Below are 142307 nucleotides of genomic sequence, written 5' to 3'. Positions count from 1 at the left end.
CATTTTTTTTTTCAACGTTTATTTATTTTGGGACAGAGAGAGACAGAGCATGAACGGGGGAGGGGCAGAGAGAGAGGGAGACACAGAATCGGAAACAGGCTCCAGGCTCTGAGCCATCAGCCCAGAGCCCGACGCGGGGCTCGAACTCACAGACCGCGAGATCGTGACCTGGCTGAAGTCGGACGCTTAACCGACTGCGCCACCCAGGCGCCCCTAATGTTTATTCATTTTTGACAGAGAGAGAGAGCATGAGACAGAGCATGATGCTCAACCAACTGAGCCACCCAGGAGCCCCCATTTTGGATTTATTTTTGTGTATGATGTAAGAAAATCGCCCAGTTTCCTTCTTTCACATGTTGCTGTCCAGTTCTCCCAACACTATTGTTGAGAAGACTGTCTGTTTCCCATCGGATAGTCTCTCCTGTGTAGTCGAAGATTAATTGACCATATAGTCGTGGGTTCATTTCTGGGTTTCCTATTCTGTCCTATTGATCTATTTGTCTATTGTTGTGCCAGTATCATACTGTTTTGATCACAACAGCTTTGTAATATAACTGAAGTCCAGAATTATGATGCCTTCAGCTTTGCTTTTCTTTTTCAAGGTTGCTTTGGCTATTCAAGGTCTTCTGTGGTGTCACACACATTTTAGGATTGTTTGTTCTAGCTCTGTGAAAAATACTCTTGGTATTTCCATAGGGATTGAATTAAATGGGTAGGCCACTTTGGGTAGTATAGATATTTTAACAATTTGTTCTTCCAATCCATGAACATGGAATGTCTGACAAAATAGACTCCAAAACAAAAATGTTACTAGAGACAGAGACACTTAAAATGACAAAAGAGCCAATCCATTAGGAAGAAACAATTATAAACATATATACATCTGATGACAGAACACCAAAATGTATGAAGGAAAAATTAACAGAAATGGAGAAATACACAATTTGACAGTACGTGGAGACTTCGATACCCATTTCCAACTATGAATAGAAAAACTAGGCAAAGAATAACAAGGAAATAGAAGACTTGAACAATAGGATATACCAGGGAGACCTAACAGACATCTTATAAAACACCTGACCCCACACTAGTAGACTATACATTCTTCTCAAGTGCACAGAAAACATTCTCTAGGATAGACCATAGGTTAAACCATAAAACAAACATCAATATATTTTAAAGATAAAAACAATACAAAGTATGTTCTCCTGCCACAATGGGATGAAATTATAAACCAATAACAGAAAGAAACTTATAAAGTCATAAGTATGTGAAAATTAAACAACACACTCCTAAATAACCAATGAGCCAAAGAAGAAATTCAGAGGGAAATCTGAAAATACTTTGAGATAAATGAAAATGAAGATGAGACACACCAAAACTTGAAGGATGCAACTAAATCAATATTTGGAGGGAAATTTATAGCTGTAAATGTTTGTATTAAAAAAAGAAGAAATATCTCAAATATGTAAACTACCTCTCACCTTACACACCAGAAAAAGAGGAGCAAACTGAATCTAAAGGAGAAAGAAAGAAATGAAGATTAGAGTGAAAATGAATGAAATAGAAAAATAGAAAAAAATCAAGAAAATCAATGGAAACAAAAGCTGTTTCTTTAAGAACATTTATAAACTTGACAAGTCTTTGTCTAGATTTACCAAGAAAAAAAGAACTAGTCCTATTACTACATCCATATGTGAAAGATGGAAATATTATGACTGACTTTACAGAAATAAAAAGGTTGTAAAGGAATACTATGAACGATTTTATGCCAGTAAATTAGATAATTCAATTGAAATGGGAAAATTCCTGAAAGATACACACTACCAAAACAGACTCAAGAGGAAATAGACGATGTGACTATATCTGTAACAAGTAAGGAGGCTGAATCAGTATTCACAAACTATGCACAAAGCAAAGCCCAGGTCCAAATAGCGTTGCTGGTGAATTTTACTCAATATTTAAGGAAGAATCAATACCAGTTCTTCAAAAATTCTTCCAAAAGTAGAAGATGAAGGAATACTTCTCAAGTCAATCTGTGAAGGCAATATTACTCTGATACCAAAACCAAAGACATCACCAGAAAACTATAGCTCAATATCTCTTATGAGTATAAAAATTCTCAACAAGGGAGTACTTTTCAGTAAGTGGAACACAAAACACATAAAAAGAATTCTACACTATGATCAAGTGGGATTTATTACAAAAACATAAGGCTGGTTTAACATTGGAATGTCAATTAATGTAATAAACCATATCAATAGAATAAAAAAAAACAAACCCTCAAACCACAGAATCATCTCAAAAGATACAGAAAAATCATTTGAGAAAATTCAACAACTTTTCTTAATAAAAACAGTGAATAAACCATAAATAGAAAAGAAATTCTTCAACCCAGTAAAGAATACTAAAAATAAACAAAACCCACCATCAACATCATACTTACTGGTGAAAGACTAGATGTTTTCATGCCAAAATCAGACACAAAACAAGGATGTCACTGTCACCTATGTATTCAACATTGCACCCGAGGTCCTAGACAGGGCAATTGGGAAAGAAAAAGAAATAAGAGGAAGAAGTAAAACTATTCAGAGATGACATGATATCGTATAAAGAAAGTCTTAAAGTATCCACTAAAAAACTACTAGAACTGATAAATGTATTCAGCAAGGCTGCAGAATATAAGGTCAAATACACAAAACTCAATTTTATTTCTATTCACTTGCATGAAACAGCAAAAACGTGAAGTTAAAATTCCATTCACAATAGCATCAAAAAATACTTAGGAATAATATGAAGTTTAAAACTTTATACTCTGAGAATTGTAAAATGTTATTGACAGAAATTAAATAGATCTAAGTGGAAATACATCCCATGTTCATGAATTGGAAAACTTACTATTGTTAAAGTGGCAATACTCTCCAAATGGATTTATAGACTCACGCAATCCTTATCAGAATCTCAGCTGGCTTCTTTGTAGAAATTGTGAAATTCATATGGAATTGCAAAGGACTCAGAATGACCAAAACAATCCTCACAAAGAACAAAGTAAGAGAATGCACATTTCCCAATTTTAAAACTTACTAAAGCAACGGTAATCAAGACAGTGTGGTACTGGCATGAGGGTGGACACATAGGTCAATGGAATAAAAATGAGAGTCCAGAGGGGCGCCTGGGTGGCGCAGTCGGTTAAGCGTCCGACTTCAGCCAGGTCACGATCTCGCAGTCCGTGAGTTCGAGCCCCGCGTCGGGCTCTGGGCTGATGGCTCAGAGCCTGGAGCCTGTTTCCGATTCTGTGTCTCCATCTCTCTCTGCCCCTCCCTTGCTTTCTCTCTGTCTCTCTCTCTTACTCTCTCAAAAATAAATAAATATTAAAAAAAAAAAATGAGAGTCCAGAAATAAACCCACATAACTATGGTCAACTGATTTTACGCTAGAGTGCCAGGATGTCTGATGGGGAAACGATGGTCTCTGTAACAAATGTGCTTGAACACCTGGGCAGCCATATGCAAGAAAGTACAATCGCACCCTTCTCTGCCACCTCATACAAAGTTAACTCAAAATGGACCCAAGATATAAATATAAGAGCTAAAACTACAAAACTCTTAGAAGAAAACAGAGGACTAAGTCTTCGTGGCCTTGAATAAAAAAGACAGAGGAGGACAAGTGCTGGCAAGGATGTAGAGGAATCGAAACCCTCATGCACTGCTGATGAGAATGGAAAATGGTGCATTTGCTCTGGAAGACAGTCTGCAGCTCCTCAAATGATCAGACATAGAGTCACCCTATGACCCAGCAATTCCATTCGTGGTACACAGCCAGGAGAAGTGAAAATATACGTCCACATAAAATCTTCCACATGAAAAGTTCACGGAAGCAGTGTTTGTAGTAGCAAGAAAGTCAAGGCAACTTAAATGTTCATCAACTAACAAATGGGTAGACAGAATGTGGCATATTCATACAATGAGATTTTATTTCACCATAAAAAGGAATGAGGTACTGACACGTCTCAAAATGGATGAACTTGAAAAACGTGCTCAGTGAAAGAAGCCAGTTACAACAGACCTGATATTGTATGATTCCATTCATGTGGAATGTCCACAAATCTAGATGGAAAGTAGATTCGTGGTTGCTTGGGGCTGGGGGAGGAGTTCAGGGTGATGGCTAAATGGTGACGGTTTTCTTCTGGAGTTGGCGAAAATGTCCAGCTCACTGTGCAGACGCTTGAGCGCATCTGTGAATATGCTCAAAACCACTGAATTTTACATTTTAAATGGGTGAATTGTATTGATATATGAATTATATCTCGATAAAGCTATTGTTTTATTTTTTAAATTTTTTTTCAATGTTTATTTATTTATTTATTTTTTGGGGGGACAGAGAGAGACAGAGCATGAACGGGGGAGGGGCAGAGAGAGAGGGAGACACAGAATCGGAAACAGGCTCCAAGCTCTGAGCCATCAGCCCAGAGCCCGACGCGGGGCTCGAACTCACGGACCGCGAGATCGTGACCTGGCTGAAGTCGGACGCCTAACCGACTGCGCCACCCAGGCGCCCCAAAGCTATTGTTTTAAACAGTGTAAACATGTGACACGATTCTGTTTAAAATCATAACTATGTGTAACTAGAAGTCTGGAAGGACGTATGACAAAATGTCTACAGGCGTCTTGTCCCTCTCTTGGCAGTGCAATTATAGATTACTTTCATTGATTACTTCTACAAGCGTTTTGTTTTTCAAATTTTATCGTTTTGCAATAAGAACAAAAATACTTTGAACATAAGAGCAAATAAACAGGGGCACCTGGGTGGCTCAGTAGGTGAAGCGTCCAACTTCGGCTCAGGTCATGATCTCACGGTTCGTGAGTTAGAGCCCCACGTCGGGCTCTGTGCTGACAGCTCGGAGCCTGGAGCCTGGTTTGGATTCTGTGTCTCCCTCTCTCTCTGCCCCTCCCCCACTTGTGTGCATGTTCTCTTTCTGTCTCTCAAAAATAAATTTAGAAATTTTTTTACAAAGCAAATAAATAAATATATATATATATCATAGAACAGCTTCTAAATCAGTTTTCTCCTATCAGACTAAATAACCCCAAATTCTTCAACACATCACAAAAAGAATTTTCCCATCGTGAACTTTTTCTCCTCACTTATTTTATCTGCCATCAGGCCACAAGTCAATCAGCAGGCACATCAAGCACTTCCTGGTTGCCAAACGCAGAGGCCATTTTCAGCCCCATCTTCCGTGTTGTCACACTGACCACAGCTGACCGTTCCCTCCCCACGAGCCTCACCAGGCGGTGTTGGACGCCTTGCGCATGCCCCAAAAGTATTTGTTGAATAACTGAAGATTGAGCACCTCCTGGTTTGGGGATTTCAAACGAAGGCATAAAAAATAGATAAATAAATAAATAAATAAATAAATAAATAAATAAATAAATAAACAAACGAACAAAACGAAGGCATAAGGAAGAATCAGAGAACAAAGTACGTAATTTGGTGCCGTGTTTCCTGGTTTGGAGCACAAGTGCTCTTTCACACGTGAGAAAGATGAATGTGGAGAAAAGCCATCAGTATCATTTATGCCAAATGCCCTTCATAGATAAGAGATGCCGTGGAAGCAGGTTCAAGAGGAAGGAGGACTTTCTTGCCAGACACCTTTCAGTACTTCCTGGAAAGAGTCTGTGTCTAGCCCGAGTGGTCCAGCAGGATCCCCGGTGTGGTTTCTGCTTCCCGTCACTCATGCCAACCCCTCCTCTTTAAGCCGCCGCTGATGAATGAAATGCCTTTCTTTCTACATCCACCAGTCAAGACCCAATTTTTAGCCTTGGCGGCCTTGTCTGACCTGTCCCATGACATTGTTCTTGCTCTTCTCTGAGGAGGTGTCTTCCTTCCCTGACGACCTTGGCCCTGACCCTGCCTCTGCCTTTCCTCTCCACCCTGCCCACTGACTGGCCCTTGTTGGCTCCGCTCTGCACCCCAGGTAGAGAAAGCACTGTTGGTGAAGGAACAGCATTTGGGTAAGTCTGAAGTTGAGCTATGGCGTGACCGCGCGAGAAGTGGGAAGGGTCCGCTGCGAGCAGAGCAGGAAGTGGGAAGAGGTGTGAAGAGGGAAGCGGAGCCGGGTGAGGGAGGGCTCTGGGTGCCCTGGGAAGGAGCTTGGAAGCGAGGGTGGGGCCCACTCTGACAGCACAGGTGTCCTTACAGGAAGGGGAGGAGATGCCGGAGAGCTCTCTCTTCGCGCACACGCAGCAAGCGCCGTGTGAGGACACAGAGAGAAGGTGCCTCTCCAGAAACCAACCCCGGGACCTCATCACGGACTTCCACCTTCCAGAACCGTGAGAAAACAAATTCCCATTGTTCAAGCTGTCCGTCCAAGGCATGCTGTTAAGGCAGCCCGGCAGACTTGCACAAATGCCAGGCTCGTGAACCTCACCACCTCCCCGGGACCCTGCCAGATACCTCACACCTGACCCGAACCTCACACCTGACCCTAGATACTTCACACCTGACCCGAACAGTGCGCACTCTTGACTCACACTTGAAGTCCATTTTCCACCCACTTCTCTGCCTTTCAATAAGCGCTGTGACCAGCCAATCAGTTCTTCCGGCCCAAATTCCAAGATTCACCCTCAGTTCTTCTCTTTCCTCACTAGCTGTGGCCAGCTTATCAGCAAGTTCAGTGGCCTCTCTCTTCAGGACACATCCTGAACCTTCTCATTGCCCCAGATCTCACGGCACCACCCTAATCAATTTTCTTTAACCCATTACTGCAACCCCCTCCTAATGGTTCGCTCTTATTTTTTTAAATTTTTTTTTAATGTTTATGTTTTTGACAGATCAGAGAGAGAGAAATGGAGCATGAGTGGGGGAGGGGCACAGAGCAAGGGAGACAGAATCCGAAGAAGGCTCCAGGCCCTGAGTTGTCAGCACAGAGCCCGGCGTGAGGCTTGAACCCATGAAGCATGAGATCAGGAGCTGAGCCAAAGTCAGATGCTCAACTGGCTGAGCCACCCAGACGCCCTGGTTTTTATCTTCAACACGCAGCAGTCTACCATGGTTTGCGACGTGAGAGAAGGAAAATTTATGAAGCAAGCTGAACGGTCCAAGTAAGAGCTTTTTTTTTTTTTTTTTTTAGAGAGAGAGAGAGCACAAGCAGGGGAGGGGCAGAGAGAGAGGGAGACAGAATCCAAAGCGGGCTCCAGGCTCTGAGCTGTCAGCACAGAGCCCCACGCGGGGCTCGAACTCACCGACTGCAAGATTATGACCTGAGCCGAAGTCAGACGCTCAACAGCCCGAGCCCCCGAGGCGCTCCTGGTTCGGTCTTCTTATTTACCCTGTAGCCCTCTACAAGCCTCGTCTACACAGCGACAAAGTGATCTTTATAGTGCACGGTAAGTGACCTCACCTTGCTGTTCAAAACCTCTGATTGGTTCCATTCTCCATCCAAGCCCCCCAGGGCTCCTGTGCCCCTACCACCTCACGTTGGATGCTTCTTCCCTGCCCCCCAGGTTCCATCCTGTCCCTCCAGGCAGCAGGGTCTCGCTGCAGCCTCAGAGCATCTGTCATTTCTGTTCCCTATACCTAGCAGAACTCTGGAAGGGCCTGCTCTTGTCAATGTGTGTGGCTCCTGGCGGGGGCCTCCGGTCACCACACTGCCTGACGGACACGCGTGTGCCCGGGTCCCTTCAGCGCACACCCCACAGCAGGCAGCATAATGCCCACAAAGGCATCTTCCGCCGGATTCCTGGAACCCTAGGTATGTCACTGTGGGCGGCAAGGCTTGATTTCAGCAGCAGGTGGATTAAGGCTGCTAATCAGCTGACCTTAAAATGGGGAGGCTCTTCAGGATTACCTGGGTGGGGCCCACGCAGCCTCAGGCTCCTTGACGGTGGATGGCAGAGGCGGGATCGTCAGGGTCGGAGGGATGGGACGTCAGAAAGACTGCATCCACCACTCTTGGCCGTGAAGGAGGAGGAAGGGGCCACAAGCCAACCCACTCGTGTGGGCGGCCTACCTCACATGGGAGAGACAAGGACACGCCCTCCCTTAGGGCCTCCTAATGAACCCTCCTGATTTTAGCCCAGGGAGATCCATCATAGACTTCCGGCCTTCAGAACTGTAAGGTGATAAATTTGTATTGTGGTAATTTGTTACAGCAGAAAAGGAAAATAACTCGCACCCCAGTTTGGTTATGTCACAGACTTACCACCACCCAGAATGATCTCAAAGACTCACTTTTGCAGCGTCCCCTGTTCAGCAGTGTAACTCCACACAGACCAGGACCTCGACTGCCTTGCTCACGACAGTTGCCCTGGGCCCTGGCCAGCAGCGAACAGAAGTGCGTGCGAATGAGGATGTGTGCACAAGTAAAAGAAGAGGCTAACGGCAACTTGAGGGGCCAAGGCAGGTATTTCTGTGTGTTCGGCAGGCAAGTATAGCAGAGTAACAGTTAGGATCAGGTTGGAAGTGAGTGAGAAACGCAGAACGAGAGCGGTCTGAACCACGTAGGGCATTTCCTCTCCTGGAGAAGCAGGGGTGTGGGGAGTCCAGGCCTGATGGTGCCACCGCTCCAGGAAATCCCCAGGGCCCAGGTACCCGGACGTCCCTCCATCCTTAAGGGGTGGCATCATCGTCCTGGTCCCAAGTGGACTTCTGAGGAAAGCTTCCAGAAACTACCACACATCCAGTCCCACTTATAAAGCAGTGGGTATGGGCTCCTGTGTGGCTCAATCGGTTGAGCATCTGACTTCGGCTCAGGTCATGATCTCGCAGTTTGTGGGCTCGAGACCCGCATCGGGCTCTGTGCTGACAGCTCGGAGCCTGGAGCCTGCTTCGGATTCTGTGTCTCTCTCCCTCTCTGCCCCTCCCCCACTCACACTCTGTCTCAAAAACAAACATTAAAAAATTATAAAAAATAAATAAATAGAGCAGTAGGTATCACAGACCGTGGAAAGGCCACTTTGCAAGCCTTAAACGCCCAGGACAACAAACACGCCTGCCATTATATCAACAACTAAAGAATGTTTATTCCTTAACGGTAGATATAGGAAGTTTTTATTTTCTGCTTTGGGCTTTTCTGTGTCTTCCACATGAATGGCGGTGAGGATGTGCTGCTTTGTAATCAGGAAAATCCATTAAAAAGCATTTCAGGGTAAGGAAGGAAGTGTCACAGTGACGGGTCTGCTGTGCTGATTTACACAGGAGATCAGGTGCGCTGATTTGCGGTGGAGGAGGGGAGAGACAGAGAGAGAGACAGAGAGAGAGAGAGAGAGAGAGAGAGAGAGGAACGGTAGGTAACGGTTGGGAGGAGGGCGATTTCCAGACTCACCAGGAAGACCAGCTTTCACTCTCCCGTTGTCAGGAATGTTTACAAACTGTCTGGAGGCTTGGGGGTTTAGGCTTGCTTGTGTTTTGACTTGCAGTTTGTTCTCTTCACAAAATGACGGAGTCTAAAGGACAATGTGTGCATACCGCTCGGGGTACAGATGAGGCCAGGGATGTAAACTCTGGGATCCTGAAGACACCTGAGGCCCGCAGCCCGGCATCAACAGGGAAGCAGGTCCAGTTGGAACCTGCTTAGATCTTGTCATTTCAGGCTGAATGAAATTATAACTTAGAGATTCTTTTGCATCAGACCATGCCGCCTAGCGCCTCGGGCATGCAGACGGGAGCTCCGTAAGCACTCTGGTAACACAAGTACAGACTTTGTATTTTGTGGTGCGAACCAGGCTCCAAGCTGCCATTACGCGGAGCAGCCGGGGTTGCTGTGTGTATAATTTGATTCAGTCCATCAGGGTTCATGGGGTCAGCAGTTTGGAAGCAGAACTGTGGTCTGAGTCAGCTCCCAGGGCAGTTGCACAAAGGAGGGCCTGGCGTGGCGGGCAGGCCAGAAACCTGGCTCGGAGCCTCCTCCCCTGCAGAGCCATGTGTGAGCCCCTCCCTGCAGGGCTGCCGGGTAGGCATGGCGAGGATGTGAAGTGGGAGAGGCACGCTGTGGGGCCTGAGTCGAGGGGTGGGGGGAGGTTTCTTGGCCAGCCAGGAACACTCTGCGCCAGGCAGGATTAAGAGAGAGAAATTAAGATCTGAGGTTGCAAACACCCTCACACATTTTTCCTTCTTGCCAGGATTTCAAAGGATTATATTTTTAAAAAATCATTAACAGTGCAGTTTCAAGTTATTTGAGTTGTTCCGTAGTGTTTACTTTGCTTATTTCCTGCTCTGGCTTCAGGCAGGAGGATTAAGCTCCTCAGATTTTACAGCAAGTTGGGCAGGTTAGCAAAGCTCTTTTAAACCGAAGGAGTAAGAAACACATCCTGGGCAACAGGTAAAGAAACATGTTGCCTAGGCGGTGAAATATGCTACTAAGAAAGCCATGACCTGGGTCAAAGCTCTCATTTAATCGCAAAGAGTGACAACAGCATCAGATGAGGAAAGCTTGAGAGGTTTATGAAGCGCCAGGCGGCTCAGCATTTAAGCGTCTGACTTCAGCTCAGGTCGTGATGTCAGGGTTTGCTGAATTTGAGCCCCGCATCGGGCTCTGCGCCGACACCTCACAGCCTGCTTCAGATCCTCTGTCCCCCGCTTTCTCTCCCCCTCCCCTGCTTGTGCTCTCTCTCTCTGTCTCTCAAAAATAAATACGTAAACATTAAAAAAACTTTTAGAGGCTTATCAATTACTGGTATTGTTCAACCAGCGTCAACACCAAAGAAAAGGAAGTAATTTCAGGAAAGACACAAGTGATAGAAAAACGTTTCTCATTTCATGAGGTCCTAGGGCCGGGGAGAAAGACTCTGGCAGTGCATTTAGGTGCCTAGCCGGTGCCTGTGGTGTGGGGCTCCCCCAAGGGCTACAGTCCCTGCAGGTTATGTGAGAGGGGTGCAGGTGATGACAGCAAGATGGCAGAATAGGAGGTCACAGCCCTCGTCCCCCACCCCAGAACAACATAACAACTATCCTTGGATGATAGCACCTCTGTGGGAGCTCTGGAGCACAGCTCCCTCTCTTTCTCTGACCCTCCTCCACTCTCTCTCTCTCTCTCTCTCTCTCTCTCTCTCTCTCTCTCTCAAAAATAAATAAACATTAAAAATATTTTTTTTAAAAAAGAAGCTCAGTGAGCTCTAAGAGAACACAGACAACTCAAAAAAAATTAGGGCAACAAGACACGAACAAAATGAGAAGTTCAGCACACAAAGAGAAAAATTATTTAAAAACAAACTGTGGAGCTGCAGAATACAACGGCAGAACTGAAGAATTCAACAGAGAGCTTCAACAGTTGACTTGAGCAAGCTAGAGAAAGAACCAGTGAACTCGAAGACAAGCCACTTGAAATTATCTGCTCGGAGTTGCAAAGACAAAATAGAATGAAGAAGAGTGAAGAAAGCTCAGGGGATTTATGGAACACTGTCAAAGTCACTAGTCCAGTAGCACCCCCCTTATCCAGCTTCCATTTCCTGTGGTCAACTGCAGCCTGGAAGCAGATGATCCTTCTTCTCAAGTATCGCCAGGAGGGCAGTAGCAGCCTCATGCTATGTCAGAGCGCCGACATCATTCACCTCCCTTCATCTCATTGCGTAAGCATCTCATCATCTCATGTCATCACGAGGAGAGGGGTGGGTACGGTACGATAAAATTTGGAGAGAGTACCTTCACACGACATTTTTATAGCATATTGTTATAATTGTTCTATTTAATTATTAGTTATTGTCATTAATCTTTTACTGTCCCTAATCTATAAATCGAACTTTATCATAGGTATGTATGTATAGGAAAAAACATAGCATTCATAGGATTTGGTACTATCTGTGATTTCCGGAATCCACTGAGAGTCTTGGAATGTGTCCCTTGTGGATAAGGGGAGACTACTGTATACACATTTTGAGAGTCTCATAAGGAGGAGAGAGAGAGAAAGGAGTAGAAAGTTTACTTAAAGAAATAATGCCCCATGCTCCCAAATCTGGGGAAGAAAATGGACAAATAGACACCCAGATTCACGAAGCCCAAAGGATCCCAAATAGATTGAAGACAAAGAGGTCTACACCAAGACACGTTATTATTAAACTGTCAAAAGTTGAAGGCAGAGGATTTTGGAATCAGCAAGAAAAAAATGACATGTTGCACTTAAAGAACGCCCCAGGAGACTACAGGCAAATTTCTCAGCAGAAACCTCCCAGGCCAGGAAAGAGTAGGATGATAGACATTAAAGTGTGGAAAGGAAAGCTTAGCAATGAAGGACGATGAAGGACGTTGATGAAGGACAGATCAATGAAGGACAGATAAAGTCTCTGCTAGAGAAGCAGAAAACTGAGGGATCTCATTACCATGAGATCTGCTTTACAGAAAACGCTCAAAGGAGTTACTCAAATTGAAACGGAAACACTCTAAACAGCGTAACACGAAAGCACAGCAGAGCAAAACTCCCACCGGTAGAGGTAAGTATACGGACAGAACAATGGAACACCGCATCGTCATGTCTAAGTTATTTTCAACCCTAATATAAAAGTTAAAAGACAACATATTAAGAGTAACTGTAGCCACAGAAGTCTGATTTGCTCCTGGCTTACCGTGATGGCAGGCCTGGACCCCTCACTCAGGGTCAAAGCCAGCCCCTTCTTCTCGGCCACCTCTTCCACAGTGGCAAGTTCATGCAGAGCTGGGGCAAATTCCCATCCTTCCCTACATCTTGTTTAGTCTCCAGATGTTTTCCAGAAGATTTTAATTTGCTGCCTTTTCAGGTGTCTGGGGGAGGATCGATCAGAATCAGCCAGCCCAGCATCACCGGCAGCAGAAAACTTGTCTCGTCTGTGTGTGTGTGTGTGTGTGTGTGTGTGTGTGTTTAATGTTTATTATTTGAGAGAGAGACAGAGACAGAGACAGAGAGCAAGCAGGGGAGGGGCAGAGAGAGAGGGAGACACAGAATCGGAAGCAGGCTCCAGGCTCTGAGCTGCCAGCACAGAGCCCGACGTGGGCTCAAACACACAGACCGAGAGATCATGACCTGAGCTGAAGTCGGCCACCCAACCGACTGAGCCACCCAGGCGCCCCTGTCTCTGTGTTTTTAGTGTATGTTTTCTTGCTGGAGATTTACATAGACGCATCCTGGAGGTTTTACATTTGAGTCCATCCTGTTACTCAGTTGTTTCTTGGATGTTATAATTTACGTCTTTCAAAAATTGTGTTTAAGTTCCTTGTAACTCTCGCTTGTACTGGCGTTCCCACTGGCAATCTGTTTTTGCTTTATGGATGCAATATTGTCCTGAGTGTTTCTGAAGGATCTATTAGGTTAACATTCTTTCAAGCTTTTGCCTAGTTCTGAATTAGCACCGTTCCACCCGCAGCTGACGATCTAGTCCTGGGGTCGGTGTTTGTGTGCATCTGAGATGCCTCGGAGGCAGCCGGAGGTCCATCCAGGTGTGTAGACAGACAGTGAGGTCTCTCTCTCTGGCTGACACGGGTTTCCGTGCAGCTGAGTGGTCTGCCGACTCTGCTGTCTTCTTTCGTCCTCCCTGCAGTCTACAGGGCAGTCTGAGCTTCGGTTCTGAGGATCACTCTCTATTGGTCCTGCGTATCAACTATGGGCAAAGATGAAACTCTGAACAGAAGAAAAAAGCCCAACGACAAAATGAGAGTTCAGTGTATTAATGGGCAAAGTGGTTCAGGGGTGCCTGGGGGGCTCAGTCGGTCAAGCGGCTGATGCTTGATTTCGGCTTAGGTCATGATCTCACGGTTCGTGAGACTGAGCCCCGAGTCAGGCTCTCTGTGCTGACAATGTGGGGCCTGCTTGGGACTCCCTTTTTCTGTCTCTCTCTGCCCCCCTCGCACTTGTGCTCGCTTGCTCTCTCTCTCTCTCTCTCTTAAATAAGTAATAAATAACTGGAAAAAAAAAAAAAACACACCAAGAGATGCCTGGGTGGCTCAGTTGGTTAAGTATCCAACTTCAGCTCAGGTCGGGATCTCACAGTTCGTGAGTTCAAGCCCCACGTCAGCAGAGACCCTGTGTCAGCGGAGACCCCACTTCAGATCCTCTGTCCGCCCCCCCGCCCCACCCGTCCTCCACTTGCGTGGATATAAACTTTAAAATAAATATATAGGATATATATATATATATGTTTATTATATATAATATATAAATTAATAAAGATATAAACTTAAAGAAAAGCACACCAAATATCTAACAAATGGTAACGATGGATTTTGACTGCTGATACAACAGTGGCTTGTTTGGGTGCCTGGGCGGCTGGCTGAGGCACATGTTAGGATCCCCATTTTGCAGATGAGCAAAGTCAGGTGCAGAGAGGGTGAGCGACTTGGTCGAGCTCACTGTCATGGCAGGCAGCTGGGGCAGGGCGGTGTGTCCCCCACTGGGCCCGTCACGCCTGGCCGCCAGGCTGCATGAGATGGCCTGCAGCCCTTCCTGGCCGGCAGCTGGGTCCTCTCAGAGGAGGGGCCGTGGGAGAGAGGGTCCTTCGCGTCCCTCACGCAGGGCGGGCTGTGGGACAGTGTTCTGACCCAACCCCTCCTGTGGCACATCACAGCCACGCTGCCACGCTTGTCCCCGCCTCCAAGTGCTCTGTTTCCCTGTCCTTCCCCAACACCTGCTGTCTCAACAGGGCTGGACTGAGCCGTCTTAGAAGTGTGGCCGCATGCGACCCGGGCATCCGTGAAGCCTTGCGGCCACTGGCGGTCCACCCAGCTGAGCTGCACAGGTGCCTGTGGTGGGGGACGTGTGGGACAGAGAGCTCTCCAGAGGTGTTCTGTGCGGGCTTTCATCTGGGCCTACAGATGTCCCACACCTGCCCGCCACCGCGGCCTGGCCTGAGGCACCAGGGTCGGCCCAAAGCCAGGCGCTGCCTGTCAATCATCGGGACAGAAACTGGCCCCTGCCTGGTCCCTGAGCCTGGCCTGACAGGCCACCTCAGAAGAGACACAGGCTCCTTTCAAAGTCCAGTGAGGTGTTTTGCGCTCGAGACCCTGGTCCGCAGATCAGGTTGTATCACATTGTTCTGGAGGCTTCTAACCGCAGCAAATGTCCCCACGTCCTACCGATCCGGCCTCGGGCCTTCTCTGGCGTGGCCAGGCCCTGGCTCCGTTGGCAGCCCGAGTTCTTCACGGTGTCTGTGCGCGTTTCTTTGGACGCTGCCTACCTTTCCGTAGGTAAGCCTTGCTTGCTTTGTGGCTGGGAGACCCGGAACTTCTTAGTCAAAAGTAAATCCACGTCACAAACCCTTCAGTCGTTCTAAGATCATGCGACCACAGCTACTCCTTCTGTACTCATGCCGGCGAACCCTGTCCACCAATTCAGGAAACCCACGAACACCTCTCATGAGTGGGATGCTATGGGTGATTTAAAACACATAAGACACACTCTATGCCACCTGAAGGCTCGAGTCTGGCAAGGGAAATAAGATATTTTGGGGTAACCGCCACGGAGGAGACAGAGAGACGGCTGCGTTCGTGACGTTTACGGCCGCTGGGAGGAATTCCTGCCCTGTCCAAACCCCTGCCGGTTCAGTTCAAAGCACATGGGGCCACAGCCACGGGCCCTGCATAGCTGAGGACCAGGGGAAACCAGGGTCTGGGAGGAGGGTGCGACCCAGCGTCCAGTGAGCAGTGCTCAGATCTGACCTAGGCGGACACCTCCCGGGAAAGGGCCACAAGAATATGGGTCAGGGCAGCAAAAACAGACAGCATGTGGTCCTTGAAACTGCAGGGAGGCGCTGTCACAAGTTCCCGGAAAGGAGGGGAGGAAAGGAGGGCGGGGGAGGGGAGGAAGACTGGCAGAGGGTGTTGCGGCGGGAGCCAAATCGGCCAGGTTTCTGGGCAAGACTGACTTCAGCAGGAAGTGGAGAGAGAGGCTGGGCCGAGGCCACGGCCACACGGGGCTCAGATGAGCACGGGTCCCCGCACTCCACCCGCCTTGGCGCCAGGCCTGGCCCCGGCCCCAGAATTTCTCACACACGGACTTCCATTTGAGCTGCTTTAGTGGAAAAGGAATCACGCACATGAGGGGAAGTGAGTAGAAACCACTGAGAACGGTATAGAATAAACACAGTTGAACATGGGTGGTGGCACACGTGGCCGTGTACTTGAAGATGTTCATACAAAGTGGTGGGAGGGAATCCGTCCAGCAGCCCCCAGACCCCAGCTCACTTTGCACCCTCCATCCTGCCAGGGCCAGTCATTGCTCAAACACAACGGATCCTCTCTCCCTGACATCACTTTGCGCTGGTTAGGAATCAGTTCTAAATATGAAGGGGTCCAGCTCAGGCTGCTGAGAGGGGCTGCGGAGGGGTGGCTGGGCGTGACCAGGGCCTGGCGAGTAGGCCACCTGGCCTGACCCTGGCCTGTGAAACTTCTGCGTTCAACACACGGCGCTGCGCAGTGAATGAACTCGTGAAGGATCAGATCCCCAAAGCCCAGGCCCAGAGCTAACCGTCAAAGCAGCACGTGCAACACGTTAACGATGGCGGTCAGAGGCAGGTAAGGTGTGAGCGCCACTTTGAAGGATGGGTGAGATTTGGGAAATCTGAAGAGGTAAAGCAGGGCTCAGTGTCCGCGTGCGGTGGGGCCAAGGTGGGGTAATGCAGTACTTCCGGCGGGCGTGGGGTGGGGCGACGGGCGGGGGGGGGGTTAAGGTAGTACTTCCGGGCGGGTTTGGTGGGGGGCAAGGTGGTGTAAGGTGGTACTTCCGGGAGTGTGGTGGCGGGAGAGGTGGGGTAAGGTAGTACTTCCGGGTTTCTCGCGTTTCGCTGAGCGTAGCTGGAACTGCGGACGTCCTGCTCATCTTCCTAACCCTGACCCTGACCCTGACCCTGACCCTGACCCTGACCCTAACCCTCATCTCAGGTCCCCGTCAAGGGCGGCAGACGTGGGGCGAGGGCGGGCTGTGTGTGGACAGAGTGAGTGCTCGCCTCCTGCCCGCCTCCAGCGACTCTCTCTACTTATCAGACGAGGTGAGATGCCGCCTTGTTTACAGGGGGAGTTAACCTAAGGGGAAACGTCTTGGGGAGTAGATGAGGCCAGACCTTTTGTCTCATACAAGTGAGATGTGAACAAAATTTTAACGACCACGGGGCAAACCAGGGTCTCTAGGAGAGCTTCTGCTACTGGGCTTAAACATCCGGCAGAATGCCCCTGTGTTATCGCTAAGAGCCTTGAGAAGTTGCTTCTTCCAGTGGCAGCTCAGGGAGGTCACCCACCATGAAACAAAATGCCCTTCCTCCTTCCTGCCTTATTAAGTGAGCACGGATGAGTCATTCAACCTTTGAGCCCGTTTCTTGAACTGAAATACAGTTAACGGGTGAGGATAATCCCGCCCTGTTGATTTCACAACATTGATATGATGGGCAAAGGAAATATGTGTGCACGAACACTACCTACCTCACTGCGGGAACTTCGAAGAATAGTCAAAGCTTCAGCAAGTTAGTCCGTACCAATTTGAAGTGATGCGGTCCTGGAGTGTCCCTCACTGCCACGCCATCAAGCCTCAGGGGGAAAGCAAGCACTTTGCAGCAAATAGTAGCGCCTCCAGCCCAGACATTTCCACTGCCACACCCTACCAGACATTTCAAGTTAACTCCAATTCTACATAATCTCTTCCAGGAGACAGAAAAGGAGGGGACCTCTCTCAATTCATTTCGTGAAACAAGTATTTCACGGGCTAGTATCCTCCCGATATCAAAATCAGACGAAGACGGTACAAACAAAACAAAACACAACAAAACCCCCAAAGCCCTCTAGACCTCGTAAATATAAATGCCAAACTTCGTAACAAAATGCCATATAGAATTCAGCATTTGTAAAAAGAATTCTATACCGGGACCAGGTTTATTTCTAACCCTCCGTCTACCCCTATTATTGATGGCACTTATTTTTGGCACATTTTGTCTTCTGATTAGTTACCATTTTGTTACACGTTGTCTGGTTCATAAATGTCTCCTCTTCCCCCAAACACTGCAATATCTTTGAGAACATAGCCTGTATCATATGTAGTATTTCTTTTGTTTACCTACAAAAATAGAAGCGTTTTGTTGTGCACCCTTTAACAAATAACATCATACTCAAGATCAAAATAGGGACTTTACAGGTGTTCATCGAATGGTCCCGATTTTTGGGGGAGGAAGGGGGAGCATATCAAGAAAAGCCACATCCACCTGCATTTAAGCAAATATACTAGGATATGGTGATCTCGAGACAAAGAATTCTAATTTTTTTTAATTAAAAAAACTTTAAGTTTATGTATTTAATTTGAAAGAGACAGAGACAGTGCAAGTGGTGCACTCTCTCATAGGGAGAGAGAATCACAAGCACAGAGCAAGCCTGACTCGGGACTCAAACTCACAAACCATGAGATCATGACCTGAGCTGAAATCAAGACTCGGATGCTTACCTGACTGAGCCACCCAGGTGCTCAACAGAATTCTAATTTCAAGCAGATCTAAAATAACCTGTACCTGGGAAGCCTGGGTGGCCCAGCAGGTTGAGCGTCTCTCTCTCTCAAAATAAGTAAATAAACTTAAAATAAAATAACCTGTATCTTCATCAGTAAAGGTTATATAACCAGAGTTGTACTGACAGAACACGTTAATGTCTTTGGGGAGAAGTGAAGCTATTGTTCTCTGAGTAAAGGTATTACAACTAACTGAATTTTATCAGAGAGCAATATATTAAGCCTGGTTCATTTTTTTAAATGTTTGTTTATTTATTTTGAGAGCTAGAGAGAGAGAGAAAGGAACATGTGTGCATAAGCAGGGGAGGGGCAGAGAGAGGCAGAGAGAGGCAGAGAGAGGGAGAGAGAGAATTCCAAGCAGGTGCTGAGCTGTCAGTGCAAAGCCCAACACAGGGCTCGAACCCAGGAACCATGAGATCATGACCTGAGCCCAAGTCAAGAGTCAGACACTTAACCTACTGAGACCCGCAGGTGCCTACATCTGGTTGATTCTTTATGTAGAAAACTACTTGTCTTCCACTTTGTTATGCTAAGGAAGGTACAGCAAATAAGTTTCCACGGAGTGAAATACGAAATTTCCACGATGGGATTTGCACACCCTGGGGCTGTGGAAAATGCGCAGACGCTGGAATTCTAGTCTGCAGGCTACTCACTGGCATGGGAATGTTGGGCATATGATTTTGCATCTCTGGGGTTCACCTTTTTTTTATTTATTTATTTAAAAAAATTTTTTTTCAACGTTTATTTATTTTTGGGACAGAGAGAGACAGAGCATGAACGGGGGAGGGGCAGAGAGAGAGGGAGACACAGAATCGGAAACAGGCTCCAGGCTCTGAGCCATCAGCCCAGAGTCCGACGCGGGGCTCGAACTCACGGGCCGCGAGATCGTGACCCGGCTGAAGTCGGACGCTTAACCCACTGCGCCACCCAGGCGCCCCACTGGGGTTCACCTTTAATAGATGTGGTAACTTACACTCCAGTGTCATTGTGGGGATAGGAGATCCTGCGTGTGAGAAACACCTGACACATTCAAAGTGGCAAAGAAATGCTATTTATAATTATTAATATGATTGCATAAAAGCACTTTGGATGGCTGGACAGAAGTCTGTCATGTGGACAGAATGACAGAGGAGAGCCGTAGAGCAGGCTCGCCCAACTTGCACAGGGCTCCCCACTCTCTCATGGTGCCCGCTCAGTCCTCCCCATTGAGGAAACCTCTCTTTCTCCCTGCCCTCACTCCCTCATACTGCCATTTCTTTTCCCTTCGTGATGTCACAGCCAAACGTCTTGAAACAATGGTGTGTGGCAGAGACCTCCAGCTCAGGCCGTGGACACAGCAGTTGAGTGTTTGTCTCTACAGAGTAAATCTACCCGGTTCACACACTTACGGTAACTGTCTGCACTACAGATGAAACCAGTAACCGACAGAATCATATACTTATAAATTTCAAATCGAGGAAGGAAAGATTTGCAAATTAAGATAAAATTTACAGCTATGCAATTAAGTCATATTTTTCCAAATATGGTTCCAAACTCAGCCTTTACACATAGTGAATTATACATGCATGTATGGGGAGTTATTAGTTTGTGTTATTCACTTTTTTAAATTATGCTGTTTCAGACGCTTTGGAAAAGCAAAGAGCCCCAGGAGCAGTGTGAAAGCCAAGGAGCAAGCTTCCGTTCCCTCACCCTCACTCAGTTCACCTGTGCACCAGTCAATGGCAGTTGTGACCACGGTGAGTCATAAATTGATTTCAATATTGCAACTAGAATGAACAAAAGTAAAGCATGATAGAGGACATCAGAGAACACTGCACAAAGTAGGATAAATAGTACTTCGTGAAACTTTAAAAAATTGTGGCTAGATATATATAAAATGTGCCATCTTAACCATTTTGAAGTGACGTTAACCACATTGATAGTGTTGTGCTACCATCACCAATATTTCATGAGACTTGCTGCGTGTGTGTGTGTGTGTGTGTGTGTGTGTGTGTGTAGTGGGCTGTGATATAAAATGTATTTCTTTTTTTTTTAGAGGCCTGAGCTTGGGTGGCTCAGTCAGTTAAGTGTCTGACTTCGACTCAGGTCATGATATCACAGCTCATGAGTTTGAGTCCCGCATCAGGCTCTGTGCTGACAGCTCGGGGCCTGGAGCCTGCTTCAGAGTCTGTGTCTCCCTCTCTCTCTGCCCCTCCCCCGCTCTTGCTCTGTTTCTTTTTCTAAAATAAATAAATATTAAAAAATAAAATGTATTTCTTTTTTTTAAATAGACTTTATTTTTTTAAGTGTATTTATTCATTTTTAAGGAGGGAGAGGCAGAGAGAGAGGATCCCAAGCTGGCTCTGTGCTGTCAGTGTAGAGCCTGACTCGGGGCTCAGTCCCGCCAACCGAGACTGTGACCTGAGCTGAAATCAAGAATTGGATGATCAACCGACTGAGCCACCCAGGCGCCTCTAAAATGTATTTCTTACTGTGCGTCATGGTGTTTGTAAAAAGCATGAAAACTCTGCATTAGCTCACTTTTCATGTATGTAAAATAATGGGAAGGGCATTAACTATGAGACTTCAGTGGAACCCGAGTGGTAGAGAAACCCTCTACACCTAAAGATGAGAAGATTCTAAACAAAAGTGTAAATTCAGATATTTGACCTAATGAAAGATTTGAAATGCGTATTTGTGTCTGTGTGTGTGTGTCCCACATTTGTTCACCCGATGGGTACGTAGGGTGTTGTGCTCTGAGAGTAACACCCCCAGAGTTGGGCGGGGGGAAGGTCACAAAGTGTCATCCTTTGAAACCGAAGGTGAAAACGATGGACAGAAAGTGCCTGCTAGGTGGCAGCTCCAACTGCAGTGACTGTCCCTGTCACCAAGGAGACCCAAGTGTTTCACTGAGTGGATTAAGGAAACAGTGTTTCCTACATCTAATCAGAGTGACTAAAATATATCCAGAGGAAAACACCATTGTGATAATGCCAATGTATGGAAAAGTATAATTCACCCAACTCTGGCATGTGGTATCTAAGGTTATAAAGTTGTCAAAACAAACAGACAAAGAAACAAAAATAGCTGTCACCATGGAATCCAGAAAAAAAAAAAAGGTACAAGTGATAAGAATTCCATGTCTGCTGCATTTGCTGTATGTAGTGAATGGTGTTAGAAATAAAGGCAGCTCTAGGGCGCCTGGGGGGCTCAGTCCGTTAAGTGCCCAACTTCAGCTCAGGTCACGATCTCACGGTTCGTGGGTTCGATCCCCCTATCGGGCTCTGTGCTGGCAGTGCGGAGACTGCCTGGGATTCTCTCTCTCTCTCCCTCTCTCTCTCTGCCCCTTCCCCCCCTTCTGTCTCTCTCTCTCTCAAAATAAATAAATGAACTTAAAAAATAAATAAAGGTAGCTCACTAAGAATTGACAGAAGCTTATAGGAGGCTGGTGAGTGAGTTAGCAAAGTTGGGATGATCTCTGTTCAGCAAGCATTCACTAATTAATACCAGTCACTGTGACAAATGGTGAAGATGCAAATTCTAAGATCAAGCTCCTGCCTTTGCAAAGTTTATAATAAGCCAAAGATAAAGTGCACCCATAAGTGGGGTTTCTGTGCCTCACAGTGAGAGCTGTGTTACATGTTCACCCCGCGTGGGGCGGGAGCATGAATGATGACCTGATCAGCTGGCAGTGGGTTGGAGGCGGGTATTCCGGGAAGTCTTCCTGGAGGAGGTCAAAGCGTCCGAGTTACGTCTTGGAAAGAATGGATGAGTACTGGCCAGAGGAAGAAGGGAGAGACAGAAGGGGAAACACACCGAGGTGCGGGTGGCTTAGTGTGCTCAGGGAAACTCTGGCTGGTTCCACGACCGGGAAGGGGAAATTTCAAGCCCCATCAGGTGGTTGTGGTTAATGTTTAAAAATGGAGCCTGTTGTTACCTGGGGGCTCCCCTCTTCACAACAGGGGGGGCATCTTTGAGGACTGGGTGGGGGGTCTATTTCACAAAACAACGAGGCAGAGAGTCCCCATTAGAGAAATTTGCGAGGGGAGACGCCCACTTGTCTGCAGACTTGTGTGCGCAACCCCGGGCACCTGGCGCCACCTGTGCTCAGCCTTCGTGGAGGGGCGGGGCCCCCAGCTCCAGGCGGGATGAGGCTCACCGAGGCAGGGGAATGACTGCCTGGAACACAGGCAGCACTGTCTAGACAGTGGCTCTCTCTCCCCTTGGAGGGATGCCTCTCATTTCTTCAGAAGTTGAGTGTTCAGGAATATCGGGTTAAAAAGAACATCTACTTTGCCAGGTCTGCGAGATTAAAATATTCCCAAGTTAATAATAAAAAACAAATGCTTATTAAGTCTAGTTCTCTGCCTGAAACATCCAAGCTGGGAAGTGTCTTCAGAATGTCTGTGTCTCGTCAAGTCCTTCCTTGTATGAAGCCACAGGCAGACAGTCATGGCGAAGTGCAGTCTTTTCCCGGGCCTGGACTGATATACTTGGGCCTTTCGGCACTGGGTGGGGCCGCTGTCCCAGAAGGGAATAGCGTGAGTCTAGGCTGTGGGTCCAGGCAGCACCCTCCGCCACCTGGGCTTACTTCCAAGGGAGACCTAAATCCAACCGCAGAGGCCTTGAAGGGCCAGCCTAGGTCATCATTGCATGTCTTCACGCAGGAGCCAGCCTGAGGATGTCACAGAGCACGCTGCCTAACCTTCTCGAGAGAGAGTCCCTCTTTCCAGAATTCTGTACTCAGGTAACCTGCACCTCCCTTGCGGCCCCTCAGGGGTATGACTCTCCCTGCCCCTCACTCCTTGCCCTGAGGCCTCCCCCCCCCCAGGCTGGCACCTGCTGGCATGCCCACCCACTCTCCCAGCCTTCCCAGCTTGGAGACCCAGGGGTCTCGCCCAGGACCCTCTTCTCTAGCCAGAAGGCTGTGGCATGCCCCGGGAGGCAGTCCTTGGCTTTCACTGCATTTGACCAGTACCTGTTCATGGAATATGCAAGATCTCTTCACCATGTTTTTATTATCATGGGGAATTTAAAACACATACAGAAGACGGGGGGAGTTTCAAGAACCCTCATCGTTGGAGCACCTGGGTGGTTCAGTCAGTTAAGCAGCCGACTTCGGCTCAGATCATGATCTTGTGGTCTGTGGGTTCAAGCTCCACGTCAGGCTCTTTGCTAGCAGCTCAGAGCCTGGAGCCTGCTTCGGATTCTGCGTCTCCCTCTCTCTCTGCCCCTCCCCTGCTTGCTCTCTGTCCCTCTCTCTCTCTCTCTCTCAAATAATAAACATTAAAAAAAAATTTTTTTTTTAAAAAGAGTCCCAATCGTGAGACGTCCATTACGGAGCTTCAACAATTTTCAACTCACCAGCCTGTCCCATTATTTCTTATATACTCCTACTGACCACTTTAGATGGTTTTGAAGCAAATCCTGGACATAATATCATATCATTCACCAATGCATCCGTATCTCTAAAGGAAAAATCTCCATTTGAAGAGTTTCAAACTCACAGACAAGTTGTGACCGCTTACATATTCTACACCTAGATTTACCAGGCGTATTTCTGTGTATGTGTGTGTGTGCATCTCACTAAAGCATCTGAGAGAAACTTGCAGAGACCTTCACCTGTCACCCCTAAATACTTCAGTTTATATCTCCTATGACCAAAGAGATTCTCTTACACAGCCGTGAAACAAGTTAATAAATCATTCCAATTCAGGACACGTAACCTTGCTGATAAGACTGGGATAGAGGCCATACTGGAGTCCTGTGTCCATCCTAGCAAATGTCACTGTGATCGAGCACCTGGCCTAGAGTTACACACTGCATTCACTTGCATATCTCCTCTGTTGCCTTTAGTTTGGAAAATCCCTCAACCTCTCGCTGTCCTTCCTGACCTTGATATTTTTGAAGATAATGGACATCTTAACTTTTGAGTTTGTAGGCCACCATTACTGGGAAAGCCAACTTTCAACTTGAGTCAGATGGGGTCCGCCATGTGTATCCAGTATAAGAACATCCTTTCCCCCTTTGAAATTACTTGAGTGTAAGCAATTCATAAGCTGTGAAATGGCAACATAACCTGTTCCTCAACAACCTCCCCCAATGATTTCAGCCTTTACCGATGATTCCTGCCAGAATATACCCCATGACCCTCCAACATGGTCATGTTTCACTTTATTAGTCAGAATTCTACCAGAAAGGAAAGCTTTCCCTTTTCCCTCCTCATTGCTGGTATATTTTTTACTTACCCATTATTTGGTATTTCTTAGTACAAACTCATGCATTCTTTATTTCCCCCAATGTATTCTAATGTATTACCGGTATTTTTCATTGTGATAGTTCCGCCTAATTTGACTAAGCTAGTTCCTTACTGTATTTTTATTTTGGTGGCTTTTGGGGGTCAGAGAGCCACCAAAGCTTAAAACCTTTTTTGAATCCCCTCTTACCTCAGAATAAAATCTCCACTCACTGTGAAATCCTAAGTGAACCACGAAGACCCCTGAGGTTCTTCCCCGTTTGCCCCTCCAGGCTCTTGTGCCTTCCACCCACCTTAGCAACTAGGCTTTTTGCTTTGTCAGGTCAAATACTTGTGTTCTGATCTGGACTGGCCTTCCGCTCCCTGCTGGGATGCTTATCAGCAGCTTCTCTACTCTGGTCTCTTTGGCCTTGGCTTACTTACCACTTTCTCGGATTCCTCCTCCAAGCTGTCTCTGGCCCCTTCTGTGCTTGCTCTCTGGGTACATAGTAACCTTCTCCCTCTTTATCCTTTCATGTCTGTTCACCCGCTTCCTGTGCTGTGCTGCTCTGTGCTGTCTCCCCAGCACTTAGCACAGCCCCTGATGGGGAGCAGGTACCTGGTGAGCTCTTGTTTACTTAAGAATAAGTGAATAGTTCTAAATTATTTGGAATAAAGTTTGAGCAGTGTGCTTAAGCCACAAATGAGCTTGCTAACATATACGTAATTTTCAATGATGATATACACAATGAAGAAAAAGTGTTTATTTTTTCACAGGAAATGTTGGGAGAATAAAAGAAAACAATGTTCTCAGATACTCACTGAAATTCAGGCCTTTAATAAGAGAAAAGTATCTTGTTTTTTTCTGTTGGTTAATTCAACAGACATTTATTAAGGAGGTACAATGCCACGCCACACACATGGGGCTAGGTATCACACATGGTTTCTGCCCTTGTGCAACTGACCACTGTTGGGGTTGGCTGGCGTGTACATGGCAAGTTCTAGCAGCTTTGATAGAGCTATGAGTAAGAGTGCTATGAGGACCCAGAAAGGAAGCCAACTGTCTCAGAGGAAAAGATTTAAATGGTTGACATTTGAGCTGTACCTTGAAAATGAAGCTAGATTTTACCAGAAGTGGAAGAGACAAGGGACACTCCAGGCAGAGGAAAATGCATACAGATGGAGGGCACGGAAGAAGCCATGTGCCCAGAAGTGAAATGAGGCTCCAGGCTCAGCTCTGCAGGCAGCAGACGCCTGGGAGCCAGGCTCCTCCTCCTCCATTGTTTAACAGGATTGTCAGTAAAGTGTGTCCTACAGTGTAAAGCCTGTGCTGCATTCATGGCTACAGCCGGTGACATCCCGGTGTCTTAAGAAATGCTTGTCATGTGGATGTGATGAAGGTCAGGTGTCTAACTCTGGGGCAGGAAGAGATGTATGGGGACCAATTTGTGAAGGCTAGTCCATAGAACACAACTTGGACTTCCCCTCAAGGGCCGACAATCAGGGGAGGAGGATGAGGAGGCTCTTTAAGGAGATGTGTGTTGGCACGATGGGTGGTAGGGTGAGTATATAGGAAAAAGATTGGCCACTGTGCTATTGAAACAAGTCAGGAGAGAGGGAATAGCAAGCAAAACCTTCCTAAGGGGGAGGAATTATTTCTTAGGTAGGATAGGTAGAACTTGTGATGGTGTGGCATGGGAAGTGAGAGGGTACATGGGCTGAGATATTTATGCTAACATGTTTTTTAAAAGTGATTTTTTCTAAGCAGAAATGCCATAAAAATGTGTTTTAGGTTATAATCTCACATTCCAGGGTGAAAATGGATGTTTCTTTTGAAACACAGGCCAAAAAAATCATAGGGGAACAAAAAAACAGTTTTTCTTTTATTTTGTAAATTTCATTTTATTTGTTTTTAATTCCAACACAGTTCACACAGTGTTATATCAGTTTCAGGTGTACAACATAATAATTCAACAGTTCTTCTTGATAAGTGTACTCTTTTTTTTTTTTTTAATTTTTTTTTTTCAACGTTTATTTATTTTTGGGACAGAGAGAGACAGAGCATGAACGGGGGAGGGGCAGAGAGAGAGGGAGACACAGAATCGGAAACAGGCTCCAGGCTCTGAGCCATCAGCCCAGAGCCCGACGTGGGGCTTGAACTCACAGACTGCGAGATCGTGACCTGGCTGAAGTCGGAGGCTTAACCGACTGCGCCACCCAGGCGCCCCGATAAGTGTACTCTTAATCGTCATCACTTATTTCCCCCATCCCCCACCCACTCTCCTCTGGTGACCATCAGTGTGTCCTCCACAGTTAAGCGTCTGTTCCTTGATTTGTCTGTGCCTCTTTTTTTCCTTTGCTTATTTGGTTTCTTAAATTCCACATGTGAGTGAAATCCTGTGGTATCTTTCTCTTATTTCACTTACCATTATGCTGTCTAGCTCCATCCACGTTGTTGCAAATGGCAAGATTTCATTCATTTTTATGTCTGAGTAATATTCCATTGTGTATATACACCGCATCTTCTTTATCCATTCATCAGTTGATGGACCCTTGGGTTCTCTCCATAGTTTGGCTATTGTTGATAACACCGCTACAAACATCAGGGTGCACATCTCCCTTTGAATTAGTGTTCTCATATTCTTTGGGTAAATACCTAGGAGTGCGATTGCTGGATTGTAGGGTAAATTCTATTTTTAACTTTTGGAGGCAACTCCATACTGTTTTTCACAGCGGCTGCACGAGTTTGCATTCCCACCAACAACAGTGCATGAAGGTTCCCTTTTCTGCGTCCTCACCAGCACCTGTTGTTTCTTGTGTTGTTGATTTTAATCATTCTTTTTTTCAAGTTTATTTATTTATTTTGAGAGAGAGAGAGCGGGGGAGGGGCAGAGAGAGGGAGAGAGAGAATCCCAAGCAGGCTCCATGCTGTCGGGAACCATGAAATGATGGCCTGAGCTGAGATCAAGAGTCCCGTGCTGAACCAGCAGAGCCACACAGGCACCCCGATTTTAGCCATTCTGACAGGGGTGAGGTGATATCTACAAAAAGCATTTTGATCGAGGAAGGATCACACAATGTGAGTACGAAATAAGAGATGTCATTTCAACATAAAGTATTCCCATATCACTTAGGTTACTGTTTTTTTTCTGTAATTTAGGAACTTATCTGTGTACCATAATGTTGCCTGAATGTAGACATAAGCAAGATGGTGAAAGCTTAATTTACCATCTTTAGGGAATTCCTGATTGGTCCAAGGAGGTCCACGTCACTGGGCCTAGGGATGAGTTCAGCAGCAGAGAGGAGGGGCCTGAGTCCAGAACATTACAGGAGCAGTTATGCACATAGAGCCCACCTGAGAAAGGCTCCCCGCCTGCCCCACCGGTGCTCTTGGGAAGTGTGTTTTGTTTTTGTTTTTTGTTTTTTAAGTTTATTCTGAGAGGGAGAGAGTGTGAGTGAGCAGGGCAGGGGCAGAGGGACAGAGAAAATCCCAAGCTGGTTGTCACACCCCACACAGAGCTCAAACCCTGGACCTGAGCTGAAATCGAGAGTTGGGTGCTCGAGACTGAGCCCCCGGGCTTTAAACGCTACACTTAGTGCTTTCAGTGTTGGAGGGAATTTCAGTCCTCGGAGGTTTTTATTTTTAAAGTCTTGCTATGAAGGGGCATCTGGGTGGCTCAGTCAGTTAAGCGTCGGACTTCGGCTCAGGTCATGATCTCACAGCTTGTAAGTTCGAGCCCCGCATGGGCCTCTGTGCTGACAGCTCCGAGCCTGGAGCCTGCCTCGGATTCTGTATCTCCCTCGCTCTGCCCTTCCTTTGCTACTTCTCTCTCTCTCTCTCTCTCAAAAATAAACATTAAAAAAAAAAAAAAAAGTCTTGCCGTGAATATCACTATGTAGTGTGCAAGCTCCTTAGAGCCGGGAGGTGACATGGTCACACAGCAAAGTGCACCCAACACCGGGGCCTGAGGACGCGCCGGGCCCTGAGGACGCGGAAGTCCAAGCGCACACCTGCATGCACACGTCCCTCCGCAGCACGAATGGGAAGCACAGGTGCAGGGACAGGCTGGGCAGTGACCAGAAAACACCTTCAGTACGTGTGAACTCCTGCAATGGGACTAATTCAAATGTCCACGTCCATACGTCCATACGATCAGTGCTCAGTAGGGAGCCGGCTTCAAGGAGGTGAACACACTTGTCTTCCGTCCCCGCACCACGGGTGTGGGTGGGTGACACAATGTGACTCGAGACCCGGGAGAGCCTGCAGCACGGAGCTGACGCCCGGCGCCCCGGGGCTCTCCGGGGCCCAACCTGCGCCTGGGCGGACCGGGCGGGAGCGGGGGGAGAAGTGGTGTGTGGGTGTGTCTGTTCAGGCACTGAGGGGCAGGGGTCTGCGGGCGGGTTCGCCATCCCAGGGTGAGAGGGAGACCGGGTCGCGGTCCTAGGGTGAAGGGGGGACGGGGTCGCGGTCCCGGGGTGAGAGGGGGGACGGGGTCGCGGTCTCGGGTGAGGGGGTCGGGGGTCGGGGGTCAGGGGTCGTGGTCTTGGGAGGCGGGGACCGGGGTGCCGGGAGACGGCCATCTGCTAGCAAGGCGGAGGTCGCAGGACTACGCTACGGCGCCGCCTCCTCAAGTCGCAGCGGGGGCGGCGGGGACCGAGGGGACGGCGGGGCGGGGCGGGGTTGCGTGCGCGCCCGCGCCAATCACAAGCGCAGCCGGGAGGGGCGCGCGCACGGAAAGGCCGGGAAGCCGAGGGGAGGGCCGGGCGCCGCACGCAGCCAATCGGGACGCCGCGCTGCCATGACGCGAGGCTCTCCCGGGCGTAGAGCGCCAGTCGGCGGGCCCGGCCGCTGAGTCCGAGGGCGCGCGGGTGCGCGGGCGCGCGAGGCGGGACTTCCGCCGAGCCCCGGAAGTGGGAGCTGTGTGTTCTCATGCGAACGGGAAGGAGCGTTGGGGCGCCGGAGTCGCGAGGTTGAGACATTTTCGGGCCCGAAACGGGAAGGAGCCGCCGCCGCCCGCCGCCAGCCCGCGCCGCGCCGCCCCCGCCGCTCGTCCGGGCCGGCCGCGCCCTCCCCGCCCCTCCCTCTCGGCCCCGTCCGCGTGTGGCGCGGTCGCCGGGCACCGGGGCTGCGGCGGTCGGCGGCCGGGCGGCGGCGGCGCTGCTGACAGGTGAGCGCGGCAGGCGGCGAGCGGGCCGCTCCGTCCTCTCCGCTTCCCGCTTGGAGCCGGGCCGCCGCCTCGGACCCGCGCCGCGCCCGCCTGTCACGGGCCGCCATCTTCCCGGAGGACGCGGCGGCGGGCGGCGGGCGGCGGGCGGGCCGGACGGGGCCGGGCGGCGGGCAGGGCCGCGGTGGCGGGGCCGCGCCGGGCTGCGGGGCCCGGGTGCAAGGCCGGGGCGCGGGGGTCGGGGGTGGGAGTCGGGGGCGTGGGGGTCGGGGCCGGGAGTCGGGGCCGGGGGCGTGGGGGTCGGGGCCGGGCCAGCGCCGCCGTCCGGCCCGCACTGCAGAGGCCTCGCCCTGCCCTCCTCCCCGGGCCCAGGCCCCGGCGGCCGGCCGAACGGGGAGGGGACGGGGTCATTCGGACCAGGAAGTGGGGATCCTGTTGCTCCGGGTGTGTCTGGGGAGCTCCCGTTCTCCTCTCGATGGGCTTGAGCAGAGGCGGGTTCTGAAGGAATTAGAAATCAAATCTAAGGATGCCCTGCGTTCGAACTAGGACCACGGTACACTGTGGTGAAAAGGACAGGTCAGCAGTCTCTTACCACCTGCGTCTCAGTCGTGTCCAATCCGAACGTAAACTTAAGATTTCGGCGCAGTTTTGTGTTGCATGTTCGTTTCTTATTTTTATGTAAAACGGCCTTTAATTTTGGATGAGATGCAACTAGAAAATTATCCATAGGGTAACTCTTAAGCGTTCGACACCGTCTTCCTGGCTGCACTGTAATTTGTCCTAATCTTAAACGGAAGTTTGAAGTTTTGGATAACTGAGGAAACCGAACGATTTCGCTGCACTGTGCAGGGAAATTACTTGGTAAGTGTGAGGGTTTTAAAAAAGGATAATGGCAACTCGAAGACGAATGTTGTAAGTATACAAATTACTTTCCCTTTCGAAAGTTTTTTTTTTTTCTTAATGCTATTTAGTTGGTCTCTTAAGTTGTGTTAAGAATTTAAAATGCACTTGAAATAAGTGCTAAGTTGTCCTTTGCAAAAGGGGGGGGGGAGGGGAAGAGATGTTCCCTGGTGCACTGTGTGAGCAATGTGCAATTTCCATACTTCCCCACCTGCCCGGCTCCCTCTAATTTACAGTCAGGGTAATTTACAGAAGTTGAAATGGTTGTGGCTTTTTCGCTTTCCTCTGTATTTAGTATAGGGACAGGCAGTTTGATGAAACAAGCTATAAGAGAGATCTCTTGACTGGAGTTTGCTTGGGTTGCTAAAGTGAAGCATCAGATTAGCAAATTTATTATTCAACCATAAAGTTGATTTGTGTATTTCCCTTTGAAGCTTGCCTGTGGTTGGAGATAAATTTCATCCTGTATTTTGAAACATTAATGTGACTTGACTTACTTACATGGAAGAATGGCATGGTGTCTTACTGGTTGGAAATGACTTACCCTCTTGGTGCTTCACTGGCCATCTCTAGAAGGGGTAATAATGTCAGCCTCTTAGGGTTGTTGTGACAAGTTGGGTGTTTTACTATTCATTAACCTATTAATAGAAATTAATAATAAGTTCTTATTAAAACTTGAAAATGCTTACCTTATTACTATTTTCAATATTCAGTGATTGTCAATTTTAATAAAAAATTAAAAAATGCTTTGGAGAGTTTTTGTTTTGGTGTGTTTTGGTTGTTTGTTTTTGCTTGATCACATGTATCTGGGCAGAGAAAGCAGATTCTGAGGATAAAATGTGTATTTTGAGAAAGCAGTTACACTATGTTTGAGTAGAAGCCAGAGAGAAAATAGATGATAATGCAAGTGCTAGCATTCATTTTAACGTGTTTTCGTGGAAGAGTGGATGAAATTAAATGGCAGCATATTCAGGGAGATAGTGATTTTATTTAGGGTTCCCAGGGATTGTGCTTTAAAGGAAGTTGAGAGTTGGAGAATTTATTGAACTTAATATGATTTCCACAAATAAGCATAAGTTTTGACAAATACATACTTAACCTCTGTGGACACATTTTAGTGACTTGTTTGTATGAAGCAGTCTTCATATATAAAATGTAAGTCTAAAATATGAAAAGTGCAAGTTGGGAGCACCAGGTTGTTAACAGTAATACAATAAACAGTACCTTCAGGTAGTTTAACTCCTGTTAAGTAGATTTGCAGCAGTATTTACAAGTTTTTGTAGTGCTAGACCTGTGGTCCCATTTACCAAGTGCGAAGTGCCTGACAGACTCCTTCCACTCTTATTTCAAAGTGTAGTGCTGGATTCATACTTTCCATAGTGATAAGTGGGATCATAATTTTGGTCTTCTAATTTTAGTAACATGTGGTCTCTTTATGATGGTCCCTGGAGATTGTTAAAAGCAGTATGGATCTATGTTACTTTAAGTTGTGTTTGTTATTGCCCTCCCCTTAAAGGCACAAGTTTTAAATATGCTTGCATAACCTCATGGTTGTGCTCTTAGAATTCTCTGGTACTGGGGCCCCTGGGTGGCTCAGTCAGTTAATGGCCGACTTCAGCTCAGGTCATGATCTCGCGGTCCGTGAGTTCAAGCCCTGCGTCGGGCTCTGTGCTAACAGCTCAGAGCCTGGAGCCTGTTTCAGATTCTGTATCTCCCTCTTTCTGACCCTCCCCCGTTCATGCTCTGTCTCTCTCTGTCTCAAAAATAAGTAAACATTAAAAAAAAAAAAAAATTAAAAAAAAAAGAATTCTCTCGTACTTAAGTATTTTTTTTCAGTTTGGTAAATGCCAGAAAATCTCCGTGTGTTCTTGTAATTCTTCCTAAAAGGCCATTGACTGAACCTTTTTCTTATGGACAGAAGAAAACAAACACTGAAGTAGTTTTTGTGGAAAATACATAGTTAAAAACTTGCTGGGCTTTGTTGCTTTTGCTCTTTTGTAAAACTTTATTCCTTTAAAGAGTTCTCTTTTTTTTGTCAGAGCTAATTTTAGAGTACACAGTAAATGAGGCACTGCCTTCTGAGAGAGAGAAAACTCACCAGATCTGATTGTAGTTTAGTTCAGCTCAGACTGTTTGCTAATTGTTGTACTTGCTAATGCCTTTGGAGCTACTCTACTTCTCCTGGAGTTACCTTGACTAGAAAATGAATTCCTTTATTAGAATATGGAATTGTAAAGTGAAAAACCATTAGGTTCTTTTATTAGAAGGAAGATAATTCCAATGTGGAAATGTTTTTTTGTTTTTTTGTTTTTTGCTAACGATCTAACACTTTGTTTTTCCTGTATGTAAATAAATGTCTTTAACCTTAGGAACAGGTAAGAAAAGTATTAACTCCGCGCATGTCTCCTTCCCTTCTTACCTTCCTCCACCCCCAAAGGCCCTCTTGTCCCTTTAATGCTTTCATGAACTGACTTTTCACCATTTTCCTAGTAAGCTGCCTTCACTTAGTTAATAAGGGCTGCAGGTGAGTGATGCCACCACTTTTGCATCTCCTGTCGCAGTTTGATTTTGTCTTTAGTGTCCGTCCTACTTCCCTGGTAGTGAGACCTGGGTCACAGAGTGAATTGTATAACGTGAAGGACGTTTCATAATTTGACTCAAATTTAAAAGCATGCTACTTGATTTTTAGGGAGACTTTGATAATCCTTAAGATGAGACTTAGTCTTCACTGAAAATGTTCTTTATGAAGTCTAATATGCAAATTTTTTGGCTTAAAAACTTATAAATTAGGATAGTATTTGTGTGACAGAAATAACATGTTTCTTTTTTACAGCACACCGTTTTAGTCACACTATGGCTAGAGGCTGCTTTAAAAGCATATCCTGTTTGTTGGGCCCTTTTTAAAAACTCCTCTGTGACTGTCCCCTGCCTAAATAAGAAACGCCCAGGGGCCTGGCTCCAGGGGCCTTGGCATTTCTGCATCCTCCTTGCCGGCCAGGCCACCTTTGCTTGGCCTGAACTGACCACTGCCTCTACCTCAGGACCGTGATGTTGGAGATGGTGCTGCCTCTGCTCCCCATAGTTTCTTTGCTTGAAATTGAATGTCTTTTTTTAAATTTATTTTTTCTTAACTTTGCTCTTTAATCCATCCTTATAAGGGTATTTCAGGAGTCCTTCAAGAATCTTTGCCTTAATTTCTAAAGTTGTGCTTAGTGCCTCTCTGTTTCTGTATCACCTTAGGCACAGCCCCTAATTAAGTAAAGCTCCTTGTGGGTGAGATGCTTTTTTTGTAACCTCTTTGCCAAGCTCAGGTCCAGGCCCCCCATACAGATCTTTCTCAACTTAGGATGGGCTTATGTCCTGGTAGACCTCTTGTAAGTTGAAAATGTTGTTAAATAAAAAATGTATTTAACACACCTAACCTTGAACCTCACAGCTTAGCCTTATTTACTGTAAACATGTTCAGAACACTTACATTAGCCCGCGGTTGGGCAAAATGCTCTAACACAAAGCCTGTTTGATTATGAAGTGGTGACTGTCTCTTGTGTCATTCATCGAATACTGAAAGTGACGAACAGAATGGCAGTGTGGGTACAGTTGTTACTCTTACGATCATGGGGCTGTCTGGGAGCCTGCTGGCTGGGAACAAGGTGGAAATTCAGAATTTGAGGTACAGCTTCTACTGAATGTGTATCACTTCTGCACCATTGTGAAGTTGAAAACTTGTATGTTGAAACATAAATTGGGGGCCCTCTGTAGATGTTTAGTAAACTTTAACTGGATGGAAAAAGGCGTGTCTGAAGACACTCTCACTTGGTTGTAGGGAAATGACTTGCGGATAGTAGTTGCATACCTGTATAACAGACACGAGAATCTTCACTTGAAACGAATGCAGTGGAAAGTGCATGGTTATATTTACAAAATGTTAGTGGTTTGATAGCTCTATCTAGTGCTTGCCGTGTTTTAGATGGACTCATTTAATTACGTGACCTAGATTGTACTCTTTCTCAGTCTTTAGAAATGTGCCCCCTTTTTAATAACAAATGTTTCTTCTTTATTTGGCTTTAAAATGAAAACAAATTATATTAGCCCAAACAAAGCAATTTACAATAGTGAAAATGTATTTTTAAACTTAAGTGGATTTTTCCATTTTTCATTCCCTGTGGAGAGTCATTGCTGCAGGGTCGGGTAGGGATGTAAGACAAGAGCTCATGCCTTCTTTGAGGAGGTGTTTTGATCGGTGGGACGTGCGCGGTACAAAGACAAATGATACCAGAGCTTTAGAGCTCTTCTCTAGGGCTTGTGGTCTAGAAGGATCTAGAAGGGAAAGTGTGTTGTTTTATTTAGAGGAAAGCAGGCAGGCATTTGGGTTCTTGAAGTTTCCATCCACAAAACTTGTTGATGGCTCTCAGCACACACTCCCTCGAGTAGTCTAGCTGTTACTGTTATATTACTACAGCAGGTCCTATGGCCGGCCCCCTGATCTCTGTTCCTTATTTCTCTTTGTAGCTCTTATTATACTGAAATGTTCCGAGTAATTTCTATGTATTTTTTTTTTTAATGTTTGTTTATTTTTGAGAGAGAGAAGAGGGCGAGCAGGGGAAAGGCAGAGAGAGACAGACACAGGGAGAGACAGGATCCTGAGCAGGCTCCACGCTGTCAGCACAGAGCCAGATGCAGGGCTCAAACTCATGAACCGTGAGATCATGATGTGAGCTGAAACCAGGAGTCGGTCTGAGCCAACATTAACCGACTGAGCCACCTAGGCACCCCTGTAACTTCCATATTTTATGTATGGTGCTTGAAAGTTAACTCTGAGGTTGAGGGTTTGTTTTCTTCAGTGACATGCACCTAGACCTTTGAACAGTACAGAGTATTCACTGAATAATTTATGAATAAATCTTAGGGTTATAATGGTGAGCAGAAGGGATGGATTGCTCTCCTTTCTGGAGCTTACTGTCCACTGAGGGACGTAGATAACCAATGAGCACGTATGAGAGCCATACATTGTGTTGGCCTTGTAGGCCTCGAGGGGCCAGGAGGCTCCTTTAGGAAGAGTGCAGTAGGGCGGGGGTGGGGGGTAGCTGGCCATGGAAACAAGATGGGTGCACAGCAATACTGAGCACAGCGTTTGGAGGAATAATTTGAATGAGGCTGAGTAAAGAAGGGGTCAGACGAGGTAGCAGCTGGATCACATGGGATCTGAGAGATCTCCGCATAGGTGAGAATTTTGCTCTGTGTCCTAAGAACAATAGAAAGCAGTTGGAGGGTTTTCAGCAGGAGAATTCCATGACTATTGCCTTTTTAAGCAATCTTATTCCGATTTACGGAGAGTGGCATGGGGAGAAAGGAAAGGGCACACACAGATGGGTATTACTTGGCCCTGAGGTGGAGGGCCCTCGTGTTTATGTTGTGTTTATCACAGTGCAAAGGTCAAGCCCTGGCCTAAATGAAGAATAGCTTGTTTAGGAACTTTTTCATTTATATTAAACATAATGTTTAAAACAATATTTTAAAAATTTGCCTTAAGTTTGCTTGTGTTTATCAGTTGTAAAGTATATTTGTTATTTCAGCTTTTATTAAGACAGAATAATTAAGAGATTCCTTTTTTAGAAACTTCTGAAGAATGAGAACATTCTGTTTTCAGATTTCGAAAAGTTTTGTTTTATTGTCAAAGTTCAAAATACAAGGATAAAAACATAGTGACTGGTTTGATACAGATTTACAAGTTGTCTGAGTTTACAAGTTGATTATATCTCTCTGAACATGTTAAAAAACCCCTTTTCAAATATTTTATTCTGAAAATATCGTGTCCTTTAAAACCAGTTCTTTAAAGATTACTTTCTGAACATTTTTCTTTGTTAATTATGTTATTTCTCTGTATTTCATTGTTAAATTTTACCATCTGTGTAATTTCTGCCTTACCATATATAACGTATGTATCCTCAGAGAGCTTGTAGTACTGTATAGCTGCCAGGCTCTTTCCAACTCTGCAGAGTCACAGAATCACAGAATAGCAGGAACATTTATTTATTTATTTATTTACTTATTTACTTATTTATTTATTTATTTATTATTTTGAAAGAGAGACCGCACAAGTGGGGGAGGGGAGAGAGAGGAGCAGAGAGAGAATGAGTGAGAGAGGGAGGGAGAATCCTAACAGGCTCTGCGCTGTCAGCACAGAGCCTGACGCAGGGCTCGAGCCCACGAATCCTGACCTGAGCTTACACTGAGAGTCAGATGCTTAACTGACTAAGCCACCCAGGCGCCCCAGCAGGAATTTTTAAAAGTAGACTTGAGGGACTTTGGACTTCCGCTCCAGTCGCGATCGGTTCATGAGTTCAAGCCCCACATTGGGCTCCCTGCTGTTGTTAGCACGTAATCCCGCTTTGGATCCTCTGTCCCCCTACCTCTCTCTGCCCCTACCCTGAGCACGCCCTCCGTCCCCCCCCCCCACACACAAATAAATAAACATTAAAAAAAAAAAAGTAGACTCAAAATGCCTGTGGAAAGTTACCTTTTAAAAATCTAGACATGTAGAACGTAAACCATTTTCTCTTGTGTTTTTAGGAGGTAAAAACATTCAAATGATAGTATGCTAGTTGTCTTTTGGTGCAGAAGTTTATTGTAATAACTTTTTTGGATGAAACTTTCCCTGGGATTGGAAGTTTTCATGTTCCTTTTTGATTAATATCTGAATCTTCAGTGATTGTTGTTTTCAGAATATAAAGCTGTTTCCGGTGTCTCTTCAGCAGGTCAGTTGAGTACAGACCATCGTACAAAATGAGTAACTGATGAGTCAGCGGTATTTTCTTCTTCACACATTACACAGTAGGGGCGGGGGGCAGTCCGTGAGGACCAAAGGTCGAAATGAGTACAGTAGTTCACAGCAGTCTGTTTGTGCTTGCAGCTCTTCACACTTTTTTGTATATGTTGATGTGTTTTCATTTCTTTTGCTGAAATGATTACCTTTCAGGCCACCTCTGTGGGAGAGTTAACCCTAATGGTGAATGGACCAGGAGGAGAAAATAGAATCGCCACAAAAAACTGCAGATTTTAAGTCTTTTGTGACCCCGTGAACTTCCACTTACGAGTGAAGTGTGTCCCTGCACACAGTGCCTTGAGGTCATAAATGACCGTAAGTTTTAGTAGTTTCAGTCAAGACCAGGGACATTCTTGGCACTTTTCCTTTGAAGTTCAGGATATTGAGAGCGTGCTTGTCACTGTGGAGGTTTTTGATCTGTCAGCTCACTAAGTTTTGGGAAAATGCAAGATGACAGTTCAAGAGAAAAAGCTGCAGGTCAGGTATTGTCCCAGGATCATTAACGGCCCCTAATTGTATTACTAGGTGATTTTGTGAGCAGGGCTGGATCACTAACTTCCAGTTTACAATTTGGTGTGTCGGTGCAGTTAGGGAAGTGTATTGAAAATTTGTAAACCATATATTTACCACGTGTTTAATAATATAGTACATCTGATCAGCCTAAATTCCGTTGCATGGAGAATTTTGTTTTCAGCACCGTTGTTCACTGTGGAGGTGGATGATGGGGAGGGAAGCCTCTGACAGTGTTCGCATGGTGTCTGCGTGTGAGCGGTGTAACACTTGGAAATAGGACGTTCCCCGAGACTCTTCTGTTATTAACTGAGATTTGATAAGTAGTTTCTGATAAGCAGGTATAGTCCTTTGGGTTTTGGAGCTCCAAAGACTCAGCCTGAAGCCCACGGGAGTGCAAAGTGAGTGGGAGTGCAAAGTGAGCGGGAGTGCAAAGTGAGTGTGCAGTGCAGCCGGTCAGCAGGTGGCAGAGGGTGTGGTGCCTTTGCTGTCCTCCCTGAGCTCAGTCCTGCCTTGTGCTCCAGTTACAGAACTCCCGGAAGGTGGTCTCGAGGTACTCCCTTGATGGGGGGGTTTCACAAAAGAACTAAAGTTGGTGGGAGTGTTCGTTAACCTTTCGAATGCTACAGAACTTTAAGTTGGCGTTTTACGGGGTTTTTTTCTAAAGCAGAATCTTACAGCAGCTATTAAACTCTATTTCTTGAAACAAAAAAAAAGCATTCATTTCAAGAAAATTAAGGGTATTGTTCATCATTTTAGGTAATTTAAACAACTTAGGAAGGCACTGACAGATCTTCCAATTTCTATCATATATTCAGACTGCAGTTAACATGTTGTCTTTGAGAAATTCATATAAATTCAGTGGTTTCCTTCCTGAACTGGCAGACAGTTGTAAACCTTGCTATCCAGGCTGCTGGTGCCGGGCTCCATATTCAGGCTTTGAAATTGTCACCACCTCTGTTCATACTCATCACCTTTTTGTAAAGAGGGCTCAGACTTGAGAGGGGGTGACTTAGGTGAGCACTGCCACCTCTCTTGGCCTTTAGTTTACTATGCTCAACAACTGTTATTGCTTGCTTCCTGCTGTGTGCATAATGACTTCAGATTGGAACCGCCTGCAGCGTTCCTACAGGATGTGAGAAATGAATGCACACTGCCACAGTTCCTCACCCTCAGCAACACGCATTTGGCTTGGGACTCGGAGTATCTAAAATCCTTGTTTTGTTTTTTTTTTTAATTTGTTTTTCAGAACACCTGTTTCACTGTTTGGAAAACTGAGGCCTGGAGACTGTTTTGTTTATTTTATTTTATTTTTTCAACGTTTATTTTTTTTGGGACAGAGAGAGACAGAGCATGAACGGGGGAGGGGCAGAGAGAGAGGGAGACACAGAATCGGAAACAGGCTCCAGGCTCCGAGCCATCAGCCCAGAGCCCGACGCGGGGCTCGAACTCACGGACCGCGAGATCGTGACCTGGCTGAAGTCGGACGCTTAACCGACTGCGCCACCCACGCGCCCCGGGAGACAGTTTGTTTTATATCACACGATGAAGAGCAGAAAATGGGGCCAATCTAGTTTCTTGCTTCCAAGTCCATTGCAAACAGGACCCAACTCTTGGAAATGTTAGGTGTCCTATGTACGCGTTAGGTCCAAGTAACCTGATACATTTGCAGCCTATGCCACACAGCGTAGTTAAGCTTCAGAAGTGCGGGTTTGAAATAGAAAGTTTTAATAGTGCTCTGTACAGTGAGTATTACTAGGGTGAGGGGTACCTCAAACCCCACGAATGAGAGAAGTTCATTTATTTCACTGGACAGTAATTCAGAATTACTGGAGCTGATGCTGACTGATAGTTCGCTGGGAACTTTTACGGTGTTACGGTCACGGTGTTCATGTGTTGAATTATGATCCTAACTGGCCTTGGAGTCGTGATCCAGTTATTTATAAAATGGAGATCGTATTGTGCTAGGATACATATCCTTTGGAATATCAAACTGAAAGATTATCTAGAGTAGTAGATATTTTTGAAATCACAACTGTAGAACTTAAATTCTCTTTTAAGTGCGGTATCCCTTTTGCAGGGAACACTTCGTGTTAGGTGTTATTCACTGTATTTTAATATCGTCTGATTAGCATTGTCATGTTGGGAAATGTGAAAGCGTGTTCAGTTGCCGTACCTGGCACTTGAGCCCTGCTCTTAGACTCTGGCTGCTCCTTTGTGAGTCAGCGTGGCGCCCCTGGCTCCCCGGGTCCGGCCTCTGGCTCCCTAGTGATTAGTAATGACTGCGCTGGTTTAATCACACGCTGTGATGCACCTGCCCTAAACATGCTCACAGTAGGTAAGATGGGAGTGTCCAGCGTCACTACCTGGTCAGTGGGGACTTGGGGCGCTGGGCGGGCCTCGAGCCTCTGCTCTTGACTCCTCCTCAGATGCCCAACCTGTTGTTCATCGGTGGACTGGAGGTGGTGGGGGGGGGGTTCCTTAAACTTCTGTGTCCGTTTAACATTTCTGGTATGTGTCTGTTTTTGCAGTGAAAGGACTCGGCTTACAGATTTTCAAAAAGATCTTTGACCTCCACATTCAATACAAAAAAATTTTAGCATATGTTTGCCACTTAGGAACTTCTTCCTAAGAATGAAATAACTTGTTATTTTAATAATTAAATGTAATTTTTTTTTTCAACGTTTATTTATTTTTGGACAGAGAGAGACAGAGCATGAATGGGGGAGGGGCAGAGAGAGAGGGAGACACAACCGGAAACAGGCTCCAGGCTCTGAGCCATCAGCCCAGATCCCGACGCGGGGCTCGAACTCACGGACTGCGAGATCGTGACCTGGCTGAAGTCGGACGCTTAACTGACTGCGCCACCCAGGCGCCCCATTAAATGTATTTTTTTATTATCAGCATCACTTTGTATTTGGCTCTTCTGGATGTTTAGATTCCACGTATACACATATGCACACATACATCCAGAATCTGGAGAGCATCTGAGATGAAATGAAACTGAACCCACGAGAATTTTGCCCCGACCTAAAAATACTACCATTTCCCACATTAACACATCATTTGTAGTCTGCAGCAACAGAGGCTTTTACTTGGAATCATCGTTTTAAAGACCAAAAATTTCTTCCTGCGTGTTTATTGCATGAAAGACACAGTGTGATTAAAACACATATTTCCTGAGGTTTTACTCTGATAGGTACTGTGTCAGGAATATAGTGGCCGAGAAGACAGACACGTTCCTGCCCTCCCAGCACGGGAGAGACAGCGTGCTCTTGACACGCTGCGCCGCTGGGCATAATGGGTTTGCAACCCAGGCAGTGGGAAGACGGAGAATGCCAAGCGCAGGCCTTCGGGGTGTGAACTGCAGGGTAGTAGATAGTTTCCTGTTTCAGGAAGGTCATTCTGTGAGGAATTGGTGGGGTTGGAGATGCGTAAGAAGTCAGGTAGTGATTTGGTTCCGAGATGGTGGTTATCGGTAATAGAGATGGGAAGATACAGGCTAATTTGAGAAGAAGAGGTTGAAAATGCATTGGTAGGTTTCTGGTTTGGGCAGCCGGGTAGATGATATGCTGTGTTTCGTTGAGATGGAGGGGTTGTCAGATTTGCTTTATTTGTCTTCAGGAGAAGCGTGGTGGGAATGGATTTTTGTAGACCATGGATTTTGGGGAGCCGATCACTCGCACTGACCTTCAGCCTGCAGTACTCACAGAGGTGGAAGAACACCCCTGGGCGTGGGGTGCGGGAGGAGCCCCTGGAGTCATCTGTGGGCCTTGCGGGGCTGGCGTGGGCTGCCCACTTCCTCTCCCCACCGGCTGGGTGGTGTGCTTTCAGGAGCCAGCTCGGGGTGTTCCCACGCCGGCTCAGGGCACTCCGCTCCTTCCTGCAGTTGTAGGACGTAACCAGTATGGGCTGGTACAGTAGTGTGGAAACACAGGCGCACGACTTTGAAAACTTTGGAGTGTGTCAATAAAAACAAATCACAAGGAAAACTGTTAGGTACATGGGTAAGACACTATAAAAATTGGAGAATATTCTAGAAGGACTGTGCTTTTCACACTTTGTAACTAAGTTGTACTTTAAAGAAACAAAGGGAAAGTCTTGGTGATGCGTTATGGATGTGGTTTAGGTGAGAGAGAAAGAAAAGAGGGTCTGGTGGACTGAATCAGTCTAAGGAGAAAGCCCAAGCCACGGAGCATACACGAGTTAAAGTGGTGAAGGGGTCACGTGTTGGTGTGTAGAATCGCCTGCTTGAATTCACGGCTACTTCCGGTCACACAGGGCCAGAGCTTGTGTTGCGCTTAGTGCAGAGGAAGAGCATCCGTGGGGGTGAGAAGGGAGGGGGAAAAAAGGCTGAGAGTGGCAAGTATGATCCAGCTGCCTGGAGGCTGAGGAGGGAGAGTGCCCAGCACAGGCAGACCTCAGCAGCAAGCAGGTGATGGGCCATCTTCGCAGAGCTTGGAGAGCTTAGAGAGCTTCGCAAAGCTTGGACAGGCCCCCGGCCCCCTGTCTTTATCCTTCCCTGTCCCTGCTTCTCTGACCTTTCGGCTCTTCCTCCCTTGCGCGCGCTCTGTCTTTGGAGACCACCTAGGCCAGGCGTGTTTGAACAGTGCTGGAGGAAGAAGGGAGGATGCAGGAAGAGAGGAGGATGTAGGGTCCCGAGCACAGATAAAGGACCAGCGCTCCCTTAGTTAGTATGTTTCTTCTCCAGATCTTCTTTGGGTGGAAACTGCTGACAAAAAGTCAGTTGTTTTCGTGAAGATTTTTAAAGTTGTGTTATGTTCCAGGCTGTATATGGGGTCCCTTGCTTTGACTTGTGAGGTCCGAGTTCCTTTTTAAGTTTTTTTTTTTTCAGTTTATTGATTGATTGATTTAGCATATGCAAACAGGGGTGGGTCAGAGAGAGAGGGAGATCCTGAATCCCAGGCAGGCTCCGTGATGTCATCGCAGAGCCTGATGCAGGGCCGGATCCTGCTAACTGTGAGATCATGACCTGAGCTGGAATCAAGAGATGACCCTTAACCGACTGAGCCACTGAGGCACCCCTGATTTTCAAGAGCTTGTGTAGGATTATAGTTATAATTGTTGCAGGATATTTCACTCTCTGTCACCAAAGTGCTAAGAAATCTAGATCTGTTAGGAATACTAAATTCGAGAAAGGAGGGATGCACATTAATTGAAATAAGGTGTATTTTATCACCACTTATAAAGCTGTTAAATGGCTTTTAATTTTTAAGGAAGCTGGCTTGCCTATTCACATAACAAGATTTTAGAGAATGTCTATAGGGCTGTAGTGAGGACTTGGGGAAGGTAAGTTGCCATCTTTATCACTACCATCTGTTGGATCAAACAGCTCTTTACTGATCTCGAGTCCTACAGACCCTTTGGAATGTTTTCATGATGTGCTGAATTTCATTCTTCGTTTGTAGAAACACTACACATTCAGGATGTTCTTGCTTTGTTTTGATTTATTGGTTAGCTGATTGACACAGATCAGAAGTACCTTTTCCCAAGACAAAGCTTTTCTTTGAATTTAATGCCCTTGAAAGCTACGTGTCTGTTACAGAATGAAGATATTCTGTCCGTGTCGGGTGTACAGGTTTTTGTTGTGTTGGTTGTTTTGTTTTTAATGTTTATTTTTTTAACATTTATTTATTTATTTTGAGATAGCACGTGCGCACAAGTGAGCAGAGGACAAATAGGGAGAGAGAGAATCCCAAGCAGGCTCTGTGCTAACATCCGGGATCTATCTCACAAACTGTGAAATCATGACGTGAGCTGAAATCAAGAGTCCAAAGCTTAACCAGCTGAGCCACCCAGGTGCCTCAGTTGTTTTTTTTTTTTTAAACTAATTAAATTTATTTATTTATTACTTAATCACTTTATATATATAAATAGTTCTGGACTTTGGACAATTTTATCACCTCTAGTTCTGATTCTTTGGCGCCCTCCTAGGAATAATAAGCATACTGCAGTCTGAGCAGCACAGGATTAAGTCAGCTCTGAGCCGCTTTCCAGCTCTGAATTCTGTTATTTGCTGAAATGCTGAGTTCTAAGGTTGCTCACCAACCCCCCCCCCCATCTCACTTAACTAGCATCTGCTGTCGGTTGAAAAGCTGTAGTTATGGGACTATAAATTGGAAAGTAATAAAATGTGATCAGCAGTCTTTAAAGAAATGAAAGATTGATAAGGTTGAGGTGAAATAGAGACTTTTTCCTTTGAAAAGATTTGAAGCAATGTACTGTCCAGAGTTCGTTTATGAAGAGGACTTCTGGGTCTCTTGAAAGACTTTTTTATGATACTGAGTCTGACTTTTCTTTGGTGCAGGTATACGCTGGTACTGCATTTGATCGTCGGCGCTTTTTATGTTCAGCTGTAAATGAGAGAAAGTGAAGATTTTTATGGAGAGTGTGGGTAATCCCAAGAAAAGGATCCTATGTTCAAAATGAAGTTAACAAAACTGTGTCCTAAAGAAAGGGAGAACCACATAGATGCCGTTTCCTAGGGTAAAAATGAATTCTGAAAGATATTGAATGAAGCAGTTCTGCTGTTTGTCCATAAGGTGATCATAGAATGAACTGCCAGCAGTAAGCTGTTTTTTCCTCCTCTGGACTCCAGATACGTTTTACTTGCTACCAGGAGGTTCATGTGTGGCTAAGAAAAGAGATGGCGTTCGGAGAGGTGCACCCCACCCAGCAGGTGGGCATACCGATCCAAGGAGTGAGGGGCCCGAACGAGTCAGGAAGAGGGTGGGCTGGCCGCCTGGCCAGCTACTGCGGCAGCCCTGGCTGGCCGCGGCTTGTGGTTTGCAATGTGGGAAACAGCTCCTACCTGAGAAAATGTTGATAACAGACAAGCGGAGGTCAGAATACATTCTAAACAGGCTGCACTCAGAACAACTTGCTTTTCAACTCTGGAATGGAGTATCTTTGTGAAAAATATTTCTTATATTTCGCTCCTTCCATTTTAGGTTACATGAAATATGTTGCATCCTGTCTTGTGGAGGCAGCGGCTTTGGTGTGGAGGTTTCTGGTAGCGTTTAGGCAGGTGTGTGGATTAGTTGAGCTTGCGCCCTGGGAGGATATGCCCCATGTGGTGGGCACCCTTCCCATCTCATCTCAGATGGGGGGGGGGGGGCGAGTTTCAGATGGGGGCGGGGCATGTAACTGCCTGAGGAGATGTTCCTCCACCGGAAGAGGAGTGACTCCTGGTCCGAGGAAGAGGTCACACTTTGAGGGCAGCTGGGCCCTGCCTCTAAGGGTATGACTGCCTGCCTGGGCTTTGCACCCTCCTTTGTAAAATGACCGTTCCAGTCATGAGCAGAGTGAGAAGATGCGATCTTTAAATCTTCATATTGTTTCACTTGTTTCAAATAGTATTTAGGCTTCCTTATCACCATGTGTTGGACTGCTTGGAGTTTGCAGAGATTTAATGTTTTAACCAGAGGGTTAATGAGATGACCTAAACTCTCTCTTTGTTTTGTATTGTATTTTAATGAAAATTTTAGCTAAAACGATCTTTTCAAATAATTGCCCTCTCCAGGGCAAGATAACATTCCATGAACCAATTTTAAGTCTTAAAGCTGGAAGGGACCTTTTTCATTGTGTGTGTGGAATTACTAAATAAGTTCTAAGTTAAAAGCAGTTAGTGGGAAAAAATTTAAATGTAACTTTTGGGGTATACTTTTTTTTTTTTTTTTAACGTTTATTTATTTTTGAGACAGAGAGAGACAGAGCATGAACAGGGGAGGGGCAGAGAGAGAGGGAGACACAGAATCCGAAACAGGCTCCAGGCTCTGAGCTGTCAGCACAGAGCCCGACGCGGGGCTTGAACTCACGGACCGTGAGATCATGACCTGAGCCGAAGTCGGACGCTTAACCGACCAAGCCACCCAGGCGCCCCATTGGGGTATACTTCTTATGTAGATGCTTTTCTGATCCTGTCTGGGTAAGAAATAAGTGTGCCTTGTGTCTGATTTTCTGCCCTTTGAGCAGAATCAGATGGAAGTGTAAAAAAAAATGAGTCACCTTCCCCATTGCTGTCTCTCTCAGTAGAAGCGCAGGTGTGCACGTGCAAAAGGAAATTTAAAAAATTGATCTTGAAGCTTACTGGCAGCATCTGTTTAACTCTGTTTCCCTACTGGGTGCCAGTTTAAATGTGTAATTAAGCAACTACTCTACTAAAGCTAGATTCCTTTCTTTCATTTGTCCGTGTCTTTGAGTGCCACAGTTACTGTGGGAAAACTATCTTGTAGATACTGAATCTGGAAAAAACAAAGAGTAACTGCTCTCCTGGAAGCAGGGTTCTGCTGCTCTATAAATGTCCCCACCTTCAAGCCTAAGGTTCAGTCGAGTATATGATCTCTGGAGATCTGTGCTGTGGTAGGTACATAGACTAATGTGCTCTGAGCTGCTCACAAATTATTCTTCCCTGAGACAGGAACATATAGTTTAAATATTACGTACAGAGCGATGCTGACAGCTGTGAGATAAACACATTAATGCAGCCTGCAGCACAAGCCGAGTGAATGAGGAACTGTAATTCCTATCATGGTATTTCATTTTCTTACACCTCTATTTAGAGGTGTGCATACTGAGTCCCTAAAAGAAAGTTACTATTATTAACAAATGTCCTTCCAAATCCCAAAACACTGTGATGGTGCTTTAATGATTTGGTTTAGCTTCTTTGACCATTTCTGTTTTTTCCACTGAGTTTATTTCGTTTCAGAGGTCTGATAGGTAAACTGTCTTTCAACATAGTATGTCTAGACATTGAAAGTAACAAATTCTGGCTTTTCTAATTGATTCTCAAAAGGATCATATAGTACTTAATTAGGGCAGTCTCTAAGGTTCTCAACAGCCCATTTTCCATATTTGGATAAAACTGTGTTTACTTATCCAGTTGAATATTCAGTCACTGTTTTTTGAAAAATAATCCAAACAGTTACGCGGGAGTTTTCAGAACACATGTCTGTGTCGTAGCATCTTGTACTGTCCCTGGACTGCTTGCTCTCAGCCACAGACCAGAGGAGTTAGAAGAAAACTTAGCAAACTTGACTCCTCTCTCATTTTGTGGATGCAAATATAGAAATAGAGTGTTGACACAACACTGCAGCCAAACCATCTGTACTTGAGTGTTACTGACAATAGGAAGCTCTTGGAGGTAAATTGTAAGCCCTTGGGGGTAAAATTGTAACGTATCACTGGTGGGATATATATGAAAAATGTGGATTCCTAAAAGAGACTCAGGATGGTAGGAGAGAACCACAGGTGTGGTGAATGCTGTAAAGAACATAAGGCTGTGGGTACATGAAGAAGGAATGAGAGAGGAAAGAGAAGGAGGCCTTCAATGAGGGAGGAGGATCCCAGGCGAGGAGAAGAGAAATGGTGCAAAGAAAGACAGGGAAGTATTGAATGGCTGGGTGAATATGGAGAATGGAGAGTGGTTTGTAGAACTGGAGACTTCCTTATTTCAGAACAATGTTTTTAGATTGAAAAAAGCTGTCTCCTCTGTGGCCCCCATATAGGAGAATCTCCTCTCCTAGGAAATGTGTACATTTCAAGGCCAGCTCATAAAGCAAAAAAAAAAAACAACACAATAAACTATATGCTTGAAAATTCCCCAGTAAGATGCAACATATCATCTCTCAACACGGCCAGTTTTGTTTTGTTTTTTTTTTCTTGGCGTTGAATCAGATCACTGGTTTTATTGTATAAAAAGATGAAGTTAAATTTGGCTTATATTTGGGCACCATGTTGGTTTCTTAAAAAGTGCTTATTTTAAATATTAAAACCATTATGTGTGCACTGGGCAATATGAAGGTCACCATAGAAGGGGGGGAGAAGGAATGAAGACCAATGAAGGAAGCTGCAGGTACTTTGAGGTCCTGTCACAGTGGGGGCGCCCATTGGCATGGATTGACAGGGCGAGCTGTCTGCACCGCGGAATTTCCGTACGGGCATGTAGATTTGAATAGCAGAAATTATGTGTGTGCGTATGGACTAGCTCACTGGACTCAACTAGCTTGGTGACCTTGACTGAGTCATGTCTGAGCGCATTTTCCCAGGCTGCTAAGTGGGCATGAGAGCTAAGAAAATTGAGGTTGATTGAGTGACTTTGTGAAGCATTTAGACTAACCGTTGCATGACACAGATCCAAATACTAATTCATTCCCTTTTTGGATTTCTGATCCACAGACAAATCATCTATGTTTACACACTACCCTTTTGTAACCAAGAAAAAAAATGTTCATGTTGTTCTGGAGTCAGGAAGTCTCCAGGTCTCTATCTTTATTTTGATTGTTGTAGAAATTATCAAATTCTCAAACTATGATTGTGTCATTGTTATTTGCAAATCCACTGAGGTATGCCAAGCACATGTATGAAAATAAAGTTCTTAACCTCTTCCAGTTTATTCCTTGGGTTATTTCCACTTTTTGGCTATTCCGCTATTTGAATATTCACGTACAAGTTTTGGGGGTGATAAATGCTTTCAGTTCTCTTGGGGATATACCTAGGTGTGGGAATGCTGGCTTATGTGATGTCCTTGTGTTCAGCATCCAAATGTCTGCCAAAGTGGCTGTGCCATTTTACATTCCCGCCAGCATTGTATTAAGATTCCAGTTCTCCACATCCTTGCCAACACTTGTTACTTGTCTTTTTGATTATAGCCATTCCAATGAGTTTGAAGTGGTATTTTGTATTTTGATTTGCATTTCCTAATGACTAATGATGTCGAGCATCTTTTCATGTACTTATCGGCCATTTGTATGTCTTTGGGAAAATGTCAATTCATACTCTGCCCATTTTTTTACTTATTTGTCTCTTATAATTGAGTTTTAGGAACACATTCTTCTCTTTCTTTTTCTGTGTATATACACATATCCCTTATGAGATATAATTTGCAAATATTTTCAACTATTCTGTGGGCTGTCTTTTCAACTTGGTAGTGGTGTGCTTTGAAGCACAAAAGTTTTTAATTTTGATGAAGACCAATTTATTTTTAATTCTTTTGCTTGTGCTTTAGTGTCCTACGTAAGCAGGCATTGCCTGATCCAGGCTTAAGATGATTTACTCCTGTGGTTTCTTCTGAGTTTTATAATTCTCGCTCTTACATTTAGTTTAGTTGAGTGTAGTTTTGTTTTTTATTTTAGAGAGTACGTGAGCAGGGAAGGGGCAAAGAGAGAGAGACTTTTTTTTTTCTTTTTTTAAGTTTATTTTTTGAGACAAAAAAAAAGGGCAGAGGAGGGGCAGAGACAGTAGGGAGGACAGAGGATCCAAAGCAGGCTCTGTGCTGAAAGCAGAAAGCCCAATGTGGGTCTCAAACTCATGAACCACGAGATCATGACCTGAGCCGAAGTTGGACACTTAACTGATTGAGCCACCTGGGCACCCCATAGAGCGAGAGTGCGGCTCTGAAGCAGGCTCCATATTCAGCACGGGGCCCGACAGAGGACTCGATCCCATGACTCTGCGATCATGACCTCAGCCAAAATCAAGGGTGAGACACTCATCCAACTAAGCCCCCCGGGTGCCCCTAGGTTTTGTTTTTGTTTTAATTTATTTTTAAGGAATATCTATGCGTAATGTGGGGCTCAAGCTCATAACCCTGAAATCAACAGTCGCATGCTCCTCCAACTGAGCCAGCCGGGTGCCCCATATTTAGGTGTTTGATTCATTTGGAATTAGTTTTTATAGAGAGAGTGAGATAAGGGCCCCACTCCATTCTTTTGCGTGTGAATATCCAGTTGTCCCAGCACCACGTGTTGAAAAGGATTTTCTTTCCCCCATTGAATGGTCTTGGCACCCTTGTGAAAATTCACTGGCCATAAATGTGAGAGTTTATTTCTGGACTCTTTAAGTTCTGTTGTTCTGTATGTCTCTCCTTATGTCAATACCACACTGTCTTAACTGCTGTAGTTTTGTGGTAAGTTTTGAAATCAGGAAGTGTGAGTCTTCCAGCTTGTTCTTTTCAAGATGATTTGGCTACTCTGGGTCCCTTGTATTTCCATAGGAATTTTAGGATCATCTCATCAATTTTTGCAAAAAAGGCAGGTGGGATTTTGATAGGGATTGCATGGATTCTGTAGATGTGCAGTGTTGCCATCCTAGGAATACCATGGCTTCCGGTCCGTGAACACAGGCTGTCTCCTGTCCATGGAAGCCAGGCATCTGTACATAGCGCTCCTTTTGCCTTATATCAGTGGTTCTCAAACATTTTGGTCTTGGGACCTTTTTACACTTCTAAATATTATTGAAGATCTTGAAGAACTTTTGTTTATGGGGCTTATCTGTATATTGGCATTAAAAATTACGACTCAGATTTAAAAAGTTTTTCTTTAACAATAATAGCAAAGCCATTACATGTAAAATAAATATCATTGCTTATGAAAAGGTAGCAATCTTTTCCAAAACAAAAAAATAATTTAATGAGGAGAATGGCATTGTTTTGTATTTTTATAAATCTCTTCAGTGTCTAATTTAATAGAATCTCAGGTTGCTTCTTCTGTGTTTCTGCATTTGATCTGTTAGTGATGTGTTATTTTGGTTGAAGGATGAGAAGGAAATCTGACCTCACACGGATGAATAGCTGGAACAGTGAGGAGTGTGTTAACAGTCCCTTCACATAACCTTGACTCTTCTCCTTTGTAACCACACCAGAACTCCACGGCAGTTTGCGAGCAGACAAAGGCAAACAGCATCTTGGAGTTGTTGTGACAATTGGTATGATCTGAGGGCCCCTGGGAAGGTCTCTGGGACCCCTGACAGGCACAGGCCACCCTCGGAGACCCCCTGTCTTAGAGAACAAGACTGAGTTGTGAATTTTCACAAAAAAATGGTGTGACAGCTGATTGGCATTTTTATTAATCTGTATTGACAACCCACTGGGAAGAGTCCTGGTTGCTTTTCCTGCCGATCAGTACTTCTGTTGTTGGAAAGGTACCGCACGGGGGGCTCTGAACTGTTTGATGCTTGCTTGGTAAACACAGCACCAGCAAGCTGGATGAGTTTCATTAAGCATGTGTGATTATAAAACAATAAGGTATTTGGAAAATTGAGACTACAGAAATGAAACAACGTAAGACACTATCCTGGTGTTTTAACTCTTGGTCATACATTGTTAGTCATCTAGTGTATTACTTTTAAATATTCACAAAGTCAGCTGTGTGAATTTTTAAAATATACTTGTAATTATACTGTCCACAGTCTCATATCCTGCTTATTTAACCTAAGGTAATCTCTGAATCTTTTAAATAGTTGAAATATATTGTGTTAGTTTCTGCTTTTCTGTATTTTTCTTTATTTTTTATTTTTATTTTTTTTTGCTAAAGCTAAACATTGTTCATGAGATAGTTTACATATTTTTGTATTAGTGCAGATTTTAAACAACAGTAAGTGTGTGAAGTTTCAGATGGATATTGGTAACTATGTCCTAATTAGATTTTTCTTTTTATTTTTCATTACGGAATACTTTAACCACGGAAGTAGAGAGGGCAGGCGGTATAGCAGTCCTTAGTGCACCCGTCATCCAGTTCTAGCTGTTAGCCACTTGCTGCATTCTTGCATTTTTGTTTTGTGTTGTCTCTTAAATTTACCAAAACAGTTTTTAGCATATTTTAAAGCAAATTCCGGATATATAATTGTACCCATAGTCTTTTAGTTTGTATATCTCACAGATAAGACTTTTCCACAGCCACACCACCTGGATTGCACTCAACAGAATTAATAATCATTCTATAATATCCTTTATTACCTAGGCAACATTCAATTTTTCCTGTCAAAAATGTCATTCTAGAGTTAATTTATTTCAGTCTCGTTACAGTTCTCACATAAGGTTATTTTGGTTAAAGCTTTTGTATTTTGTAGCAATAAAAATCTCTTCCATTTTTTCATGTCTTAGATTTCGTGCAGAAATGAGGTCATCTGTCTTCTAGAATGCCCCACATTTTAGATTTAGCTAATGGCTTTGTGTTGGTGTTATTTAACGTGTATTGCCCCAGAATTTCCTTTAAATTGGGAGTCAGATCTAGAGGTTTGATTAACTAAAGGTTCTTTTTTGGCAAGAATACTTCATAAACGGTGCTCTTTGCTCACACCAAGAAGAGTGTAACAGCTGGTTGTTACACTTTCAGTCATGAGATTGAAAAGCGGCTTCAGTGTCCATCCGATCTAGCCATTATAAAGTTTTCTGTCAGCTCTCTGCCCGATTTCAGCAGACGTCGATGGTAATTGCCTTCGTTATTTCATTAGATGTTGCATTATTGTGATTTTCTACTTCAGTCGTCCCCGCTTATTAGTGGTGCTTCCTGCGTAGAGAGCAGCTCGCCCCGCTCAGCTCTTCGGTTATGCCGCTGCCGTCCTCCAAGGAAGGCAGGCTGACGGTTGTTTGCCTTTAGGAATCTTCAGAAGAATGAGTTGGAATCCTGACAGTCTCCGCAGGTGACCAGCGTGGTGGTTTTTTGAACTGTCGTGGATCCTAACGTGTTTGTTACTCATTCATTCTTTTTGCTCCGCACGTTGTCCGTGTGTGGCCGTGAGAGCCCTTCACACTTGGAAAGTGAAGAGGAAAGATGAGGAGAGGCTGAGGAGTTGTCACAGTGTGGAGGAGACGAGAAGTCACACCTAAATGCGATGTGGGGTCCTGGATGGGACCCCGGAGCCCTTAACAAATGTTTAATTATGAAACAGACATTTCTGGTGTATGGGAAAAGGATTCTTTAGAAATAGATCTGAGAGGACCGTACCGTCCCAAGTGTTTAATAAGATTGATAAAATTTCCAGGTGTAGCCTTGACAGATGAAATGTAAAATGTCCGGCTAGCATAGAGACCACGAGATAGGAGGAAGGGCCCTTTGGTGTCGTCTTTCTGCTTTTTCACAGCGACGGGTGAAATTGAACCAAGGAAATCACTCCTTTTGTTTGGCTCTGGAAGGCCGTTGTGAAGGCTGCCTCTGGACACTGTCACCACTTCAGACCGCTAGGTCTGGGGCCAGCACAGGCTTTGCTTTGGTGGCACCTTCCTCCACCCTGTCCCCAGCCTTCTAGTCCAGCCCCGAGACCTGCATTCTGGCCATTTCTGGAGGCAGTCGTTGAGGCCTCAGGACGGCTGTGGTCTCACAATGGGTGCCTGGGAGGCTTGTTCTCTGCTGGAGCTGTCATCAGTGCCGCCCTGCCAAACGGTCTTCTGGATTGAAACATTCGACCAAGTCTGGTTGTAATGCTGTGTGCCTTCTGTGCTGCCCACACAGGAACCCCTGTTTCCGGGTGTAGGGCCCGAGGAAAGCTGTGTGTGCTGGCTGGGTCGGTAATGAAGAGGTGGACTGGTGTGGCATCAGGATCACTGGTTCGTGGCTGGGGCGCCCGGGACAGACCGGGCCTGCCATGCTGTCGTCCCAGGACACTGCCACGACTTCCTTTCTTTCTTTTTGTGGTGGAGCGTTGCCAGCATGCATGGGCACACTGGACCGGGAGGCACATACTTCTGACTGGAAAAAAAATGGAGGTAGTAGATGTAATAAAGGATTCTTTGTAATTGAATTCCCCCCCCCCCCCCATTTATCTATCTTACCTTGTTTTTAACCAAACATTTTTTCTTTAAGAATCTTAGAAATCCAGCAGTTAATATGGTAAAGCATCTACAGTACTTTCTGTGACTTGTCAGTCTGGTTACCGTTCTGGGTCTTTATTTTTTGGGTTTGATGTTTCGTGAGAGTCGATGTAGTTTCTATTACAGTTTCACAAATATTACAAACTATTACACTTCAACGTTTGTCATTCATCCTGTATTTTGGAAAATACTGACCTTTCTGAAATGGATTTGTCCCAAGCATTTCTTCTTCCCTTTGAGTAGTTGATACTACCAAACCTGCCTAATAGCACGGAAGTGATTTTGTGCTTCTGATGATAGAGTTGACCAGTGCATGAGATCGCCTTTGATCATCAGATTGTTTCATTATAACAAGCGTTTTGCGAAGTTCATAAGCTGGTTATTGAGAGAAGGGAGCGCCATCGCCATCATGGAAACCAAAAACCTGCATGGTCACCTCGTGAGACCGATAGCTAGCTTTTAAGTCTCTGTATCTGACATGTGGATGCTGTGTTTTCAGAAGTGCCTGAGAGATACAGGGATTAAATCCAGTCCTTGGGGTGCTGTGAGGCGGTGGAGGTCAGGCCTGGCTGTCTGGGAACCCTGGTTCTCAGACTGATCTGATGAAATCATGGGTATTGTGGTCCCGCCTCATGGACCAGAGTTACTGTGTACGCTGTTCGGGAACATCAAAGGAGATACGTTGTTTGAAGTTCAGGGTCTAGCTGTTGAGCTGAGCCGGAAAGGCTGCTAGCTTCACAACTCTGGTCCTGCTGTCTGGAGGTGCTTTTCCGTTGGCGTGGGATTCCTTTTCAAGTACTTACTGTTCAGTTCTTGATAACTGTTGTCCTGGAAGAAAATGAAATTGATGGTGCTAGTCAAAAATGATACGTACATATAAATTTGGGATTCATCAGGTCACAAATGGGAGTTCTGTTAGTTTTGTAATTTTCCGTTTTTAAAAAAATGGTTTTGTGGGCGTCAGTGGGTTTGTATGTGTTAGCACATGATTTCTAGTCTTGGTATATTCTTGGCTTGGTACAAAGGTGTAAATCGCCGGCAGATTTCTTTGAACTGCTGAGACTCCAGAGGGATAAGCACATGAAAACCTGAGGGTTTGCAGACTTCCTAGTCACTTAATTGTAAGAACCCCTGGTGTTCCGTACTTCCAGTTACTGATGTGCTGTCTTTGTCGTTCCACAGCATCCTTCGCTGGCCATTCAGCTTCTCCCAGTGCGGCCACCAAGTAAACAGCTCATGACTTCTGATCAGGACACTAAGGTCGTGGCTGAACCGCAGGGCCAGCGAGTCCAGGAAGGGAAAGACAGCGCTCATCTGGTGAGTGCGGGTCGAGTCCAGAATTGGCCTGATGCCTTCCTCTCCTCTTCTTCTGATAACAGATGCTCCTTTGGATTTCAGAAGTAAATCAAAGTAGTAACTCTGGCATATCTTACAGGCTAAATATAGGAGTTATATTCTGAATCAGTTTATGGGTAGCTTAGTAGAGGAAGCTGTAAGTACTTAGGTGATAGAGAAAACAAATAGCTTTAGACACTTAGAGCTTTTGGATTTTAAATTCCTAAGAAAAATGCAGTGATTTATAAATACTTTAATAACATTGTACCTGTTGTACTGGTATGTATGTAAAGAATTAATTTAAAGAATGTATTTAAAGAATTAATTATAAATTTTTTATTTTGATTGCTTTTGTTTATTTTAAGATTTTATCATGTCAAGCAAAAAACAGATTTTTCTTAGTTTTCCCCACTGAAGTTATAAGGAATTTTAATTACGGTGGTCAGGCAGAATTTTAAGATATTTTAAGTTTCAAGGCTCCTACCTCTTTCTGAATATCTCACTGAATTTCTTTGTCATGTAAAAATGTGTTTTCCTCAGTGGGTTTTGTTTTTGCTAAATCACTGTGGTTTGAAAATGCTGCTTTATATCGTAATGATGGTGTGTTTGCTGTTTTCGATTTTACAGATGAATGGTCCCATATCTCAAACCACTTCTCAGACCAGCTCCATCCCAGCTTTGAGTCAGGTAATTCAGTTCTGAGATCAGTCACTGTGGAGGCCCACAGATACTGCCTCACAACAAATATTTATTGTAACAGAATTAGAAAACGTTGATGTTTCCCAAGAAAGGGGGATGAAGTGGGGGAGAGACCCACATGGGTTGGAAGTGTTCAGTACCGTACATCCTCATCTGGCGTGTGTGTGTGTGTGTGTGTGTGTGTGCGTGCTGTGTGTATAGTTCTAGACGCAGTGTGCCCTGTGTTCATTGAGTGTCAGAGACTCATCACATTGTTTTTAGTGTTCACTGATAATCTGCTGAATGTATATGATTAGCTCTACATTTTGAAACATGTGTTTTTTAAAGTACACAAGTTACAGTAAGGTTTTACTAAGAAAATTGGTTTCACATTTTAGTTGTGGTTAATGAAAGAATAAGGAAATGGAGATCCATTGGTTTTTAAATCTTGCTTTAACCTCCTGTGCCTGTGTCAGGTGTGTTTGGAGCCATGCTACACTTAGCTTGGCAGTCTTCCAAGTGATCTTATAAACCAGGCACAATTTAAAAAAGAAAAGGAAAACTTGTGAAGTAATGTTATAAACTTTATAGTAAACTTCATTTATTTCCCCAAACTGTAAGCAGTTCATGTAGAAATTGAAGGAGACTGGATTGCTGATCTACTTTTAATAAGGTAGAATTTTTAAAAATGAAAGATACCCTCCAAAATACTATTTCATTGTTATGAAATAGAGTTTTTTCGTATATTGTATTGATGTTTTAAATGAATTCTATGATGTTTTAAGTAATTTAAATTCTAAATTTAAGACCTTTAGTTGTCTAAGGGAAATTATACAGAAATCATTAAAAATTTTTTTTTTTTTAGAACTAATCTCCCTCCTTCCCATGGTTGATTTACAGTCCAACATAATATTCAGATAGATATCTTTTTAAAACGTATTGCAGGGCTAAAAATTAGATTTTGGCTTCTGAGGTTTTTTTGCCTGTTTTTTTCACTTGGTTGGTAAGTATTGAGACAAAACCTATCTAGAAGAGAATGGAAACACTTGAGCCAGAACTCAGCATTTCATTTCTGTGCAGAAATAATTTGCAACTAGTGCTGCTTCACTTATGTTCTTTGTCATTTTTAAGAGTTAACGCCTTATAAAGACATGTAGCAAGTTCTTGGTCCAGCCCTGATTAGTATTCAGGACCCCTGGTGTCCCTTGGGCAGATCCCATCTCTGATCTGAGGTTTTGTAAAGTGGATATGTTGTTTACCAGTGTTAACAGGGTGTTGCACACTAAGGTTTTCACAGTGTTGCAGGATTTTTTACCACAATACCTGGGATTCATTGTCTCGCCACTTTGAAGAATGAAGAGGTGGACGCAAAATGAGCAGCAGACCCAAGTTTATTAGAGTAGAAGATCAGAAAGGAAGAATAGTAGGAAAGCTCTCTTTACGGAGAGGGGGCTTTTCCAAATGCCCGTGACTCTAGGCAAGGGTCCTCGTTTTAGAAGGTTCTGGTCTCCCTTCCCTTCCCCCTTGTTCCTTCTCAGGTCCCATCCTTATTGGCTTGGCAGCTCTAGGTGCTGGGTTGTTCCTTCCGATGGTCTCGATGCAGTTGAGTGAGGAGTCAGACGGGTCATGCTTCCCCTATATAACATAAGTTTTATGACCCACTTTTTTGAGTTAGGCATTTTGATTGTCAAATTCCTGAGGGGACCCTGAGGTGGTGGTGGTGGTGTCTGTTACACTCTGAAGAGGGACCTTTTGCCTGACAGGGTTGGCCCTAGTCATACACTCCCAGCATTGTTCCAAGAAAGGTGTGTCCCCATCCAGGGACCTCAGGTCCTCATCTTTCCCTCTCTGCCTACTTATCCTATCTTTTTCGTGTCATAACAGAATCCTTAAATACTGGAGCCGGAAGGTGCCGGAAGGGACATCTGGGCTTACAGCATGTGTGTCCTTTAATAAAGCTTTATTTATAACAAGCTTGAGCGTCTTTACAGAAAATCAAAGAGTGCACACATTTTTATGTAGCTGTAATCAGCATACATCAATTTCACCCATTTTCCCACAGGGCATGATTTCATCTGTGTGTCTCCTTGTACCCGGTGTTGTATATTTTCTTTACATTACGGTGCCATTCTTCCTTTAGCCATTTGGTTTCTGTGGCATTTGTATGGTTACTTCTTTCCCATTACTCTAGATGGCATTGCTCTGAAAGCTTTCTGGCTGCCATTCTTCATGGTGCACCTGAGAGTGTGCATGCGGTGGCGGGTTTAGTGGCTGTAGATGTTGACGCTCAGTAGTCTGCAGTCATTTCGATTGCTGAGTGAGCATGTGTCATAGTCTCTGGAAGGTTCAGTCTTTCCCCCCGAGTTGGTGTGAGTAGGAGAATTGCCATAGTGATGCCCAAATAAATGTCTGAACAATTCAGGAGCAGCTTTGCGTTTAGCCGGTGGTAATACTAATCGTATTTATTATACAGCTCCTTCCTCCTCCCCCCCCCCCCAAAATAAAACCTTACTGAGAAGTAACTATTTACTACAGCCCTAGCTAATCAGCAAGCATCAGAAATTGATCTTTGACAAAAGGAAGCTGAGACCCAAAGAGGCTTAAGTCATTTCCTCAAGATTTCTCAACTGCAGTGTGGCAGAACCATGATTTGAACCCAGGCAACTGGCTTCAGAGTCCAAATCCAAAGATACTTCCTCTTTGGCATCTGTTATCTCATTGAAAAAGAGAAACAAATGGAAAATAATACCCCAGACAAAATCCATCTCTTTGCCATGTGGCACAATTTGCATTGTTTCTGAGTGGATGAAATTACTTGGAATAAAAATGGAGGATTTTAGGTGGGGAATAGTGTGATTTACCTTTCAGGAAGATTATTTTGGCCTCATTACATTTTTATATATTATGGGTTGCAGTGAGTCAAGCATGGAAGCAAAGAAAGCAAATAAACTACTAAGGAATGAAAGCTTATAAGTGATGGTGGTGGGTCAGACTAGGAACGAGTGGATTTCAAATTTATTTTGGAAGTGGGTTCGAGTTATGATTGGATGTAGAGGTTGGGGTGAGGAAAAGATAAACCAGGGGTCGTTGAGCAACTTGATGGATGGCATTTTCATTTTTTTTGAGATGGAAAAAACTGGAGAAGTAAAGGTTTGTGGAGAGCAAATCCTCTTGTTAGAAATTAAAGCAAGCAGTGAAGTGGGCAGGTGGGGCCAGGTGGACCTCAGCAGAGAGGTTAGAGCCTGAGATGTAATTTGAAGTAGACAAATAGATGTTTTATTTTATAAGTTTATTATATAGAAAAGACTGTTAAAACTATTGTAAATATGGGGTGGCTCAGGTGGCTCAGTTGGTTGAGTGTCCAACTCTTGATTTCAGCTCAGGTCATGATCTCATGGTTCATGAGATCGAGCGCCAAGTTGGACTGTGCACTGAGCATGGAGTCCGCTTCATGGGGATTCTCTCTCCCCCTCTCATGATCCTCCCCTATTCTCAAAAATAAATGAATAAACTTAAAAAGTAGTGTAAATATGGATTAAGGGTATATAGTTGAAAAGTAACCAAATTGTTTTTTGTAATAGAGTCAAATCCAGTCCTCCCTCCCCCCCCCCCGCCCCATAATTTTTGCCTATCCTGATGGTTTTTATGTCCTACAAGGGCATTCTTGGCTATAACTTTTCTCTTCATTGATTCATTCTTTTCTAATCATCTGTATTACTTATGTATTTGATTATATTTTAAGAAGTTATTCTTCGGGGCGCCTGGGTGGCGCAGTCGGTTAAGCGTCCGACTTCAGCCAGGTCACGATCTCGCGGTCCGTGAGTTCGAGCCCCGCGTCGGGCTCTGGGCTGATGGCTCAGAGCCTGGAGCCTGTTTCCGATTCTGTGTCTCCCTCTCTCTCTGCCCCTCCCCCGTTCATGCTCTGTCTCTCTCTGTCCCAAAAATAAATAAACGTTGAAAAAAAAAAATTAAAAAAAAAAAAAAAAGAAGTTATTCTTCATGTTATTAAAAAAATTTTTTTAATGTGTTTTGGGAGTTTGTTTTTTTTTTTTTAATTTTTTTTTTTTTCCAACGTTTATTTATTTTTTGGGACAGAGAGAGACAGAGCATGAACGGGGGAGGGGCAGAGAGAGAGGGAGACACAGAATCGGAAACAGGCTCCAGGCTCTGAGCCATCAGCCCAGAGCCCGACGCGGGGCTCGAACTCACGGACCGCGAGATCGTGACCTGGCTGAAGTCGGACGCTTAACCGACTGCGCCACCCAGGCGCCCCTCTCTTGGGAGTTTTAAGACACATAAGGACATGAACTGTGTAACGTACTTCATTGATACTTTGCAAGGCATACTTTGCTTAAATTGAAAAGTTTCATTAGCATCAACATGGCATAATTGACAGTTTAGTCATTTATTCTGCAAACTTACCTTTATATGTATCATCTATATATCTTTCTGCTTACCATAGGGATTACATATAACATCAAAAGTTACAACTGTCTAGTTTAAATTGATTTCTCCTTAACCTCAATAGCACACAGAAACTACTTCTGTCAAGTTCTCTCCCTCCCTTATGTTACTGGTATCACACATTTCATCTTTGTCACTGTGTCCAACAGTATCGATTGATAGTTTTAATCCTGAAGAAAATAAAAAGTGAAGCTGTAAGGCAGAGTGGCGGTGATCCTGGCTCTTGTGCCTTTCTTGTTTCCCCTTCACCAGAGAGCTCTGCGTCTTCTAGAATCTCCAGTTCCTGTGTCCTGTGTATTCACTGCAGCCCGAAGGACTCCTTTACCTTTTCCTCCAGGGCAGACCTGCTGTGACCAAACTATTTCAACTTTTGTTTATCTGGGAATGTCTTAATTTCTTCTTCGGTTTTGAGGAGTTTTGCTGGATAAGGACTTCTCAGTGGACAGTGTTTTCTGTCCGCACTTGATCACCCACTGCCTTTCTTCCTGCAAGGTTTCTCGTGCTAAATTGGCTAACATTCTTATCGAGGACCTCTTGTACTTGACAAGGAGTTTTTTCTTGCTGCTTTAAAGATTCTTTGTTTTTTGACAGTGTGATTGTAATGTGTCTTGGTACGGGTCTCTTTGGGTTTATTCTGCTTTATGTTTGTTGAGATTTGGGATTTGTAAATTCCTGTACTTCATCAAATTTGGGAAGTTTTGGCCACTGTTCCTTCAGATGCTCTCTTGCTCTTCGTCTCCTGCCCCCACCATGGGGCCCCCACAGTACGTGTGTTGGACCTCTGGTTGGTGTCTCATAAATCCTTTAGGCTCCACTCATTTCCTCTTTTTTCTTTTGCTCCTTTAGATAATTCCGTTTGTCCCTTGTTCAGATTTGCTGATTCTTCTGCCAAGTCTGCTGTTGAACCCCTCTAGTGAATTTTTCAGTTCAGTGATTGTACCGTTCAGCTCCAGAATATTTGTTTGCTTTTTTTTTTTTTTTAATAAATCTCTCTCTGTTGATACTCCTGTTTTGTTCCTATATTGTTTTATTGGTTAACTTTAGTTCCTTGTCCGTGTTTTTCCTCAGCTCTTTGAGCATATTTAAGATGATTATGTTTTTATTTGCTTGCTTTAAATATTTAGAGAGTGGGAGAGCATGCTCGTGTGTGTGAGTGGGTGAGGGGCAGAGAGAGATGAAAGAAAGAATCTTCAGCAGGCTTCATGAGCAGTGTGGAGCCCAACATGGGGCTTGATCTTAGGACCCTGGGATCATGGCCTGAGCCGAAATCAAGAATCAGATGCTCAACTGACTGAGCCACCCAGGCGCCCTTAAGATGATTGTTGTTTTTTTTGAAAAAAAATGTTTTAATGTTTGTTATTTTTGAGAAAGAGAGAGAGGGAGGCACAGAATACAAAGCAGGCTCCAGGCTCTGAGCTGTCAGCCACGGCCCCCGACGTGGGGCTTGAACTCACTGACTGTGAGATCATGACCTGAGCTGAAGTCCAACACTTAACCAACTGAGCCACCCAGGCACCCCAAGATGATTGTTTTAAAGTCTTTGTGGAATAAATCCCATGTCTGAGCTTTCTCAGGGACAGTGAATTATGTTCCTTTGAATGAGCCATGTTTTCCTGTTTCTTTGCATGCCTTGTGATTTTGTGTTGTTATTGCTGAGAATTGGGTGTTTGATTTTATTTATTTAGTTTTAAATGTTTATTTTTGAGAGACAGAGACAGCACAAGCAGGTGAGACACACACACACACACACACACACACACACACACACACACAGAGAGAGAGAGAGAGAGAGAGAGAGAGAGAGAGAGAGAGAGACATAGATTCCAAAGCAGATTCTAGGCTCTGAGCGTCAGCACAGAGCCTGATGTGGGGCCCAGACCAACGAACTGGGAGATCATGACCTGAGTTGAAGCAGAACGCCTAACTGACTGAGCCACCCAGGCACTCCTGATTTTATTTATAATGTGTATGACGTCTCATTGTTTTGAGACTTTTCCAAACTAATTTGGAGAGACTATTCCCTTTCATATGTGTTCGCTGAAGTCTCTGTTCTTTTGACTTGTGTTCAGCTAATATTTTGACAGATTTCCTTAATACCATGAACTGAAACAGACCAGACACCTTCTTCCCCCTCCAAAACAAGAGAGAGAGTACAGTTAACCTTCCCAGTCTTCATACTGCCTCTGTTCTGAGACAGTTCGTCACTGAGTAGTTCAGCTTGGTTGGAGACTAGGGGTCAACCTGAGGTGAAAGCCTAAGGTCTTCTCAGGACTTTTTTTGAGCGTATGTCTTGACTGGATGTGGCTTTCAGAATTTCCCATATACATGGCTGCTTTTGATTACCCTGATTTCCCAAAGAGTTGCACCCTATTCTTTTTGAGCTTCACGTGGTTTCTGGTTGTGTCTCCAACCGGTAACCCCTTGCCCCAGGGGGTTGTGATTTTGAAGCTGCCTTACAGCTTTTATGAGCATTGCCTGCCACTTCCCATTTGTGTTCTGAGTTATGTGAGACAGGGAAAACTCCAGCTAGGATTGAACACATGTACACACTAATTTGCAGATAAGGTTTTACTCTGTTCCCTCTGCAGAGTTCCGGCGGGGTGGGGTCTGGGAGCCCCCTAGACCAAGACCACACCATGCCACAGAAATGCCTACCATGTGGAGGAGAGCATTTTCTCTCTCTCTCTCTCTCTCTCTCTCTCACTCTCTCTTTTCCTCCTTCCTTTCTTCTTTCCTCCCTCCCTTCCTTCCTTCCTTCCTTCTTTCCTTCTTTCCTTCCTTGTTCAGTGCAGGGCTTGAACTCATGACCCTGAGATCCGGAGTAGGACGTTTAACCAACTGAGCACCCAGACGCCCCATGGAGAGTTTTTTCTTGCTATGTGTTTGCTTAGTTGCCATAAACCTGTGATTCTTTTTCAGAGCTCCCTATAGAGTTGGTTTAGAAGCTTCTGGTTGTTTTCTTGATATTTCTGTAGGGGAGTTTAGAAGCTTTGAGCTTCTTAGTTCACCATTTTGCTTGACTTTTTGTAATCTTTTAAATGAGAATTTTTTCTAGGTTGTTGTTAAATTGTTTTTCTAATAATATATAGAACTACTGATAAACTCTTAATGCATGTAATTTTTACCAAATATAAAACTTGATTGCCCAAACCAGTAAAATGCAAATTTATGATGTTCATTTAGTGTGGCAAGTGATGTTTTGCTGGAACTAAAGCTGCTTCACCAGGTACTTGTGGTCTGCTTACCCAGGGTTCCTTTGAATTTACCACAGCCTGAGCTGCTGAATGCCGTGCGAACGACTTTCCCATAGCTTTTGCCAATTTGTGTCTGAGGCATACCTGGAGTTACTTGGCTCTCACCAGGCATGAATGAATTTGTAACATTTTAAATCCAACTCTCTTTCTGGTAGAGTAGGTCAATTTAAGTATTGTCACACAGTGCCACTGTGCTACTAACCTTATGTGCACACGTGAGCATATCTTTAAAATTTTGTGTTTGTATTATTAAAAAATAAGAAGAATGTATCAGGGGGCGCCTGGCAGGCTCAGTTGGTAGAACATGCGACACTTAATCTCAGGGTTGTGAGTTCGAGCTCCACATTGAAGGTAGAGATTACTTTAAAAAAAAAGTAATAAAATTTTGTGGTTGCATCAGCCACCACAGACCCTGGTTTGAAGTAGCTGATGTTACAGGCACCAAGACTTCTGTTAGAATGCTTTCCTAGAGGCATAAAGAGCGGCCAGCGTGTGGGGATGGGAAGCGGTCATCTTGCGTAGTTGGGAGGGCTGGCCTTAGGAAGGACGGTGAGATTGGGAGACAGGAGTGGGAGACATGATGGATGGTTCGAGGAAAGATGGGCCATGCTGGGGTTGGTTGGGTGAGTTCTCTGGAAGAGAGAGAGAAGGTAAGGAGGATGGCATCGTAGAGAAAGAGGAGATTGTAGAAGTGGGCTGGGGCCAGAATTTGTTAGGGTTCCGTTCTGAGTATTTTACTTACTGTCTTCACGGCAGCTCTTTAAAATAGGTATTGCTTTTGGTCCCATTTTACAAGTGGGAAAACAGGCCGAGATCAGATTACTTGCCAAAGCTGACACGTGTAGTGACACAAACAGCCTCACACCTGGGCAGATACCTCAATCAGGAGTGGGAACTTTTGAGGGACTTCCTGGTCCTGGTCCTGGCCTGGTGGGTGTTGGTTTTCTTTTTTTCCTCTTTTTCTCTTGCTCTTTCCTTTCTCCCTCTCTCTTTTTTAAATGTTTAGTCTTGAGAGAGAGCGAGCGTGTGTGAAGGGGACAGAGAGAGGATCTGAAGCAGGCTCTGCGCTAGCAGCAGAGAGCCTGATGTGAGGCTCAAACTCGTGAATTGGGAGATCAAGACCTGAACCGGAGTCAGACGCTTAATCGAGCCACCCAGGTGCCTCGCTCTTTCCTTTCTCTTAAGGAGAATGTTCAGAGCTCTGTGCAAGTAAGAATAATTAAGTGAACCATGTGTGCCCATTGTGAACTTGAACAGTTTCCCCCCTCTCATTTTGCTACCTCTTCCTTCCGTCCACACACACATGCACACGCACACACACATGCACACGCACACACACGCACATGCTTTATAAAAATCGTAGGTATGTGTTTCTTTACTTGCTGGGGTGTTTTAAAGTAAATCCGAGACAATGTGTCTCTCACCGTGCATCCCTAAGGACACCGCTCCAGCTCCAACCTTGTGCCTCTCTTGTGCGAATCTCCTCCACGCCCACAGACCTCAGGCTCAGAGGCAGAGAATGAGGTGCAACTCTACTGCCTGTACACCCTAAAGAGCACTCTTTGGGGAGCATGCATGCCAGCCTCTGTGGCTGCCACATCCCCTGATACAGAATTCAGAGAATGTGGAAACACTGGAAAAGGCAGGAGTCTGAAGTGCCTTGTTCTGGCTCGTATAACAATTACAGCATTTTTCTAATTGAGTTTATGAGAATGGGAAAAATAATGTGAAAATTATTTGTCGCTTTTCTGAGTCTGAATCTTTGGAATCCATGTGTTGTTTGGGTTTTAGTGCGTGGAGGAGGCTGGCTGCTGGGCAGGGCCTGTGGCACTTAGGATTTTGGATTTGAGTGGCAGGGGCATGTGACTGTCGTGCAAGGGGCTATTTTGGGATCTGGGTGTTGGCCTCCGGCGGAAACCAGAGCAGGTTTTCCGAGACGTGCCTGTGGAGGCTGCGAGAAGGCCGGGCGTGTTATGCGAGCGTGCGAGCTTTCGGACATGGGTTGTTGCTTCAGCAGGGAACTCGGTGGCGACAATGACGGGGAAAAAGCCGGCCTGTTGCAGAAATCTGTGGAGGAGGCGGAGCCGGAGAGCCAGAGGAGCACAGCTCTGTCCTCATTATTTGATGCCCTTGAAGGGGAGAAGCCCCACGGGCCCGGTCTGCGGGGTCTGTGGGGTCGCTCGGCGGGCTCTGCTTCCTCCCCGGGGTCCCCACCCCGCACTCGGTGCGGACGCTCACGCGGGAGTGACAAGAATTCCGAAACTGTTGCTGTCGAGCAGGGCCGGGACGGTGTCTCGGATGCCCGCCGTGCGGGCGCTGTCAGCGACCCGGGCTTCTCTGAAGGTGTTTGCTCCAAAGGGGACGAGTGTCCTTTTGGTGCCCTGCTGCCCTCCTACCGGAGCCGTCTGGGCCCTTCCCCGGCCGCCCAGCCCGACCCGGTGCCAGAGGGGAGAGGAGTGGTGGCCGTTGAAATCGGCAGTGGTGCCGCCCGTCCACGCTGGGCAGGTAGGGAGATGAAGGGCGAAGACCGTGTGCGTGTCGGTCACCAGGCACACGGGGATTGGAGAGGGAGCGAGTTTTACAGCATTTGTGTCGTAGATCCCGCCTGCCTGGACGCTGCCGCTGAGCCAGGGGCCCCCGCGTGTGGAGCAGCTGCGGTAGAAGACGGTTGGTCAGCTGTCCCCGCAGAGGGGACTCGCGGGGGGTCCCGGCCTCCAGAGAAAGCTGTGCGGGGCCCAGGGCGGTTAGACGCTCCGCGGGGAGAGCTGGCCCCATGGGGCCTGCCGGGTCCGGGGGGAATGAAGGAAGCCTTTAAGGGAAGTACTCGCCCTGGTCGTGAACTTCTGACCGTGTCTTTAAGGGCACATGCTTGCCCCGGGTTCCCTAACGATTACACCGAGAGCAGCGCCTCGTGTCAAGTGGGCGTGCTCACTGAGTTTAGTAGTGACACACACACTGGCTCGCTAGGACGCGTGCACGCCATCCCCGAAGAGAGCGAGGAGTGGAGTCAGGAACTAGTGAGTCCGACGCGAGGTTCACGTGCCGATTTGCTTGCAGGAAGTGGGGGATCTGGGGCTGTAGCAGCCCGTGGAGGTCGGGGTGTAAACTCTGAAAAGGAAAGAGAAAATAATTCTGTCAGACTGCTAAAAGGCAACGATTACTTCAGCTCCGATGCTGGCAGACCAGACAGTCTCTTCATACGTCTAGGTAGGGTTGACCTAAGTTCACACAGGTGTTTTCCTCCCCTGAGCTTCGGAAATGAGTGTCTTCCCGTTCATGCCAGTTTCCAGGAAGTAGCCCCTGAGAGACCTGGTGATCCTGGACCAGAACACTCCCCGGGTCCAGCGATGGTCGAGAGGCAGCGATGGGCTGGCTGCAGCCTGAAACGTGGGAGCATGCAGCTTGCAGATAAAGAATTGTCTTTGCAGATTGAGAGTTGTTCATCTTCTCGGGATAAGGATAAAACGAGCGTTTTTGCAGATGAGGGTCGTGGACAGAGGGCTTTTGAACGGAGATCTTCACATCCGGTAGACCCGCGTGTGGATCCCGGGCCTGGCAAGGCCGAAGCACGTATCTGTGATTTAACTGGTGCACCGTCCGACACTAACACGGAGCGAGTATTCCAAAGAATGGGTGCCCCGGCCCTCAGAAGCTCGCGGGAAGTGCCCCCGGATGGGAAGGCTCTTGATGGCTCCAGATGTCTTAAGAGTAACTCCGTCTCCTCCGCGTTCGTTTTCGCCTGCACTGAAGAAGAAAGTGAAACTGGCCGGAATTATAAAACAGAAGATGGAACGTGTGTGAAGAGTGCGGAGAGTGACCAGCAAAGATTAGCAGGTGCCGGCAGAGAGTCCCTGAAAGCCAGTCTCAGAGAGACCAGTGAGAACGTCGGAGGAAAGGCAAAGTCAGACTGGAAAGCCACCTTTAACTGGGACACCAGTACAGCAGCACGCAGGGCAGCACCCAGTCAGGACACACGGACTCATAGTAGGTCCGACAGAACAGAGCGCCCCGGTGCTAGAACCAGCCACGGAGAAGCAAGTGATGAAGCCTGCGGAGTGAAGGACCACAGACATGAAGTTCTTGATCCTGTGCCACCTCTACACCAGAGTTCAAGTTCAGGTGAGCAGAGGTCACAAGTACTTGAAGAGAAAGACTCTGCTAACAGCGGTGAAAATGCGGGACCAGGACCGGAGCAGCGTTTCTCAGAGTTGGCGGAGGAAGGTTCTGACACCTTGGGTGGCAGCACGTCGGGGACAAGCAGGCCAGCACTAGCAGGTAAGGGAGGGGAGACGGGCAGCCTCGACAGGCGCGGGACAAGCATGCGCGCACCCTGTCTGCAGCTAAGAGGTGCCGAGCCCACGTTTGATGGCCCTGCATTTAGCAGCGGAGTGGCTTTTGTGGGAAGCCCTCAGGTGACTTTTGGAGAAATGGAGTTAGGTGAGACTCTTGAGGGATATTCCTGTGTGACCGGTGTTGATCCTGCCCACGTGGACAGATCCACAGACCCTCCTCGCCAGGCGCTACAGGTCGTTCCCGCCATCCCAGGTGGCGGTGCAGAAATGGTGGCACCACACTGCGGGGACCACGTTCTGTCACTCACAGAAGACGCCGTGACGATACCTGGAAGTCTCGCAAGAGGAGGGTTGCAGGGCTTCCCAGAGGGATGGTACTCCCAGTTTTCGAGTGGACTCACCTGGTACCCAGTGGGAGGGTTTGCGAGTCAGACATTTTCCGGAGGACTGGCTGACGGCTGCACCAGCTATCCAGAGGGCTGTCCGTGGGCTCGTGCAGTTGGGAAAGACGCTTTAGAAGAGGAACAGATGCCTGATGAGTGTCTGCACAGGAAGCCGCCAGACTTAGAGGTCGCTTTGTTCTGGATGGAGAAGCCCCCATATCAGCTACCAGTGGCAGAAGACGCTGCAATTTGGGGATGGCAGAATAGAGGCGGACATTTAGTAAGTATGTTTTAGCAGTTTTTATTATGGTGCTGGGAAATGCTAGCGTTTTGTTTTGATTGCTTTTAACTGTCACCGAGTTTGTTGTTTTTTTTTAAGCAGTGAGCAGTCATTTGAATGTTCCTATGAGGATATGAGTTACTGTAGCATCAGCTTAACCATTTTCAAACTGGAGAGCGTGACTCAGTTTACTGTTCAGTGTATTTAAGCCCGAGTTTGTGCGTCAGCTCTTGTCAGCACTGAACCCAGCGCTGCTGGCCATCAGTCGCAGCTTGGTGCAGCCCCCCTTCTGTGTGTGGATGTTTTGTGTGTGCACCTGAGCCTGTGCGGCCTCTGTCCTTCCTCACACTGCCTGACTGGTGCAGGGGTAGACATCTGCCCGTTGAATTTTAACGTCATTTCTGAAAGGCCGCGCTTGGACAGTATAGAAGACTCAAAACCTATGCTTTCTCTTACTTTTGTATGGTACCTGCACGAGGCAGGTCAAATTTGCTGCTTTACCTGGCTCTGAAATCTGTCTCCTGTCAGTGGGAAGCACCTGCAAGGGCTTTCCGACCACGGTGCCCAGGCAGGCCCTGCTCAATTGGAAGAAGCTTCATAGAAGCTGCTGTAACGGGCAGCTAATGTGAGTGTCTTTGCAGACAGTCTGTACTAAGTGCAAACAGTGAACAAACATGAGGTTACTCTTGCCCTTAAAGCAGTCTTTTTGGACATGCATAATTGAGAGGCGTATTTCTAACAGCAAATCTCATTTATATTTATTTATAAACATATATATTATTGTTTATAAAATACTCATAACTTATAATATTTGTAGAATTATTTATAAAATAAATAAGTATATATTACGTCTATTTATTTATAGATTCAGCTTGTTTAAACTGAGACAAAACCAGTTCACCCATCTCCCCAACCCCCATCCCCACCTCTGGCAGCCACCAGTTTGTTCTGTGAGCTCGGTCTCTTTGTTTGTTCTTAGATTCCACATGTGAGTGAGGTCATATGGTATTTATCTTTGTCTGACTTACATCACTTAGCATAATGCTCCCTGTGTGCATCCATGTTGTCACAGATGGCAGGGTGTTAGAGTCCCTTTACGCTGTGTATGTACACAACACACACACACACACAACCTCTTCATCTGTTCATCTATCAGGAGACACTTAGGTTGCTTCCATATCTTGGCCACTGTAAATAATACTGCAGTGAACACGGGTGCCTGTATTTTCTTCAAATTACTATTTCTGTCTTCCTCAGGGTAAATCTCCAGAAGTGGGATTGCTAGATCATTTGGTGTTTCTATTTTCAGTTGTTTGAGGAACCTCCAGACCGTTCTCCAGGGCGGCTGCACGGTTTACATTCCCTCCGACAGTGCACGAGGTTCCCCTTTCTCCACATCCTCGCCAACATTTGTTACTTGTCTTCTTGATACTAGTTTATTATTAGTGATTTTTGTTGCATTAGGCAAGAAAAATGATTGATGATAGTAAGGAGATAGATGTGGTTCAAATGTTAATGCCAATGATGTGAAAATAAGAATAAATTTAACCCTACTACTTAGGGAATTAACCATTAACCCTCTCTCTTTCCTTTCCATTCCCACATTTGGGAGTTTTGCCAGAAAGAGTTACATGCAACTAATTGCTCACTTCTTGAATTGTGGAGGCAAAACACTAGAAAATTCGGCCTTTGAGTGATACACACATGATTGTGTACGAAAGCGGGCGTGCTTGCCGGTCAGCTGCTGGGGTCCACGTGCCGGGGTCCAGTGTGGTGCCCACGCGGCCCCTGGGGCCGCCTGACCTTCCTGTGAGGTCTGTGTGTCCTGCTCCGAAGCGGCTCTTCAGCTGTGACGTGTGTCTGGGTGGGCTCCTAGTTCGAGTACATTTAACGTGGGGCTTTCTCTTCGGACCTTCTTGTCTCTGTGCCCAGGTGCACGTCTTTCTCATCCGGGTCCAGGTTGCAGGTGGAAGAACCAGAGGGGCAGACGCTTCAGAAGCCAGTGGGCTGCTCCGAGTGATGGTTCGGCGGCCGATCGAAGAGCGGGCGGTGCTAATTTGAGATGAAGCGTTGGCCGCTTTCCTTCCCCACCGTGTCACCTACTTTATACTTTATCCCCAATCCTTTTCCCTTCTCTGATCCTAGTTACCCTCACTCCCTACTCGGGAGGCCATCGGTGGGGCCGTGCTTTCTCCTGTCCAGAACACACAGGTGTGTGAGTCAGTAGGTTTGCTTTATGGAGCCTAGCGTTGGGGGGTTGAGTTTCTTTAGAGCGTCAGGATTTGTGGATGCTGTACTCGGAAAGAGTGGTGTTGGTCATTTATGTGAAATCGCCTCAGGACGCAGCTGTTAAGGTCAGCTCACGTTTGGTTTTAATAACCACTGCTTGGCCCTGAATTTTCAGTGGAGAAGCAAGACAGGTAGCCAAGCAGGTGAAGCGTGAGTTGTCGACAGGCACTGAGAGTCCCACGTGACCGCAGGAGAAGCCCCACGCCTCACATACAACGGGGGAAAGCTGTTCTTCGTGTGAATTACAAGACGGTAATGAACACTTGCCAGTGTTCCGTTTTTGCCGGGGTTAGGACGGTCTTCTGCTTACTCTCTTTGTGAGCAGGTTGCTTCACCTCTGTCTGCCTTGGTCTCCTCTCCTACTTGTGAGACCGTCAGGGTTGTCGCGATGAAGCCCATGAAGGTGCATAGAGTGCACCTGGCATCTAGCAGACTCAGAGGTAGTCTTCCTGTCATCTGCTCCTGATCACACGTCTCCATTCTTTCGTCCCTTGTCACTCAAGAGGATCGCTTGAATACTGGTTAACTGCTTAAAGTTGTGTTAAGTTCCTAACACTTGATTTGGATTTGAGCATCTACTGCTTAAGGAGTAGTAAATTACATAAGGATAGGTTTCCCCTCAGTTGTGGCCTAAGACTTTGCACAATTCCTTGGATAGTAGAACATGCAAGTTTTGTGTTGCGTATGACACATTCGTCCCTCAGCGTATTTCTCGGGCACGTCTGTCCTGAGGTCAGGGCTGCCAGATATGAGCGATACAGTGGCCAACCAAAGGGACATACAGGAGTTTATGTGGGCTCGTGGGCCAGACAGACGTGTTGTAGCAAGAGGAGCACTGCAGTGGCTGCGAGTGTGTTGCCTCCGGGCGCCGCGCTCCTAGGACCACGTGGGTCTGTGTTGGGAACGCTCGGGGCAGTTAGCTGCACGGGTGCCACCGGCGGGGGAGACCCAGGTTAGTGGTAAGACCTTAGAGAGCATGCAGTGTGTACACGAGCTCAGGGGGCCAGTTTGGTGGCTTGAATACAGTAATGTGGGAAAGCTGGATGTGTGTGGTTGCACGGTGGAGAGTCTGCTCGGCACCCAGGCTCTACAACGGCATTGGACTAGGAGAGAGACGGGCAGGGGTTAAAACAAAAGAAAAAACAGACTGAAAACATGTAAATGCCGAGGGACGGTAGTGAGGTCTGTGACGTATGAACTTTATCCATCTACATTCTGTTCGTCTCTGTAAATCTGTGAATTGTGTTGGGTTGTCTAGAACAGAGATGACAGTTGGATCCCCAGTTATTTATTGAATCTTCATGAAGTTGGGGACCTCGTCTTTCATTTGTAGTTTCTCGAGAGCCTGCACTTAGTAGGAAATGAGGAACCTGATGGTGAATGAGGCCCAGCTCAGTGCATCAACTTTTGTTACTTTGCACGTGTAATTCTCTCCTGTAGAGGCGTTTCAGCTCTAAATTAATGAGTAAAATTGTGTTTGTTTAGAATTGGGATACAAATGTATATGTTGCATTTTCCCCTAGGTACCGACAGCCAAGGTTTCAGAGCTAAACCCTAATGCTAAAGTGTGGGGGACCCCCGTGCTGCGTTTGGAAGCGGGCAGTGCGGCGGATGGCGGTGTGAGTGCAAACTGGGAGGAGCCGGCTGGGCCTTGCACAGCCTGCGGCCAGGAGGGTGAGTCTGGAGCCTGCTGGTGCTGACGAGGGCCTTTGCCCTCAAGGCTTGGTCTTTGTTCCCATTTAACCCATCTTTAAGAAATTACCAATTAAGATTTGTGTCCTGGTTTGTTACTGTATTTAAGAGCCAAGAGATCTGTCACAATCAAGTTAAAAAAACTCAAGTAACTGCAACTGTTAAGCCTGTGTTTTGCTTGTTTTGTTTTAAGAGAAATTTATTCTTCTAATCCTGCCCTTTGGGGTAATATTCCTAATTCCAGGATTGGATGCCAATGGTGATGGTGACAAAGGTCATGAGAGTGTGGCGCTGTCGGATTTGCAGGAGCCGGACCGACCAGCTGTGAGCACGTCGGCTCTGGACCGCTCAGAGTATGAATCTCCGCCGGAAAACAGCGAGACTGGTAAAGCTCTTTCATGAATTCATTTTTATATACACTGAGGACTGTTTTATGTTGCTTTTTAAAATTGAGCTTCTTAAATCTTCCTCTAAACGTTGTTGCCTTTCACTGCTTCCTTTGATTCTACTTTGAACTCCCTCTTTTCTGGATACAGAGATGAGTTCTGGTTGGCAAGGTGCCACAAGGCATTTTAAGATCTGAGCAGTTCCTGAAAGGTGGGTCTGGTTTAATCAGGAGAAGCAGAAGATGGGCCATAGGTCCGGGTGTTGGTAGAAGTACAGAAAAGGAACGTGAGTATTGAAATAGAGAGTCAGCCCCAAAGGAAGTTGGTTTTCCGCGGAAGGGAGTATTGAAGCCTGTTTTCAGAAGAAGGAACAGAGCAGTTCTCTTTGGGGCCAGGATGTGGCCAGTGTAGAAGTACCCAGGGGTGATGGGGCATGGATGGCTCACCTCCAATTTTGATTCCACTGTCATCTAAGAGACGACTCACAGTTCAGAGCGCCAGCAGACTGTGGGGCAGGCCACTCTCTCCTCACTAACCATTGGATGGGGCCACCAGAGTGGGAGAAATAACTCCCCTAGATTATCTACTGGGAATCTGGTAGAGCAGAGCAGACGCACCGCACCGTGAGTGCATCTGGTGTCCCGGGTGACTGTCTGGAGCTACACCTGAGCTAGAGAAGGGCCCCCTTCCCTCGGCGCCGCTGCCGCATTCTTACCGGGAGGCGATCTGTTAACACAACTCATTGCACGTCTTGCTTATCAGACTTCCGTAGTCCAGCAGTGTGTGTGTGTGTGTGTGTGTGTGTGTGTGTGTATTTTTCCGGGGGAGGGTGAGCCCTGGGCACATCGCGCCTGCACTGTGGCCGCTGGCACTTGTTGCTGGTGGCCCCCGCTGTGATCTGGCTCCGCCTGCAGCACCCAGAGCGTCTCCTTGGTTACTTTCTTGCGTCAGCTCTCTACCTGCCACGTGCTGACCCCTGAGCAGGTGGGCGCAGGTGGCTGAACAAGATGGGTAGCACGTGGAATGCTCTCATCGTCAGTTCGGGGTCACAGACTCCCGGCTAGCCCTTGGCGTGGCCAGGGCTACGGTGCGGTTGAACCCCTGGACAGCTATTTTACACCTTCTGTTCTCCATGGACCCCAGCCCTTTCCTCCTCTTTGCTTTTGGGGGTGTAGGGCATTAATGAAGCATAATTGATGTACGATAAACATCACGTGTTTAGAGTGCATCCCAGCTTGTCTGTAAGTTTTATTTTCCCTAGTTTGGAGCACGGTGTTGGGTGCACGATCGAGTTGATTCGCTGACTCTTCCACTCCACACTGATTTCTCTACCAGATTCGGTAAGATGTGTATACACCTGTAAAACCATCAAGATCATGAACATATCCGTCACCACTGAAAGCTTCCTGTGTCCTCTCTTTGCCCCAGGCAACCACTGATCTGCTTTCTGTCACTCTTGGCACTTTCTAGAACTTTATGTAAATAGAGTTTTACGTCATGTGTTCTTTTTGTCAGGCTTCTTTTACTTGGCTTACTAATTTTGAGATTCAACCACGTCGTAACACTCATCCGTCATTTCCTTTTATTTCGGAGCAGTATTTATTCCGTTCCATTGTATGCCACCATTTGTTTTTCCATTCACCTGGTGGTGAATATTTGGGTTGTTTCCAGTTTTTGGCTATTACCAATAAAGCTCCTATGAACGTTTATAACACAAGACTTTGTATGGACAGATGTTTTCATTTCTCTTGGGTAGATACGTAAGAATGGAACAGATGGGTCATCTGGTAGGTTTATCTTCTGAAAAGATGGTTGAGCTGTGGTCCATAGTGGACCACATAGTTTTAGTTTGTATTTCCTAGTGACTAATGGTGTCAAACATCTTCTACATATGCCTGTTTTGGTGAAGGGTCTGTTCAAGTTGTCTGCTCATTATTTGGTTTTACTATTGCCTTTTGGGAGTTCTTTATACATTTTGGATACAAGTCCTTATCGGGTGTATAATTTGCAAATACATTCTCTCAGTCTGTGGCTTGTCTTTTGTTCTCCTAACAGTGTCTTTTGAAGAGCAGAAGTTTTAAATTTGGTCTATAATGTAGTTTATCAGGTCTTTTTTCTTTTATGGTCTTGCTCTTGGTTTTGTATCTAAGAAATCTAAGCTGAATCCAAAGTCACAAAGGTGTCTCCCCAGGAGTTGTGTAGTTTTAAGTTTCACATTTTTGGGGTCTGTGGCTCATTTTAAGTCAGTTGTTGTATATGGTGTGAGGTAGACAGCAGAGTTGTTTCTTTCCCCCATGTGTGGGTGTGCAGCTATTAGAGCACCGTTTGCCGGAAAGGACCCCCTTCTCCCCTGGGCTGTCTGTGGCTGTCGTCAGGATCATTTGTCCCTACGTGTGGGTTCATCTCTGGGCACTCTTCTGTTCGATCTGTTAAGTCTGTTTTCACAATAGTGCCCCCTGTTTTGATTACTGTAAATAATTCTTACAAACAGGTGGTGTTAGCTTTCTTTTTCAGAATTATTTTAACTATTCTAGTTCCTTTTTATGTCCATACAGGTTAGGCTGAGCTGGTCAATGTCTTCAGAATGCTGAGATGCTCATTGAGATTGCACTGAATCTGTAGGTCACTTGGAGAAACTTGACGTCTCAGTGCAGTGCACATGAGCTGTTACACTTCCCCACTTGGTTAGGTCTTCTGTAATTTTTCTTGGCTGCATTTTTACTTTTCAGTGTACTGGTCTTTCCTATCTTTCATCCAGTTTATCCGTAAGTATTTCATTTTTTGGGGGGCGGGGGTGCTATCGTAAGAGATTTTTTTAAAAATTTTAATTTGGAATTTTTATACCAGTTAGAAATATAATTAATTTTTGTGAATTGATACACTCTGGAAATGTGTTAAGGTCACTTCCTAGTTGTAGGAACTTTTTGTGGATTCCATTGTATATTCTACATGGACAGTCGTGTTATTTGTTAAAAACATTCAGTTTTATTTCCTATCCAATCTGGTGCCTTATATTTCTTTATCTTGCCTGGTTGCCCTGGCTACAGCCTTCATTACAAAGGTGAACAGTGAACAGATCATGAGCGCAAACCTCTGACTGATCGTAGGGGTAAAACGTGCCATTTCACCAGTAAGTGTAATGTTAGTGTGGTTTTGCGTATATGACCTTTATCAGGTTTGTGAAGTGCCCTTCTGTTAGGATTTGCTGAGAGTTTTTATCGGGAGTGGTTTTTGGCATTTATCATGCCTTTTTTCTCCATCTGTGGCGATAATCATACTTTCTTTCTTTTAGTGTGTTCGATGAATTACATTGATTGTATATAATCCACCTTATATTGCTGGGATAAGCTTCACTGGGTCATGATGTAATACACTTTTGATTAGTTGTTGGATTAGATTGGCCAGAATTTTGTTAAAAGTATTCGTATCTGTGTTCATGAGGGATGTTGGTCTATAGTTTTCAGTGTATTTCCTCTGTTAATTTTTTTGGAAGAGGCCATCATTTCTTTTTTAGATGAAGAAATGAAGGAAGTGAAGCCCTTCAGGCCTAAGAGTTTTGCTTGAAGGAAAGTTTTCAGCCACCTTTTTTTTTTTTGAGAGAGAGTGAGAGCATGAGCGGGGGAGGAACGGAGAGAGGGAGAGGGAGAATCCCAAGCAGGCTCCATGCTGTCAGTATGGGGCCCAATGTGGGGCTCAAAACTTACAAACCACGAGATCACGACCTGAGCTGAAATCAAGAGTTGGTGCTTAACCAACTGAGCCGCCCTGGCGCTCTCCCCAGTTTGATTTTTAATGTAGGCCTACTCAGGTTGTCCATTTCTTCTTGAGATAGTTTTGGTTACTTGTGTCTCACAAAGAGAGATTTGGTCCACTTCATCTAAAGTGTCAACTCTATCATGTAGAATTGCTCATAAAACTCTGTTTATTCTTTTATCATCTGTAGGATCTGTAGCTATGCCGCATCATTCTTACTATTACTGGTAATTCATAGCTTCCCCCCCCCCCCCATGAATCTGTGTAGAGGTTTGTCAGTTTTGTTGATCTTCTGAAAGAAGTGGTAGTTGGTTTCATCGATTTTTCTGCATCATTTTTCTCCTTCCTGTTTCATTGTTTTTTTTCTGATATTTATAATCTACTTTCTCTTCATTACTTGGGTTTAATTTTTATTTCTAGTGTCTTATAATGGAAGCTGAGCTCATTGATGGGAGGCATTTCTTTTCTGAGGTGGCCATTTATTTCTATAAATCTCCTCCTAAATACTCGTTTATTAGCACAATCTCTGTGTATTCTGGTATATTGTGTGTGTGTGTGTGTGTGTGTGTGTGTGTGTGTGTGTGTGTGTGTGTGTGTTTAAATTCAGTTCAGGGGCGCCAGGGTGGCTCAGTTCGTTAAGCGTCCAACTTTGGCTCAGGTCACAATCTCGTGGTTTGTGGGTTCGAGCACCGTGTCGGGCTCAGTGCTGACAGCTTGCTCAGAGCCTGGTGCCTGCTCCGGATTCTGTCTCCCTTTCTCTCTGCCCCTGCCCTGCCCACACTGTGTCTCTCTCAAAAATAAAGAAACGTCAAAAAAAATTTTTTTTACAAAAAAATAAATTCAGTTAAATGATTTCTGATTTCTTTCTTTTTTTTTGTTTTAATTCATGGGTAATTTAGAAGTCTGATATTTAGTTTCTAAATATTTGGGGATTTCCCAGGGAACTTTATTTTATTGGCTTCTAATTTACTCTCCTTATAGTTGTGGGACATAAATGACTTGAATCCCTTTAAATTTATTAAGATTTGTACCATGGCCCATAATATGGGCCATCTTAGTACGCATTCCCTTTTCTCTTGAGAAGAATGTGTATTTTGCTGTTGTTAATGGGGCTGTTCTGTAGTTGCCGCTTCTGGTGGTCTTCCTTCCTTTGTGTGAACCCAGGCTTCCTTTTGCTTATGCTCCTGCTTCCACCTCAAGGACTCCAGTGCTTCTCTCGTAGTGCAGATCTGCTGTGATGGGTTGTTGCAGCTTTGGTGACTCTGAAACCATCTCTGTTTTACATTTGTTTTTGCTTCGTGTAGAATTCTCGGTCAGATTTTTTTGTCAGCACTTCACACAGACTTCTGTTTCAAGCTGTTTTTCTCTTTTTTTTTAACGTTTATTCATTTTTTGAGAGAGTGAGAGAGCATGAGCGGGAGAGGGGCACAGAGAGGGGGAGACAGAATCCGAAGCAGGCTCCAGGCTCTGAGCTGTCAGCACAGAGCCCAACATGGGCTCGAACCCATGAACTGTGAGATCATGATCTGAGCCGACATCAGATGCTTAACTGACTGAGCCCCCCAGGCGCCCCTCAAGCTGTTTTTCTCTATCAGTGGTTTTGGGGATTTAATTATGATGTATCTTAAAAGCAGCCTTTATGTTTCTTATGGTAGGTGTTCATTGAGTTTCTTGAATCTGTTTATAAATGTTTTCATCCAAGTTGGAAAAATTTTGGCCGTAATTTCTTCAAATGATGCTCCTCTATCTGTGACTCCCATCCCCCCCCCCCACCGCCATCCCGGTCTTTTCTTTTACGATCTCTGATTTTTCCTGTATAAGACTCTTGAAGTTGTCCCAGAGCTCACCAGTCCTGGGTCCTTTTTAAAAACTCTTATTTCTCAGTTTCATTTTGGAAAGTTTCCATTATATCTAATATCAGACATTGTCATTTTCACTTGTAGGAGTCTTAGGTGCGCCTTTTAAATATTTTCACATTTCTACCTAACTTTTTATGCACGTGGAGGCTAGCCATTATAATGTCTTTGTCAATTCACGTTAACATCTGTGTTAGTTCTGGACAGGTTGCTGTTAATAACGAGTCCTATTTTCCTGCTTCACATTTGTGGTAAGTTTTGGTTGGATTGAATTTGTCTTGATCGGGCGCTTAATCGTTTTGTATTTCTTTATGTATTTTGGTTATCGTTCCAACGTACATCTAAGTTACTTGGAAATGGTTTGATGCTTTTACAGCTTGCTCGAAGATTTGTTAGGCCTGAGGGGAGTGGAGCTTAGTTGGGCCGGTTCCTTCCCACTCCTGAGGCAGGACCCCATGCTCTGCGAGCGGGAGGCACCCTGGTCCAGCGGGGGTGGCAGGCACGTCTCCAGCCCCCTGGGGAGAGAGGTCTGCGTGCTGCTACTCGACCTTCTAGGGGGCTCGTCCCGGTCTCAGGGACTCCCATCACACTGCTGCCGTGACACGGCTGCCTACTTGAGCGGGCCCCTCCCTGTGCCCCCTGTCCTGGCACCCTCTTCTGTGCCCCTTAACGCAGCATGCCCACTGAGTTCTGTCTGGCTTCTCACTTCCTGAGCCTGGGCCTCGGAAAGTCGTACGTCTCCTTTCTCTTAGGGGCCGATGTTCCTGCACGTGGAAAACTTGTTTACTGTTTTCGTTTTCCATTCGGAAAGTATTTATTCAGAACTTACCATGTGCCACATTTCCTTGGGATCCGTCAGTGATGTGACTAGTGAGAGCCCTGGCTTTACTTGAGCTTATATCTGTTTGACAGAGACAGACAACTAACCCACATAATAAGTAAGTTCGTGATAGGGCACGTGGGAGGATGGTAACCACAATAGAAAAGAGAAGTTAAGGAAACAATGTAAGGAAATGGCGGGGTGAGGTTACGGTTTTTCTAGGTTTATTGAGGTTTGATTGACAAGTAAAAATTGAATACGTTTAAAATATACCACATTGGTCATTTGATGTTACGTATTCACTGTGAAATGATTAGTACAGTCAAGCTAATTAATTAACATACCCATTACCTCACGTAGTTGTTTTGTTCTGGTGTGTTCACACTTAAGGTCTACCCTCGTAGCCAGTTTCAGGTGTACAGTACAGGATTGTCGACCGTAGTCACCGTGCTGTCCCTTAGATCCACAGAACTTGAATTCGTCTGATAATGAAAGTCTGCATCCTGTGACCAGCATCTCCCCATTTCCCCCACTCTCCAGCCCGTGGTAACCGTGGGTCTACCCTCAGGTAGATTCCACATACAAGTGACGTCATGTAGTTTTTTCCCTTTCTGTACCTGACTGTATCACTTAGCATAGCGCCTCAACGTTCATGTTGTCGCGGGTAGCAGGATGCCTCCTTTTTTATGGCTGAGTGATATCCCAGTGTTTGTATACGTCCCATCTTTATTTATTCATTTGTCGACAGGCCCTTGGGTTGTTTCCTTGTCTTGGCCACTGTGAGTAACGTTGCACGAACATGAGAGTGTAGCTGTTTCTGCCAGATTCTGATTTCATTTCCTTTGGATATGCATCCAGCAGTGGCATTACTGGATCATATGGTACTTACTTCTATTTTTAATTTGGTGAGGAGCCTCCACACTGTCTTCCCCAGTGGCCGTGCCAGTTTACATTCCCACCAGCAGCGCACAGGAGTTCCTTTTCTCCACGTTTTTGCCAACACTTGTTATCTTACTTTGTTGATACTAGCCATCCCGGTGGGTGTGAGATGTTGTCTCATGGTGGTTTTGATCTGCGTTTCCCTAATGGTTAGTGACGTTGAGCATCTTTTAATGGACTGTTGGCCATCTGTACATCTTCTTTGGAAAAATGTCTGTTTAGGTCCTTTGCCCACTGTTAATGAAATTTTTGTTTTGTTTTGCTATTGTGAATGAATTTCTTACATGTTGTGGATATTAACCCCTTATCAAAGAGGTCTAGATCCCATAAATATCTTCTCCCATTCTGTAGGCTGCCTTTTCATTGTGTGGATGGTGTCCTTTGCCGAGCAGAAGCTTTTAGTGTGATGTGGTCCCACTTGCATGGTTTTGCAAGACCAAAAAAATTATTGCCCAGCCTCATCTCAAGGGGCTTTTTCCTTACGTTTTCTTGTAGGAGTTCTATAGTTTTAGGTCTTACGTTTAAGTCTTCAGTCTGTTTTGAGTTGATTTTTGTACGTATTGTAAGATCAAGGTCCGGTTTCATTCTTTTGCATGTGGCTGCCTCATTTTTCCAGCACTGTTCAGTGAAGACACACCTTTTCCCCACTAAGTATTCTCGTCAGTCTTGTTGAAAATCAGTTGAATTTTATATGTGTGGGTTTATTTCTGGACTCTATTCTGTTCACTGATCTGTGTGTCTTTTTATTTCAATACCAGTCTGTTTTGATCACTTGGCTCTGTAATATAATTTGAAATCAGGGAGCATTTATGCCCCCTTTGTTCTTGCTTGAGATTGCTTTGGCTGTGCAGGGTCTCTGTGGTTTCATATGAGTTTTAGGATTGTTTGTTCTAGCTCTGAAAAATGCCGTTGGAATTTTGGTCGGGGCTGCATGGAATCTGTAGATTGCTTTGGGTGGTGTGGACGTTCTAACCATATTCTTGCAATCCACAGGCATGGAGTATCTTTCCATGTATTTGTGTCTTGCTCAGTTTCTTTATCAGTGTCTTAAAGTTTTCAGGGTACAGGTCTGTCACCCCTTGGTTGAGTTTATTCCTAGGTATTTTATTCTTTTCGATGCAGTTATGAATGGGTTTGTTTTCTTGTTTTTTTCAGACAGTTTATGCTAGTGCACAGAATCCCAGCAGATGGTGTCCCAGTACTCACATAGACTTCCTCACTGTTTTTCTTTTCTTTTTTTTTCTTTTTGCTCCTCTAACTGGCTAATGTCGCATGACCCATCTCACATCTGCCGAGTCTCTCTGCATGTCTGACTCTGTTCTCAGGTCTGTCCATGTGTTCTTTATCTCCAGGGTTTCTGTTTGGTTTTTGTTTTTGTTTATTTGTTTGTTTTATTTTAGACAGAGAACACCAGCAGGCGGGGGGGGGGGGGCTTGAATATGAATCTCAAACAGGCTCAGCACAGGGCTGAATGTGGGGCTTGATCCTGCGACCCTGGCATGATGACCTGAGCCGAAATCAAGAGTTGGACGCTCAACCAACTGAGCCACCCAGGCACCCCTGTTTAGTTCTTTTGTATGGTTTCTTCTTCCTTACTAAACTTATTTTGTTTTTGCATCATTTTCCTGATTCTGTTGTCTGTGTTCTCTTGGATTTCACTGAATTTCTTTATTTTATTTTATTTTTTTAAGTTTATTTATTTTGAGAGTCAGGGAGAGCGTGCACGTGGAGAGAGGGGAGAGGAGAGGAGAGGAGAGGATAGGGGAGAGAGAGAGAGAGAGAGAGAGAGAGAGAGAGAGAGAGAGAGAGAGAGAGAATATATCTCAAGCATGCTCCACACCATCAGTTGGAGCCGGACACGGGGCTCAAACTCACGAACTGTGAGATCATGACCTGAGCCGAAATCAAGGGTCGGCCACTTAGCTGACTGAGCCACCCAGGTGCCCCTCACTGAGTTTCTTTAAAAGATGATTATTTTGGACCCTTTGTCAGGCCATTTGTACGTCTCCTTTACATTGGAATCTGGCTATGGATCTTGTGTGGTCCCTGGGAGCTCTGGGGACAGGGACGGCTGTGTCTCCTGCTGAGTCTCTGGGCGGGCACAGCTGCTTGTGGGCTGCTGGGAGGGGCTGAAGCCAAGTCACAGGCTTGTTTCAGAACCTGCTGTCAGCCTGAGGTTGGGTCGGCTGGCCTGTCTCCAGAGGCACTGACTGTGGGTATTTTCCAGGGGGGCCCTTGGCCAGCAGGCCTGCTCACGGACTGTGGTGGAGAGTGGCAGGAGCCCGCTTCTGGTGCCCTTGTGGTACTTACAGTCTGACTGTGTTGGGCTTGCTCTAGGGACTCCTGGACTGCAGCCTGGGGGGCTGGAGCGGGGCCCACAGCCAGGACCGAGGTGTTTGTGCTGATTACCCAGGACTCAGGTGGGCCAGGCTCCTCCTGGGGTCCTTAGCAATGATGCTGGTGACAGGCCCAAGCCAGACGGTATGGTGGAACCCTCAAGGGGCAGAGCATTTCCGGGTCTGTAGCTGGGGCCTCTGGCAAGTCAGCTGCCTGGATGCAGAGCTTGCCTCCTCAAACGGCTCCGCTCAGCCTTGGACCGTACCCAGGTTTCACAGTCTCCTCCCTGGACGCCAGAGCTCCCGTTGGGCACTGTTGTCCGAGGGTGGATGCCGAAGCGTTGCTGGTGGGGGGGACCTCCGGTTCCACCATCTTGCCTAGAAGCAGATGACCTCACGTCTGTCTCAGTTGTGAAGACCGGAGCCATCAGAAGCACACTTTCCACCCTGACACCTGTACACCTCAGCCTCTGTCTGGGACCCTTTTCTGTGCTCTCAGGGTCTTCGTGGACCCTTCCTCTGCCATAGGAGGAGCCTTCCACATAGCGCTGTTCTCTCTCACGTTAGATGAGCCTGCCCTCTACACCCGGTCTTTCCCTAGCAGAACTCTCCAGAAGCATTGTCTGGGCCAGCTGCCTGTTTGTGCTCGTGTCCCATGCCCTCTCAAGCCCCATCCAGGTAGACTGTTGCCCCAGGCTCATCAACAGCACTGTGACTGCCTTTATCCAGGCCTCCAGTGATGAACTGTGGCTTCTTCTGTCCCTTGACCTTGCCGTGTCCTGCGTTTCTTGCTGACTTCATGTCCCCTCCTTGGCCACACCCTCTCTGTTCTCCTTGGGAGATTGGCCTGCCCAGGGGTTGGTCCTAGACCACCGCTCTTCTGTGTTCTTGGCTGAAGTCCCACCCTTACCTGGAATTGTCCCAAATACTAGTTTATCCTCGATTATTGCACTGCGTCCTAACCAGGCTTTTTTCTTCCCTCCTGTGCCTCACTGTCCGTCTTCAGTACAGACCGGAGACATCTCTCCAAGATGAAAATTGTTTTCCTGTCACATTTAGGTTAGAATCCTCATCTCCTTGTAGTAGCCCACAAGGCCTGCAGGCTCTGACTGCCGCCTCCCGGCCTCTGTGCCCTCATCGTGTGCTCCCGTTGACTTGCCCAGACGTGCTGACCTCTCTGCAGGCGCCTAGTCCCGTGCTCTGGCGGCACCCCTGCTGGAGAACGCACTTCCCCTGATCCCCGCCAGGCCCACCGTCTCCTCCATTGGCCTCTGCTTTGTGCCACCGCTGTAGTGGCTGTCATGTCCGGAGCAGCCTGGGCAGTCTCTCCTCGTGCACGGTGGCGGTCTCCTTCATGTCTGACTCCACATGATGTTACGTTCCATGTTGACTCATTCAGCTGCAGATCGCCTTTCCCGCTGGGAGCAGAGAGTTTGTGCTTACTTGTTCAGTAAATGCCCCACTTTGTCTTTACTGTTGTCAGTCTTTGACTTTTAAACTGGTGTCTCTTGTGAGAAAACTCCACGTACGTGAGTATGTGTGCAGATTTATGTAGAAGTGTATGAAAACTGTTCTTAGTGTTTTGGTGCCTTTGATATCCTGGCCACCTAAAAATGGGGTCCTTGCCTGGAGTGCAGAGTCCTGGGGGAAGGGCAGGGGCGTCACCCCAGACTCCAGTGTGAAAATCCTGCTCTTGTGGTGTGCAGGTGCAGGGGTGCCAGGACCTCACCTTGCGTGCCAGCTCACTCCCTGGTCCGTGAGTGGTGCCTCGTGGGACACGCGCTCAGACATTGTCCACTGTGCCATCCACCATCTTAGAAGAAGTCGCCTCTAGAGGCTCGGGCCAGTCTGTCTCCTGTTGAGGGTCTGCTCACTTGGTATCCTCCAGTAGGATCTCTGGCCCAGAGGCTTCTTACTTGGAACTTTGCCTGCTTGGACATTAAAATTTTTTTTTTTTAAATGTTTGTTTATTTCTGAGAGAGAGCGTGAGTGGGGGAGGTGCAGAGAGAGAGAGGGAGACACAGAATCTGAAGCAGGCTCCAGGCTCTGAGCTGTCAGCACAGAGCCCGACGCGGGGCCCGAACTTGTGAACTCATTAGATCATTACCTGAGCCGAAGTTGGATGCTCAACTGACTGAGCCACCCAGGTGCCCCATGCCTGCTTGGACATTTAACAGCAGGTTCATAAGGCTCTAGTGTAGAGACTGCATCATCCTTATGGCCCGTGTGCTTGTAATCCCCAGCCTTTATCTTCCTGGCCTGTATTTGCCTTTTTCTTATTTTGATTCTTTTCTTTATATTTCATTTTGGTTTTAGTATCTGTGTTCTTGCAGTCTGCCTGAAAGGCCTTTTGAATTGAGACAAGGAATTAAATAATTTACACTTATTTTCAGGATGGTGGGGGGGAAGGACCTCTAAACTTTGCTAATAAATCTTACTGCTCATAATATTTTTTTTTTAATGTTGATTTATTTTGAAATGGGGAGGGGCAGAGAGAGAAGGAAAAAGAGAATCCCAAGCAGATGCCACGCTGCCAGCACAGAGCACAACGTGGGGCTTGAACTCAAGAACCACAAGATCATAATCTGAGCTGAAGTCAACAGTAGGATGTGTTATTAACCGACTGAGCCACCCAGGCATCCCTCAGATTATTTTTGAAACTGTTGTTTTTGTTTGGGGGAGAGGGGGTTTTAAATTTTTTGCCTCTGATTTCTTTTTTTTCAGTAGGTAAAATAGCAAGTTTTTTACTATCAAGGCACAGTGTAGGTAAATTAACATGTACATTGAAATCATGAGAATTGCTGTGCAGAATCATCTGCTTGGTAAATTTTAAGCCTGTTTTCCTAAGTTGATCATTGCTTTTATGTAGGAGGAAATGAGTCTCAACCAGAAGCCCAGGAGGACCCCCGAGAAGTACTCAAAAAGACATTGGAGTTCTGCTTGTCTAGGTAAGGACGCCAGTGGTTTTTCTCATCCCTGCTGTCTGGAGTGTTCTGTGCCGGTTTTTCTATACAGATGTGACACTGTGTACACACGAGGGGGTATGTCTGTTGGTATCTATGTCTGTGTATAGCTATTAATAGGAAGTAGAGAATGTGGAGTAGTCCTAGCCTTTGACACAGTGGAGAACCAAACATAATCATCTAGGCCGGTGTTCCACGCACGTCTGCATGGATCCATCGTGATGATCATTTCCTGGGTTGCTTTTTGAAATTCAGAGTCCTGGGCACGCCCCTCCCCCCCCCCCCCCCCCCCCAATCCCACAGAATCAGACTCTCAAGGCGGGGCCGTAGGTCATCGCCTCACAGAGACATTCTTCAGCACAGTGAAGTTTGAGAACAATTTGCTGTTAGTAGTCCTCGTAGTCTGCCAAACTCTGCAGTAACAAAGCGTTCTGTATGTGTGCCACTCGTAGTTTTAGTTGTTCTTTCTGAGAACAACTTCCTGAGTAATACCTTTTTTCTTGACAAATGAAGCAGAACCTTTAAAGTTCAAAGCGACAACCATACATACAAGAGGATGGGATTGGGTTAAGTGTAATTTTCTTTGAGCATGAAGATAACTGATGTGTCACATGTAAAGTTTCCCATCAGTCATAGTGATTTTTAAAGTGTTTTTCTGGGCCTGCTTTCGGACTTCAGAGCGTCTGATGGGGGCCCCGTAGACTATGGGGCCGCACGGTGGGGAGAGGAGGGGTGGGGCCGGGTGGGGCCCCAGCTTTCCTTCCTTGCCCACCCCGCACCCTGCCTGAGGGCGTGCTCTGAGATGGAGAGCCAGGCCGTGAGCCTGGGCTGTGAGGCTGTGTGCTGGAGGAGCTGGGTCTGCGCCTTGCTCAAGCCCTGCTCTCGCCCCCCTGGGCCACCTGAGAGGTGGGGGTGGAGCAGCGGGTCCCTCCACGGGTCTGTGGCTGTGTGGCTTCGTGGATCTTAGAGATTGTCCGCAGCCTCTGCTGTGGAACCAGTGTGTCTGTGCTGAGAGGTTTTGAGCACGCCGTCCTGGTTATGGAGACTTACCAGAAGCTTGCAGCATGGGCCAGACAGCAGCAAGTGGCTCACCTTCCCCTGAACGGCTGGTACCTGCAGCTTCCTTGGAGGGACCCCGTGGGTCATGTCATTGGTCACGTTTCCTTCTTTGTGACCTGGCTGCCACTGGGTCTGCAGCTCCTCTGGTACGTGTTCCAGACTGAACGGCGAGCACTCTGGGGACCGGCCTTTCCTGGCCTTTTCGTAGTTTTCTTAGGATTTTCATACCTAAAAAAGTGGGTTTGTATCTTCAGTAAGCTACTCAAACACTTCTTAGAACAAAGATAAGCTATAAATATGTTTCCAAAGGCTTACCCTGTGATTGTAACAAGTGCAGTATACTTTTGTCCTCCCTGCCTCTCCAAATGTCTGTAAAAATTTTTACATAAGGTCAGAGAGATGGCAAATGATGGAAGGGGTTTGAACTCCCATCTGACTCTGAAGCACTCCCATGCCACACTCCTGCTTCTTCCGAAGCTTGCTTTTAAAGGAAGGTTAATTCAAAGCTGTTGTCTTCTCTCTGCAGGGAGAACCTTGCTAGTGACATGTACCTTATATCGCAGATGGACAGCGATCAGTATGTGCCAATCACCACGGTAGCTAACCTGGACCACGTCAAGAAGCTCAGTACTGACATGAACTTGATTGTTGAAGTGCTGAGGTGTAAGTAAACGGTGGTCTGGGCTGGCTCACAAATGGTCTTGACGGCTGTGTGAGCTTGTACATCAGTAGCCGTTGGGTGCAAGGTACTTGATGGCGACTGGGGTCTTCCTTCATGTTCCTGGCCTTGCTGAGTGGCTCGTGGGTGTGGCGAGGGCGTTGAGGGGCTCCATAACCCAACCCCCTGTGTAGTCCAGATCGTAGGTAGTGGGCGTGAGAGGGGCTAATGCGGAGGGTAATGACAGCTGTGATGTTAGTGAACCGTAAAGTAGATAATGGTGTTCAGGGTAAAGTAGAATACGTTTTAATTAGCATTCTACCGACAAAGAGGGTTTCTTTAAATACTAACTTCCTGCTGAAGTTTTGGTGAAATACTACTGTTTTTCTCTAAAAGGATGTATGTGAAGTTGTTTTGTGGACATTTGGCGATATCACAGGGAGGTTTAAACATTATATCCGAGGCCTGCAGGCCTTCAGGAAACGTGGATATTTCAGGTGTTGTCTGGCATGCCACAGGTGTGGTCACTGGTGTCCTGGTTTGCTTTGCAGATGAAGGCTTCTACAACCTGCCATTTTGTTTCGTGTTTTTATAAAAACCACGTGACTGAGGTGTTGCTGACATACAGTGCGTTGCATGTATTTAAGGGTACAGTTGGGGCAGTTTGGAAGCAGGGAGATACGCATCAGTGAGACCGTCACTGCCCACGGTTCTCTTACGGCCTTTGTAATGCTTCCATCCCACCCTCCCATCCTCCCACCCAGGACGGCTTCACTGGGGATGAGTTTTAAATTAAGTGTACAGTACACTGGATATCTTTTTGAAATGGGCTTGTTTTTAATTACAAAAAGTCACTTTCTGTAACACGACTGCAGGCACCAGATGAATTCTTTCCGTACTCTCCCTTCTCAGGGCTGCTGGTCCTCAGTCATGCCAGAACTAAAACCCCGTTTCCCCGTGTCACCACTGTGACTTCCCATCACAGACACTTAGGCAGATGTGTTTACATACTCCCTGGCTTAGCTGGGTGGCTAACAGTCGGTGATGATTTTTTCTTGCGTGCATTTGACTTAATAGAAGAACAGAATGAGCATCTTACCTCCAAACTTAGTTAGAGGTAGAATTCTGTACTTTCTGCCCCTAGGAAAATGTCATAAGGTCATGAAATTATTGGAGCAGGGAGTGAAGAAACTAGCAAACATCATCTATGAAGCTTGAATTCTGAAAATTGTAACCACTGTTTCCCAAGATAGCTATGTGCTTTCCAGTGTCTCTCTGTCTCACGTTCAGAACAGGATTCCGCGGGAGTGCGTTTTGGTCCGACCTACGTGCAGAGGCCGGCGGCTTTCCTAACTAAAAGCTCGTGACCCTGTTAACACTCTTTGCCTGTTATTTGGAATCCCAGATGTAGGTTTTTTTTCTTTTTTTCCCCTGGGTATTCCTTGGAAGCCTGGCTGCCCCGTGGATCATTTCTCAGCTGGCGCATGCTGGCTAGGAGTCGTCCGTGCAGACAGTGAGGATGTTTAATTGCCCAATGTGGTTGCCTCATGGAGCCGTTTCTCTCCGGGGACAGACAGCCCTGTCACCCTCTCCACCCCCCGCCGCCTCCCCTTCCAGTACTGTATCGGCAGAGGGTCTTGAATTGTCACGTTACTGATGCATGTGCACATGTAATAACCTGACGAATAGAGTGTGCTTAGCATGTTAGTTGTTGTTCTGAAGAGGGTGATGTAAATAAGCCTCTGTGAGCAGAGATCTCGGTTTAAATCTTACCCTATCCCCAAAATGCCCAAGATAAAGTTAGATCCACTGTAGACATTTTGAATGTTTCCTACTATGACACCAGAACTCTAGTGTTGATTGAATTGCATAAATTCTGTTTTTATATCATACTCTGCATGGTGTGTAGTGCATGGTACAGAAAGCTGGTTCAGAATTTTTTTTTATACTTTATGCAGTTGAAGTTGCTAATTTAAAAATAGACTCAGATATTTGTCACCAGAGCATGAAGAAATACATTGTGATAGAGCCACAACGTGGCCACTAGAACCAGTAAAGTGAACTGGTCCTGTGTTTTCAGTAAGAATCAGTGTTAAAGTTCTAATGCTGAATCTGAAAGCATATTTCAGATGTGGACAAGATGCTCCCGTGGATCCAAAGTTCGGGCGTGTGGAGAACAGACTGTGTCTCCTCGGCTCAGAGGTGCAGGTGTGAGAGTGGACGTGCCTGAGCGGGACTGACCCCTGGGTAAAGGGGCTTTTAAGGGGGCACATGGACTGGGACAGGACGGGTATGAGAGGCACGGAGAGGTTCGCCAGTCCCTTCTGCTGGTTTGGTTTTTACGGCTTTATTGAAGTAGAGTTTACGGACCTTAGATATGCATGCTTTAAGTGTACATTAGGGAAGTTGCACATCTTCTCACACACACACACACACACACACACACACACACACACACACACTCTCACTCAACTACCAGAATCAAGATGACGACCTTCCTGTTACCCCCGGGAGTTTCCTCCCCCCCACGGACAACCACTCGTTTGCTGTCGCTACAGACTAGTTTGCATTTTCTAAAAACTTTATGTAAATGGAATCAGTCATCCAGTAGCATCCCCCCCCCTCCCCCCAGTCTGGCTTCTGACACTCAGCACGATTACTGCTGAGCCGTATTCCATGCAGTAGATAGAGCACATCTGGATTAGTCACCCCCCCAGTCTGTGGGCTTGGTTATTCCTGGGTTGTGACTACAAGTAAATGCCTTGAGCACTGGTGTGAGAGTCTCCGTGCGGACTGAGGCTTCCGTCCGTCTTGGTTAGCAGCTGGATGTGTTGCAGCTTGTGAACCTGTCAGCCCATTCCCAGGGTGGGAGGTGCAGGCCCTTGCTGCGCACAGGCACCTCTGTGCCCTGTGTTCTCGTGGCGCGTGGCGCTCACCTCATCGTGGCTTTGGTTTCTGTCTCCCTGCTGCCTTGTGGCACCGGGCCATCTTTTTACCTGCTTGTTGGCCCTCCTTATGTCTTTGCTGAAGTGTCTGTTCACACGCCCCCTCCACCCACCACCTTCCTTATATCGGAGATTGGGTGGGGGTGGGGGGGTCGTTTGAGATGTGTATTATCTGTGTTCCAGATAGAAGCTCAGATACATTCTCCTAGTCTCTAGCTTCTCATTTTTATTCTTCTAATAATAATAGTGTCTCTTGAAAGACAGTTTTGAATTTTTTGTGTAGTCCCTTGATTAATTTTTTTCTTTTATGGATCTTGCTCTTGGTGTTGTACCTAAGAAATCTGTGCTTAGTCCAAAGTCACAAAGGTTTCTCCCAGAAGCTTTACAGTTGTAGGGTTAGCATTTTTAGGTCATTTTTAGGTGTTCCATTTGAAGCTAATTTTTGTATGTGGTTCGAGGTAGGGATCTAAATTCTCTGCCCCTGCACATGTGGGTGTGCACTGTCCCCATGCCGTTTGCTGGAAGGACTCCCTTCTCCCCTGAGCTGTGCTTTGTGCGCTTGTTGGGATCATCTGTCCCTACACGCGGGGCCCTGTGTCCTTGATCTGCTTATAGGTTTGAACACCGGCACCAGTGTCTTCATTGTTCTGGCTTAATAGGGAGTCTTAAAGTAGGTACAAAATCTCCTAACTTTGTTTCGGCTCTTCGAAATGGTCTGCATTTCCATATGGCTTTTAGAATCCACATTTCAGTTTCAGAAAGGCCAGTTGGTATTTTTACTGGGATTGCACTGAATCCATACATCAATGTGGGGAGAATTGACATCATAACAGCAGTGAGTTTTACATTCCATGAACACAGAGTATCTCTCCATTTGTTTACAGTTTTAAATTTTTCCTCTTGGTAATATTTTGCAGCTTTCAGTGTAGAGACTTCCATATCTTACCAGATTTATAACCGTTCCTGTTTTGGACACAATTTTAAATAATTTTTTAATTTCAATTTCCAATTGGAGCTAGTATGTAGATACACAATTCTTTTTTTTTTTTTTTTTTTTTAACTTTATTTATTTTGAGAGAGAGAGCGCATGTGGGAGGGGCAGAGACAGAGAATCTCAAGCAGACTGCGGGCTGTCAGCACAGAGCCTGACACAGGGCTTGAACTCCCAGACCATGAGATCATGACCTGAGCCCAAACCAAAAGTCAGATGCTCAACCGACTGAGCCACCCAGGCACCCCTGTAATTTATTTTTGTATATTGATCTTGCATACTACAAATTTGTTAAACTGTAATTCTAGTTGTTTTGGAGATTTTATCAGATTTTCTGCATAGAAATGAGCCTGTTGGCCTATGAATATAAAGAGTTTTCCCTCCTTATATCCATTCTGATATACTGATTCTTGCCTGACTGCCCTTGCTCGAACCTCTGGTACAGTGGTGACCAGGCATGGAGGGGACAGTGGTTTTGCTTTGTCCTGTCTTCAGTAAGTGTGATGCTAGATGCTGATTTTTCTTGAGTGAGGTTTCCCTTCCATTCCTAGTTTGCTGAGTATTTTGGGGGGTAATGTTGGATTTTGCCAGATACTTTGTCTGTATATGTGAGGTAATTGTATGGCTTTTTATGTTTGTTTTTTACTCCATTAACGTGGTGAATTACATTGCTTAATTTTCGGTTCCTTAATACACCAACCTTTTGTTACAGAGATAAATCCTGCTTGTCATGATTTATTACCATTTTTTAAATATTGTGGGATTCAATTTGGCAAAATTTGGTAAGAATTTTTAATCTGTATTCACAGGGGTATTGGTGCATAGTTTTCTTGCTTTTGATGTCTTTGTTTAGTTTATTGGAGAGCAGAGAACTTCTGGTTTCATGGGTTGAATTGGAGTGTGTTACCTTTGGTGTTTTGAAAGAGGTTGTCCTGTGGGATTGGTTTATGTTTTTCTTAAATATTTGATAGGATTCTCCAAGGACACTGTCTGGGCCTTGAGTTCTCTTTTAGATCCAGGCCTGTTCTGGTGACTGTCTTTTTAGGGTGTGCTTTGGTGGTGTGTATTGTTACGGATGTTTCTAGTTCATGTAAGTAGTCTAACTTATTAGCGTGAGCTTTTCATATTTCCTTATGATCCTTTTAAATATGAATAGAACCTGTAGTAAAGTCATTCTTCCATTCCTGATGTTGCTAACTTGAGCTCGTCGGGGTGGACAGCACTGAGCCTCGATTCTGATCGTACGCAATACAGTTTCGTAGACATGACACCAAAAACAAAACATAACGAAAAGGAGTGCACGTAAGCACTGGTGAGGTCTGATTCAGGCCTGTCCCTGTGTGCACACCATTGCCCCAACACCAGCTTCCTTGTGTTGACGGTGGGTGTATCGTCCCTGGAAAAAGCTGGGTGAGGCACATGTGGCACCTTCTTGTGAGTTTAAAATAGAAAGTCATAATAGGACAGAAAATTATTTTATGATAGGGACTCGTGGAAATAGGAAGCCAGTTAACTCTGAGTTGTGATCTCCATTTAGTTGTTTTTCTTTAGAATCTGTGGTACAGGGTGTTAAATTTACTGTAGCTCTTAAAGGACTTTTTGAATTCCCATGTTCTTTGTTTAGAGAACTGTAAATGCAGGACGGGTTTAAAAACTTCTGATAGTTTGTGTCACAGTGACCCACTGTATGCGGGTTTCTTCGGTGCATTTAGTAAATATAATGTAGCACACTGCACAGGAGTGTTTATAACAGCGTACAAATGGTTAGTCAGCTTTAGTATTTGTGTTTTACCATTCATTCTTCTTCTCTTTGTAGCTTTACCTTTAGTCCAAGTGGACGAGAAGGGAGAAAAAGTAAGGCCAAATCAGAACCGCTGCATCGTGATACTGCGTGAAATCTCTGAGTCCACCCCTGTGGAAGTAAGTCCTCTCTCCTCCAAAGCACGCTTGCACATTTTTTGTGTGGGTTTTTTGTTTATTTTTGTGTATTTCTGTGTTTTGGGGGGGTATATTTTTAAGAATATGCACAGTGATGCTTTCTTCGCAGGACCTACACACTGATAGTGTCCCAGAACTCCACCGTGTACTTCACGCTACACAGTACAGGAGAGTTGGTAACTCACTGTTTAGAAATTAAAAGTGAGAAAGGTTTAAATACTCGTTAAAAATAATAAACCCACAAGTGAAGACAGGGAACATGTTTTTATGTTAAATAAGTTTTCAGGACAAGCATCTCCACGACAACGGGGGAACTCGGAAGAGTTGAGAGAATGTGCTGTAACGAGTGCCTGGACTGGCCGGCTGGCCTGCCCACATCAGGGCTGATGCTGGCACAGGGGGAGGCAGGCACGTCCCTTCTGTGGAAACGGGGCCTGGAGATCAAAACCTGAGTAGTACCAACTTAGGCAGTAATTTTAGGAAACTACAGTATTTGATAGCGTAAGAGTCCTGAAGAGTGATCTGCTGTTACTGCTTTGCTGGAAAATGTGTTACTCGTGCAGATGCTCATGCTGGGGCGCGTTGTGTAAACCCTGCAGGCCAGTGGAACCCGCTGGCCACACCTGGGACGATGAAAAGCCGTGAGGTGGGGCTTTAACAGAGGCAGCTCTTGGCCTGGTTAGAGCATGCCGGCTGGCTGCTGTGCGGACACTTCAAGACCCAGGAAGTTTGCTTTCTTAGTCCTGGGTCTTCCATGAGTTAGGCCTGGGTCAGTCATGCTGTGGACATTCTCTTCCTTCTCCGTAGGGAAGATAGATTAGTGTACGTGCAGGCTTAGGAAGGACAGTTCCTGGTGGAGTGTAACAAAGGTGAGAGTTCTAACAAATCTCTGATAGGATTAAAAAAATCACACCTTCTTGCGTATGGCACTGTTCTAGCGGGGTTTACTTTCTGTTCAACTGAGGCTCGTTTTTACTCATTCTGTATTATAGTATGTGAAGAAAAAGAAATTGGATTGAATTTTTGGTCCTCTTTTTAAGGTTCCAAATATGAAGGATCATCCTGTTTCTTCCTGCCAGTTTGGGTGCCTGTATTAACTCACAATAGTATTTAAGACGTAGGTCCTGTAAGATACTTGTAAAGACTATAACCAAGAAGAATTTTCTACTTTTCACTGCGGACACTGATCGTGGTGTATTTATATTATTCCAAATAGCATATCCTACATGTGTTGTAAAACTTGAACCATGGAAATTTTAAGAGAGAAGGCTCAGAGGAAACTATGATAAATTAAACGTTGACCAAGTAAAGAAACGGGGACAAGACGTGGTCACGCGAAGCTGAGTGAGAGGACAGGAGGCCGCCCCGAGCACAGGTGGCAGAGAGCCCCTCTTGGGGGCCGGCGGCCAGCAGTCTTCGGAAAGCAGCCATGTGCTTGTTGGTGCTCAGAAAAGTTTTTAAATTATAGTTGATTTGGGCGATGAACTGTCTTTTATCAGATGGCCCTGTTTTCCCTGGCAGTATTTTGCTCTGGAATCGACTTTGGTGTTAACATAGCCACTGCAGCTTTGTTGTGTTACCGTAGGCACAGTGCATCGTCTTTGTGTTAACGTAGCCCGTCCGTGTCTTCGTGGTTAGCGGGCACTTCTTGGGACCCTCCCACAGTTGGGTCGCACCTTCCTTACTTACCCCGGAGATCTCTGCTTCTGAGTGCGGAGCTGGCGCCATTATCCTGGAAGTGACTGTGTGATTGGGTTGAAATCTAGCATCTTGCTGCTTGTTTTCTTTGTCTATACTGTTCTTGTTTTCTTGCCTCCCTTTGTTTTGGGCTAACGTGGTTTTTATCTCCCTTTTTGGCTTATTAGATATAACTCTTTGTTTTGTTTTAGTGATGGCTTTTACGGTTTGTAGTCGACACCGAAGTGTATCAGCATCTGCCTTTCCTTAATATAGTACCACTTGTTCACCTTTCTGAGATGGTCCCCCACTTCTCACGCCCGTCTGTGCTCAGAAATTCTGTGTAGTCCTAAACCACATAGTGCTTTGTTGTTGTGCTTGCTTTAAACGAGTCAATTTTCTTTTAAAGAGATTAAAAATAAAGATGTGTTTCATATTTATCCACCATGTACCATTTACAGTGCTTTTCATTCCATGTCTAGATCTAGACTTCCTTTTAGCTTCCTTTCTGCCTGGGTATTCCTTTATTTCTTGGGGTGCAGGTCTACTGGTAGTGAGTTTTTTCAGCTTTTGTGTGTTTGAGAAAATGTCTATTTTACTGTCCTTTATAAAAGATACTTTCTCTGGGTGTAGAATCCAGGATTGACAAGATTGTTTATCCTTCCTGTGTTTTGAAGATGTTCTTCTGTGTTCTGGTGTGCGTTGTTTCTGAGGATGGGTCCTTCATTTTTGTCTCCATTCCTCTGTATGTAGTGACTGTTCTTTTTTCTTACTGCCTTGAAGATTTTAGGCAATTTGATTGTGATACACCTTGATGTAGCTGGTAAGTTTCTTGTACTTGAAGTGTCCTGAGCTATTATTTCTTCAAATAGTTTTTCTCTTCTCCCTTCTTTTTTTTTTTTTCAAAGTTCTAACTAACCATTAATCCTACTTAGTGCATTTTTCATTCCAGAAGTTCATTTTGGGTCTTTATTTCTTTCTTCTTCCATATCTCTATTTAACATGTTCAGTCTTTACTTTTGTCAATATAGAATATATGTCTAACAACTATTTTAATATCCTTGCCTTTTAATTCTGTCATCTGTATCAGTTCGGGGTCTAATTTGATGGACTTCCCTCCCTTAGGTCATATTTTCTCATTTCTTTGTGTATCTGGTGAATTTTGAATGGAGGCCAGGCATTTGGATTTTGTGTTATTGGGTCCTGAATGTCTTTGTATTCTTCCCCTGTAGTCATTTTTGAGCTTTGTTTGAGGTTCAATTTGACCCTTTAGGCATATTGTTAGGTGGGAGCCAGGCTGCCTTCACTCCAGGCCGGTTCTTCGTTCTTCCGCACACTGCAGCCGGGCCCTTCTGTGTGCGCTGCCTGAGGTCCTGTGAGTTGGGAGTTTTTCCCACTGTGTCTGGTGGGGAGACACTCCCCCGCCCCCGTCCCGGCAAGCTCTGCTGCTGTTCCCTCTGGTCATTTCAGGGGCTGTTGATGCACACTGAGCCCCACTGAGAGCCCTGGACTCGTGGGGATGGGTCAGCGCTCACCTCCTGGCACTGAGTTGTGGGGTCTCCATGGGGACTCCGGGCCCAAGCTGGGCACTCGCAGGCTCATCTGCCCTGTATGGCCTGAGCTCTGCTTTCTGAAACTGTCTTTTCCTACATTTTGTCTTTGGTTTTGGGGAGCATAAACCTGGCCCATCTTGGCCAAAACCAAAAGTTCAGCTAATGTTTAAATTTCTCAGATTACCACCCTCCTTCCCCAGGTGTGTAGTTACCAGCTCTCTAGTACAGTGCAGCAATGTCAGCACGTTAATTTACCTTAAAGGGACCTTGGTCCTAAGAAAAGCACTTGGTACGTAGTGGATTTACTTCCTGTGGCAGTGGGGACCTGATTCTGGAAGCCACACTCAGCACCTCTGCTCTTCTGGAAGAGGTTTACTAGCCATCAGTATGTTGGACTCTGTGTCTAAGAATCTGTCCTCCAGTGTCCATACCGTTTCTATTTGGTAAGGACAGATGCAGTGTAGCCGAGAATTAATTTCTGCCTCTCTGTCCCTGTAGGAAGTAGAAGCACTGTTCAAAGGAGACAATTTACCGAAATTCATAAACTGTGAATTTGCCTATAATGATAATTGGTTTATTACATTTGAAACAGAAGCTGATGCACAGCAGGTAAGTCCTTCCCACCGCTGTTGAAGCCCAGCGTTACCAGTACTTAATACTTAACCTAAGTTGTACGTAGGGGGCCTGACTGTGGGTGTTGAGATTACTGTTGCATTGTGGCACTAAGTTTGATTATATAAAGTGCAGGGGAAATCATGTTGTAGAAACTGAAATAGGTGTGTTTGTGCAAATAGTTTTTGTAGCAACATGTAAAACATATGACGTTATTTCTTAAGGACATGTAAGATGAGCAGCATGTGAAAATGAGTTCTTTTCTTTTATGTTTTCTTTTCTCGGGCGGAGAAAAGTTTTAATACTTAGAAAGTGTTTTGGGAAATTGGAACACCACCTTAACTTTCACCAGGTGTCACTGTGTGTCGTAAGACAGTTGAAACGGCCCTGCGGCCCTCTGGGAGGAGAGGCAGGGAGTTATGATGGTCTCTCTGCCCTTCAAGGAGGAGTCTTGCTGGGGGAAACGTTAACGTGCTTAAAGGGATTGCCAGCACAGGTGGCTCTTGAACAGCGTGGAGGTTAGGGATGCCGACCCCGCATGGTGGGGAGTCCACGTGTAATGATTGATTCTCCGAAGTGTGAACTATTGCTAGTCTACTGTTGGGCTGCCTGAAGTCTTCCTGATAACATAAACAATTGACTAACTCCTACCTTGTCTCTTATATACTGTGTTCTTAGAATAAAATAAGCTGGAGAAAATACTGCTAAGAAAATCATAAGTAGGAGAAAATGCATTTATAGTACTGTCTTGTAGTTCTCGAAAGTCTGCATGTGGGTGGCCCTTTGTGGTTCAAACCCGTGTTTGAGGGTCAGCTGTGTATATTACGTGTTAAGTGACATGAATGCAATGAAGTTCAGAAGAGAGAAACCTGAAGGATGGGTGTTAATGGGCTGGAAGGGAAAGGACAGAGGAGGAGCTGGGCGGTTGGAGACAGGTAGGAGCTGTGAGCGCGGCAGGCGCGCGCCGTCCTCACCAGGAGGGCGCGTGCGACGGGCCCAGGTCAGATCAGGTGGCTCAGAGCCTTAAGGAGTGCACTTGGGAGAAGAATAAGGAGCCACGTAGGCAGGGACTTCGGAATATTGCAATCTCAATGTTTTCTTCTCCTGAACCGTGTAATTCCATTTTCAGATTGGAGTTATGACTGGGGACTTGGTATCCATTGTTACCTGCAGGTCAGGACCCTTGGCTGGTGGCCTGTGGGAGGCTCTACGGTGTCTGTTAGTCCTGCTCGAATCGTGGTCACATGTTGAGCATGAGACTGTTTGCTGGAGGCTCCCTCACTCTTAGAGGTTCTTTTAAGGAACCATTGACCCAGAGTAGGTTAAGATTCCCCATTCTAGGTTCTGTCCGTCGTATTTTGATGACCCCATTCCTTAGCTGAGGTAGTGAGTTACCTGCCAGTTCCTTGTGTTTCTAAGATGAATAACACAGTGGTATTGTGGATGGTTTTGCCCTCAGGCTTACAAATATCTTCGAGAAGAAGTCAAGACTTTTCAAGGAAAACCAATTAAGGTAAGCAAGACCACTCCTTAGACTCTCTGTATTTGCAAATCACTTCTTCAGTATTCTCACAGACACTTCTGTGTCTTCACACAGGCACGGATAAAAGCAAAGGCAATAGCTATAAACACATTTTTGCCAAAGAATGGATTTAGACCTCTGGACATGAGCCTTTACGCGCAGCAGCGCTACACAGCCTCCTTTTACTTACCTCCGGTCTACAGCCCTCAGCAGCAGTTCCCCCTGTACAGCCTGATTGCTCCCCAGACGTGGTCGGCCACACACAGCTATCTTGATCCGCCGCTGGTGAGTCCTGCGGTGTTTGGAGCTTATGCAGCCGGAGGTTCTGTGGTGGGCACTGCACCAGGTGCTCAGAAGGGTGGGGCCCCGGGCCTCTAGGGGAACCGGACGGGTCTACAGTCTGCCGTGGTGAAACGGACCCTCGGGTCCTGTAGCAGACCTCAATTTAATCGGGAGATCAGTGTGCCGCTGTGTACACTGAAAAAGTGGAAGGCTCTAATCTTGATCCTTGGCGGGGTCCACCTGCCGTCCTGTGTAGCAGCACCTTCCTAAGCCGTGTAGTTCCCAGTAAAACACAAAACGTGATCCGAGCTCTGGGATGACGGGGTTACTTCTGAGCACAGGGGGTGCCAGGGGAGACACTTTTAAGGACTCACAGATGTTTTAACAGGCTTCTAACAGTGGAGGACGAGGAGACCTATAGCTTTATTCTTCCCACCAGCTCCAGACTGACTGGCCTGTGTAGTGGGTCCAGGTGGTTTTCCCCAGCTGTGTCGCTGGAGAGCTTAGAGAGGTCAGGCGGGCCCCGGCTGGGCATGGGACAGAATCAGGACTGTGATCAGCCCCGGTCGTTGGGCTCCCACCATGGACAGTGGGGACGGGCTGATGGACAGGCTTGCATGAGGCCGCAGGGCAGGTGTCGGTGGGGCCAGAGACAGGGAAGGGCACAACGTGTGGAAGGTTGTATTTGGGAAGTCGGAGTTGAGTAATGGTCTTGAGGGTGTGACTGTGGACCGAGCTGGGGAAAGCTGTGTGGGGCTGGGGTCACGTGGGGGATGTGGCAGAGGCCTGTGAGCCAGGCCCCACCATGTGGGGATGTCATGTGGGACTCTTGTTAGAGATGGAGCAGCCACTCAGGTGGGGTTGGGGGTGTCCGTGCCTGTCGCACACGTGCAGATGAGCGTCCCTAAGAGCACGCAGCCTGGGAAAAACCATGGTGTCAGGCAGGCGGGCGGGAACTGGGAAAACGGGACCTGGACAGAATACCGTGAAGCTTACAGTGGGGGCTTACCTGGTGTGATGTCCTCTCTGCTGAGCTCATCAGGAGGTGGAAGGAAGGGGGCTGTAGGAGAGCCAGTGGGTGTGCGGGGGCACCGGGCGGCTGGCGTGCTGGGTGTCTCTGAGCTGAAACGGAGGCTGAGGCAGGGAGCTCCGAGGGGAAGCCAGGCTGTGTGGCATCTCCGGTGTGTCCTGAGGCCGCGCACTCTGTGCCTGTGGCTTGTGGGGCCACAGGAGTCGGGAGAGGTGGTCATGGGCACCGTCAGGGCCTGAGGTCTGGAGACACTGCAGACACGGTTTCTCCCCCTCCCCCCCATGCTAAAAATGCTACGTTCTGTTGAAGGTACCAGTGGCCATGTGGCCGGCAGATCATGAGAGAACCGTAATGGGGAGTAGAGTCCTTGAGCTCTGGCACTGAAGAATTTCTCCAGGGGAGGCCAGCCGGCGCACTGTGCTGTCTGCTTCCTCTGGAGTTATGTGGCTTTTCGGACCGCTCTCATCGCGTCTGTGCCTGTCTGGCACTAGGGGTCGGTTGGCCATTTCAGGTGGTTCCTTTGACCCTGGTTCAGGAATGAGGCCTTTTGCTTGCTCAAAAGCACACTGTGTCATTTGGAGCAGATGTGAAGAGATAGTACCTGTTAATTCTCAGCAAGTAATGTCAAATGATTGGGTTAGGGACTTATTTATTTATTTCTAAAAAATGTTTATTTTTGAGAGTGAGTGAGCAAGCATGGGTGGGGGAGGGGCAGAGAGAGAAAGGGAGACACAGAATCCAAAGCAGGCTCCAGGCTCTGAACTGTTATTGCAAAGCCTGACACGGGGCTCGAACTCACGAACTGTGAGATCATGACCTGAGCCAAAGTGAGACGCTTAACTGACTGAGCCACCTGAGTGCTCCCGAGGGTCTAATTTATTTTTAAACTCTTGAGCAGAATTACTCAAATACCAGAGTTCTCTATGTAAGAGTACATACAGGAAATGATTTGTCACAACTGGTCTTACCATGATTCACAATCTTACGTGATTTAAAATCTAGTTCCTGTGTGATTGATAGATTTTTAAATAGTCTCACTCTGGCAGCTATTCTCAGATGGCATGTTGAGGATTCTCACAAAGTTCTAAGTGTATCTTTTGCCCCCAGAGTTTCCCCTCTGTTTTTTTTTGTTTTTTTTTTTTTTTTTTTAATCAGCAAACAATTTTATTTGGTCCTGTGTCTAACATCTGCTTTCTGTCACAGCATATGCTTAGCTCCAGCCCCCACAGGTGTAGGTTGGCTTCCTTGGGGGGCTGTTGTGGGGAGGTCACCTTAGTCGGCCCAGAAGAAGGCCTCAGCCCCAGCCTGGTTCAGGAAATATTGGTCATTGGCAATAATCTAACACCATGTTCTTTTCATCCGGGAAATATTTCAAGCCTTAACTGGAGCAGAGCCTACTTGGCAAGTCGAGAAATAACTCCAATGACCATGAGGTGCACCGTTAGCCAGCGTGAAGGCTGTTTATGGCTTGCTGACTTGTTTGTTTTTAATGAATCTAGGTAACTCCATTTCCAAATACTGGATTTATAAATGGGTTTACGTCTCCAACCTTCAAACCTGCAGCGTCTCCTCTGACTTCGCTCAGACAGTACCCTCCAAGAAGCAGGCAAGTTCCACGAGTGGTGGAGACGTGGTGGCTCCCCGGGGTTTGTGGTAAGAGGTCTGCCACGCTGTGCTGTGCTCTTGAGTGGAGCAGAATGAGCCGTGTTGAAGCGGGGAGTCCTTCCCACGTGCTCGAGTCACGTTTAGTACATGGAGAAGCTCTTTCTGACGAGCTCTTGTGACACATGTGACCAGTGGAGATGAAACCGCTGGAAGCCTAGAATCGCACTGAGGTCATACCCTGAGATGTGTGCCGGAGTGCCTGCATAAGGCACAGGTGCTCTGCGGCTTGTGGCCGTGGGGGCCTGCTTTGAATTTGGACCTGGGCCGCCGCAACACAGAACGTCGATACTTTGTAGATTCACATTAGCGGACATAGCGTGCGTTAACTATTTCTTAAGTAATGTTTGTACTGTTTTTTTCTAAATAGAAAGTACCTTTTAGTTGAGTCATTTCATGTTAGCAAGGTCATTTTATGATGCCACGATGGCTTTAACACTGAGCATGTGCAAACCTTCTGTTTCCAGGAATCCTAGCAAATCTCATCTACGCCATGCCATTCCCAGTGCAGAGAGAGGACCTGGACTGTTAGAAAGCCCTTCGATATTTAACTTCACTGCAGACCGTCTAATTAATGGCGTTCGGAGCCCACAGGCACGGCAGACAGGTCCTCCTAGAACACGGATACAGAACCCTCCCGCCTACGCCAAGAGGGAGGTTGGGTCTGGTCGCGTGGAGCAGAGCAGCGCGGAATCTCCCCCTGGTTTAGGGAGAGGGAGGTGAGTCCTTGCGAGCTGCTATCAGACAGCTGCGGCCTGTCCCAGTAGGCTGTGAACATTGTCCAGTGTCCTCTGCAGGCGTGGTTTAGCATTTCCTCTTCAGATACAGTACACAGCATCAGATCAAAGGTTTTATGTAATTACTCAGAGGGTCACTCGAGCGCAGAGACTTGACAGGCTTCCTCTTCTTCATATAACATTGTGGAAAGAGCTGTAGATGGACAGGAACCACATTAGGTCACAGTCGTTGGTGGACATTTGGAGCTTTGCACACACCAGTGTCCACGCTGCGGGTCTGAGGCCTCCTCCCCCCCACCTCCCCGTGTAGAGGCCCAGCATCTCAGCCTTGCTCCATTTCCATGGTAGTGAGTGGGTTGTGCGCCAGGCAGACCAGGCTGTGGCAGACCAGACCATTTGTACTAAATGTATTTGGAAAAATAAGCCGTACTGGTGAAGCGGTGCCCGCTGGCCACACTCTGTGGAGATGTGCCCGTGCTGTCCATGGGACACACACTAACACCCTGGGTCCCTCGGTGTCTGGTCGTTCCCGTGCCTCTGATGTCGGGCTGTGCCCAGGACCTCCGTACTTTTCCTTGAGGCAGCGTGCGTGCTGCCCCGCCTCCTGCCCCTTCCTCTGTTTGGGAGTAAGGTTAGAAGAGGCAGAGGTGAGTGCGTCCGTCCGGTTTGGTCTCTCGGTGGTCGGCTGTGCATGGGGCTGTCTGGAAGGAAATCCCTTCTGACAGGTAACCTGCACTGGTTCAGCCCGCCTAAGCATTTCTTTCACCAACTTGGAAAACTTTAGATGCACATGTTCCCAGTGTTGCACATCAGCACAATGTCTGCACACAGAGGTTCCTGCAGCGTGGGCTCCTCTCTGTCCCTGGCGCTCTGGGGCATGTGAGGGGCCCAGAGGCACAGTGCACTGCATTGGTAGCACGTCAGTTTACACGGTCTGGCCTGGGTGGGGCCGGGGGACTGAGTGGCTGGCTGCAGCCTGCCGCCACACGTCACCAGGACATTTGCCGTAAAGTCAGCTCGATGGGTATTGGAGAGGTGAAGGTTACTGAGGCCACACAGAGGCTGCGGCCAGCCACGGGGCTGGGGGGGGGACAGCAGAGACCAGAGGCTTGCCGCAGGGCCTGCGGAGCTGAGGCCAGACCTGAAGGAGGCCGCGCCTGCCACCTGGGTGATGCCGCGGGCGCCGGTCTGTCCTCCTCAGAAGACAGCTCAGAGGAAGTACCAGCGGGAGGGCGAGTCCATAGGCCCACTCTCTGCCTCCCCATCTCCCTCTGGCGTCTTGGGAAAAGCTCCACAGGAAGCGTCCTGGCAGTGGAAGGACAGGGCCACCTGGCGTCGCAGAAACTGAGGGGCACCCGGCTGACCCATGTGGGCCACCTCTGGCCACACAGTCACGTGTGATCTTGTTCTGCGGTAGGACTTTGCAGGACAGCAGGAACCGCCTTGCGCTTTTCCCAACAGAGGGCTACCCTCACCCTCCAGACTGCGGCTGCCCCCGTGGGACATCCTGGTGCTCACGCCTGCCATGTCAACAGACAGGGTGTTGGTGCCTAGGCGTCTTCAGCTGGAGGGCAAGCCAAAGTGGCTGTGTCCCCCGCCGGTGCCCCTGTACCAGCAACCTTCTTTCTCTTAGGTTTTGTTTTCTGTTTTAATTTTTTTTTTTTTTTTTAAATTTTTTTTTTTTCAACGTTTTTATTTATTTTTGGGACAGAGAGAGACAGAGCATGAACGGGGGAGGGGCAGAGAGAGAGGGAGACACAGAATCGGAAACAGGCTCCAGGCTCTGAGCCATCAGCCCAGAGCCTGACGCGGGGCTCGAACCCACGGACCGCGAGATCGTGACCTGGCTGAAGTCGGACGCCCAACCGACTGCGCCACCCAGGCGCCCCTGTTTTAATTTTTTTTAATGTTTATTTATTTTTGAGAGAGAAAGAGACGGCATGAACAGGGGAGGGGCAGAGAGAGGGAGACACAGAATTCAAAGCAGGCTCCAGGCTCTGAGCTGTCAGCACAGAGCCCGACACGGGGCTCGAACCCACGAACCGTGAGATTGTGACCTGAACCAGAGTTGGACACTTAACTGACTGAGCCACCAGGCGTCCCTCTTTCCCTTAGGTTTTGTTTCATTTTCCTTTAACTTTGTTGGGTGGTAAGGAGCAATATGAGGGGCCCCGGCAGCCCCCTGGGACCACTTGTGGTTCTCCCACCCTGTGTGGCAGTGACCGCCAGCTGGGTTCAGGTGTGTCACGTGCTGAGAGCGACTGCCAGGCTCAGAGTTGTGGGCCCAGGAAGGAAGCACGGTGCTGGTGAAAAGTCAGGTGTGATAGTGAAGAGTCCTCCCACCTATGCTTCACACTCCAGCCCTGTGCCACGCTCACCTTGGAGCCCGTGTTATGTCTCCTGAGGTAGGACTGTCCTCTGAGGACACTCTGGCCCTGGTCGGGTGGCCCGGGCACCATGTCCAGAGACATGCCTGTGGTGCCGACACAGTGGTGGAGGCCCAGCCAGGACAAAAAAAGGTCAGTGCTGTCAGCCAGCCGGGGCCCACCGGTAGGGACACACGGGCCAGGCGTGGTGGCAGGGCCCCAACGTGATCGCTGCGCCCCTGGGGCAAGATAGGTGCACCTCTTCTCTCCTGGCTGTCGGGGTCTTGTCTGAAGTGCTGTGTGTGTCGCAGGTGTGCGCACGCTGTCTCTTCCCCGGCCTCCTCCCAAGGGCTCTTCGTCACCATACGTTGAGGGCGAGTCTCTGCGAGGCTTTTGTCCAGCCAGACCCCGAGCCTCCTGCTGCAGAGCTATTTCTGCCTCCAGACACAGGATGCAGCAAATGTTGCTTGAAGTTCTAGGTCTGGAAAGATTCCCCTGTACACTGGTCTTGGGGAGCACTTTTGATTGTGGTGTGGAGTGGAGTGGAGGCGTCCACACACTGCACGGCTGTCCCTGGTGCTAGTCTGGAACTGACCACCCTGCCCCCCCCCCCCCGTCACTGTTCTCAGGGACTCCCTGTGAGGAGGCCTCAGCAGTGGACCGAGAGCTGTTGCTGGCGTTTGTGCTTTTCCCTGGGGCTTAGTGCCCCATTTCTGATGGGCAGCTCGAGTCCATGGTCACTTGCTGTCCCATGGTCTGGCATGTAGTCTCCACTGGGAGCCAGTTGAAAGCGGGAGCCTTTCTGGAGTACTTTCTAAAGGAAAGGGTATGGCTTTGCTCCGAAGTCCTAGAAGTTTGCACTGTTGCTTCTCCTAGAGGGTCTAGCCAGAGGCCCCAGAGTGTCCTTTTTCGGCACAAAAGTGGAAGGCTCTCAGCCTGTCCTAATTAGCTAGGCCATCCTGGGCAAGGCTGCTTGTGGGTTTTGTGTAAAGGAAAGGAATTGGTCAAGATTATTTCTTTGAACTCCTTTCCAGCTTACACTGTACAAGTGTATTCAGCTGAAATGACAAAGGGATAAGTAAGTAAAGACAACTCTAAATGAGAGTTACTCTGAACTCTTAGGCCACATAAGCCCATCCACAGCATGAAAGTATGCTATGGACTCCGGGCGCTTGCCCACAAAGATCTAGAGCCTTGTGCACGCAGCCGGCTGCTGGGGATAGGCAATGCCTGGGGTTTGGAAACCCTGGAGTAGACCATTGGTAGTGCTGACACGGTGGGTCATGTTGGGGCTGAGAGGGAGAGCAGGCCAGGCTACTTTGGGGTCTTTCCGTTTTAATGATTCATCTGATACATTTCATTACCAGTGTTTAACAGTTCACCTGGATGACCGATTGTCAGGTTTTATATATCTTGTCATTTCAACTGAATGGACGTTCGGGTATTTCTATCATAACAAAAATTCTAAATGAGTATTAGGAAAATTTTATCAGTAAATGTTTTTTTTCTTTTTTCTTTTTGTTTTTAAGTTCTCTATCTAGACATCACTTGTAGTCTTTTACTATGAAATTATTATTTTGCTTATATTTCTTAAAGTTGGGGTTAAAAAAGCATTTTCTTAATGTTTATTTTTGAGAGAGACAGAGTGAGAGCGGGGGAGGGTCAGAGAGAGAGGAAGACACAGTATCCGAGGCAGGCTCCAGGCTCTGAGCTGTCAGCACAGAGCCTGACGCGGGGCTCGAACCCACGAACTGTGAGATCATGACCTGAGCTGAAGTTGGTCGCTTAACTGACTGAGCACCCAGGTGCCCCTAAAGTTGGGGTTTTATAATCAAAAGTCATCTGTAAAAGATTACAAAGGAATAAAGACCACCGAATAAGTGTGCACGTACCTGTGCTCAGTGAAAAATCTTCCCAGTGGGAAAAAATTAGTCTTTTGCTTTCCTCTTTTCTAGGAAGAATTCCTTTGGTTACCGGAAGAAACGGGAGGAGAAGCTGACAGTGAGTACATCTAGTCCGTGGCACTTTTGCAAGATTCTTAAGCTTAATTCATATTAAATGTGAGATTTAACTACATGAATGAAGGTTAAGAGGTTTTATCTTAATCTGATATGCATCAGGTGATAACTGACATTATTGTAGCCTAAAGAGGAGAAGTTGGAGGCGACTGTAAAATACTGGTCACTAAAGAGTCTGGAATGTCACCACACCGTGATAGTGTGTGTGCAGTAGGCACAGCCAAGACCACAGTGTGCACACGCGGTGGTCTACACACACATTGTGAGTTTTCTGTGTGTGGATAACTGGACAGTACTAGTTCAATGAGCTGAATTTAATAGTTCTGGCAAGCAGAATAAACTTTCCTGTGTAGGAGTTAGTGCATCAGTATTTTTCATTCAAAACCCTTAACTTCGTATCTCCTATGTGGAAAGCATTACTGCCTTGTGCTCTAATGGTCAGAACAGCCCCACTAAGGGTGGGCCCGAGCGAACGCTGCGTACTGGAGGCATGGCCACATTTGCTTTGGTTGATCATGTAGCTCCTCCTAATGATAATGCTTCTGGGCTTTGGTGTGGGGTTGGATCCATACCTTTCTATGTGAAGTATGCCAGCTTAGCTCATGTGGACCTGTGGGTGGATGGAAGGATGTCCATCCTTGCACTTCAAGGACTGGAAGGACCTTCAGTAGATTCTTGGTCCACCCCCTGAGCCAGTGAGTATGTGCTCTCCTGTCACACAAGGTACATTTTCTCTGTCTAGTTAGAAAGTACAGATAAGTAGTTAATAAAACAGTCGTAATGCTGCTGTGTTGGTTGATTTGGTCTAGGTTTTGGTGAACCCTTTGGTGAGGCAGTTTAAATTGGCTGATTACAGTTGGAATTAATGAATTCTTCTAACATTTGGACTAACAAGACTGGTATCAGAGTATGTCTTCAGATATTAGTTCCCCGAACTGAATTACTCTCAATTGGTTACTAAATTGCCTTCAGAGGGGACATTTATTCCTGTTGCATTTTGCATACCTGACTCACATGTTCATACCAGGGAGCCTCTGGAAGGCCAGGCCCATGATGCAGGTGCATTTATTAAGGGGAGTGCACCTGTGGCTGCGTTGGGACGTTCTGGTGACTTCAGGAATTTAGAGACTATGATAGCGCATGTGTACTTGGACCAACCAGGTTGTGGGAGCAGGGCCTCATTCACCTTGTCTCAAGCTGTTCAGATCCTAAAACACTGTTAAACACTGCATTCAAGACGGGACCTCACCTGAAGGCACTGCCATTTTGTAACTCCCGCATCTAGACAGTGCTGCCTACCTGAGTACTCCTGCAAAATCAAGATTTAGTAACATTTTTGTGAAATCTGAATCCCTGGAAATGGGGTCTTCTAAAAACCTGTGTTCATCTCAGAAAAATGCAGATGTTTACAATAAAACCTCTGAAACCTGCTTTGAGGTCACAGGCTGCTGCATGACTTAGGGCTTTGGGGAGTTGCAGAGAGCACAGAGCAGCTGAGCGGCTGGTAAGCGTAAGCTGGGTTCTGAGGGTGAGTCACCAAAACGCACCTGAACCGTAGACCATGGGAAAGGCGAGAGGCAGGTAGGGATGCCCCAAAGAGATAGTGGGGATTGTTTTTTTAACTTGTAGTGCATTTTATTTGTGTATTTAAAGTTTTGTCGGGAGTTAAAGTGTTCCGTTAGTTTCAGGTGTACAGTCTAGTGATTCGACACTTCCACATGTCGCCCGTGCTCGTCATGACAAGTGCCCTCATGTCCATCCCCCACTTCTTTCGTCCCCTCTGGTAACCAACTTTGTTCTTTATAGTTAAGAGTCTGTTTCTTGGTTTGCTTCTCTCTCTTACTTTTTTCCCTGTGCTTGTTTGTTTCTTAAATTCCACATATGAGTGAAATCCTATGGTATTTGTCTTTCTCTTACTATTTCACTTAGCATTGCACTCTCTTGCAAATGGCAAGATTTCATTTCTTTTTTTTATAGCTGAGTAAAATTCCATTGTATACATGTTGCCTCTTTATCCCTTCGTCTGTCACTGGACACTTGGGCTCTTTCCATAGTTTGGCTACTGTAGATAATAAACATCAGGGTGCATGTATCCCTTTGAATTAGTATTTTTGTATTCTTTGGATAAATACCCAGTAGTGCAATTGCTGGGTTGTAGGGTAGTTCTATTTTTAACTTTTTGAGGAACCTCCATACTGTTTTCCAGAGGGGCTGCACCAGCTTGCATTCCCCCCAGCAGTGCAAGAGGTTCCCCTTTCTCTGCATCCTCACCAACACCTGATGTTTCACGTGTTGTAAATTTTATCCATTCTGACAGGTGTGAGGTGGTATCTCCTTGTCGTTTTGATTTGTATTTCCCTGATGATGAGTGATGTGGAGCACCTTTTTATGTGTCTGTTGGCCATCTGGATGGCTTCTTTGGAGAAATGTCTGTTCATGTCTTCTATTTATTCATTGGATTATTTATTTTTAGGGTGTTGAGTTTTATAAGTTCTTTATGTATTTTAGATACTAAATCATTGGATATGTCATTTTCAGGTATCTTCTCCCATTCCAAAAGTCGTCTTTTAGGTTTGTAGTTTGTTTCTTTCACCGTGCAGAGCTTTTTGTCTAGATGAAGTTGCAGTAGTTTATTTTTGCTTTTGTTTCCCTTGCCTCAGGAGATGTATCCAGTAAGGAGTTGCTATGGCCAGTATCAAAGAGGTTACTGCCTGTGTTCTCTTCTAGAATTTTTATGGTTTCAGATGTCACATTTAGGTCTTAAATCCATTTTTGATTTATTTTTGTGTATGGTGTAAGACAGTGGTCCAGTTTCATTCTTTTGCATGTTGCTGTCGAGTTTACCCAAGACTATTTGTTGAAGAGACTGGTTTTTTTCCCCCATTGGCTTTTCTTTCCTGCTTTGTCACAGATTAATTGACCACACAGTTGTGGGTTTATTTCTGGGTTTCCTATTTTGTTCTTGGTTTATTTCTGGGTTTCCTGTTCCATTCTTTTGATCTCTGTGTCTGTTTATGTGCCAAATACCATACTCTCTTGATTACTATAGCTTTGTAATATAACTTGAAGTCCAGAATTGTGATGCCTCTAGCTTAGCTTTTCTTTTTCAAGGTTGCTTTGAGCTATTCGGGGTCTTTTGTGGTTCCATATAAATTTTAGGCTTGTTTGTTCTAGCTCTGTTATTTTGATAGTGGTTTAATCAAATGTGTAGATTGCTTTGGGTAGCTTGGACATTTTAATAGTATTCTTCTGATCCATGAGCATGGGATGTCTTTCCATTTCTTTGTGTCCTTTTCAGTTTGTCTCACCAGTGTTTTATAATTTTCAGAGTGTAGGTCTTACACCTCTTTGGCTAGGTTTATTCCTAGGTATCTTACTGTTTTTGGTGCATTTGTGGTGTTTTCTTAATGTTTGGTTTTTTAAAAAATTGTTTTTAAATGGTTTTATTTTTGAGAGAGAGTATGAGTGGGCGAGGGGCAGAGAGAGAGGGAGACACAGAATCCGAAGAAGGCTCCAGGCTCTGCGCTGTCAGCACAGAGCCCGACACGGGGCTCAAAGTTGTGAACCACGAGATCATGATCTGAGCCGAAGTAGGATGCTTAACTAATGGAGCCAACCAGGTGCACCATTTTTAATGTTTATTTTGAGGGAAAGCGTGTAGGCAAGCAGGGGAGGGGCAGACAGAGAGGGAGAGAGAGAATCCCAAGCGGGCTCTGCAGTCAGTGCGGAGCCCAGTGTGGGGCTTAATCTTACGAACTTGAGCTGAAACTGAGAGTTGGACACTTAACCGACTGATCCATTCAGGTACCACAAGTTTTCCTTTTCTTTTCTTTTCTTTTCTTTTCTTTTCTTTTCTTTTCTTTTCTTTTCTTTTCTTTTCTTTCTTCTCTCTTCTCTCTTCTCTCTTCTCTCTTCTCTCTTCTCTTCTTTTTGAGAGAGACAGCATGTACCTGTGATCAGGGAAGGGGCAGAAAGGGAGATAGAAAATCTTAAGATGGAGCCCAACGCAGGGCTGAGCCAAAATCAACCTGAGCCAAAATCAAAAGTCAGACATTCGACCAACTGAGCCATCCAGGAGCCGTGGCGTATAGTTTTTCATAACATCACTGTGATGTTGGTTGGTATTTCTCCTTTGTCATTTGTGAATTTATTTTTTGGGGTCCTTTCTCTTTTTTTTGATAACTCTGGGGGGGTTTATCCATTTTGTTAATTTTTTCAAAGAACCAGCTCCTTGTTTCATTGATCTGGTTTTTTTTTAAGCTTCTATATCATTTATTTCTTCTCTAATCTTTATTATTTTCCTCCTTCTGCAGGCTTGAGGCTTTGTATGTTCTTTTTCTAGCTCTCTTAGGTGTCAGGTTAGATGTTTATTAGAGATTTTGCTTGCTTCTTGAGGTAGCCCTGTATTGCTACATACTTCACTGTTTTAAACCGCTTTTGCTGCATCCCAAGGGTTTTGGACCGTTGTTTTCATTTTCATTTATTTCTCTGTGTGTGTGTGTGTGTGTGTGTGTGTGTGTGTGTTTAATTTCTTTGATTTCCTGGTAAACCCATGCATTCTTTAGTAGCATGTTCTTTAACCTCCATGTATTTGAGAGCTTTCTAATTTTTTTCTTGTGGTTGACCTCTAGTTTCATAGTGTGGTCTGAAAATATGCATGGTATTTGTATTTGTTGTTTTTGTTTTTGTTGAGTCCTGATTTGTGACCCAGTATGTAATGTATTTTGGAGAATGTCCTGTGTGCACTTAAAAAGAATGTGTATTCTGCTGCTTTAGGATGGAATGTTGTCAATGTGTCTGTTAAGTCCATTTGGTGAGTAGGTCATTTAAGGCTACTGTTTCTGGTTGGTTTTCTGCTTAGATGATCTGTCCGTTGCTGTAGGTTGGGTGTTAAAGTCTATTATTACTATATTATTATCGATTAGTCCCTTTTTGTTTGTTATTAATTGATTTAGCTCTTGTTGGAGAGACCCCTTTATTATGATACAGTGCCCTTCTTTATGTCTTGTTAGTCTTTGGTTTAAGATGTAGTTTGTCTGATACAAGCATGGCTACGCTGGCTTTCTTTTGACGTCCATTAGCATGATAGATGGTTCTCCATCTCCTCACCTTTTTTTTTTTTTTTTTTTTTAATGTTTTTAATGTTTTTATTTATTTTTGAGAGACAGAGACAGAGCACGAGCAGGAGAGGGAGACACAGAACCCGAAACAGGCTCCAGGCTCCAAGCTGTCAGCACAGAGCCCAACACGGGGCTCAAACTCAACAAATTGCAAGATCATGACCTGAGCCAAAGTCAGACGCTCAACCTACTGAACCACCCAGGCGCCCCTCCATCCCCTCACTTTCAATCTGCCAGGTGTCATTTCAGTCTGAAATGAGTCTGCAGGCAGCATATAGATTTTTTTTTAATCCATTCTGATAATGTCTTTTGATTGGAGTGTTTATTCCATTTATATTCAAAGTAATTATAGATAGATATGTATTTAGTGCTGTCTTATTACTTGTTTCAGTGTTTCTGGAGATTTTTCTGATCCTCTCTTGTCTTTGTCACTTTTGGTCTTTCCACTCAGAGTCCTCTTTAATATTTCTTGCAGAGCTGGTTTAGTGGTCACGAACTCCTTTTGATTTTGTTTGGGAAACTCTTGCTATCTCTCCTTTTATTCTGAATGATAGCCTTGCTGGGTAGAGAATTCTTGGCTGCCGATTGTTCTCATTCAGAATATATCCTTTCTGGCCTGCCAAGTTTCTGTTGAGAAATCTCCAACTAGCCTTTTGTGTTTTCCCTTTGTAAGCTAGGGACATCTTTTGTCTTGCTGCCTTTAAGATTTTTTTCTTTATCTCTGTATCTTGCAAATTTAACTACAATATGTCTTGGTGTTGGCCTGCTTTTGTTGATTTTGAGGGGAGTTCTCTGTGCTTCCTGGATATGACATCTGGTTCCTTTCCCAGATTAGGGAAGTTTTCAGCTGTTCCTTCCTCAAATAAATTTTCTGCCCCTTTTCTCTCTTCTTTGGGGACTCTTATAATGTGAATGTTTTTATGTTTGATGGAGTCACTGAATCCCCTAAATCTATTTTGTTCATCTTCATGATTTTCCATTATTTAGTCTTCTTTGTCACTAATTCGTTCCTTTGTTTATTCCAGCCTTGTGTTCATTGCATCAAGCCTGTTTCCTATCTCAGTTTATACATTCTTTGTCTCCAGTTGATTCTTTTTTTAACTCTTTTATCTCTGTGGTAAGGGTCTCCCTGATACCTTTTTTTCTCAAGCCCAGTGAGTATCCTTATGATTGTTGCTTTGAATTCTCCATCAGGTAGGTATGTTACTTAGATCTGTTTTGCTTAGATCTCTGGTCGTGGCCTTATCTTGTTTTGTCATTTGGGATGAATTCCTGTGAGAGAGGGTGGGATTTTTATCAGTGTGGGTCCCTTTTCACTCTTTAACTTGCTGTCTCTTGAGTTCTACCAGATTTTGTTTAGATTCTGTCTCTATAGGGAGTAATCTTTCTGTTGCTGTAAGTTGCTGGGCATTGTTGACCCTTTCCAGCTATGTGAGCCCATGAAAGCATTGCTTCCAGTCAGAGTAGCCCATGTTTACCCAAAGACGCTTACCTCCCACCTGAACTCCTATCCCCGTTCCCCTCCCTGTCTTCTTCAGCCAAGGGCCTGGACACCCACAGAATGACTTCTAGCCTGTTAAAGCAAGTTGCTTTGATAATTCTTCAATAAAAATACATCATTGCCTTTCTCCCGGGATCTTAGGTTTATAAATTATATTATTCTGAGTTTATTTTCTTGAAGTCAAAGAATCTGATAAAAATCTGTCCTCAAATACCATGTTTTTCCGTAGTGATTATAAAATATAAAGTGAGTAAATCAAGTTTTCAGATAACTGAAGCCCCTTCTGCCTTGTTAAACCATTTTCAAGGGAAATCTGTGTAAAATTCTTACATAAGTTTCAGAGAGTTCAAAGTGACATTTTTTGGTTTATTTCTTTCACTATCTCGTTTATAATTTAGAGGATAGGCTCTCCTGTAATAACCCAGACCTTGTCTGGAAAGGACTAAGGTCAGGGGCTATACTCAGGCTATTGTGATATTCGACCGGTGGGGTCAAGTTGTTTCACAGTGCTCTCTCTCGTCTGTCACCGTCTCCATGCTTTCCTCAGCGGCACGCTTGTGTCCACCTGGTCGGCTGACTGTGGGCCAGGAAGTGGACAGTCTGGGAATCTCAGGGAAGTGGCTGTACGGCCAGTGACAGCCTCAGGAGGGTTGAGCTTCACAGCTGTGCTCCTGATGCTTGCTGCTGCCTAACAAATGATCTTTGACTAGGTGACGAAGTGTTGTGATGGCTGGATGACCTGTGTTGTTTTCAGGCAGAGGGGGAAATCAGAACGCTAGGGAACGGATTGTTTGCCTTACTTTTCTGCTGCGTGTCTTACGGTCTGAGCTTCCGCAGCATGACAGTGTTGTTCTCTTTCAGAGGAGTCAAACTCAGTCTCCAACGCCACCAAAGCCCCCGTCCCCGAGCTTTGAATTAGGACTGTCCAACTTCCCTCCGCTGCCAGGAGCGGCAGGCCACCTGAAGACTGAGGACCTGTTTGAAAACAGGCTGTCTAGCTTCTTAATTGGATCATCAAAAGAAAGGGTAAGATCTGTATTGCTGATGTTTGCTTAGTGCTGAGTTTCAGTCCAGTGCTTCTCCAGGTTCTTCACACAGGCAGGTGTGTGCATGTGGAAGAGGTTCAGAGAGGGTAAGTGATTTGTGGAGGCCACATGGATTTGGAGTAGTCGGGTCAGAGTTGAACGTACAACTAGACCCTCTCAGTGCGTTCCCTCGCTGCCTGCCAAGGTCGGAGGTGGAAACCTGTGTCGTGTGCCACACAGACTCTCTCTCTCGCTGCAGACTCAGATTGCACTTTTATTGCTGTTATTCAGGACCTGACTTTATTTTACAAGTCCACAAAATAAAACAAAAACCTGAATTATAACAGAAGTGATATAGTTTTTAGTAATCGACATCACTAAGGAGAAGCCGAGAATGATTTTACTGTAATTCCGGTGGCTTTGGCCAGCTCCACGGGCTACCACACCAGTTGCCCTCACTCTTCTGCACTGTTTGCAGGCCCAAGAATGAGGGGAGCTACCGAAGTCAGAGAGTGTTAGTCTGCAGTGCTCCTTCTGGGTTCTTCGATTGTTAATGAGGTTTGGAGGGTCTGTGCTGGGAGTGATGTGTGGTGCCTGGGTGAGCGCTTAGCCGGGTCGAGGCAGGAACAGCTGTCAAGTTGCCATGGTAGCATTCGTCCTCTGCCTGACTCTCCACCAGTCTCGTCGTGTCTTTTTCCAATGGAAATCTCCCCACCTACTGCCTCAGGTGGAAGGCCTCCGGATTGGGGCAGGCACCGCTTTGCAGCCACGTCCAGACTGTGGACACTTGCAGGGCCACCACAGAGTCCCTCAGTTCCCAGGCCAGGGCTCAGGGCAGGATTTATAGAGCTCCATGTTCAGTCCTTGTCCTGTTGCTGCATGATAACTGCTCCTATTTTTTTCCCCCTGAATGTTTATAGTATTTATATATATGTATTTTAAATGTTTATTTTATTTTTGAGAAAGAGAGAGACCATGTGGGCAAGGGGCAGAGAGACAGAGATGGGATCCGATATGGGCTTTGCACTGACAGCAGCCAGCCCAATGAGGGGCTTGATCCCATGAACCGTGAGATCATGACCTAAGCTGAAATGAAGAGTTGGACGTGGAACTGATTGAGCCACCCAGGCACCCCTGTATCATTTATTTTTTGAAGAAAGAATGGCTAATTGTAAAAAGTCTTGGCTGGGTGCCACACCCAGGTGGAGCCCCTGCAGCGTCCCTCTCTGTGCCCTGGTGCCTATGTGTGAGAGCAGTGGGGACTCCGGCAGGGGCCGCAGCACTGCCCTGCTCACCTTGCCCCCCCCCACGTGCTCTCAGTTCAGTCCACTGCTGAACCTTTGATCTGCTATGAAAATAGAATCATAAGAAAACGTTATGTTTGCGCTTAATCTCACTTCCAATTACGTACTAGTCACACAGTGGGAGGGAGACTGTGCGTTTGTGAAGTGTCGCTGTGTGTGGTCACTGGCTGGAGTAAGAGCATCTAGCTTTATTCACGTCTTTGCCCCATGATTGTGCACAAATTAATGTAATTGTTCCAAACCTTGGTTTCCTCACCTGTTCAATTGGGAATTCACACACCTCCTTCCGGGGGACGGTTTGTGCATTCAAGCGGGAAGTGTGCCCACACCCACCTCTCACCACAAGGCCCTCAGACTTCTATCTGTACTGAAGTGTTGATTTTCTTGGTTTTAGTTACAAAAATGAGCCATGTGGGAATTAGGTGGGAACTCGAGTGTTCATCATGTGCCAGGCTGTGCTAGGCACCGGCGTGTCAGGAATAGGATGCCTCTGATATTTATTCCTTGGAGAAAAGGAGCTTGTGGAGAAGTAGAAGCCCAAGGGTGGCCCATGTCACAGGAGTGAAGAGGTGTTTGTGGGCAGAGCGGGGGCTCCCTGGAGGACAGGGCTTTGCCTCTTTGGCTGCTGGATGGCGGTGTCTTCCAGCCGCTCCCCTGTGTGGAGGCTGTATGTTCAGCTCAGGTGGAATGACCCTGGGTCCTGGGGAGGAAGGCAGCAAGCCTCCTTGTCATTCAGACCAGGAACCGTTACTGGTATTTTAAGGTCATTCTGAGAGATCTGTGAGGGCTTCTTCTCCACCCAGTTTAAACTTCATCCCTTGGTTTTCAGGGCCTGAATGCGGACGCAAGCACGAACACGCTCCCCGCAGTGAGCCCCAGAGAGCCCTTAGCGCCAGCTGCCTGCACCCTGTCTGCAGCCTATGGGCGCTCCCCCTCCCCCTCCCACCTGCCTGAGTAAGTACCACCTGCCGCCAAGCCTCCATGCCGTCAGATGCCCTTGCCTGGCGTGTGTGGGAGATTCACACCGTGGGTGGCGTTTTTGCAGGGATCCCAAGGTGGTGGAGAAGCAGAGGGAGACCTCGAATGTGGACAGACTTCCTTCTGCCCTCACTACAACAGCGAGTAAATCGGTGCAAGTGAATGGCGCTGCCACGGTATGTTGATGTGGGAAGAAGATGGTTCCTTTCCTGCATCTTGTCTGTCTTATCCAGCTTATCTGCCGTGAAGTCTGATTTGTGCTTTCTGTACCAAATACCTTGCGTATTGGCTACTAACTTTCAACCAAGTGTCCTGCTTCTTTCTCATTGCCACTGTCCCGGGACCTTTCTGTTTCTCTGTTGGTTGAGTGAGGTTGTCTGCAAGTCTCTGGACCGTTGCCCCGCCTTCTCTGTGGATTCTGCTCACTCAGACCGGTGCTGTCACAGCAGACACCAAGCAGAAGCACGGCCGCCGCTACCCCCACCCAGGGCAGCTCTGTCCTGGCCACGGGCCCCTGCAGCTCCTCTCCCTGCTGCTTTGCCCTTGGTGCGCTCGCCCTGTTTGTTCTGATCTGTGTTGTCCTCAGTGTGATCTTGGGTGAACTTCTGCCATTGACGTTTGGGAGTTAAATCCTTAGGTCTACAGGGTTGAATCTTTAAAGAAAAAATTTTTACAGATTGTAATTATTTTTAAGTTAGTAAATGGCTTATGGACGTGAAATAGTTTTAAGTTTCTTTTCTACTATTTAGCCTTCAAAAGCTGAAATATTAACTTTTTTTAAAAAGTTTTTTTTTTTAACTTTATTTAAATATTTTGAGAGATAAGAGAGTGAGCTGGGGGAGGGGCAGAGAGGAAGAGAGTGAATCCCAGGCGGGCCCAACGTTCCTGATGCGGGGCTCAATCCCATGACCCTGGGCTCACGACCTGAGCCAAAAGAGCCAAAATCAGGAGTCTGACGCTCAACTGACTGAGCCACCCAGACTCCCCTTTCTAGAAAGGTTTTTTTTTTTTTTTTTTGTAATTTACAAAGCAATTTAATAAGTTGAGAGGCAGCATTTAGTGAATTAAATAATATAGGGAGTTTTGGATCTGTAATGGATACACATTCTATTAAAAAAAGGAAACACTTTGTATTAGGTCACCACACTGATTTATACAACATTCAAATATATAAAAACACGAGGAAGTAAGTTCCTTTGTGACCCCAACTGAGGTATCTTCTTTAATCCTAAGACAACCAGTTTTAGAAGCTAACACCAGTAAGTTTACAGAAGTACAAAACACCAAAACACCTTAAGCAGAGACACTTTATTTTTAAGAAAAGTATGTTTTCTCATTTTCTATTCTTGGCATAAATTTTAATTCTTCCCAGTAGAACCCAAATCTCCTGAACCCCTTTCAGTGTCATCCAAAACCTGAACTCCCTCTATTTCTGGATAAAAAATCCGTTCATAAATGAGCTGTGCAATTCGATCACCCTTTCTCAAACTTTTCTTTGCCAAAATTAAAAAAAAATTTTTTTTTAACGTTTATTCATTTTTGAGAGACAGAGACAGAGCATGAGCGGGGAAGGGGCAGAGAGAGGGAGACGCAGAATCCAAAACAGGCTCCAGGCTCTGAGCTGTCAGCACAGAGCCCGATGCGGGGCTCAAACTCACAGACTGGGAGATCCTGACCTGAACCAAAGTCGGACACTCAACCGACCGAGCCACCCAGGCGCCCCTTCTTTGCCAAAATTTAGTACAACACCCACATTTCCTCTATAATCTTCACCTATGATGCCAGCTCCTACATCTATGAGGTGTTTCGCAGCCAAGCCAGAATAGGGAGCTCCTCTTCCATAGCACCCAGAAGGAAGAGCTATCTGAATGTCCCATTTTCACAAGGGCTTTTTCCATAGGTGGTACTGTGTGATCGTAGGCATTGTACAGGTCACAGCCCACGGCCCGCACGGACCGCTTGCTCGGGGCGGTGGCGGGCTCCGAGAGCCAGACAAAGCAGAGCCGCATGGCGTCCTCCGCAGGCCGAGCTCACTTGCTGGGGGAGATGGTGGGTGTCGCTTCAGAGCAGGGCATGGCAGAGCAGAACGAGAGAAAAGACAGCCGCCAAGGGAACAAGCGGACGCCTCTAGAAAGTTTTTAACTCTGTCTTCACCTTTCCTGAATCCAAATCCACACCACCAGCCTCTGGTAGTTTGAAATGGGCACAGACGTTATTTGACGTTCCTTGGTGAGTGATGGGCTGCATCACTTACAGGTGTTCCAGGAAGCCCGTGCCATGCGCAGTGCCGTGCTTGGAAGGAAACGTGGGCAGAGAAAGCAGGTGCTGCTCCTGCCTGTTTCCAGGGGCACCGTTTCTCCCACCCCCTTGGAGGCTTCCGTATGGCGAGAGAGTGTGCAGAGGCCGGTACTATGTGTCTGAGCACCTTTTCTAGTTTTACCCATTTTTACAGGATATTTCTAGAGTGTCTCGGAGGGAACCCTGTGTTGCGGGAAAATAGAAGTTGTTGACGTTTATGAGCCTTTACCGGTGACGGTACTTTTGAATGTGGAATTTGGCTACTGCTGAAAACTTTGTTCACTTTTACCTGAAGTAGACTTTATTTTCACATGTTTGGAGACGTCATTTTGTGCGTTGTTGTGTCTGTTTCCCAGGAATTGCGAAAACCCAGCTATGCGGAAATTTGTCAGAGGACGAGTAGAGAGCCTCCGTCTTCCCCGTTGCAGCCCCCGAAAGAACAAAAGCCAAATGCTGTTGGTTGTGGGAAGGAAGAAAAGAAGCTCGCCGAGAGAGAGCCCTGTGCCCCCAAGTCCAACCCGGGACCACCCAAAGACCAGAGGAGGCCGCCAGGCCGCCGGCCCTCGCCCCCAGCGGCCGGGAAGCGTCCACACAGAGAACAGAGCACCCCTCCCAAGTCCCCTCAGTGAGCGCCGAGGTCTGGGAGGGCTGTGAGGAACTGAGGTCGCCACAACTCAGCACTGTCCCACTCGGGGCCGAGAGTGAGCCGCTGGTTAGGAGCTTGCAGCGTAGACGGGCCGCTGAGGTGCCTGCAAGTGGTGTTTCTTCCGTGAGTCGGATTTTCCCCCCTCTTGAAAAAAAATCTATTTTTCAGGATTTAATTAATATAAACCTTATTTTAGGTTGGTGCTTAACTGGAGGTGATGCATAAGTCTGATTTTTTTCAGGATAGTAAATGCATTTATCCTAACAAATTGATATTTTTATTAAGCCTCCATGTGGCTATGAATGCAAGCTCTATATATAGTGAGTTTTTCTAAATTAAGCGGAACTATGCTACTTCATTTTTTAAAATAACTGGTTAGCAAGTGCATATCTCTGAGATGTCCAGACCGACGGGTGGGCTGCAGACGGCTGGGATCGAGGTTGGAGGCAACACAGTCAGTGTGGCCTGGAGAAGGGGTGGGGTCAGGTGGTGCCCTCGCTGGCATGGGAGTTGTACTTCATTCAGAATCTTAGCAAGTGACGCTAGCAGTTGTTTGGGTTTTTTTTTTTGTTTGTTTGTTTGTTTTGGCTTTTTTTTTTTTTTTTTAAGTATAGCCTGTTTTTGACCTACTGGGCAAGATGCACCCAAGAGAGCCCTGAAACCGTGAGTTTTTATGTGCTGCAAGCAAGTAACCAGCCTCTCAATCCAGACTCCGTGGCTGTTGTGTAAGATAGAGTCAAAGCACATTGTGAATAGAACCTACATGAAAACGTAAACCTGGTTGCCCGCCGACGCGTCACCGCGAAAGTGTACCCTGATGTTGTCTTGCTCCTGCGAGCTGGCCCGGAGGGCTCGGGAGCCACCGTGGCTCTTGCCGTGGCTCCCGCGGCTCCCCCGCATTGGCTCCGTGGGAGCCTCCCCGTACCTCCGTGTCGGCACACAGTGGAAGTGTTACTTAAGTCGTGAGGGAGGTGTGTGCGGTGCCCGTGGCGGTGAGGCCAACAGTTCCCTCCGAGACGAGGGTCTCACTGACTCCCTTCCGGAAGTGCTGCACTCTGAAGAACACGCATGCACTAGCGCTAGCAGTGGATAATAAAGTTCAATATAAATTATTTTGTTTTAAAATGCCTAAATTCTTTCTTTAAGTATTCTAAGCAGCAGACATTAAAATATTTCCTGCTAAATGTAACCATACAGTTTATTCCACAAAATGTTATTTAACAAGACTGAGGTGTTTTTTTTTTTTAAAATTATTTCCATCCAATATTTAAAGACTTGAATTTTATTTAAACTTGAAAATGACTTTGCCTTAACTTTTGTAGAAGACAGCTTAGAGTTGGCGGAGACCGGCCCCTGGGTGGGCGCGAGTGGGCTCCAGAGCCGCTCTGTCACGTGGGGCCGCCGCCGCCGGGGTTTCTGAGTGAGCGCTCCGTAGTGTGGGAGCTGGGCTGGCAGTGGTGTCTGTGATGTACCCTGAAGATCTGCAACAGTTGACCTTTCTCAGATTGTTGAGAAATCCTGTAAATGCAAATAGTCGATACTGTATTAAATATGTGCACTTGGGAGTGTGTGCTTTGCTTGTACAGTTGTAAATAATCAGAACATATTAAAAAGGTACCCTAAAGAGAAAAATCTGATAAAAATTATTGATATATTATAAATGTTGCTATTGAGCTGGATGTAGATAAAACTAAATGTTGTGGTTTGAATATTATTTTAATTTGTTGAGGTGTTTTTCTTTTCCTCTTATGCTGGTGTGTTGGACTGATTCTCCTCTTTGCTGCTGCAGAAGGGAAACGGAAAGTCCTGTTAAAGCCTTCCGATGTCTTCATGCTCTTCTTAAAAGTCTGTAAATATGTACTAATCATAGCTAATGTGAAAGCAGAATGTAGGAAGCAGAAACTGGCAGGATCTTCAGGAGAACGTAAAAGATAATCTACTTAAAATCATAAATAGCTACGCGCGATTCGCCCTGCCAGAGGAAAACACGCCCTGGTGAGCTTGACCGTGTCCTTTAGAGAAGCTGCCAGTACTCAGATTTTACTTAGAAAAAACAGTGCTAGTATGTTGCAGATGCCTGTAAAAGGAACATGGGGATTCGTTTTTTTGTAGTTGAGGGATTGTGGACTTAAAAAATCAGGAAGAATTGACCTCTGACACCCCAGCTAATGAGTACTGTGAGAAGAGTTGGAAAGGCGAGCCACAGGAGGTCCGCACTGAGCGGTCTTTGCTGGAGGAGGGAGCGGATGCCGTCAGCCTTCATCATCCCCGAGCCGCAGACCTGTGGAGCTGAGACACTGGTTTCCAGGAGTGCCGTGTCCTTCCCCCGGCCGGGGGCTGTGTGTGCTAGAGCCAGCTGTAGCCATCTACTGCACACGGGACGGAGGTGGTCACTCGTGACAGCAACGGGGCACGGCTAGCCAGTGTGGCGGCCGTCCCACTGCACCCACGCCTGCACCGTACTGCAGCTCTTGTCCTCGTGGCCAGAGTCTGTCGCATCCAGATTTGCAACCTCGCTCTGGTGTTATTTTTATAGCACTCTTTTTAATTAAGCAAAGATGATATGCCAAATAGCTATATTATGTCCAGAAAAGCCCGTCTTTCTGAGATCCTTGTGAGATCGTACACTCACAGAAAAGGAGGGGAGCCCACACAAGGGGAGGCTGGGACGCAGCACGGGGGGCGGCCGCTCTGGCGCAAGCAGCCAGCAGTCTGAGGCTTTTGTCCATTTCTAGAAACGTCACTCTTTCCTTTCCTCAGCAGTACCTCAGGGTGTAGAGTCAGATACGGCAATCACAAATGACGTTTTAACTTGTAAAATTGTGTGAGGATACTTCTAATTTGGAAATAGAGGGATGAGAATCTGGCCCCGTTTCACCAGACATGAATTTCAAGTAGAGTAGTTGCTTTTTAAGAGTTGGTGTCCTGATGTTCCTGGTCTGGCCCTCCTGTCCCCGCATCACTGATTGTCACTAGCGGGTGGCAGGAAATGTTTCCTGTTGCTGGATTAGCCAGGAGCACAAGGTTTACATTTAAACACCGGCTCCGTTTGTTCCGAGGGCAGCAGGCGAGGAAGGTGCGCGTCTGTGCCTGCCGCCTGCGAGCTGCAGTCGTGCTCTCGTGCACTTGGTGGCCTGTCACCCGGAGCGCAGCAGACAATCCAAGTCAGGAGCAGAGCGGGATGTAATACGGAAGCTTTCTTGAGGGCTTTTGTTTTTGTTCTACTTTTCATTAAGACTGGAATCAAGCTTACATGTAAACTATTGGTAATTTAAGTTTCCTTTTGTGTCATTCAGTGTAAAACTGTCTAATTTGAAAAATGTAGGTTATGAAAAATAAAGATTTAGGCACTGTTCAATTTTTCTTTTGATTTTTTTTTTAATTAAAAATTTCTTCAAGAATACATCTTTTTAAGAAATAATTTTTGTGTCTTCCCATTAGTGTATATATAGAGAATGAAACATGGTTGGTTGCCTCCAACTTGTGTTTGGGTCATCATGGTGCCTCGCACACTGAGCGTCTGCAGCGTGAGGGTACCCCCAGGTGCGGTGGTTTAAGGCACTTGGGGGAGTATTAAATCCAAGATTTGCCACAAAGGTAAATACCCTATGTCGGGATCTTTTGTTTCTTGTTAAATGGCCTGTCTCCCCTGAGGTGTTCCCATAGAGTTGCTTGATGATGGGTCCTTGTGGTTCTCAAATCAGATGTGAGCCGCAGAAACAAAGTAACTGACTTATCCCTAAATACCGGTGATGCCAGCGCTGCTCAAGGCTGAATGGACGAACGTGTTAGTATATTACCGAGTTGATGCACACAGGTCTACTTAGATGTTAATGGACTGATTTTCCTCGTCTGTGAACTGCCTGTTCATATCCTTTTCCCATTTTTCTGCGGCGTTACCTTTTTCTTACTGACGTGGTGTTCTCGATCTGTTCTGGCTATTAATTCTTTGTCTGTTATGTATGTTACAAATTTTTCCCCTCAATCTCTACCAGTTGTCTTAACTTTTTTAGAGTATGTTTTATCTTACAGTTTTTAATTATCATGTAGTAAAATTTATCAATCTTCTCCTTTACAGTTCTAGCGTCTTGGTCTTGTTTATGAAGTATTTCCCTACTCTGCAGGCGTAAGGATAATCTGTGTGCGTGCGTGTGTGCGTGCGCGTGCGCCCAATCTGTTTGGAATTGCTGGCCTGTGTGTGTGTGTGTATGGTCTGGGGTAAGAACCTAATTCTGCTTTCGCCATACGGAGAGTATCTTTTCTCCGTGTCACTTGTTATCCTCCATGATGTGTGATGCCAGTCTTGTTATTTAGAGAAGCCCTGCAGGTGCATGCGTGTTGTCTAGGCGCTCTGTCCTTCACTGTCTATAGTTCTGTTTCTTTGCTAACACCATAGGGTTTCGTTCAGCCATCATTCGGCATTGCTAGGAATTGCTTTCATGGAACTCCTTGCAGCAGTGATTGAATGTGCTCCACGAAGGCAGAAAGTGAGCCCATCCTGACCACCTCTGTACCCTCTGTTCTTAGTACACTGTCTGCAACATAATAGATGCTCAATAAATGTCTGTTAAATTGACAAAATATTTATTGAGTATGTATTCTTTGTGCACAGCACTGGCCTAGAAAACTTGGAAGAAATAGGGCAATGAGTTGCTTTGCTGTTTCCATATAGCCCCCCAAAACCCAATGGTTTGGAATGACAATCACACATCAGGATTGGCTGATGTAGGTTCCTCCCAGCGTCTCTGCCGACCCTCGGCCATACTTGCTCACGGATGTGTGGGGGGTACACAGACCTCGTCACCACGTGCTGCTCACCTGGGCCAGCAGGCCAGCCGAGGCCTGTGCTTTCGTGGCTGTGGGAGGGTGCAAGAGCTGGGCCCCAGCATTTAAGCCCTCCTTCCCCAAGAAGTTGAAGTTGTTGCATCGTGTTCCTTGGTACATCCACATCTCTTACTAACATTAAAGTCCTGTGTTGTCCTGAATCATGGAGTAAAAGTGACGGTTGAAGAAGTGCCACCAGCAGATGGCCACAGGTTGTGGGGCCTGACGAGCCGTGAGCCCTGTTTTTGCCTAGTGGCCTGTCGTGGTCTTACACCGGGCTCTCTGGGGCCCCTCCCTCTGACACACTGTTCTGGCCCACCATGCAGAGGCAGGGAGGGGGAAACGGAAAACAGAACAACCGGCCTCCCCGCTCAGGTTCTGCGTGTCTGCAGAACCTGAGGCTGTGGGGCGTGGCTAGTGGGTTGGGTGTTCGCCAGGTGGGCCTGGCCCCCGTGCCCCCACAGTCCTGCTCTGAGCCGAAGGGGGCCGGGGAGTCACAAGGAAAGGGCGGTCACTTGGGCCCTCAGGGTTCGGGTGGTGGTACCAGGAGAGGCCGCCTGCTAGCTGACCGAGGGAGGAAAGGCTTTCCGTAGCAGGGGCTGGCAATCGTGTGTCCGGGAGATGGGGAGATGCAGCCATCAGGGGGTGTCCCTGGCATGGCAAGGGCCCCCAGTGCCTGGATTCCTCCTAAACCAGATTTTCTCTGAGCCACGGTGGCCACCTTGCCTAGCTGAAACTCATGACTCGTCACTGCAATGACCCCGTCAGTACAGAGGCTCCGCACGCAGTGTGCGAGGACCCTCCAGAACATTGAGAAGCAAAGCGGGTGCCCCCGGGGGCGGCCATTTGTCTCGCAGAGCACTGGCTCTTCCGCCCCAGCCACAGGACGTAGGACGCGTGCCCAGTACGCACACAGCGCCAGCAGCATCGGGGCTTCTGAAGAGGCCCAGCTGTGTGGCCCAGATTGCTGGGTCTCAGGCTCCCAGACAATTGGGAGCCACCAAAAGGATAAAGAGGCTGTCCCGGGCAATGACGCAATGACGCTGCCTGCAGCAGCAATGACGCTGGAGAAGGGCCTCCCCCGTAGCCTGCCGTGCATCTGGCACAAAAAGACTGGAGTCGCCACGTCCAAGCGTAGGAATGGATGTGAGAGGCAGCACCAGGCAGGGCGTCAGCGCCAAACGTGGCCGAGGTTTCAGGGCAGCAGTGCTGTCCATGGTACACAGCGCTAGAGTAGCACCTTTTGTTAGTGACTGCAGGTCTGCTCCCTGCAGCCACAACGAGGGCAGGAACGGGGGGGGGGGGGGGGGGGGTTAGGTCTGGCCCTCAGGGCTGGCGGCACCTGCCCACACTGTGGCTCTGAGGGACCCTGGGTGGCCTCCTGGCAAAGGCGGCATCCCAGCCCCTGGCCGCTAGACTGGAGACCAGGCTGCCGCAGGAGCGCCCCGTGCCGCTGAAAACCACACCAGGAGTCACTTCTTCCTGGGACAAGGTTCTGAGAGCTTGGGCCTAATCTGCAAAGTCAAATGAAGATTTCTTCCTACTGACTCTCCTTCCATGAGAGGGTGGGGGGTGGTAAGGGTGGGGGGTGGTAAGGACGCAGAGGGTCGTCGTCGGGAATTCATGGTCAAAAGGTGCTTGTGGGTGATGGGCAGTCAGGTCACGAGGGAAAAGCAGGCAGACACGCAAGAAGCCCCAGGACCGGTGCCCAAGTCAGGTGGGCACGACTGTAGGTCAGTAACGCTGCACCTGTCCTTCCTCCTGCTTGGCTTTGATTTGCTCTTCTCTTCCCGCTTCCTTAGGATTTAAGGTGGTTGATTTATAGTCCCTTCTGAGGCAGGTGCTCCCTGCTGTAAATGTCCCTGTGAGCGGAGTCCCAGCTCTTTGTACTTTTACATTCTTTGACCAGGTGAGTATGTACAAGTGTGTCCTTTCGCTCCAGGTGGTGGGACAGTTTCCCGTTGGCTCTGTGTCACCGGCTCCTGGTCTGGTTCCGTTGTGGTCAGAGAACACCGTACGACACGGGCGACCTGGCGGCGGTCTGCCGCGGGACCGTCCTCGGGGCCTGGGGGAGAGCGCAGGGAGGAGCCCTCGGACCCTCCCCAGCTGTAGGGGTGCACCTGTCTGCACACCTGCTCCCAGGGGCTCGCGCCTTCCAGCTCCGGTGGCGCTCGGTCGGGGTACTTTGGGCACCTGTGTTTGGGCACTTCAGGATTGCTGTGTCTTCTCGTGGGATCTGTCCTGTGACCATTCAGTAACCTCCCTCTTGGTTCCCAGGCTCTGACATTTTACTTTATCGGACATTGGTGTACCGTTCCTGCTTTTCGTTTCCCATAATGCCGGTGAGGTGCACCTTCTGGACCCTTTATCTCGGCTCACAGCTGCCAGTCCCGGCTGTGACCTGGTGCACGCAGACCATTCATACACAAAGGAATCTGTGCGCTGGGGCTGTGTGTTTTCCGTGAGCTCCTCTGTTCCTTTTCTCCTTGCCTTCCAGGGCTTCTAACCTGCTGGATGCCTAAGGTCCAGGTCGCAGGCCGTTTCAAGGACATCAGTGTCTCCGTGGCCGCAGGTATGTTGGCCAGAGCGGTCTCTTCCGGAGTCTCTTCTCACAGGTAACCAGCAGGTTAATCGGTGCCCCTGGTCCGTTCGGCTTAGTGGATTTCCACGGTGCCCGCCTCATACCGTGACGACGAAGACGCGGCGAGCGCTTGAAGTGGTACCGCCAGCGCCTGAACCCCGGACCCAGCCAGCGGCGGCCAGGTTCCCTGGCACGTCGTCCCTCCGCTGCCAGCAGGTGCGGGCGGCCTGATCCCACGTCCCGGGTCCCGGGATGTCCCCGTTGGCCGGAACCAAGCATGGCGCGTGGAGCCGCGGCCACCGCGTTCAGTTCAGGGGGCCCGTGTGCTGGGTGCAGGTGAGTGAGGAGCCACGGCCTGGTGGATGGTTTTGGGAGAAGACGTGAGGCGGAGCCAGCTGCCCTCGGGAACTGTCGGGGGGACGGGTCCGAGATAGGGGCAGGGTCGGGAGAACACGAGACAGCCCAGAGATTGCATGGACCTGGTTTCGCGGACAGTCAACGAGTGGCATCTGATTGAGGGTGGACAGTGTGGACGATGACCATCAGCTGACAGAGGGAGGACAGTGTGGATGAGTGACCACAAGGGTGCCTGAGGGTGGACTGTGTAGACGAGTGACTGTCCAGGCATCTGAGGGAGTGGATGGTGTGGACGAGTAACCATCCAAGTGTCCGAGGGTGGATGGTGTAGACGAGTGACCAGCTGGGTGTCTGAGGGTGGATGGTGTGTACAGGGGGGACAGTGTAGACATGTGACTACCCAGGTGTCTAAGAGAGACTTGTGGGTGACCTGAAACCACCCAGATGTGAGGCGGCCGGTCTGTCCATAGGGTCCTGGCCACCAGGATCCTGTACCTGGAGAACCGCATCCCGGTGTCCCCACCTGTCCCGGGAGCAGGGTCTGGCTGTTCCGGGTGCCGTCCCGGCAGCCTCTGTGGGCAGCGTGTGCGGGTTCCACCCAAAGCTGCCCAGACCAAAGAGGGGGGCAGGGCGGGGGGCGTTTGGTGGCTTTCACAGAGCACAGGGGTCATGAGTGCGGGTGGAGGGGCCGCTGGGCAGATCGGGTCTCAGTGTGGGCCGGTCACGGTGACCTCTGCGCTCCGGGAGCCTCCACCGTCCCTTCCGAGGCTTCCCACCCGCCCCCCCACCCCACCCCACCCTCCGGCAGGCCCACCCGACCGCACTGTCACTGTCGGGGCTCCACGTCCTGGAGACACACCTAGTCCCTGGGGCTGAGCGGGCGGTGCTGAACTCAAGGTGTCCCCAGGGTGCCCCCAAGGGGTCCGCGCCCCCCATCAGGGCCCACCTCCTCATGCCGGGCAGAGCGCCGTGGGCACCCACGTTACGGCCGGGTGCTAGCGACAATGTCAGAGCCGCCCGGGGAGTTCTCACCTCGCCGGCCAGAGTCGGCGGCCGCCGCCGTTCTGGAGCAGCGACTGTCACACCAGCGGGCCTCCCCCCAGGCTCTGGAGAGGGCCTGCGGGGTGGCCCTGGACGCACGGGGACGCTCCTAGGGAGACGGCCGCTGGGACCCTGGGGACACGTGTCCGGACCCCTCACACCTCACGTTCCACACGCCCCATCCCTGTCCCCGAAGCCCCGGCCGGCCACCGCCGTGGCTGTGAACCCCGCGCGGCGCCACCGGCCGGCTCACGCCCTCGAGGTGCTTCCGCGGCTGCCCTGGCCCACGGTCCACTCCTCGGCCCGCGGCCGGCCCACGTCGGGGGAGGCTCATCGCCCCCAGGCGTCACCGGGGTCCCCTCTCCGGCCCCGGGGCCCACCTCCCCCGGACTCACGCGCGAGGCCTACCTGCCGGCTCCTGCTCCGCGTCGCTGGGGGTCGCGTGTGGCTCCAGCCCGGGGCGGCGTTGCTGCCCTCGAGGCCCCGGTCGCCGCCTGACAGGCCCGCCGTCGATGGCCTGGCCTCGGGGGCGCGGCGCCGGGGCGGGCTCGGGGTTCCCCGGGGTTCCCCGGGGTTCCCCTCCGCCTAACGCTGTCTGCCCGGCGCCGGGACGTGCAGAGCGTGCTGGGCGGTACGTCCCGCAAACACGCTGAGCGAGGCAGTTCACGTTTTCAGGAGCCGCGCTTTGCCGCCTCGCGAGAGGTGGAGCGGGGCTGGCGGGGCAGAGGCTGGGAGAACCGCGGCTCGAGCGCGGGGCCGCGGGGGGTGGGGGAGCACGGAAGGTGCGGACGAGGGGGGGCGCCACAGGCCTGCGGCAGGTGAGCGAGCCGTCCTGCAGCCCCTGTGTGGCGACAGCCGGTCTAGGAGGGCCCAGGCCGCAGCGCTGGTGGGGTCTCAGGGTACAGGGTGGCCCCGCTTCCTCCAGGAGGCCGCCAGGCCGCCAGCGTGACAAGCATCGCGAGGGCGAAGGGGTTGGTGGGCTGGGGTGGGCCGGCCCTTCCCCTGCCCCCTGCCTCTTGGATCCCTTCTCCACTGTCTGCGGGCGGCGGTCTTGGGTTCCCTGGCTGTCCGTCCTGCAGTCTGGCAGGGGGGACACACACCCGGCCACGAGCCCCGACAGGCTGGGCTGGAGGCCCGCGGCCACAGGGCTGTCCATCCTGATTCTCCCGACGGGACACACAAGCCGGGGCTGCAGCGGCGTCACAGGGGAGGCCTGCCCTCCGCCTCAGTGCCCGCCTGTGTGCGGCGGAGACCGAGGGGTCCGGGGCTTCTCTCCTCATCCTTGGCCCTTTTTCAGCAAGCCCACCAACGCCCCTGTGGGCCCAGCTGGGTGCTGTCCAGCGGAAATGCAGCGTGAGCCTGCGTGCCATTGTGAGCGTCCTGGTAGCCAGGTAAAAGCATGAAAGGAAACAGGTGCAACTAACTTGGATGCATTTTAGTTCAGGCCGCCCGCTCAGGTCCGCCTTCTTCCCTGCGAGGTGCCAGGGCTTCCTCTCAGAGCTCCAGGCCCACAGCTTGCGGGCACGCCGAGGTAGGGGTCCTGGCATCGCTGTCCCCACCTCTGTATTTGGAGACGTCTAAGCTGACTCGCTCACTCTGTGGAACTGAAGTTCTCTCTCTGAGAGAGCCCTTTATGCCAGCAGGAGGGTTTGCTTTGACGCCCCTACTGGCTGGACCCCTGGGGTCCCTGTGGCCTTCATTTCCAAGGGTCCACACTCCTGCCTGTCCTTGTCCCCGTGTAGACTCGGCTTGTTCACAGGCACATGGAGGCCAGCCAGCCTCCAGGACAGCAGCACGGCGATCAGTGCAGACCTGCATCCTCAGGGCCTCGAGGGTCCTCCCCCTCCCCCGCTGCCCCCCCCCCCCCCCCCGGCCCAGTGCCTACCTACTGACTGCTTTTGATTCTCTCTACCTCTGCCCCTCCCCCACACAACTCTCTCTCTAAAACAAAAACAAAAACAAAAACAAAAGATTAAAAATATTCTAATACACCGTTTAAAGCCCAGAAACCCTGGGTTGCACGGCTCCCCCTGCCTCAGGCTCATTCACTTTCAGGGAGAACCACAGCCAGTGGGGCCACATGGGAGCACTGGAGGGAAATACACGTTATCATGTCCACCCCGTGAGTCCTGAGACGTGGCGTGGGCTGTCATCATACAGCGGCCCCCATTCGCCCGCCAGAGCAACCTGGAGCCTGGGCCCTGGGCAGCTCTCTGCAGCTATAAACACGGAAGTTTAAACTTTTGGGTTTTTTTTAATGTTTATTTATTTTTGATAGAACACAGTGGGGAGGAGAAGAGGGAAAGGGAGACACAGAATCTGAAGCAGGCTCCAGGGTTCCAGCTGTCAGCACAGAGCCCGATGCGGGGCTCGAACCCACAGACCATGAGATCGTGACCTGAGCTGAAGTCGGTCGCCCACCCAGGCTCCCCGAAAGTTTAAACTTTTAAATTAATTGTTAAGTATCTAGAACACATTTCTGTTTTTTCTACACGTCAGGCAGTGGGTGGGCATGCCCCAACCCGCCAGTCTGGGACCCCGCCTGCCCGAGGACCACACGTGTTCCCGCTTTCTGAATAGGGTCACGCAGTGAGGGCGGCGTCCTGGGGTTCTGGCCGGGACCGTCCAATGTCAGCCTCACCGGAATCAGGAACTCGGGGAAACAGAGCTGCAGGAAACGTGGAGGTTTAGGCACGTTGTTCAGCACGGTATCGTCCACAGGAGGTGTGACCCAGCAAACCCGCCCGCGCACACGTGCGCGTACACAGCGATACACACGATCATCTAATTCTGAGTCTGAGCGCAGCAAGGTTGACAGGAATCAGCTGGGGTTACTCTGAAGCTGGGCTGCACGAGGGAGCCTCCTGAATCCAGGAGGGGCCTCCGGGACCTCCTCTCTGGCTGCTCTCCCGACCGGCTGAGCTCAGTCCTGGCCACACCCTTATCCCACCGTGAAACCCTCACGAGTCCGCGTCCAGTCCTTCTCAGAGCAGGGTCCCCAGGAACTTGTCGAAATGCAGGTTCTCAGGCTTTCCAAGGCCAGCTGGGTAGGGCCTGGGGGTGGGCCCAGTGACCTGTGCCTCCAGCAATGACACTGAAGGTCAACAGGACAAACGCTCATCGCCGATGGATCCAAGGGCTAATCCCTCTTGGCAGCGATTCCGAGCCTCGCTGAGAAGTGCACACCTTCTGAGACCGCCAGGGATCCTGGCTCCCAGGGCCCACGAGAGCTGTGTCTGGTGCCAGATGATGCAGACGCCGTTGCCGGTGAGGAAGGAGCCGTCTCGGGGCAAATGCTGCTTCCGAGGGCTTCTGACAACGCACCCCGAATGGGCACAGGATGGCTGTGGAGCACTCTCCACGGTGGGCTGGCCTCAGGGCAGCCCAGGCCCCCAAATCCTGTCTCCCCAGAAGGGAGGGGCCCAGTGAGGCGGCCTGGAGAAGAGAAAGTTGAGGAAAGTGAGGGGAGCTGGCATCGTATTTGAGATTGCCGTGTGAGCCACGGGGGCGAGCTCTGTGTTGCAGCGAGAGCCGGTGGTGCTCACGGTAAGAAGGTGCCTGTACCCTGGCCGCAGCCGCCCCCTACTAACTCACGTCCGCGATGCCGTTAGTTTCCTGGAGCCCTTATATTTCTTAAAAACGATTTTTTTAATGTTTATTTACTTTTGAGAGAGAGACAGAGTGCGAGTGGGGGAGAGGCAGAGAGAGAGGGAGACACAGAATCCGAAGCAGGCTCCAGGCTCTGAGCTGTCAGCACAGAGCCTGACGCGGGGCTCGAACTCAAGAACTGTGAGATCGTGACTGAGCTGAAGTCGGACGCTTAAACAACTGAGCCCCCCAGGCGCCCCGCCCTAACATTTCTTAAGGTGGAGCTAAATCATTCTGCGAAGTAACTGACCTAAAACGTTGTATCAGTTAGTGTACAACATAATGATTTGAAATGTGTGAAATAACCACCGCTAAGTTTAGTTACCATCCCTCACTGGGCACACGGTGACAATCTGTTTTTGTGACGACAACATTTAAGGTCTATTCTCTTAGCAGCTTTCAAATATACAATACGGTGTTATCACCTGCAGTCGCCATGGCGTCCCTAGGACTTATTTCCCTCATAACCGGAAGTTTTGTACCGTCTGATGGTCTTCACCCATTTTGCCTACTCCCCGCCCCCGTCTCTTGTAACCACCAATCTGTTCTCAGTATCTATGAGTTTATTTTACTTTATTTTTTTAGATTCCACAGATAAGTGAGATCATGCAGTATTTGTCTTTGTCTGACTTATTTCGCTTAGCGTAATACCTTCAAGGTCCCCTCCATGTCGTTGCAAATGGCAAGATGTCATTCTTTTTAGGTTCGTATATGTATATACACACTGCATCTTCTTTATCCATTCTTCTGTCAGCGGGCACTTGGGCTGCTTCCATATCTTGGCTACTGTAAATAATAGTGCAGTGAACACAGGAGTCAGGCATCTTTTTGAGTTACTGTTACTGTTTTCTTCAAATAAATACCCCGTAGTGCAATTGCTGGGTTGTAGGGTGGTTCTGTTTTTAATATTCTAAGGAACCTCCACGCTGTTTCCCAGAGTGGCTGCACCAGTTTGCATTCCTGCCAGCAGGGCAAGAGGGTTCTCCTTTCTCCACATCCTCACCAACACCTGTTGTTTCTTGTGCTGTTGAGTTTAGTTATTCTGACAGGTGTGAAGTGGTACCTCCTTGTGGTTTTGATTTATATGTCCCTCATGATCAGTGATGTTGAGCATCTTTTCATGTGTTTGTTGGCATCTGGATGTCTTCTTTGGAAAATGTCTGTTTAGTTCCTCTGTCCCTGTTTTAATCGAATTTTTGTTTCCTCGCTATTAGGTTTTATAAGTTCTTTACACATCTTGGATGTCAGCCCCTTATTGGACACATGATTTACAAGTATTTTTTCCCCCCATTTTGTAGGTTGATGGTTGATGGTTTCCTCTGCTCGGCGGAAGCTTTTTAGTTTGATGTGGTCCCCTTGTTTATTTTGTTGTCGTTTTTGCTGTTAGTGTCAAATCCAGAAAATCCAAGATAACAATGTCAAGGAGCTTACCACCTATGTTTTCTTTTAGGAGTTTTATGGTTTCAGGTCTTACTTCCAAATCTTTGATCGATTTCAAGTGAATTTTTGTGTATGGGGGAAGATAGGGGTCTTAGGTTCATTCTTTTCCATGCAGTTGTCCAATTTCCCAGCACCATTTACTGAAGAGACTGACCTTTCCCCCATCGTGTGTTCTTGCCTCCTTTGTCGCGAATTGACTGTGTATGTGTGAGTTTATTTCTGGGGTCTCTATTCTATTCCATTGATCTATGTGTCTACTTTTATGCCAGTACCATACTATTTTTATTACTGTAGCTTTGTAATACAGATTGAAATTGGGGAATGTGATGCCTCCAGCTTGCTGCTTCCTCCTCAAGATTACTTTGGCTATTTGGGGCCTTAAGTGGTTCCGTACAAATTTTAGGATGGTCTGTTTTATTTCTGTGAAGAATGCCCTTTGAATTTTGATAGGGATTGCATCAAATCTGTAGACTGCTTTAGATAATATGGACATTTTAACAATATTAATTCTTTCAATGCATAAATGTGGTATAGCTTTCCATCTGTGTCTTCAATTTTTTTTTTTTTTTTTATCAATGTCTTATTGCTTTTCACGTACAGATATCTCACCTCCTTGGTTAAATTTATTCCTGAGTATCTTATTGTTTTTCATGCAATTGTAAATGACAGTTAATTTTTCTTCCGATTGTTTATCACATCAGTATATGGAAACAACAGATTTGTGTGTATTGATTTTGTAACCTGCAACACCACTGAATTTGTTGATTGGGTCTAACGGTTTTGGGGTGGGCGTCTTCAGGGTATCCTATATAAGTATCATGTCATCCGCAAACAGTTTTACTTTTTCCTTTCCAATTTTGATGCCTTGTGTGTTTCATATGGCCTGATTACTGTGGCTAGGACTTCCAGTAGTGCATTGAACAGGAGTGTTGAGACCAGATATCCCTGTCTTATTCCTGATCTTCGAGGAAGAGCTCTCGGCTTTTCACAGCTGAGTGTGACATTAGCTGTGGCCTTCTCATACATGGCCTTTATTATGCTGAGGTGTGTTCCCTCTATTCTCACTTTGTTGAAAATTTTTATCAGGCACGGATGTTGAGTTTCATCAAATGCTTTTTCTGCATCATGTATTGAGATGATGATGTGATTTTTAACCTTCATTTAGTTAATGTATCATGTTGATTTGCAGATGTTGAACTATCCGTGCATTCCAGGGATAACCCCACTTGATCATGGTGTGTGATCCTTTGAAAGTGTTGCTCAATTTTGTTTGCTGACAATCTGAGGATTTTTCAAAATCTATGTTCAGAAACCCCAGCCTGTGGGATTCTTTTCTTCTCGCGTCCTTGTCTGGCTTTGGTATGAGGGTAATGCTGGACTCAGAATGGATTTGTAAGTGTTCTCCCCACCCCTTCTTCTATTTTTTGGAAGATTTTGAGAAAGATTGGTGTTAATCCCTCCTTTGATGTTCGGTGGACTTCCCCGGTGAGGCCATCTGGTTCTGGACTTTTGTCTGCTGGAGGCTTTTGATCCCTGAGCCAATCTCCTTACTAGTAACTGGTATTCAGAGCGTCTATTTCCTCGTGCCTCAGTCTTCTAAGTGACTTTCAAGTGTGCTGACAGGTTCTAAGCTTATCTGGATTCTCTGAAGCCAGTGGCCTGGACTGCTCCGTGGACTTCTGAGTCAGTCCCTCTGGCTGTGCCATCGCTGAGGCTGGAAGGAGGTGCAGAGGTGGACGCGGTCTCTTCTGGGGGAGCCCGCCGGCTGCTGAGGGGTGGGGGGGCAGGCAGCCATGTTTGAACGTCGGCAAAGGAAAGGGGAGCGTCCAACGGAGGGGAAGCCCCACCCAGTAGGGCCAGCCAGGGTCGCTGCCCCCACAGGGGCTCAGCTCCACTTGGCCCCCAGCACATGCACTCAGCGATTGCCCTGGCCCCGGTCCCGGCCTGAGTGACGGTGCCCCCTCCCCGCCCCTCCTCCTCTCAGGACGTCAGCTCCTGCTGGGCCAGGTCGGTCTTCCCTCCAAAACAGGAAAGGGGTTTGGCCTCAAGCGGGCGTCTGCAGTCTGTCACCAGAGGGCGCCAGAGGGCGGTGGAAAGACTTGAAGGCTGCAGGTTTTGCAGCACCGCCTCCAACGTCCCGGGAACAGAATCAAGTCTCAGCTTTATCCTTGTGGGCCCCTGGGCCCCATCAGCCCCTCAGGGCCTTTGTGCCCGGGGCCATGGCCTGCTCAGGCCGCTCTGCTGGTTTGGAAATCAGCTTCCGGGTAATGTGGATCCTGGCCGGGCAGCTATGGGCAGCAGCGGCCTGGGCACCGAGGAGGGCTGGCCAGCCTGTGCTCACCAAACACAGCCTGCCCGAAATGCTGGTGGCACGTTTTTGTTTTTCCAATATATGAAGTTTATTGTCAAATTGGTTTCCATACAACACCCAGTGCTCATCCCAAAAGGTGCCCTCCTCAATACCCATCAGCCACCCTCCCCTCCCTCCCACCCCCCATCAACCCTCAGTTTGTTCTCAGTTTCTAAGAGTCTCTTATGCTTTGGCTCTCTTCCACTCTAACCTCTTTTTTTTTTTTTTTTTTTTTCTTCCCCTCTCCCACGGGTTGGTGGCACGTTTTTTTTTCAATTTCTCCGGTCCTCTTTCCCTGTAACCAGTGAGGGCGGGCTCAGCCACAGATGGCCCCGCCCCCACAGGGCCTCCTTGGTGTCTTCCTGCGCAGGCCCCGGGGCTCCGTCTCTGGGGTCCCCAACCCTCGGCCCAGTGGGCCCCCAGAAGCCGTGGGTGCTGTTCTGGGCCTGCAGCTCAGGGAGGTAGATGGAGCCACATGTGGGAGTGTCCGTGGTCCAGGAAGAGTGGGGGTGGCCGCGCCAGAGGACCCACAGATCAGGGTCGGTCTCTGCTTAAAGGGTGACGGCACGGTGGCAGTGGGGTACCCATCGGCCGACCCGGAGAGTCTGGGGACCTGGTAGCCTCCCTTCGTGTCACCTGCGTGTCCCTTTAGCGAACCCGCGGCTGCCAGCACAACCCTGCCTGCCCCTGGCTCCGGGGACGCCCAGCCACCTGCTCAGTGTTCTCTCCGGGACACGGTTTCTCAGATGTTCCAAATCTCTAAGTCCTTCTCCCTCAACAATTCCTCCACTTTGTGTCTCCCCTCTCTCGTTCTACACAACATCCTGCTTCATCTCTGGCTTCCCTCCTCGATCCCCCCGCCCAGGCCACACCCTGGGTGGGGGGCTTCTCTCCAGCTGTCACTTCCCCGGTCCCCCTAGAACGCACGCAGAGGTGTGGTTTCCCTGAAGCTCCCAGCCCCACAGGTACCCGCACGGTGCTCGGGAGGGCAGCCAGCAGAGCCCACACACTTCTCAGGACCGGAGGTGGGACCTGAGGCGAGGGGCAGGGCCAGGTCCCGGAGGCGAGCGCTGTCACCTGGGACAGTGCCTTCTCCCCGCCTCCCCTGTGCGGGGGGGGGGGGGGGGGGGAGTAGCTCTGTGTGTCTGTCTTCTCGTGAGGACGTGGATCCCCCCATTGGCTCCCTTAGCCCCAGTTGCCTCCACAGACGCTCCCTGCTGCATCAACTCCAGATGTGGCCGCGGGGACCGTATTCACTCAACCGTGGTGGAAACAGGAAAGCACTGACTCGGTGGAGGGAGATGTAGGGAGGCAGGGTCGGCGGCGGAGGGAAGTGTGTCCAGGAGAAACGGGGAGCCCTGCCGGCTGGCGGGTCCTCTGCTGGGTCCTCTGAGGGGATCTGGACTCTGTCCCGGGGCTGAGTCTCCAGATGCAGCTGGACGTCACTGGCTTACACTTAGGAGGCCACTGCCACTTGGATGGACGGATGGCGAAAGAGGGTGGGAAAAGGGAGGAAGTCAGGAAGGCAGCGTGTGGGGGGCTGGATTCGGTGCAGAGAGGGCGTGGGGGCCACCAGGGGAGCTGTGAGCCGCGGGTGGAGAGTGCAGGTCTGTGAAGCATGGGGAAGGGCGGGAGCACACCCGCACTCGGGACAGGTCCGCTGGGTCCGCAGGAGGACACGAGGTCCCAACAGAGCATGACAGAGCAGGGCCAACGGGAAGTGTCAGTACGGGTCTGTGCACACCCATCTCCACTGCAGATGGCAGGGCCCTTCGGAGCACACACGCGGGGTCACCTTCCAGTGGGTCAGCATGGGGAACACCCCCCTCCTCCAGGTCCTGGGCCAGTCTCCAGGGAGTGGAGCCCTGTGTCCTTTCTTGGGGCGTGGGGGGCATGGGGAACCACCCCGTCCTCCTGATCTGGGGCCAGACCCCCCGGGGGAGCGTAGCCCTGTGTCCCTGGCACAGGGGACCCGGGGAAGCACACCTTGGCTCCCTCATCCTGGGCCAGGCTCCAGAGACACGGAAGCTGAGCCTGGACCAGCCCAGGCTGGGTGCAGGTGATGGGCCAGAGGGACGAGTGTGGTGTGAACAGATCCTGCACGGGACAAGAGTCACCGAGCTCACAGAAAAAAAGAAGGCCGGCCTCTTTCTTGCTGTCCAAACTCATTCCTGACGGGACCAACACCCGCAGGACCAGGAAGACTTGGCAAAAGCTGAGTCTGTGGTTAGCATCAGGGATGAACCCTGACCTAGGTCTCACTGAGCACCAGGCGGTACTCTGGGGTCCTCAGTGCCGCGCACATTTCTTGCCTATAAAAATAAAATCAATTGCATTCTGCTTCACTTTTAAAAAGGAAGCATCTGAGAAATGTTATCCGGTCGCACGAACGGAGTCACTCCTCTGCTGGCTCTCACCCTCCTGCCCTCCTTTGTGTGTCCTTGCTGCCTCCAGCCAACCTCACTGACCAGACGTCACCAGGCCCAGAGCCCAGCTCTCCCCACCCGCCCACATGCCCAGCTCCTCCGCCGTCTCCGTCACAAAGGAAGCCCAGGCATCGAATCTGGTCGAGGCCGAGGGGTCTCGCCCTGCTTCAGGGTCCTCGTCTGTGGGGCAATATGAGCGTCTGCCCCAAATACCGCCGCGGCTCCTTAACCACTGCAAGCTGCCGCCCGCGCCGTGCCTTCTAGCGTCAGAGCGTGCTCCTCCGTGGCCGAAGCCCCCAGCCCGGGCCCCGCACCTTTCTGCTTCAGTTGTGACACAGCGTCTGCTCCCCCGCCCCCTTGAAAGGAAGCAGGCACGCGCCTCACCGTGACCTTCATCAGAAGGGCCATGTGTCACCCAAGGGCGAACACTGAAAAGCTGGTTCCTGATCCTCCGCGTTCTTTCTTCCCGACTGGACCTGCGGCCTGCCTGAGACCAGGCGCCAGGAATGAGGCCCGTGGGGGTCGGAGGCCACCGCAGGCGACTTGTGTGAGCCTCCGGGTTTGGGCGTGTGTGTGTGTTACACAGCACAGCCAGTCGTCCTGACAGCACGCAGAGGCGGTCTCCCCGAGGTGTCTCTGACCTGGAGCCCTCCTGCCCCCTTCGAGGTGATGTTCCTGGCAGGAAGGAGGGAGGGGAGGGCCGGGAAGGACAGCACAGACGTCCATTGTTGTGGGGTGGGGGCGGGGGCAGGACTGCAAGGCTGGTGACGGCTTGGCTCCTGGGAGCCTTCAGGACACCGGGCTCCCGGTGTCCAGACTGGCCCGGTCTGACCGCGCAGGAATGCGGCCGGTGCGTTTGTAGCTCTGGGTTTGTGGCCCCGCAAGACCGCAGAAGCCGGCGGGAAGCAGGCTGCCCCGGGAGTGTGCACGGCCCCCTGCAGCTGCCCCTCGGCTCCGGCTCCGAGCGCTCCCGCCGGCAGGTGCGGTTCTGGAGGCCACGCCCCCCGAGCCACCGGCTTTCCCGCGCCCACAGCGCCTCGTCCCCACTTACCCGGCTGTAGATGACGTTTGCCAGCTATCGCCGGGTGCTCAGTGGGGCTGGCAGCTGGGTAAATCCCACAGAATGAGGAGAAGAGGGATCAGCAACGAATTATAAAAACAACCTCTTCCGTGAGTTGCTCTTGTTCAACTGTGCGCATCAGCTCTGGGCGGGGAAAACCTCCGAGTTCCGTGAACCGAACCAGCCCCCGCAGTCCCGAAGTGGAAAGGAACACAGTTTGCCCGGTGCAGAGCTTGCGGGCAGAGCGAGGCCGCGCATGCGCGCTTCCTGCGGTCCTGCCGGAAACTCTGCGGGAGGCCGCTGCGGGCCGCGCGCCGGGAGGAAGGCGCGCGAGCGAGCCCACGCGCGGCCCGAGGCAGCGGCGCATGCGCCCGCGTGCAGGCGGCGCGGCGTCCACCGCGGCCCGAGAGCCCTGGCCCGGCAACGCGGGCCGCGGGTGATTCGGCCCCTCCGCCCCGCTCCGCCCCGCCCCTGGCCTGGGAGGCGCCGTGTCCCGGTGACGCGCACCCCTGCAGGCGGGGCTCTGCCGGCCGGGGTCAGAGGTGCGGCGGCAGGTGCTCCTCGCCCGCCAGCGTTCCTGCACAGACGCGCGTGGCTCCCGCATCTCTAAGCGCCTCTCGGCGTCGAGGACACATTCCGTGATTCCGGAGACCTGGATCTGCCCCCGGGGGGGGGGGGCGGGCGTGGCTGCTGCCCCCTGGGTGGGGGGCAGTTATGCAGGGGAGGGGCGAGGGGCGGGGAGAGCAGTCCCCCCCCCCCCCACCAACCGCTTCCTGCGGAAGCGTCCACACTGGCGTGGAGGCGAGTCCTCCGCCGGCAGCGCCCTCCTGCGGGAGGATCCCGGTCTGCGGAGGCAGCGCTGCCGCTGGAAACGGAATGCGAGGCGCACAAGTAATTTTAAATTTACTAGTAGTCACGTTATAAAAGTACACCAAAGAGGCAGGCTGAGTTAATTTTAATATAGCTTATTTACTCAACACATCCAAAATATTGCCATTTCGGGAGATGATGGATATCAAAGCTTACCGATGGTTGCCCCATGTTGCTGCAGACGCACCGGAGGCGCCGGGGCGCAGAGGGGCGGCTGCCCGCCAGGACCGCCCGGCTCCCAGGGGCTCCCCGCGCACCCCTGAGTGGACCACCGGAGCCGTCCTTTCCGCCGACACAGGGACAGCGAAGCTCCAGGGTTGAGCACCAGCCCACCTCCTTAGGGAGAAGCCCGAGGGCACTGGCCGGCTCTGGGGGCACGGGTGTGGTGTCCCGCTCCCGCCCGCCTGGGGAGCCCCGGTGATGCAAGTTCCAGTTCTGCTTTGTCATTTAAAAGCGGTGTGACCTTGGGCATGTCACCTAACCTCTCTGAGCCTCTGTTAACTCATGATAAATGGAGGAAGTAAAACCTACCTGCTGGGTGTTTTGAAAGGAAATCGTGCATGAAAATGCTAAGACCAGGACCTAGGAGGACCCTGTGTGCGGTGAGAGCAAGGCTCCCTTGCCTCGGTTCTGGGAGCTCAGAACCACGAGGGGCTGACCTGGCCCCCCAGGACCACCCAGCCATGAGCCCGACCACCCTCTCTGCCCCATGTGCCATCGGGCTTAGCCAGTCCCCAAGGGTCTGTCATCCCCCAGATCCTCACAGGGACCAATGCTGAGAGCCCACCAAACACACCCCTTCTTCTCTGAGAATTACCTGTCCTTCCCACCTCTCCAGCTGTGCCCCAGTGGCCACCTCTGGTTATGTGTCACCTGAGGCAGAGGGACAAAGAGAGGCAGGGAGACAGAAGAAACAGAGAGACCTGGGAAAGGCCGGGCAAGGGTCTGGCCCGGGTTCCGGATGGTCCGTCTTGGTCTAGCCCCTTGTGAGACCTGGCGGTGCCCCTACCCTTGCGTTGATGAGATGCTCCTGCGAGCTTACAGATTCTGCCTAAGTGGCATGAGTGGTTTCCACGTCCCCCGAGAGCCCTGAGACTGGCCCAGCACAGGTATGACAGGCCACAGCCCACAGAAGGGAAGTGAGCCCTCTCGAGACCCCAGCCAGGGACCCACCGCCGCCCCGTAGCCGGGGCCCGCAGTCTTGCTCCTGGTATGACGGGGAGCTGGGCCCCCTGCCCGACTCACAGCGACTCCTGTCCATGCCACCGGCCACGCCCGGTGTGAGCCACACCCTGGCTACACTGAGCCCGGTCAGCCCATCCTCCTGTCCAGGCTCTGCACACCCGTCTGCAGCAGAAGGTTTTGGCAAGCCCCACTGCATCCCCGGCGACTCACCGGGCCTCCCTCCTCCTCTCCTGAATGGGGAAGTGAGGCCCCTCGGCGTCCCGACAAGCGCGCACGGGGCCAGAGGCGAAGGGCGGGTCTGTCGGTGTAAGTCAGGCTGTGGCTGGCAGCCCCTGGGGGGGCCCTGTGGCCTCCCACCTGGTGTGGGCTGGGCCTGGCGGCTCTTGTTCCAGAGTAGGAAATAGACGCAGCAGAGAGAGGGGATATCATTTCCAAGATGAGGTCACCAAGGGCCCTCCGCGCTGCCTGCCGGGAGGCCTCTGAGAGGCCAGCAGCCCCCGGGTCAGAGCTCCTGGCTGAGCCACGCCCAGACACCGACGCCACGGAGGCTGTGCTGAGGAACGCTGAGCGAAGGGCTGTTTGTTACCCAGCAGGACGTGGCCACTGTGACCATCACCTGCGTTCTTCCCGGTCGGGGTGTGACTTCTGGGGGCACCTGAAGCCCATGCAGCCGGCTCCTGACCCCAGACTTTGTCCTTGGCAGTAGATGCTCTCTCTGCCTGCTCAGCCCCAGACACCTCCCACAGCGCAGCAGCTGGCCAGAAAGGGAGGCTGGCACCTGCCACTAGCCGGAGGGGGTGAGAAACAGGCCAGCGAGACACCGGGGATCTCAGGTGGAATGTTCCAGAATGGTCTACAGGACAGGGGTGCCCACCCAGCCCTGGCGCCCACGTCCACGCCCACGCCCGTGATGGGGGCCTGGCAGTGGCAGGTGGGCTCTCCAAGTGGCTGAGGCTTCCTTCTGTCAGCTTCTCAGAGCAAACCGGGGCATCAGACAGGGTCATGTGGGGCCCAGACCTGGCGCCAGGCACGTCTGCGGGGTTCGCAGCGTGTACTGCAGTTAGACCGGATCGGGTCACCCTCTGTGGGAAGAGACGCGGAGGCCATCTGCAGTCCCCTCGGCGCTGCGGCTTTTCCTGGGGAGGTGTGTGCTTCTAGGGCCACCTGAGGGAGTCCCAGCTTTTCGCCAGAGATGGTCCCTGGGTCAGCAGCCACCCACTCA

At 47.8% G+C, this 142307-nt stretch overlaps 1 protein-coding gene, 1 long non-coding RNA gene and 1 pseudogene across 4 annotated transcripts; 1 reads left to right on the top strand and 2 right to left on the bottom strand.

Annotated features, from left to right (window-relative positions):
* The first annotated feature begins 29765 nt into the window (after positions 1 to 29765).
* On the top strand, positions 29766 to 122661 carry LARP4B (La ribonucleoprotein 4B). 3 transcript variants are annotated; one of them, XM_030320667.1, is made up of 18 exons: positions 29766 to 29824; positions 54844 to 54978; positions 55624 to 55683; positions 72160 to 72310; positions 72573 to 72713; positions 85288 to 85366; positions 86967 to 87103; positions 92851 to 92954; positions 96701 to 96811; positions 98274 to 98327; positions 98412 to 98621; positions 101148 to 101254; positions 101778 to 102029; positions 106369 to 106414; positions 113914 to 114078; positions 116211 to 116335; positions 116427 to 116535; positions 119014 to 122661. In XM_030320667.1, exons 2-18 carry the CDS (start codon positions 54898 to 54900, stop codon positions 119284 to 119286), a joined length of 2205 nt encoding a protein of 734 aa, XP_030176527.1. In that variant the 5' UTR covers positions 29766 to 29824; positions 54844 to 54897; the 3' UTR covers positions 119287 to 122661. The 3 variants fall into 3 exon arrangements, with proteins under 3 accessions (XP_030176527.1, XP_030176526.1, XP_030176525.1); XM_030320666.2 differs by lacking the exon at positions 29766 to 29824 and adding an exon at positions 30248 to 30682; XM_030320665.1 differs by lacking the exons at positions 29766 to 29824; positions 54844 to 54978 and adding an exon at positions 66676 to 68347.
* On the bottom strand, positions 117693 to 118434 carry LOC115517744 (annotated as a pseudogene).
* A 13118-nt stretch (positions 122662 to 135779) lies between the features above and the next one.
* LOC115518440 lies at positions 135780 to 139344 on the bottom strand. The gene is made up of 2 exons (XR_003970263.1): positions 139022 to 139344; positions 135780 to 138645 (listed from the first exon to the last, which is right to left on the bottom strand). It is a non-coding gene; the product is annotated as an uncharacterized LOC115518440 (long non-coding RNA).
* Positions 139345 to 142307: the final 2963 nt, after the last annotated feature.

Source organism: Lynx canadensis, chromosome B4 (assembly GCF_007474595.2).
Source record: "Lynx canadensis isolate LIC74 chromosome B4, mLynCan4.pri.v2, whole genome shotgun sequence".
NCBI lineage: Eukaryota > Metazoa > Chordata > Mammalia > Carnivora > Felidae > Lynx > Lynx canadensis.
Note: the sequence above shows the minus strand (reverse complement) of the source record. Positions and strands in the feature narration are given on the sequence as shown.

Excerpts from the sequence above, each read along its gene's own strand:
- LARP4B (XM_030320665.1), top strand. The coding sequence starts at position 66,740 with ATGGTCGAGAGGCAGCGATGGGCTGGCTGCAGCCTGAAACGTGGGAGC. Across the intron at positions 72,311-72,572 it reads CACAGCCTGCGGCCAGGAGG|GATTGGATGCCAATGGTGAT; the intron begins GTGAGTCTGGAG and ends TCCTAATTCCAG. Across the intron at positions 85,367-86,966 it reads TTGGAGTTCTGCTTGTCTAG|GGAGAACCTTGCTAGTGACA; the intron begins GTAAGGACGCCA and ends TTCTCTCTGCAG.